This window comes from Apus apus, chromosome 3 (assembly GCF_020740795.1).
Source record: "Apus apus isolate bApuApu2 chromosome 3, bApuApu2.pri.cur, whole genome shotgun sequence".
In the NCBI taxonomy this organism is placed as follows: Eukaryota; Metazoa; Chordata; class Aves; order Apodiformes; family Apodidae; genus Apus; species Apus apus.
In genome coordinates, this window is record NC_067284.1 from 88,253,527 (window position 1) to 88,397,705 (window position 144,179).

The following is a 144,179-nucleotide window of genomic DNA, read 5'->3' on the forward strand; positions in this document are numbered from 1 at the left end:
CCTACCTACCTACCTACCTACCTACCTACCTACCTACCTACCTACCTACATGCCTACCTAATCTATCCACACATCCCCCTGCCCAGAGCTACCAGTGTTAACTGATGTTAATGAAACACCATGTAATGGCTCAATATTTAGAAAACCCAACAGCATGAGGTGAGATTTAAATAAAAGCACATGTTTCAAAGTCATGAAAATGACCATCAAAATGGACTTCTCATTACTCTTTCAGCTGGCTGCTGTCAGTGTGAAGAAATAACAATTCCATTTTTAATGCCATGTAAATTATACTGCTGTGTTGTGATACATCAATTAAGTTCTTTGAATAAATTAATCAGAAAATTCTGTAAGGATGCTTCTTTGCTTTCTAAAGGGAAAAAAAAGTAATAAAGCCAAACATAAACCCCAGCTTTGTGTTTATCTGGTCGTTTGTTTTCCTCTGGAGTTAATTCATGGGTTGAAATCTCCATGCATATATATTCACACATGTAAATAAGGAATGAAAAGCTTCACATTCTGTGTGAAAGGCCTCAAAACACTTCTCATAATTTAACTTAATAGATGTTAGCAACATGCCAACTAAATAAAATGCCTTACACACATTTAGATGAAGCATCAGTTTTGCAGCTGACTGACTACTGCTCCATTATTTCTACTAATTACATATTTATCTGCCTTAAGGAGCAGTTTTGCTATTTATTCAACTAGAAGCAGCTTGCACAAAGCCAAAAATAAAGCAGCAGCATGAAGTCAGACTTTTACATTCAAACACAGGACCCTGTTAGCAGGGTATAAAGCAGCAGAGTCATGCAACTTCACTAAGAGCTGCACCACCTCACCACACAACTAAAATTGTTTCATCTCAGGTTTTAGCATGAAAGCAGGCAAGTTGGATAAAGTCAGAGGAACTTATCAATAACATGGTATGTGTGAAAGTCCTCTGGTTAGTGTAAACACATCCGTGCTACACAAAGAACAAGAGTCAGATTCACAAATGCTGAGTATCATCAGAGCTCTCACCATGACATGAAGAGCTCAGGTCCTTTGTAAGGGAGTAATGCTGTGTTTTGAACAGAGCCTAATTTCTCAAAAACCAATAGACTCTTCTCTCTGCTTTAGTACACACAGAACGAGATCAAGTCTTGGTTACTTCTAAATTTTACTGCAGCATGACCTATGGTAATACACTGAAAGAGTCAACACCCTTCTGATCTAATCCTTGATTGCTGTATCAAACTTAAATCCCAATTTTTAATTTAAATCCAGAATTTTATTTATTTAAGTTAAATAATTATCTTAATGTTTACAGCTTCTCCAGGAGCTGTGAGGCTCTGGGTATCTGAGGAAATAAGTGCAATGTTTATCTGTAGCATAGAACTCTCAGATGCTGGTTTTGCTGAGCCATCTTCAGGGATACTGTAATTTTAATAACTAATAAAAGTTGCATCCTATCCCTTCTCTCTCCCAAACAACTATATAAAGAAAAAAAAAAAAAAAAATTGAAAAAAGGAAGCATGAATAAATATTGTGGGATTCAAATCTCACCTAGTCCAGGCCAAAATACTGATGTTTAAAGTCTAGGGAGTTGCACTGATTTAAGGAAACCAAGAGCCTAGCTGCTGAACTGCTGCAAAGGCATGCCCGTTCTCAAAATTGGCTCCTGTAATCTCCAAAACTCACAGTCCACAAGGGAACTTCACAGCCACATCAGACAGCAAAAGGCAAGGTTTTGCTGATGATGAGGCAGTAGGAGGATACTTTATATTGTTGTTGATATTTTCTTTGTTTGTTTTGTTTGGGTTTTTTGTTGTCTATTTTTTTTTGTTGTTGTTAATAATTAATGTATGTGTTTAGGGATTTTAACATCTAGCACATGAAAGGTATGTATGTGATTCCTGTATGCAAAAGGATAAAGGCTTTATAGTGTATTTAAGTCTTGAAAGTGTATGCATGCATGCGTGAGTAAATGTCCATACATGTTATATATTTTCAGGGCAACACAGGAGTGTTTGTTTCAGAATAATGAACAGAGCTCTAGTTCATGGGGGGCATGGAAAAGGGCCCCCATCCCCTTGAAAAACCGAGCATCGTCTGTACTGCATTCTGACAAATAATAAGCATTAATGCCCTTAAACAATGTGTGCTTGAAGAAAAAGGATGGATGGATTGAGGGAGGGGAGGTTTGTAAATATTGCCCACAAAACATTCAGCTCTTCTTTCACAGTGCAGTACTAAAGCCAGACTAAATTAGCAGTCCACTTCCCCCGCTCTCCTTCCCACTCAAGTCATGTCTGTTTACCCTCAGTAATGACAAAACGTAGACAACTGTCTGCTAGGACTGTGGTGACATTGGCACACACATACCAGACAAGCAGAATGTTGTGGGAAACAGAGATTGAAGCATCTTGATATATGAGAAACAATTATCATGGGAATTGTTGTTTCTCAATGCAACAGCTATAATAAATAGTTGCCATATGCTAAGCACAGATGCCTCCTTGAAAAGCAGCCCTGTGATGGCACAGCCCATGTTCTCCAGAGTCTGGGGCTTTGATGAAATGGTCGGCTTTCTGTTAGCAGAGCTGCTGTCCCAAGGCAAGGTGTCTCAGGCCACTGAAAGGCTCAGTGGGGGAAAAAGGCTCAGTAACATCTTTGTGTGTGGTGCGTGGGTTTTGCAGGGGAATCTGAAGCCGATCCCTTCAATCAGGTGAGAGAAACTGGGATGCCTCTTGGTGACATGGATCTCACCTATGCTTGCTTCTCAAAAACCAGATAAATGGAAAGGCACAGAAAAGCTTTTTGGGGTAGAAGTACTAGTTGCCTGCTTTACACATGTATCAGAACTGAAGAGGATTTGGTGTACTGCAGAGGTCTCAGGCTTTGTTTGATTTCAGGACTTAGGAGTGGAATGCTTCATATACATGTATGCACACACATGTTCACATATGCACACATGCATGTATCTTTAGCCATATATCACAAGATTGTTCTGTCAATCTAGACAGCAAAAAGCTATTTTATCAGCAGTCTTGTTTTTGCATCTGCCTAGATCCCAAGCTCTCCAAAGCCCCATCTTCTGTGAATTCACAAACCCCTACAGGCACACCTCCTGCCTTTCCCCCTGCACAATGCAAAGGTTAAGATTGTCAAAGTTCAGTGCCTAGAAAGGCCGAAAGAGCCTGAGCCATTAGATGTCTGAAGACACCCAACTGCCACACTTCCATGAGAGCAGGGTAGATTCTTCTGAAAAACAAAACAAAAACAAAAAAACACACACAAAAAAGGGACAACAACAACCCCCCGAAAAAAACCCAAAACAAACAAACAAAAAGTTTTTTTTAAAAAATCTTATATTTATCATTAGGCATAAAAAACTTTTTACAAAAATCTGCCTTAGTATTATTGTTCAAGGTGCTACAGCACTCAGTGGAAACAACCATTGCTCCATGCTACAAGCCCCTATCAATGATTTCTGCTTCTTTACTTGTACTAAAACAGAATTACAATCTCAATCTGGGCATCTTGGTTTTATTGTAACAAAAACATCTGTTTAACACTCAGAACTTTGCTGCCAGCACGCACAAGAACTGACTCTCCAGCAGGCTCTCCTAAATGAGAAAACTGGATGAAAATCTAAAGCTGTCAAAGATCTCTGTGTGTGTGTCACTTTAAGAGCATGGCAGGGCATATATTTGGAAAGCCAGCTGTAAACCCCTTAGATAAGCTTTGGAAAAAGCCAGCCCATCATGCACAGCAGATGCTGGCTTCATAAATGTCACAGAAGGCAATGATGTAACCTGCTGTACTCCTTGGCTGCCATAATTTATGTGTGCTATCACACAGAATGCTAATAGTTTTTAAAATGCATTTTTAAAAAGTGTTAACTAAATTAATAAAACATGCTGCAAAAATCTTGGATAGTTTTTCATTTCTCCTATGATTAGCACATGAGAGTGATTAACAATTAAGAGAGATTTCCAGTAACTTTTCAAATTTTTCATTCTTTTAATCAGAAAGTTTCTTTTATCTGAATTCAGCTGTATGCTTTGCTAAGAACTGTAACATCAACAATACCAGGAACTTCCTTATTATTATCCTATTTATGCCAAGGATTCTGATTGCTAACCCTCACTCCCACCCCAAATTTAAAGGAAAATGGAAAACTGTTAAGGAAAATTAAACCCTGCCGAGTGGTTGCTATGCATTTTGAATAGCCCTTTTGTGCATGTATTATACATACATACATACTTTGTGAACCCTTTATTGGCTAAATTTGTATCTAGTGTATGTTTGTTAAACAGCCCCCCCCCCCCAAAAAAAAGCCAGTGTTAAGAGGCTGCTTTTTTTTGGCTCTTGCTGCATTTGCAGCAACTCTTGCAAGATAGCTGAATAAAGGACAAATGTTCAAGTGTTACATATTCTTTTTTTAGCATATGAAGACTTTATGGCTTCACACTTGGAGGTCTCAGAAGTTCCCCTGTTTCCAGGATATTTTTTGGCTCTTATTGAAACTAATTTTTTCTAAGCTGACCTATTGGTCACTAAAAAAAAAAAAGTACAGGATTTTTCTCACCAGCCTTGCTATTAGCCTCTTAAGGATATTGTACAGCAACGACATTGTCAATACTCAAGCTATTTTAACACACAGCACAGTTTTATCTGGGAGATGTGCAGACCCAAATCCTAGTGCTGCACCTGGCTGCTGACAGAGCAGCCTTCTTAGTCTTTGAGAGCCAAAGGGAAGGAATGAAATTCAATGCTGGCACCAGAGGCTGTTTTAATTTAGACCTAAGACTGAAGGCATTTTGCAGTCCTAACTTAAACCTCTTAACTTCTGTACTGAAGGAAAGTACCGGCCGCAGTGAGGTCCCTTTTGGATTCAGCCTGTAGGTAACATCGTGCAAAACACACTGGTTGCTGAGATGAGGGCATCCTTGGCTAGAGTGGTGCACAGAAGGAGTGGAACCTAAGTGCTACAAGTTTAGGTCAATACATGCAGGAGAGAACTGAAGCCATGTGAGGAAGGCAGAGAAGTGAAGCCCAGCTGCTCCAAACTGGAATTAAGCTGCAATGCGCAAGTTGGCACTTGGCAACTGTGAAAAGTACCAGGAGGCATTCAGTAAGAAGAAAGAGTCAGGACTCTGGCTTTAGTTTGCTTTAAGAAGTTCAGGCACATCAAACAGCATCTATGAAGGACCTGAACTGTGTTCACAGAAGGCAGGAAGCTTTCCTCCTCTTTTAGGCCATGCTCATTAAGGAGGGCAATTTCCTTCTGCTTCCCCTGGATGAGAAGGCTTGTTCTGGAGATATTTGCAAGTGAAAAATCTGACACGCAGATGAAGGGAAGGGTTAGAAAACCAGTAGCTGATGGAGTTAATGACAAGAGGTATATGCTCCTGAATGTTAAATCTTGTGTTTGAGAGAAGTGACACAAAGCACTCTACAGAATAGATCAAGTTGAACAGAATGGAGCTAATCTCCTGAGTGAAATGTTTTGCCCACCCCTTCCACCAGAAACCCTGCCCTAGCTTCCCTGAATAGCTCCTCCCAGCCGAACACACTGCTGAGCTATCAATACATCAGAGTATTCTTCAGGAGCCAAGTTAAAGCTTTTAGAAGAAATGCAGCTCCAAACCATTCTTCATACAACGTAAGGTTGAAGCACTTTTACAAGCACTGTTACAATACACTGCCCACAAGGAGTCCCCCAAGAATCCCTGAGCTTGAACTCTAAACTTAAGCAGTGTCTCCATCATTCCGCAACACCAGCAATGATGGATGTGTTTAGAGAACACCCTGCTGCTCTCAGCTGCAGTGGCAGTGAGGCAAGACAGACATCACACCCATGTCCCACCAGCCTTTGGCTGCCATGAAAGGGACGAGTATGTGTGGCACCAACATATCACACTATAGTAGTAATGGCACCACAATGGAAATACTGAGGGACAAAAGGGACGAAAAAAGACGAGTGCAAAATTGATAGGATATTGCCATGGTGCTTCTCCACAGCCAAATCATTTGAACATTTATTTCCTTACCTGTGAGCACCTCAGACAATTTATTTCAGATGTTACGTCTGCATTTTCGTGTGGCAGGTAAGATCATAAACATTGTTGCCCCCTTATTGGTAGCAGTTACCTTACAGCACTGCTCTCAGTGGGGTTTATTGCAGGCATCCACCAGCAACACCTCCTGCTCATGTTGCTCCCTCAGCTTGCAGAGCCTGAGAAGAGGACAGTGGTTGTTTCTGACTCTCCCTTTCTTTAACCTTTGCTGCCCCAGTGACTAATTCCTGATAGACCATGTAGCCTCCAGGCAGCACGGCTCAGTCTGCTGGGCCCCGTGGCTGTTGTTAGCTCTGCTTTCTGACATCCCTCATTCAGGGCAGACTCTTAAGCCTACGTCTGGAGTGTCAAGAGTTCCTGTAGAGGGATCTTCATCTAATCTCCTCTGGGATAGTCTTAAGTGTCTTGTTTTCCCTTTTTCTGCTGCTTGGGCTTTGTCCCTGTTGGTGTGCACAGCAGCAAAATTCTCCAGTTGACAGCAGCTCCAGAGAATCTGGAGGTGACTTCAAGTATCTCTTCCACAGAAAGAAATTTCTCCTTTTTTTCCTTAGCTCTGCTTTGCATAGAATGAATAGTTGCCTTGACTAAGGACCTTAATTGCTCTGCTCAAAGGCAGGTATGGTGTCTGTGTTTGACTCTCAAGTTTTCCATAGCATGAAAAAAAAAGGCAAAAATAACGAGTGGTTTTGAGCTCGCAGTGCATGTTTTAAACAGGAAGAAACCCTGCATTTGAAGAGCTTAGTCCATGTTCCTCTGCAGTAGGCTGGGAATGGACACAGGAATTTTGTATCTCACTACATTTTCAAAGAAGATAAGCTGTTAGAAAAAGTGACCTTCACATCGGATGCCTAAATGCAAACATAAGCAGGTAAGAAAGTGTCCAAAGCATCAAGGATTCACAACTGCTAAGTAGTCACTAGGAGTTAATGGAATATAAGTGCACAGACATAAGAGCTTGACATTCAACAACCATTTTAACCCAAGTCTACTGAAAAAAAAAAGGTTTGTTCCATAATTTTCTGCATATTTGCTTATCCTTGTGTACACAAGCACAAAGTAGAAGTCCCACAGAGATCATGCTCTTCCAGATTCTCCTCCCTTGCCATGGAACTCCTTGTCTCATATTTTTAACAAGTGTTCTCAGGTGGATGATTCTCACATTTCCCTGTCTTGGTCACTATGGGCCATTCAAAGGAGAAATACAAAGTATCATGCAAACCGTCAATCTATCTTATTAATATATGACATTCTATTAACATTTGTTTGTCTACTCCTTCCACTTACCAGGTAAATCTAAACACAGGTAATTAAAGAAAGGTGAGTGGGAGAACTGTACTAGCAGTCTTCTGCAGTGGGGATGTTTTTTGGAGAATAATATTTATTTAATTTATGTCTCTACCAAATAGAATCATAGAATCAAGGTTGGAAAAGACCTTCAAGATCATCAAGTCCAACTGTCTGCCCTACAACCCTTAATCTCTAAACCATTTCCCGAAACACCATGTCCACCTGCTTTTTTAACACCTCCAGGGATGGTGCCTCCACCACCTTCCTGGGCAGCCTGTTCCAATGCCTCACCACTCTTTCTGTGAAGAAATTTTCCCTACTATCCAATCTGAACCTCCCCAGCACAACTTGACCCTATAAATACTGCTGGCCAGGGCTAATGGGGTCATTTGCAATCACATGAAATTTGGCCAAATATATTGTTTTGCTAAGGATGAAATTCTTCCCAGAAACATAACCATTTTCAACAATTATCTGGTCCAGATCCCTCTAGTCACTTTTTACTACAGAGAGAGCGGAGAATGAACTGAAGGTTTGAGTTTTCAAGGCTGTATGTATAGAAAAATCCAGTGACAAAGGAGTTACCCATCTGTTTTTGAAGGGCAGCCAGAAAAACAATAGTAATATCAGAAATGTATGTGAGTTGAATAACACAAACCATTGAATGAAAGCAATTTGTTCTGAGAGGAACCCATCTTTCCAGTATTTTGCTGTTGTGTCTTACTCAGCTGTTGATTTCTGCTCTTTTGCTAAAATTTCACCTCCTCTGCTTTGTTAAGGAAAGTCAGAGATAGCATAAAGAGTATCTGTCTTCCTCCTCCTATTACTGTTCAAGTGCTTACTGGAGATGGCAGCACTTTTTCTCTGATCAGTGACTCTGGGCAGTTAAGTGGTATCATTTGAATGGACAAATTTTGAGTTAGGTTGGATTTATCTGTATGTCTCAGTGGGCTTCTCATTATCTCTATGATTTGGCTGTTGCTACAGAACTTATCCATGTAGTTTAGCAGTTTGAAGACAAATTACAACTGACAATCTGGTTAGCTTTTCCAAGAGGGTCACCAAATGAAAACCGAATGCCACAATATCAGATTTTTTCAATACATATGTTCATTCTGTTTATGTTTACATGAGGGTGAACTTTGCTGCTGCCTCCAATACCTGCATCTTCTATTGCAGATTTAAAATATTAGTGTCACATCAATGAGAACAAGTAGCAAAGAGAGGAGGAGTGAACATCTTCGAAACAGTACAGAAAACGCACACACTTCATGCAATTTCAAAAGACCAAGCTCTAACCTAGAGCTGCATTTGAGAATGCATTGGCAGATACTCTTCTGAAAGCTGTCTAAACCTGCAACCAGATTCTGCTTCAGGATGTTGCCAAATGCTTGAACAAACATAGAGTATCACAGATTCAGGATTATGAGAACTACGAATAACCACTGCCAAAAACAGATCTTTTCGGATGTCATTGGGTCAAAGGAGTAAGGCAGCAATGGCTGAGAAGGGAGAAACTTCAAGGTAAACAAAGAAACAGAATCCAAGGAGTAAGAATGTATCTTCCACTATGAAAAAAAAGCCTAAAACGTTAAAAACCCAGTAAGAAAACATCAATAACACACACACCACCACCCCCTCCTCCCCCCAAATACTTGAAAAGGCAAAGGACTAGTAGTCATCTACATATGTAATTCAACATGTGCTGATGTGCAAGTAGGAATATTGCACAGAACCAGGAACCTTACAATTTTCATAGAGAAACTGGCTGCAAGACTCATTGATGACTGGGAGTGTTGCTATTTGTACTTTGAAGCTAAGGCAGCCAAAATAGCAGCGCGGAAGCACACCAGATGGATAATCCAAATTTGGAATATTCTCCAGGAAAAAGCCTTTGTGTACCAAGTGATTTTTGCATTTATGATAAAGTGTATTTGTTAATCCTGATATGACAGCAACTTTTATCTCAAAGCAATAGTGGTATTAAAACATCAAAACAAAACAAAGCAAACTGCAAAAAAACACCACTTAAACCAATACCGAATATTTCAACTGAGAAGCAGAACCTTTGGAGCCCAAAAGACCAGGTTTGAAGGAGATGCTAGGTACATATCAGCCAGGGTGACAAAGGGAAACAGATCACGTATCCAGACAACTTGTTGATGGATATGCTTGCCAGAAATAATTTAGTGCTGAACACAGAGCTGAAAGCAACCCAGTAAAAATCAATAGGCATCCAAGTGGTGCTGTGTGGAGCAGTTTTACAGAGGACAGCAGACATCAAAGTATGCAGGGAGAGTGAGCTATGGCCTTTTCAGCCCTCAGAACTGAATTAAGTCAAACACACATGGCTTCTTCATACAATGCTAACAGGATAGAAGGAAGACTTAAGCCCATCAGCAAGAACAGAGCAATGGATAAACCGCTTTGAGTAAGACTTAGTTTATTTAGTCAGATGGGGGAAAAAAAAACAACAATCCACCAATCCCCCCCCTGAAACCATCACTATCCCATCTGTCTGTGTTATTAACAAAGACTTGTCCAAAGGCTGAGTGGTGTTAACAAGGCATCTCTGCTCATTTGATCTATATGAAGGTGCAGAGAGTCATAAAGTTAATACATTGTTAAACATTTACCAGACAGTAACAACAAAAGGTGCAGAGAAATCCAAGAGCAGCCACTACCAGCATTTATTTCAAGGATACAACTACAGGCCATGAAATACAAGTAAGACAAAAAATTTTCTCTTATGGCATCAGCAAGTCAAACCTCATCAAATTCTTGCTTAAAAGATGATGTGTATGTGTAAATCACAAAGGTAAAGCACATCACATCTCTATTCAACTGGGATCCTGTCTTCCTAAACAGAATGCACAGAAGAAAACAGAACTTCTCAAAGTACCATTAAAAAAGGAAGATGAGTGTTATCCTGCATACTCAAATGATGGGTAAGATCCAGCAGTAACATGGCTAATGTATGAGAAAGAAAACAGACACAAAGCATCACTCACTGACAGAAATATAATACCCTGCTCCCCTGGGACTGGTGCATGAGGAGTACTGATTGGCCTGAATGGCTTTTTGGGATGCAACTGTTAGTGGGGTCTTTTTTTCAGACAAAGGAAAACTGGGAGCCCTAGAACTCATGCAAAGAAAATGCCATTATCAATATAACTTTTCAGTGTTTGGACAACCCTGGGAGCTTTCATCAGGCTTCTTTCAGAAATTACAAGAATTCACATGCCATCTGTTTGTCCCTAAAAGTGCAACAACTGATGCTATTATCAACCCTTCTCTGCCAAAAGGGATGAAATCTACTCCAGACAGCTTTCCCCATGCAAAGATTGCTTATTCCAACATGAACTGCATGCAAACTATTAAGCAGGATTTTGGAGATGTTTCCTGCAACGTGAACCCGCTCTGCTGGATCCAACAAGTTATGGCTGGACAACTGATGCCAAGGGGAATTTGAACATTCAGTGGAGGCCTGAATCATCATCTCCCAAAACTGCCTTGAAGCTATGAATTACAGATGTGTAACGTCCATTCCTGCCAAGCTGATGAATGCTTATGCACTAGTAATGGATTCAAATGCACAAAGATATGCAAGTTCCATGCCATGCCAACAAAGTGACTGATGGTGGAAAGGACCAGAGTTTTAAAGATCACTCCAGTGAAGATTTGGCAGAGAAAGATGAAAAAGAGACTAATCATGTTATCTGAAATATCATGTTCAAGAAGTGTATTGTTACACAAGAACTGTGAAATAAATATTGGATGTGCTACCACAGGGGGAAAATATGTTTACTGATGGTATATTTAAACTTAGCAGTTCCCTAGCTATGTTCAGAATCTCTTTTTTACCCTCGAAGTAAGTAACCAGATAAAGTGAGGTTCATCATCAAAAACCTCCTTAGCAGCAATGAACTACATCACTGAGAAAGTTATCACATCCAAACTAAGTTTAGAGGTAGAAACACCTGCAAGGAGCTTCATAAGAATTTTGACCAGAGGAACCATCTGCAAGAGGAATGCCTGACCTTGGCTCCCCAGCTGTTGGCTGGACAAGACACTCACTTGATATCCAAAAGTGGCGTATTTTGGCAGATGATCCAGCAGCTAAAAATTGGGAAACTGACCTTACTAGACGGGAAAACAGACTTCAGTGGAGACAATAAGGTAGAGCTAAGAGAAAAAAGAAAAAGTGGCCCTGCACTCTCTCTGCCCTGGCTGCTCAGTTCTGCGCCTGGTGGTACCATGATTCCTGACACAAGGAGTTCTGTAGTTATGCTGTGAAGGGGACTGGGGACAATGGGTCCAGCTACATCCCCTCCACACCCCCATGCCAAACTCTACAATAATCTGAAATTGTTATTTCTAGTTGAACCTGCTCCAGCTCACCACTAGGCTGCAAAAAGAAAAGCATGGCAAAAGAGAGTAGTACAAGGGCGAGAACAAGCAGATAGAATCAGGGGAAGTGTGGAATTGCTGCTTTTATCAACACTGACAACTTATGCCGGCTTTAAGTATCTGTCTGACTACAACCCTCGAATCTTCCAAGTAGCATCTCATTTCAGCTTATATATTACCTCTTCAGAATCCTGTCATCACTAGATGGCCAGAACACTGCAAAGGAAGAGTTTTTTGGAAAAAAGAGTTCATTTTTCAAAAGCTGAACTCAAACCTTTCTTCAGGTGTGAAAAGGACTGAATACCTGAAGACTACTCCTGCACATTTAGATCCAACATCATCCCTCACCCCCAAGTATGTCTTGTTCATTGCCCTTGCCAAGCACCACTTCCCAATCATTTACCAAGCACCAAAAGTCTAAAACAGAGAACATCCTATTGGGAAGATGTCTGAAGGAAAGCCAAAGTGGAATAAATCGGTTGTGCTTATTCAGAGCCCATTTCACCCTTGCAGCTGATGAACGGAGCTCCAGCCTCCTCTCCCAAGCTACGGAAGCGATAGCCACCCCCCCTTCCCCTCTCTCCTTGCCTGCCACACACAGTTTGTTCTCCAGGTCTGATAGTGTGCAAAACCTGTGCAGGTCTCTCACCTCCAGCAGGAAAAGCCAGCAGCCTTCACACAGCTCTAGATCACTCCTTGCTGCTCACCAGCAGCATCAGCTACAAGTGCCAACTTAAAAAAAAAAGTGTTTTTTTTTTAATAAATCAGTCCCCATCACCAGAGTGCTTCACTTTTTTACACTGCTGTGAACAAAAACTTCAAACATTTATCTTCCCCTTTTCATTGCGTTGATTTTGACTTAATTCTTAGTTTCAATTCACTCATTATTGAAGTGATTTGACTTTTGATACTACAACATTTTAATCTCATTATAGTAAAGATTTAATTTTAAAACTTACCATAATCTTTGTTTTTTGTCACAATTTATTGTGCATTTTGATAGCACATTTTTGTGCATTTTAATACAAAGAGCATACAGAAACTGACATGACTGAAATAAGAATTTCAGCCTTACCAAAATCAAAATATTCAATCAATTTGAAGCAATAAAAGCGACGTATCTCTTCTCTGACCAATAAAAACACTTTTGCCTTCCACTGGGATTCTGAAAATAAGCATCCATGGCATTTCTTTCCCTGCTACTTCCCACCCCTATTGACCTTGGCTGTGGAGCAGCTGTGGTGGGTACCTCAGGCTCCCGTTTGCTGACGTGGGCATGTGGCTTCTACTGCTGCTCCCCATGAGGCAGCTCGCTGCTACCAACTTTACTTGTACTTTTTTTGTGAAATGAATTGTTGGGCTGAAACTTTTAAGTGCAGCACCACTCCTCTTGCATCTGCATGTTCATTTACTTCATCTGAATCCAAAGTGTCGTTGAGATAGGGTTTTTTTACCTGTGAAACAAACTCAGGCCTATTCAGATGTCACTGTTAACCTTCTCAGTGTTCAGGTGATGAGGGGAGCCATTTAAATCCAGTGACTCAAACCCTCTGTTGCTGTAAAATCCTCCCATCCCAGGCAGCTTGTAAGACTGAAAAACTCCTGGACCTCTGCAAGTCATTCTCTGTCCCTCATATTCCTCTCCAGGCTGAAAATAATACTGGAAATAACATCTAATTTTGACTTGGGGGAGGAACCGCGTGTCTGTCTGTTTGTCCATCCATCCGTCTGGGAGGGAGGCAGGTAACACGGTTCCCTCCTTCTCCCTGGCAGATCCTCCCCTAGACAGGAACACACATGAAAGCTTTTATGAAAGTGACATATGTCTAATTGGTTGAAAGGTAATATTCAAAGGCCCGCCGCTCCTCTCGGAGCTCAGGGACTGCAGCTGGCAGAGTGTTAAATCAGTTAACAGTTGGGCCCATTACTGCGCTGCACCGCTGCTGCTGCTGCTGCTGTCACCGGGGCTGCTGCCCAGTTTGGCTCATTGAGCCCCACAGTCAATGGAGAAGGCATCTCTTTTGTGCACCTCAAAGCATGCTCACAGCCCCTGAAAGAGAAACAGGCCCCAAACTACTGGGGCAGATCGTATGACAGGATTACTTGCTTGTTGTTCCTCTTTCTTTCTTTTTTTTTTTTCTTTTTTTTTCTTTCTTTTTTTTTTTTTTTTTCCCCTTCTTTAAAGGACTTCTATTGGACTACAGGAAGGAATTATGTGAGGGAGAGACTGTATTACATAGTGACAGCTGGAAAACTGGGGATTGCAGGCTAGTAACAGAGCTGGGTTCTTTCTGTGCCGGCTGGACACCTACCTAAGGCATCTTTTAATTAATTTGTGCAGAGAGCAATCTCCAGAACCCAGCCAGCAGAGAGCAAATCCTCGTGCAACTGATGTTAATGGCAGCCTGCCCCTCCTTGGTCTGCAGGGAGGATGGGACTTTTTCACAAAAACATGCAATGGCCCTGCTTTGTAAACCTTAGAGCACAGCAGTGAAAGTATTTATTGTTATTTACAGGTTCCAACCATCTAGATTCAGGAAATGTGTGAAAGCTGTGTTTGTAGAGCTCTGAATGCCTCACACCCAGCCACAGATGAGATCAAGTTCTTGGCTGGTAAAAATCAGTATTTCTCTAATGGTGTTAATAGACATTGAACAGCTGAGGAACTTCCCTAGCAGCCAAACAGTGCTTCTGCAGCTAATTTTGATACCCATGGCTAAGCAACACTGGTAAAAAAAGCTTATATCCACCCCTTCGTTTCTTGCAAGGGTCGGCCAAGGCTACACGTACACATCTTGGACACCTGTATATGTGCTTGCAATTAAACATCTACAGTTTGTCTTCCAGTGCTGTAGACAGGCACAGTACCAGGCACCTCCACCACCACTTAAGATAAAGACAGTAACTATTACATAGCTACCCATGAAGGGCATTGCTACTTGCAATTTCAACACGGCTCTTAGAAATTTCACTCTTCTAAAAATGCTGCATTCTCTTAGAAAGGCTCAGACATTACAAGCTTCTGGCAAAGTGCATGTATTTACCTCATCTCATCTTGTTAGTAGCATCTCAAAGCTCTGAAAGCCTTTAATTTGCCACTCTCACTGTTCAAATGCCACTCAGTAATGCCCCATTTCAATCTGTCTCCTCAGCCACATGAAGGAATCAGTGCAACCATTTAACCTAAGTCAAAAACCTGCACAAAACCTGCTGTCCTGTCCTGTGCAAAAGTATTGCTTTCAGCTGGGAACTGCAAATCCTGCTGGAAGCTGGGCAGATAGTGGCTCATGCTACTGCTTTTCCTTCACGTTTTTTGACTGAGAGAAAATCAAGTCGCCAAGTCTTAAAGCAAAGGGTTAAATTCTGCATTGTTTACTTAACGCATAGAAGCCCAGGCTTGTAAAAGCAGCAAGACCCTCAAGCTCTGTGACATTTTTTGAGGGGAGAAAAGATTGGTCCAATTTTCACCTACGTACTGGCACATTTGCACCATTCTGGCAACACATAAGGACGCCAAAGTGGGTTCGAAAGCAGACTGGCACCAAACAAGTTGCTGCAAGAGAGGGTATAAATTTACAGAGCTCAGGCTCCATTGTGGTAATTGTGACAAACTGCAGATGAATGTTTTCATCATAATCAGAATAAAGGCAAGGTAAGAGACCTAGCTTGCCACTCAACAAAAGCATAGCACAGTACCTCATACGTGCCAGGGAATGAGGCCCAACACACACGCACTCACCGCAAAGCAGATGAGGCAATGTAAATCCCCACCCTCGCTGCCCTTGTGGTAATTTGTTCATGTACACAACCCCAGGGTGAATAAAACCAGCTTGTTGTGCCAGAACATCCTCAAATACCAACATATGCTGAATTTGTACATTATTATTAACACCTAGTATTATGCCAGTATGTATCATATCTTAACCAGCTCTACCACACACATCATGTAGTCTCTGAGCACACAGCATTATTGTACCATTCAGTCATTTTAATTAAAACAATAATTCATGTGTAGGGTGAATAAGAAATAGCCCTTTTTCTGAAGAGTTTATAACGTAGTCTTATGACAAGATGGCAGAGATATCTGTCAGGGTGATTTAAAAAAAAATAGGAAGAGGACTTCTATGCAGGGAACAGAAGAGGATTTTAGAAGCATGAGAACTGAGGGGAGCTGGCAGAAAACTCAGCCAGGGTAGGACTGAATGGCCAGGTTATGGGTACAATTGACAGAAGACCATGGTAGAAAATAGAAAGGACAGGCTAGAGCAGAGAGAGGCTCAAAGTTAACTTTTTGCTATGTAAGGACTGCAAAGGGAAAACATATATGAGAAAAGATTTTGGGAAAACAGGAGAGAGGCAAGGCTGGATGGCAGGGAAGGGAGAGGAATGGAAGGATGATGAGAGATTCTTTGGCCCCAAGGCTAGGGCTGAGATCTTGGAAATGATTGTTCTCATCCTGGGACCAAAACCCAAGGGTCAGTGGGGAGTACCAAGGAATACCAACACAGAAAATGAGAGGCTAAGACATTTCACAGTGTCAGGGTGTTTAACACTACGGAGCAACCACACTTTCTGCATCCTTAAGGCCATCCCTTTCTACCCTACCTATTGTGTTCAGCTTCACCAACAAAGTTAATTTACCAGACACAACTCTTTTCATTTCACAGATAAGATGGAAAGAACTACAGGACACATTCTACTCAGCCCTCGTGTCTGGTATGCAGCTCCTGTTGGCACCGGGGCTGAGCTGGGGCTCTTGGTGTGTAACGAAGGGCAATATGGTCTGGTGATCTCAGCAGGCAAGGACTGGGAGGTGGGCATGCTGTGCTTCCCGTGCCAGCTCTCACACTTTCCCTCTCCCTCTTTAAAGTGGGAATACCACCTGTCAGCCCCACAGACTTGTCACAAGGATTGATTAACGTTTGTAGACATCTTAAAGAGAGGGGGAAAGCTCACCAGACAGAGCTGCGAAATAGGCTGAGTGTGGGCAAATGGTTTTATTATTACTGCTACAGCTTAACATAGCTTTCACTCTACCAACTGAGGCCTAGGCCATAAGGAAATGCTGAAATTTGAATCAGTTATGTCTGAAAGACTTGTGGTGGTCAGGCACAACTACAACGCACAGCCCTTACAGAACAAGGGACTGTCAGCCAAGGGAAAGTTGCCCATGTCTTGCCTTTTGCTTGGCTCCAAAAGTCCCTCGGTAGCCTTGCACATCCTCAGGGCCACAGGCGTTTCTGCACGATGCCAGTCACAGTCTCAACACACAAAAAACTTTCTAACCACCATCACACATGCTCCCCTGAGCCTGGACTCCCATCAGAAAGCGTGCCTGCCCTTACATCCGAGCCTGAAACACCGACAGGTTACCACAGGCACAGTAGCTCTGCTGCAGCCTTTTACACTTGCCCTAAAACTCGCAACTTGAATTTTGACTGTGCTCCCGCTGCAAGTTGAGGGAAAAGGCAGGGATGGGGTAACCCATCCCACACTGGGGCTGCCATTCCAGAGCACAGATAAAAGTGAAACCTGAGCGGAAAATGTTTGCGGAGCCACTGGCAATCAAGGGCCGGGTTGTCCCAGCAACGGGAACACTTCATCAGCTCAGCTAACAGATGGTCAGTGAGCAACAGGCAGCATATGTTCCAATAAGCACTGACATCAGCACAGATGGAGGGTGGGCAGGAGGCTGGCCCTGAAACATAACCTGACATTTCCTTCTCATTTGGTGCTGCATTGTTATAACTCACACAGGAAGATTAGCAGGGAAAAGTGAATAGCATTAGGGAATCTGCTCAGGAACCGATTACTAACACTTCACTGCAGTTTTAGATTTTTACTTAACCAGAGTGCAACATTGTTAACAACATTCAGGGGCAGAAAAGGAAAATGCAGTGGGTTTTAACGATGGGGCTTTATTTTCATCACAGGCAGGTTTTCCCAAGAACACTAATTAACAGATTGCCACCTTCCAGGACTCTAGATCTCCACTTACACTGATTTTTACAGCTTTTTCTTTTACTCCTTCCATTGCTCCCCCAGCAGAATGCACCCAAATACCCCCCAGCATTAAATAAAGTCCCGCAACACATTGTCACAAAGGGTATAACTTTCCTCAGCCCACAAATGTTTTTATAATTGCTACAAATGAATGATTACTACAAAAGAGAGAAAAACAGCCACAGAAGGAAAAAAAATAATAAATCAAGTATTGACGCTGACAAGCATCAATAAAAACTATCAATCAAAGGCATCTATAGTCCTTGGAAATCAACAGCAGATTGATCTGGGATGCAGGGAATCAGTATGCAAACAGGTTGTATACAAGTTGTATATTTATAGTCTTGCATTGAGGGTAATGCTGGATGGCTCCAAAATGCCTCTTTGTGACACATAGAAAGATGTCAAATAGATACATCCAAATTATGTAAGCGTACAGCTGCATCACTGGCAAATATTAAAGAAATGCAATATGTGCAGCAACAACCTTCTGTTACTTTGTGAGACACCTTTAGAAGCCTTCTCCTCTGCTAACGCGTGGGAAAGTTTAGCAGACACCTCCCTTCAATGCTAATGGGACTCATATGTACATCCATCTCTTGTGTCAGCAGAACAGACCCTGCAGTGAAACCAGCCTGCAGCCCTGGGGGATTGCCAAACTATTTTGGGGATGGCAAAACCTTGCATCTCTGTTCCTTGTGCCTTTCTTTGGAGAGCATGAATTTGATCAGAGATTTGAAGTCTGGATATACCCCTGTGTGCCCCCCTATATATTTACACAGTTTCTTCTCTAAAGATTTACCCAGATACTAGCCAGTCCTATAGCTCATTCACATACGGATCTCCTGCCCTTCCTCAAGCTATAATGTCTCCAAAGGGTGAATATCATCAGCCCTCTTTTAACAAAGAGCAGCAAGGGGAGTAAATTGTCTGTGTCTTCAAGTGGCCTCTAGTTTTGCACACCTCAGTATCTGGCCTCAGCATTTCAGAGTTATTAGGGGAAATATTCCACACATTTTGTGGGCACCCACTACAGCAATTGGTGCCCAACAGATCTAAGCTTCATAGAGACTTTTGAGATGGCAGGCTGTGCTCCAGCAGGTGACACTGGTCACACAAGATGTTGTTATGTCTTGACCAAGGTCATAGAGTAAGTAAAGGACAGGTCTAGGAAGGTGCAGGGGAATTAATCAGGTTTCCTAACTCTGTCCCATATCCTACTGATTAGAGAGAATCCTCTTATAGCAGACCAAACTAGATACTCATCAACTCTGAAAACATCTTCAATGAGAACTCCCTAGAGAAAGATGTATGCCCATGACTGGACCAACAATCACACACAAACCACAGATCTAAGTAGCAAGGCATCCCAAGCATGTGTTCTTGTTGTTAACTTATAGACACAAGCACTGCAACTCTATTAAAGCCACTCAAGAACACTTTTAACCTGAAAAGACTCAGTAGCTGTGCCATTTTTTATTGATTTCAAACACAAGGATGCCAGGCCACCAAGAGGAGTGTATTTTATGCTCTCTACTGCTTTATGCTATCAGTTACTTTTAGCCTATCTGCAAGGCAATCTCCAAGTCTGGGATTGTGCTGTGAGAAGCTCACCTCCTTCAGTGTCATTTGGGGGATGCTTTTCCAGTCATAGGGGATGTTTCTGTCCTTTCCTCCACCACACATAAGTAAACCTTGTGCATACTTATTAGTTTGGTGCAGCCTAACTTGTCCCCTTTACACTAAAGACACTTGGTTCTTTGGCAAATCTTCACCAAGGTTAAAGCAGCACAGATCCTTTATGATCAGTGTTCTTACATGGAAGCTGAGGATAGTCAAAGAGCCACAAAGTCAAAATGAAAAATTCAAAGCATGTGTTTTAATGGTGGCAATAACACTGAGTGATTACAAAACAATTGCAGGGCAAACACATACAGCCAGTATCTGCCAGTTAAGGACATTTGGAATGACATTCAACAAATTAAGCCTGCCAGGATCCAGACGGACCAGTCTGTTTTTTTATAATGTGATCTTTATCCAAAAAACAAACAAACAAACAAAAAAAAAACCATCTTCCATATCTCTATTTGCACTACATAAGCTACAAAATGTGAGGCAAGTAGGACTTTTGGATTATTCAACAAGACAAGCACTGTGTGTGCCATTTCTCCTTGTGTATATAACTGCATGAGACAGGATCTGGATGGAGATATTTTCTCTAGTAAAACCGGCAGCCTAAGGCTGTTAAGATTGCCTAGATCTTCAGAAGATTCCTGCCTCCATGTACATCCTTTAAAGAATCAACCTGGCGAGGGTACCTGAGCACTCCCTTCAGTGATTTCATACAATCATGAAATGGTTTGGGTTCGAAGGGACCTTAAAGATCATCTAGTTCCAACCTCCCTGCATGGGCAGAGACACCTCCCACTAGACCAGGTTGATCCAAGCCCCATCCAACCTGGCCTTCAACATTTCAAGGGATGGGGCAGACACAATCTCCCTGGGCAAGCTGTTTCAGTGTCTCACCACTCTCACAGTAAAGAATTTCTTCCTAATGTCTAATCTCAATCTACCTTCTTCCAGCTCAAAGCCATTATCCTTGCCCTATCACTACATACCCTTGTAAAAAGCCTCTTCCCATCTTTCCTGTAGGCCCCTCAGGTACTGGAAGGCTGCTACAAAGTCTCCCCAAAGACTTCTCTCTCCTCTCTTCTGTGGAGCAGTAGGGATGAGGGCTTGGACAGGTGTCTAACCTGAGCAAGAAACTGAGAGGAGATGGCTTCCACCCTCATTTTCCAACTTCCTGATCCTCAGAACAAGCAGCACATTTGTGTTTATTGAAATAAAGCAAAGTCCTGTATCTGGGATGACATAACTGAAGAGCCCAGCACAGGCCAGGATTTCTGTGGCTGGGAGGCAGCCTTGCTGAAAGGGACCTGGAGGTCCTGGTGGAAAACAAGCTGAACATAGGTCAGCAGTGCACTGCTGCAGCCACAAAACCAAACTGGAACCCAGGCTGCATTGGCAGAGGCATTACTAGCAGAGATAGAGACATGATCATCCCACTCTACTCAGTGCCTGTCAGGCTGCTCCTGGAGTCCTGTGTCCAGTCCTGATCCCCATAATTCTAGAAAGACATAGATTGAAGAGGATCCAGATGAGGGCCACAAGGATGATTAAAGGGTTGGAGAACCTGCCCTGCGAGGAAAGATGAAGGATTTAGGTCTTCTCTCCCTGGAGAGAAGAAAGCTCAGAGGGGACGTTATCCCAGTATTCCAGTACTTATCAGGCAGCTCTAAAAGAGGGAGAAGCTCTCTCTTAACAAGGAGCCCCATAGAGAAGGCAAGGGGCAATGGGTACAAGTTGCACTGCTAGAGGTTTCATCTCGATATAAGAAATAAAATCTTTACAGTAAGAGAAATCATCCACTGGAACAACCTCGCCAGGGATGCTCCTCATCACTGGAGATTTTCATGATGTGATTGGATGGGGTGCTAGATAATCTCATCTAGGCTCCCTTTCCCATGAAAGGTTGGACCAGATGATCTTTGAAGATCTTTTCCAACCTGGGCTGTTCTGTCATTCTGTATTTCCCCCTGCCTAAAAAAAAAATAATTAAAAACAAATCTTAAAAAAAGGTTTTACAAAAAGCTTATGAGAATAGAGTCTGGATTCACTTTAATGCGGAGCAAGTCCTTGCACTACGGGAAAGGTCTTGTGTTGTCTCACCTGCTCTCAGTTTCTGCCCCTCCTCTGAGCAGGCACTAGCTTCTGTGCAGCCACAGCAGATGGATCAAGTAGCTGATCAAAAAATAGTATTTATTTTTAGTTCCTTAGGCAGGTTAGCTTTCAGTCAGCTCAACTCCCTGACTTTGTAAACAAGGCATGAGCAAAGCAAGTCTGCAGACAGTAGTTTTCAGCTAGCTATAAAGCAGCCCACTGGGAATTTTCAGGACAGACAGCAGTAACATGAGTTGACCTCAACTTCTGTGGACATGTAACTACAGAGACATCTAAGTGGCAGTCACTGGGCAATGTGGTTCTAGTCTTTTGAAGCTGCAAAGTACTAGCACAGGCAGGACCTACAAGTGTAGGTAATACAAGTGGAATCTCTGCCGGGGCAGAGAAATCAAGCAAGAGCATTAAAAATTACTTCACTGAGAGCTTCCTGCACGCTTGCCTTTGGGACACAGAAAGCAGGGGCCATAGAATACTGAAGAATCCTTACTGAGTGCAGGTCCTGGATCCAATGAAAAAGCACAGCAAATGGTGTAGTAGCTTTGCCTAAGATCCCCATCAGTATGAGGGCTCCAGTGACACATTAAAATGTCACAAATGGAGAGACCCCAGCAAAATTTGCTCCAAGGAAGCATAAACAGAGCAGTTCTAACGAGGCTTATGCAATGTTAGGAGCATATTTGTGCAGGGACTGGCAGTGTTTTACAAGCAATTGCAGGTGCCTGATCTTAATGCTAGCAACCGCTTCTTTTTGTCTGTACTGTAGCCAGGACTTGTGAGCCTGAGAGAGATTGAATGCTTTGTAATGAAGGTATATTGTAACATTTCTCTCCAGGTGGCACTTTGTTAACAACAATTAGATCCTGATTGATCTTTGAAGGGCTAATTCTTATGTGGTTTGCAAGGGTCCTACAAGGAGCAAGTGTTGAGTGGGGGCACTTTAAAAGTATTAGTGAGAAAAAAAAGAAGAATAGTACCATAAGAAATTTGCAATACAATGCCCAAGCCTCTTTTGCAACCCATAGTAATTTGTTCTTATTCCTGTTATTATCCCCTCGGGCACTAATGGTCACTTTATTAATTAGTTGAAAATTGCATTCTAGGTCAAATGGCAGCTTTTTTCCCTCCCATTGTTGCAAATTGCTAGTGGTATGGCCCAGTAAATGGCAGTGTTACTGCAAAACGGGAAAGATCCTTTGCTTTTCAAGATAAAGCCCATGGACCAGCTGCACTTTTCCATGACATTTCTAAGCAGAGCATTTCCCCAGGCCTGCTTTTAAGCAGTTAGAAATTAAACAGAACTCACTGTCATTGTTAAGATTTCTAATCATAGGCTGTTACTGTATTTGCTCTCACTCTCCTCCCCTCCCCCTCCCCCAACCCCTCCCCATTTTAGTTCAAACCAAGGCTGTTTTCTAAGGTGCATCTCTGCAGTGCTTAGCCTCATTTTTCAGGAAAGTAGGCAATGTGTTTAGGTGTATGGTTTCTGGCACTCTAATGGAAATCCTTTAGAGACATCTGCTTAAGCATAAGAGGACAGATAATTAGCAATTTCTGAGAAATAAGATCCTGTCTGTGGCATCTGAAGTTAGAGACTTGAAAATGACAAAAAGCTCTTAAAAATATTTGCTGGCTACTGAATGCAGAAATAGAGCAAACCACAGTCTCAGAAAACAAAATGGGAAATTACAGATATTGTGAAAGTTTTTCGTAAAGAAAACTCCTACTGAGGACAACAGAAGTTTAGCCTTTAAACCAGAGGATCAACCCGCCAGAAGTGAACATCAAAGCAGGCTATTTTCCATTAACTACTTTCTGCAGCCTACTGTGCTGGATGCAATCTGTCATGCCAGTTTGTAGTCTAGCAGTCAGGAAAGCTACCAGAAGTCAGAAGGCCTGGGCTAATTTCCCAGCAGTGTCAGCCTAACACATTTAACAGGGTGCAGCTAATCTGAAATCAGTCGCACAAGCCATCTAAAACAAAACACAGCCCTTAATTTCTACTTTTCAAGCAATTCTGGTCTCATATACTCTCCATCTTCTTCTGTAAAGTTACCTTTAAACTGATTTATCTCCTTTTCTGGCTCAATTTAAACTCAACAGAACTCGGGGAAAAAAAAACAACCAACAAACCAACACCTCCCTCTGGCTCTTCAGAGATTTAATTTAAGTCATAAAAAGAGTGAAGAAAGTTTGTATGAGAGAAAAATGCTACAGAATCTCTTCCAGGAAATTCACACATGCTACCCTCACATGCCTAGAAGTGTAACAGATAAGGGGTTGAAACTTCCCTCTTGAAGGATAGATCATATCCAGCACACAGAAAGGCAAATGCATTTCATCCTCCAGCAGGCTGGACACTCGTCTTCTTCAAATCTAAACACCGTGGGCTGGCACCAGCTGTAGCCCCTAGAAAGCATTCCATGGGGCAGCTAACATTCCCCTGAGCCCCTGCAGTCTTGGAGCACAAGTAATAGGAAAGAAGCTTGGTTGTTTTGTTTTTGTTTGTTTGTTTGTTTTATTTCCCCAGATCTTAATTTCTAAAACAACAAACTTACCAGCCTCGGTTGGTTCTCTCTATAGATGGGGGTGCTTATTGGGGAGAGGATGGTGGACTGACTAAGCAATAATCATTTTAGTGTAAACAAATGCAAATTTGGGATTTCTTTCCTACTCCCAACAAGTGTTAGGACACACAAACTGGCTCCTATTAGTACTTAATATTTTTTCTTTGAGACTATTTTTTAACTTGCTTGGAGCAAAAGTTTCTTACAGCACTATTTTTTGCCAAGAACTAAGGTAATAATCAGTAATGCAAAGAAGTAAAAGAATTCCCTCCTCAAAGAAAAAAAAACAGAGGATGAACTTGCAAGTTAGTAATTACTTTTGTTGGACCACTTCAGGAAATCATTCAAAATGTAACCTTTATGTAAAGCATAAACCACAATCATTGTCCAGACTTGCCAGACAGTTGCAAAATGAGCCTAAATATGCAGAGAGTCATTAAAAAAATTGTAACTGGAGTAATTGTATTGCAATGATGATGGAAGGATATAGGTTTCTGAATTATTTTTAAAACTTAGAACACTTAGTGTAGGTTCACTAGTCACGTTCTTAATGGTCCGTGCTGCCCTGCATCACCTGTGTTGCTGCTCTTCCTCTTTTGTTTGGAAATGCAACATCACTAGTAGATTTCCTTGAGCATCTCCCATTTGCTCCTTTGTGGAGCCTGCCCTCTGCATAGGGAAGGTAGAGTAGAAATTAAAGAACACCTACAAAATGAAGGCTTTGTTAAAGTGAGCACTGCAATTTGCCCAAAGCTGGGTAAGATTCTGAGTCAGCCTTATCACTGTATTTAAATGCAGTGATCTTTCATATGCGTATTACTTAACAAAGAGGCCCAGCTTTATCACCAGCATGCCTCAAACCTGGATAAACTTTACTCAAATTGAAAACCCTCCAGCAGAATGTAGATCAGAAGGACTGAAGGATCAGATGGATAATTAAACCAGAGGGCAAAGATAATTATCAAATGGCAGCACATTATACATTTACATCCTTTTAGAGGATGTGTCATCATCACAAACAAAAACTGAAGTATTCTCAGAAAGTAAACACAGAGCCTGCTGGGCCTCTGCCGTTAACAAATAAACCAACCTTTGATTAAAATACAGCTGGATCTGATACAGCTAACTCCTGAATGGTTACCATGACTTAAATTTTCCAAATGCCATACATGACATGCAAGCTTCTCAACACTTTTCTAAAAATCATGATTGCCTTCACCAAACAATGACCTCATTAATTACCTGAAGCATATTTAGAAACCATATCTGAGATCAGAGCAGCTCTTACAGTACAGTTTTGATCTTTCACAAGAGTCCAAAGGCTAGCTGCATGACTGGCTCCCTCAATTTTGAGACGGGGGGCACCATTCTGTTAAAAAGGCTTCAATAATCAAGGATTTTCAGAGGGCTCATATCCAGAATTGGTTTCTGTGCCTAGTGCTTCTTGTATCTTCTGGCACAAAGAGGACATGAATACATTTGAAATATCAACATATTTAATCTCAAAATTCATGTATGTAAGAGGGCAGCCTCACCAGGCTCACAAAATGTACAGTAACCCTACACTCTTAGGCATGGCATGCCTATGTGACACAAACAAGCCAAGGTTTCTGCTTATTTACTGGGCTGACCATGCTTCTGTATCACTCAAAGGCACTCTCTAAGGAGGCTCCGCATCCAGACAGCATGGCACCAAAAGATCTGTAGACCTTTAGCACTGCTGTTCCCCTCCACCTAAGCACAGCATTTCCAAAGATAGCAGAGCAATTTAAACTGTTGTTTCCTGTTTTATACAACAGGCATAATCTATATGTGTTGATATTTACACTGCCGCAGTCCTAACAAAACTAGCTCAGTGTTTTCAGTGCAGCCCATATTCCGATTCCCAGTGTGATGGTGTCAGAGATGAGCTCTGGTGTCACTCGTTCCATTGAGTCACAGTTGACTAAGTTATTGATATTTATGAATGTTCTCTGAATCCCCTTACAGAAGGGAATAAATAAAGCTAATAACACAAAATTGCAGTGAACACTTGATGAAAGGCAGCTACCCAGAGCACAGGCTAGAGAAGGCTGGGTTGGAACTAGATGATCTTTAAGGTCCCTTTCAACCCAAGACTAAGACAGTAAGCAGTATAGTTAGACAAAGAAGTAAGAATGCTTTTCTTGCCTTTTTTTTTCTCACATAGGTTCCTTCACTTCAAATCCACATCTGTCTTTCCTCTCTTCTGTACCCATTCTAAGAAACCCTCTAGTCCACATATTAAGGAAACCCTATTAGACCAGAATCTTGAAGGTCACTTTCTTGTATATGATTTCCTTCTACAGTCTATCAACTTTATGCTACTCTGATCAATTTCAGTGAGACAGGAAAGTTGCACTTCTATGTTTCAACTTCATGCTTCTGCCTTCACTCTATGACTGCTGGTGGGAAAAAAAAGTAACTTTTGGCTTGGAAATAATAATAAGCAGCTTCTGCTTATGGTCTAACATTAGGAGGGAAAAAAAGCCTCACAGAGAAGCTAACAATTCCTCAGTAAGCATGGTAATTATTACCAACAATACATAACACACCACAACTAGCACAGCAAAACTCCCACTCTAACTGTATTTAACTTTCTTTTTCAGGCCAACAGAAATTTTTTCTCATATCAAAGCCTGAAGGGGGAATTACCAACAAATTCTGGCACACAGTTACATTTTTTTCAAATACAATATTATATATCATCAGATTCCTGAAACTAGAGAACTTTCCATAAAACTCAGAACACATTATTTCAAAAGGTTTGGGGTCAGAAGGACGGAAGAAAAACTGGTGGCATAATCAGACTCAGTGAGATATCAATAGGAAAAGGAAGCAGGAGTGCACCTATCGTGACAGGATCCCTGGATCACCAATCTGGCACCGTGTTGTGTAAAAATTGTGTCTGTTCAAACTTCTATGAGAACTAGAAATCCCGTGTCGCTGCCAATTTATTTGTTTAGCTCAACTGTTGTTATATGCAGAGTATGAAAGAATATTTTTGTTGATATACAAACAGAGAAATACATGGGAGGAAATGACACTATTGAGTTATATATGTCTGACAGTATTGCTCATTCTGACATAACATGTATACTAAACAGGAACTAAGTTCCACTGACAGTTGACTCAAAGGAGTTACCTGCGCAAGTCATAAGAAACAACACCAACTGAATAATAACTAACTAAACCCAAGAGGTTAAAACAGTAATAACTGTACCATAAAGATAAGTGTAAGTTGTACAATAGCTATAGTACTTCTTCTGAAAATAGATTTCAAAATTAGACCTAAATTTTCTCTTTGGAACATAGAACAACCACTTTTTCCTCATTATAAACTCTTCTAAAGACATTTAATTTCAAGCATACTTACCTACTATTCTAAAAATACACATACCTCCAAAGCAGTAACTAAGTCTGTGTGATAAGTAATCATAGAAGAAAATAGAATGGTTTGGGTTGGAAGGTACCTTCAAGATCACCTAGTTCCAACCCTCCTGCATCGGCAGGGACACCTCCGACTAGATCAGGTTGCTCCAAGCCCCATCCAAGCTGGCCCTGAACACTTCCAGGGAGGGGGCAGCCACAGCTTCCCTGGGCAACCCACTCCAGTGTCTCACCACCCTCACACCGAAGAATTTCTTCTTAATATCTAATCTAAATCTCCCCTCTTTCACTTTGAAAACATTCCCACTGGTCCTATCACTACCTTGTAAAAAGTCCCTCCCCAGCTTTCCTGTAGGTCCCTTCAGGTACTGGAAGCATAAGGTCTCCCTGGGGCCTTCCCTTCTCCAGGCTGAACAATCCCAGGTCTCTCAGCCTGTCTTCACAGGAGAGGTGCTCCAATCATCTGATCATCTTTGTGGCACTCCTCTGGAATCACTCCAACAAGTCCATACGTCGTGAGCCAACGGCACTGAGGGCTCCAGAACTGGACACAGTACTCGAGGTGGAGTCTTACGAGAGTGGAGTAGACAGGGAAGAGTCACATCTCTTGACCTGCTGGCCACACTTCTTTTGATGCAACTCAGGATACGGTTGGCTTTCAGGACTGCAAGGGCACATGGTTAGCTCAAACTGAGCTTTTCATCCACCAACACCCCAAAGTCCTTTTCCCTAGGGCTTGCCCCAATCCATTCTTCACTCAGCCTGTATTTGTACTTGGGATTGCTCTGAGTCACATGCAGGATCTCACACTTGGCCTTGCTGAACTTCATGTGGTTTGCACATGCCCACCTCTCAAGCCTGTCAAGGTCCCTCTGGACGGCCTCCCTTTCCTCCAGCATGCTGGCCACACCACACAGCTTAATGTCATCAGTAAACTTGCTGAGGGTGCAAATAGACCAGTAAAAATGAACACAGGATATATCCAATTACCCTACCTGTACTCTGTCCAGATCTATTTGGACTACCTTATCAGAAGAGAGCGAAATCAGTGTCACTAGTATCTACAAAAGATGCACCAACGATGTCAACAGGGGAAAAAATTTACCCTGTGTGCTTCAAACAGCTGCCATTCAGGGGAATAAAAAAATGTTTAAAAATGCATGGAACGCATTCAAAATGTCTGTTAGTTTCCTCTTCATTTAAAGTTTCTTCCAAAATTATACTGGTCAGTATATATATATAATATATACTCCCTCTGACACCTTTACTTTGAGGCTAAAGACAGATGTAAGGTCTGACATAAACCTTAAATGTTTCATAAATGATTCATGACATATGGAGGAGAATTGTAGGTATTGCAGAAGAGGGATAAGCATTTGACTCAGCTCTGAAAGGCCCCAATATAATAGGACATTAAAGCTGTAGAAGTTTTGAAAATAGAAACTAACTTTAAGAATTTCTGGAATGATTTAGCTACCCTATTCTCATTCTCTGAGACTGAGGTACTATGAAAGTAAGCTACATGACAGGAAAGTTTTTTAACCCTGACATGGTTGTAGACACTTCAGAGATACCCTTTTTGTCAGAGACTGGGCACTTCCAGCCTCATAGAGCAGAAAGGTTTAACAGAAAAGACATAACAGTTTTGACAACAAAACCATATTAATTAATTCAATTTTTGCAGCCTTCTTCACCACCAAGGACTGGCCTCTGCTTTTTAGACACGGTGCTTTAACAATCATTTTTTGTAACTGAGTCAACAAGATTTTTGTAAAGTTCTCCAAACAATACTACTGGAACCTAAATTATATAATAATTGTTTCACAACGTTCCATAATTTGCTTCTTTAAGCTATAGGCTAGGAAAAAAGTATACAAAATAGAATGGAACTGAAAATGAGGCTTGACAAATTTCTGATTGGAGCCTTCCCACCACCAGTCTTGAATTACTGATGAAGTTTTTACGATCTTCAGCATACAGCATTTCATAAAAATGTATCTTGTTCTTTTATAAATCTTCATCCACTTCCACTAACAAGTAGGTTCACCTGGGTGATCTAAAAGAGAAACAGTTGTGAGGGGCCAAATAAGACACATTGAACATCAACACTGAAACAATTTTAGAAGTTACAGCCTGACAGAGGATAAGATTTTGTGTTCTGTATTACACAGGTGATTAAACTACCATAATTATGCATCCTGGGTTTAGTTATCTATGTGTTAATTATAGAATCACAGAATGGTTCGGGTTGGAATGTTTATAGAAATAAAAAATCCCAGCAGTAATACCATAAGAAGCATGAGATACAGTTCCTGTATGAGTAGATTCTAGAATGATGATTATGAGAACTGTGCTAACAAGATATTAATCAATATTATTCAAAACAAAAAGGAAAAATTATCCAAAAGAAAGGACTTTCCAACAAGATGAACATTAAGGCCACAGTTCTCTACATAAATACAAAGTTTTATCCATGTGCAACACTACTGACATCACTGTTGGGAACAGTCATCTTCCTCAGTAACTAAATACGCTCTTATGAAAATCTGCAAACTGTATCTGATTTCAAAACCTGCTGTCTTTGGATATCCTCTTTTTCTGCTGCTCAGTCTTTTTTGAGAGCACAAACAGGACATCAGGCTTTAATTTTTCTTCCATCATATACTCCCCATATGAGAATAAGAGAGGTTATTCTATAACTTAATGTACTGAAAATGCTGAAGTACAAAAGTAAAGATACTGTGATTCCAAACCACTTGAGCCAACCCAATTCAAAGATTGCTAGAAGCCTAAGAGAAGCATGAAATTGTTGAAGATGACATAGATGGAGACAATTCTGGATTAGGTTGAGATGCAGATCAGTAAAGAGACAGCTATGGTTCTAAGTCACTCACTTTCCATGTGACATAAGTGTTGACATTTTTTTCCTCTAATACAATTTTTACACTTCATGTGTATGGGATTTCTACATAACTGCCTAACTTGTTTTTGCCTGAAGACAGTAATTAAGTAAAGTACCTCTGATTATTTTTAATGGAATGGGCATGCAAAGGGGAGAAATAAGAAAGCTGTTGTAATCCCTAAAACTATTTCTTAAAGAACACAAGTAATAACTTGAAGAGAGGCTTTTGTGGTACCATTTTACCAATATATGATCCTACGGTGCTGTTAAAAATTGCATGTGCTCTATTATCTGAAATTTCGTTATTAATGTTTATATTCATTGTATTTAAAATTAATGTTATAGTTAAAGAAACACATACATCACTGAAATTGAATCACAAAGTGAAATATATACATTTTGAAGAGATCATTCAGAAGATATGTGTTTAAACTGAAACTATGGACAGAAAAAAATACTTAGCTCCAATAGGTAAGTATTATTTATTACAGAAGTAAAGCACAACAAGACTTAGATTCTTTCTCTCCTCAGCAGCAAATCGGGTTCACTTCGCAGTCAGCCAGAATAGATAGAAATGTTGCTTAACTGGAAGCACCAAAAGTAATAGCAATTTCTGGCTGTTGAAGAAAGCACTGTTTTTTTCACTGGCAGATGATATTTACATCAGTGATACCATGTTTTTCAACAGGTTTCATTAACAATGGTATAACCCTTAAGGTAAATATATAACCCACAGCTAGGACACAAACCACAATTCAGCCTGGATATTCCACATTCACCATGGTGAGCAAACTCTTGTTCCATACACAACTATAATGAAAATATGCAAAATTTAAACTATAAGTTTTAAAACTTATAGTCAGTAATATCTAATGAAGTTGTGAAAAAACCTTCATTTCTTCCAGTGTCAAAGGGACAAAACAATGCAGCTATACTAACATGCTTAAATGCTTCATCTGGCATATTTAACTTAGGTTTTGGTGATTCTGGTCTCACAGCAAGCTTAGACCTAACATGACAAGTGATAAACAGGCTGAATAGCCCCAGCTTCAAGTCATTTCCTCTGAAGTCACATGGTTCAGTTACTCTATAAAGTCAGTAAAAAGAGACTCTCATAGACAAAAATAAACTCAATGGTAACTATCCCATCATCTCAGTTTGCTACCTGTGCACGTGGGTTCTTTACCAAGGAGGAAGGTAGAATCGTCCTGTCTGGTCCGGATGTCCCAATCTATATTCTCTACCTGGAGGGAGTAGGAGAGGAATTAAGTATGTTTAATTAGTATAAAAGCAGGACAACAGAAGCTTATTCAGATGGTCTGCAAAAAATAAAATAATTACATTTATGTATATTTTGAAAAAAGAAAATGCTTCTCTCCAGTTGGTATATAATTATGGCTAGTGTTTTGAGATATTGGAGGATGAAGTCCATGGTGGAATTGCTCTTCTTAAAGCTCCTGGGCCACTGTATCTTTCAAATCTAGTCCAATTAATGGGTTGGGATAGTGAATCATACAAGTCATAAACTGTGGTTGACTGATCAGACTGTGTGAATTTGGCAAAGTACTCTATTGAGAACTGGACATAAGTGATACTAACAAACATTTTCATACTGGTTTAAGTATGGCTGTGCACCATATTGCTTTAGTTATAGATTCAAAGTTATAGCTTTAGATACAGAATAAAAAGTTGCCCTCTTTCTTTTTTTCTCTTTTTTCTAACAAAGAGATGGAAGAAAAACAAGTCAAAGGTGGATGAAAACAAAAAAAAGTGAAACCATTTTTGTGGAGAGAACATAATTTCCTTAGGCAGAATACATGGATACAAATTGGAGCATAGGAGGTTTAAGGTGAATATCAGAAAAAAATTTTTTACTGTGAGAGTGACAGAGCACTGGAACAGGCTGCCCAGAGAGGTTGTGGAGTCTCCTTTGCTGAAGACATTCAAAACCCACCTGGACGCCTTCCTGTGTGATGTGCTCTAGGTGACCCTGCTCTGGCAGGGGGGTTGGACTAGATGATCTTTCGAGGTCCCTTCCAACCCCTAGGATTCTATGATTCTATAATATAGTTGACCCCAAATCCAACAACTTCTAAGTGCAAGTATGAAATTGCCAAAATGCTTCACTAGTTTTTCATCTCACTGTTTATGAGTCTGGTGGTAGATGACTGATAGCTGAAATGATCATCCATTACTTCTATCTCTCTGACAGCTTTTACTCATTATGTCCTCATCCCTCCCCTGGGTCCATCATACAGAGAGTTCTGGTGTCTAACTTATCACAGGCAGAAATTCTATATCCTTACCAATATCTTTCACTATTCCTAATGTGTTAGGGTATCCTTGATTTCAGCCATTCATGTAGCTGTTACAACATTCTCTTCCCTATCTCATTCCTTTATCTTCAGCTCACTTTTCAGACTGGTTTTCAAACAGTAGTATGAGAATCATTGTCCATATCACTGAAACTTTAAAACATAGCTATAAAGGTCTATAAGAAAATGTATAGACAAGGTTAATTTTCTTTTCTTTTCTTTTCTTTTCTTTTCTTTTCTTTTCTTTTCTTTTCTTTTCTTTTCCTTTCCTTTCCTTTCCTTTCCTTTCCTTTCCTTTCCTTTCCTTTCCTTTCCTTTCCTTTCCTTTCCTTTCCTTTCCTTTCCTTTCCTTTCCTTTCCTTTCCTTTCCTTTCCTTTCCTTTCCTTTCCTTTCCTTTCCTTTCCTTTCCTTTTCTTTTCTTGTCATCTTTTGTATGTTGATCTAGATCTAAGTGGTAATTTGTATGCTATGACAAAAAATACCTGTGTTTATCAGTTGGACTGCTGAAGAGAGTGAGATACATGATACTCCACAATGATTTCCATAGTTCTTAGTGCTCAGTTTATTTTTAGCTGTTTGGAGAATGAGGTAACAATGTAATTGAAAACCATGTATTAGTGGTCTTAACTGCTAATTAATGAAGATCAATCTACTGATAGGCTATATGGCATGTGGTGTGGTGTTTCAGCCAAAACCCTAGAATTTGGGAAGTCATGCTTTATTACAGACTTCTATGGTACTTCAGGAAAGACTTTTGTACTCAAAGCACACAGATTACAAAGTACTAAAATGAAAAGTTTTATACCTCAATAACAGAAGCACAAATTTAGCTTTAAATTAGATATCAACAATCTGTTTAACAAGCATCAGAATGGACAGACATTCAGAATGGGACATACAAAAGTCAGCATGCTAAACAGGAAGTCTCCTATATTAACAAACAAGGAACGCTAAGGAAAAATCTACCTCCCTGTGAGGCTGACACATCCTGCTCCGAGTTTCATGGATGCAGTCAATTTGTGATAGACAAGAAAATAAAAAAAAAAAATAAAAGCAAACAGAAAACCCCAAACCAGCCCTCTCAAACCTCCCAAACCTACAGCTGAATTCCCTTCTCTGAAAACATAGCTAGAGAATGAGATGTTAATTACAACAGATCAGTGGTTAGTAATCATCATAAAATGAGGGATGCCTAATTCTTGTTGTGCCTGCGGGAATTCAAACCATCATTTCAGAGACATACCAGTGCTTCTTAAGTTTATGCTTTCTGGGTGGAGGCACTCTTTCCTCCACTGCTGAAGCTAAGCCATTGCCATGGAATTCTTAAACACTAACTGATAAGAGAGAGCAAAGGCTGCCTAATCATTAGGTACACTCCTGACACAGAAGATCCAGGTCCCGGGGTTACCGTTCCATTACTTTTTAATGTGTTTGATCCAGTGATTTATACACAATATGTCTCAGCAGGAACCATAACAGTATCCCATGAGAAGATACATAAAGGATGGGATAAATACCAGTAACCTTCCTAGGAAGTTTTATCGTGTACGCTATCATGGATCACAAAACTGCTCCTTTTTTGTTGTTTTTTTTCCCTCTCTTTGGTGAGACACACACACATAGCAGAGACAACTACATAATGAAGCAACACAAATGCCTGTCTTAATGTTAGTAAGCTTAGGAAAAATAAACTTTGTCAAAATGAGTCATCTTCATCAAAATGAGGACACTTTTAAGACTCAACTTGACAAGTTGCTGGGCCATCTCATATAAATGAGATGAGATAAATTCCTACCTAGAAAGGCTGGACCAAACAACACTTGAAGGTCCCTTCCAATCTGGCATCCTGTGGTTCTTTGATTCTATGATCTTGGCAGAACAGGAGCTCTGAAACTCTCCACAACTCTAGTAAGGATGGATACTTTTTCCCAATAAATCTATTTTACTTAGAGGAAATTTAACTGCACTTACAGGATGATGTTTTAAGATCATGCTGAGGGTAGTAAATAGGGCTAGTACAGAATAAGCAAAGATGCTTTAATAATTATATTGTAACACACTTAGAATACGGCACAGTTGCAGTGGAGCATACTTGGCAGAATACATCTACTTCTAAGACCTCTGGAGCTGGTCAGAGAAGACCTGACCCCTGAACAGCAGGCTTCTTGAGATGGTCACAGTAACAATGACCAGCATACACAGCCTATAATTCAGCTTTACTTTTTACATACACGATCAAACAATCTTATCTGTGAATCAAATGACAGTATCTCACTTTCAAGGATACAACAGTGGCAGCTGCCACTAAAGACTTTATTGTATTTATTTATTATTTATCCTCCCTAATCATATCAACAATCCTGTTTGAAAACCTCACATGGAAATACAGAAGAAATGTAGGCTTTGCAGACTTAATAAAATAATTTATCTTTCTTAGACACTTCTCTAGCTTATTTTTTTTATTTCTGTGTATGTGCTTTAAGTCATAATAATGAGGAAGTAAAAGGGAATTATGTCAACTCAACAGTGTTATCTACAGTGATGCTTCACTGAGATGTCTGTTCTGTTCAAGAAGTGAGATTGGTGCATGACTTAAAATTAATGACAAGACAGGACTTGCATTTGCATTACTTAGGCTATGATTTGGAAGCTGAGACTATGATCTAGAAAACCACTTAAGAATGTTTAACTTTATTCACATACTTAAGTGTTTTGCTGAAGTATGAACTAAGATCTGCAGCTAAAGACTTGAGACAGACATTTCTGGGCAGCTGTGCCAATTAGTTGTAGAGCTATTCGAATTTTCAACTCAGTTCAGCAACAGATCAAGCATGAAAAGTTTAAATACCACATGAAGGCTTTTCTACCCAGAACACTCGGTGAAAAAGATGACTCCACATTATAATGCTACACTCACTTTGCAGATTTAGTTTTTGGTAATGGCAGGACCCAACTGTAACTGCTACAACTTTTGTTACTGGCTGCTGTAGCCACAGGGCAACTGCTCACATACAAACACAAACTGCATATAGACATAGTGCTGTTATACTGTTGACAGAGACAATTTGGAACACACATGAGCACACTTTTTACCTTGTGGTTGAGGATTTCTTCTTAAGAACCCCTCCATCTGGTTATAGTATGGAGGAACAAAAGAACTTCCATGTGCTCCTTGGAACCTGGGATCAAATTCTCTGTGCTGTGTTCCTGAAAAACAGTATTTAGTAAGCAACTCTGACTTTATATAAGATTAAATGAAGAAAAAGAGAGACAGCATATTCTTTCTCAGAAAACATTTATTAGTTTTATGCCAAAAGATTTATTCACAATTATTATTTTTCCACACTAAAGTCAGTCTAATAAGAATAGTTCTTGTCCTCCTTTCCATCTATGTCCATCATGATTACAAAGCTGTTAACAAGTGTATTTAGAAACCAGATCAACATTTTATGACACAGATTTGGAGATTGTAGTCATTAAAACAAAATTAAATCTCTGTCCAAATTGGAATCACAAATCATAATTAAAATGGCTAAGCACAGCTCTCAAGCAATAGCAGATGCTAACAAGGTCTGGTATCATAAACATATCAACAACACATACCATTAGTTTTTAATGTCCAGCATCAGTACTCCTGTCACATACTGCAAAGTACTGAACTAGCAGAATATCAGTCTGTCCATTGTAATTTGCTCAAAAAATTTGGAAGGGGTAATTTTTATCCTCACAGATATTGTAATTGATCAGGTATTAAGCAGGTAATAAACATAGTACCAGCAAAAACACTGAGATTCAGTGTGAATTATTTCAAAACCTCAAGAGTCTCAACATTCAGGCTGACCCATGAAGGATGCTGAAAAACTTTTAGATTTTTTTTCCCTGAAACTCAGACACATCAGGCGGGGAAAACAAATGCCTTTAGTAAAGTGAGACATAAAGTTGGGGGGAAAAAGTGCAAGGTTTTGGCAAAAAAAAAAAAAGCTCTCCTCCAGGTTGCCTCAAAGCCTTCTTGTATTTTGAACTACATCAGTCAGTCCAATAAGGAGTATTCTCTCCCTGATGCCTCACTCAGACCTTCAACTATCAACATTAATACAGCTCCCCTGAGGGAAAGGAAGAAAAAACTCTTGAGTCATCTAATTCCTCCTATAAAAATAACTTCAGTCACTGAGTGACTGAAGTCACTATTTAGCAATGATGTTTCTGTAAGTGAATATTTCATTTACTGCATATATTCCACTAACTATGTAGCTAGATTCCATTACTATTTTATCCATACTTGGGTTACCAAATTCACATGAATGCCTAAAACCAGTAAATATTTTCTTAGATCTCTCCTTTGTTTTCTTGGAGAAATATCTTATTCTTACTTAGCTTAATGGGCTTTCCTATGTAAATGCTGCTGCTGAAAGATTATTGAGGTCATCAATACATTGACTTTATTGAGAAAATTAACACAATACCAACCTGTAAAAAATCCATTCCCTCTTGGTCTGCTCTGTATTTTTCTGTTCTTAGCCATGCAAGCCTTGCAAATTAAAGACTTCAGATTTTGGAAGGGTGCATACAAGGAGTCCTGCAGACAAAAGGGTTAAAAATCAATTACTGTTCTGCTTTTCTCTCTTCCGGTGCAGCTGAAATCAATCTCATATACAACAGCTAAAAGACTTGTCTTAGCCACTCTCATACACATATGAAGGTGTTAGATCTGGATTGCCTTTTTTCAGGAAACAAAGTTTAAACACTTTGTATGATTCCATGTTTAAAAGTGGATCCTTGGAAGGACAAGTAAGGGTGCAGAAGGAATGTTTTCCCCGTTCTCAGTGAAGTTTGTTTTTCTTCTCTGCTCACATCTGTAAATCACTTGGTTTCCTGTTCTATTACCTTGCACCTGTAGATGTACTTAACTAGACTTCTATAAGCCATACTTCAGGCAGAGATGGTTAAAGACCCAGACAGGTACCGATGAACTAATGGAAAACACACCAGTGACAGTCAAAGTGTCTTAAATTCATGTATTAGAAGCAAAACCTAACACAATAGTAAAACATATCTCCAACTCCTGACTGAGAAAATACAATACTCTAAAGAGAAATGGGGGAATTAAATAAAAATATTTACCTTGTGGTGTGACAGAAAAGTCTACTGTCAGAAGGACAAGCTGAAGCTATTTAAAGATGCAATACTAAGAGATGTGATGTATCTTTAACTTTCACTGATTTCAGTGAGCTTCAAAGAAGCGTCAGATCTTACAATCTTACACTTTTTTATTGATTTGTAGTGGACATATGGGCAGTAATAAACATTGAAAAGAATAATGAAAAGACAGACTTAGAGCAACAGCATAATTTGTGATTTTCATAAAACTGAACTAATTGTTACAGGATGACAATTCGGTTTTGTAACCACCAAACCAGATGGAGAGCAGGAAAGAGGAAACAGGATTGCAGGATAAAGTAAAAGATCCAATGGGCGGCAAGACTGTAGCAACTAGAGAGGTTTCTCAAGTTAGAGGTTGAGTATGAACCCCTGGACCCTTCCATGCACTTTCCTAGCACATTTTTTGAGTTACCAAACCTCTTTATAGAGCCTAAAGCAAAATCCACAGTTTTGTTTGTTTTTTTGTTTTTTTTTTTTCTTCACACAAACTGACTACAGTCTGTGAAGAATATCCACTAATGGGAAAAACCTTTCATTTTATTCTTGGGATAACAAATTCAGAATGTGTCTATGAAGGCTGGATCAAAGGAATGAACAAAAAAGGACAAAACATATCACTTGTGCTGACCGCATTAGGTAATTTGGTTTTAATCTAAAAAAATTGATTGTGAACACACTCATTAGAGAGAAGCACAATAAAAAGGCTAACAGAGTGATAATATCATTGCCTCACTGCTTTATGAGACTATTATATCCAATTTTCTGTGTGGATAAACAAACTAATATGATTACTGTTATGAAAACCAGAGAACTAGCATAATACAAGCTTGGCATATTTTTGAAAAAAAAGCAATATGGTTCTATTTTTGATTCTTATCAGAAGCTTTCCATTTTTTATCTTTAACAGCTGCTAGGGCTGCAAAGAACTGAGCTACACAAAAAGTTGCCCACAAATATATCAACTGCATTTAATTTATAATTTTTATTCTTTTGGTACAAGAATCTGTGGGAAGCAAACCCTATATTATTGACAATTTTTTGTATATATGTAAATATTTAACCAAGACTGTAATTATACTGTGATTTTCATAAAGCTATTAACTGTATTTAAGCCTATCATAATAAAAAAAAAATATTGATTCCAACATCTCCTGGATCTCCTGAACGTCTTGATGTAATTTAACTGTCCAGATCATAAAGAAGGGATGTTAGGAGACAAGGAGCGTACACCAAAAGGAGTAGGTTTTTCCTGTTACTTACCTTTTCTATAACAAAACATCCCATGTAGAGTAACTTTTTTCTGAATACAGTGCTGTTGCCATCATCAGATTGGATTTATGCTGCTCAAGGGTAGATTGTTAACAACCAAGTGCTGAAAGATCTTGGCTTCCAGCAATACATTAAACTCTGCCAGGAACTAAGTACCAGTTTTATTTATTAAAGTTGAACTTAATAATAACAGGAAAAATTAATCACATATGCTTGTTACCTTGCCAGTGTCCCCAGCTAAACTGGCATCTCTTGGCAGTTCTCCCAAATACAGATTCTTGTCTCAAACTGATAAACTGGAAAGCTATTTTATTAGTCTGGGAGCTATCTCTGCCATATATGTACTAGAAAACTGTACCTAAAAAAGAAAAAGATATTTAAACTACTCTAAAAATTCACAGGGCTAAACTATTTTTCCCCATGACAGAAGATTTATCTGGTGTTTGCTTAAACTAGAGTATCAGGCTTTTAAAAACCTTACCCTAGATATTGAAGTTGATCAAGCAAATTTCCAACTCTGTTCTAAAGATATAAGCATCTTCCTTCATCCTCCTACTAAGACAGGTTAAAATATAACTTTAACCTGACCACATCAAGATTTTAAAATGTTAACTAAAACATACTACTTAGCGCATTTAAAAATACCTCTCAGTCACTATAAATTTTGTACAGATTTAGATACATATTGTAGAAGTTATTCACTAACTTGAATTCTACCCAAATGGAAAAGAAGTATCAATTTCACATAGACCCATTTTCCTATTTATTCTTTAGACCCTCTATTGTTTTGCAAAAGTCCAACATGGAAAACTGGATGAACCACTGACCCAAACCAAATTCTAGTGAAATCAATGGACCAATTCATGAGAATCACAGAATTTGGGCAAAGGCTGAAGTCCTAATCAAATGACTGATTTCATATGGAAAGGATTATTCTCCTCCTCCATGCTGAAAACACATACATTCCACCCACCCACACACGTTCCACTCATCATTCCAGATCAGGATGCTGTGTCATCGGACACAAAATTAGAAAAGGAAACTAATTATACAACATCTGAATGCATGAGATTAAAATAATTCAAAACCAAAACCTTTTTTCTCTGTAATCACTTTTTTAACCTCAAGTAATATATGTAACAGCAGGTAAAAACATTTAAAAGGTAAAAATTTTGAAAGTAATTTAATGATACAGGATTTTCAGTTCCGCACAGAAAAAAGACACATTACTCAAAGTTTGCAAGAGCCATCTACAGAGATGACTACAGATCTACCTAAGCATCTTTCCACATATTCTGTGCTGGTGGTGCACGAGCCAGGTGTGGCCCAAGGCTTCGCTAGTGCGTTCCCACAGCCTGGCAGGCAGATCCCACTTCTGCGCCTGGAGGCGATGCCACCCTAAGGCACCCGGTAAGGCCCGTGTCCAGCAAGACTGTTGGTATCTCCCTGACCTTGTGTGAGCAGACATGTTTTAAGTCACACTGGGTTGTTTTTTCTATAACATGCCACGCAAATTGTACCAATCTCCAGCTTCTGAAAAGTGCGATTGAGAACTAAATAAGTACTTAGAGGTACAGGAAGGCACTTGGTGAGATTCTAAAAAAATACCTAGATATTATACCTTCCTCTGATTTCCAGTTCCTCTTTGAATTCACCAAAAGTTTGTCTCAAACTTTAGGTTCCTTAATTCCTTTAAAAACGTCCCTCTTAAACACTTTAAATATTCTACCCAGTATGCTTAAAGACATTCTTAATATGTTGCCTAAAATCTTTAGGGAAAAAAAAATATCTCATTAATATCTTAGTACTAGAAAATCATTACAGGCATTTTCATTTTTTCAAACTGAAAACTATTTCAACACTTCTTTATATTCTTTTCTGAATATTGGAAACAAAACTAGAAGTAAAATTATAGCTTTCTTTATAGTCTCAGAATTAGTTTTCTTTGTCAGAGTGGATGAAAAAGAAATAAGGAAGAGAGGAAAACTACAAAGGAAGGGGACCAGTGTAAATATTAATATTAAAACAACAATCATACATGGACAGGTATATTAGTCAAAGAATACACAACTGTCTAAGAGGATGTGATTACTTACATTGCCTTCCAAAAGCTCTTCCAAAGAGCAACCTTGGTGTGACCGCTGGTATTTTTGTTGAAAAAGTTTTCCATCAAACACTTCCCATGGCATCAAATCATCCATTCTGAATGGAAAACCACAGGCACTATTGGCCATGAGCAAAGTTGTAAGGCCACGAAGAAAGACAGCACCAAGATGTACAGCTCTGGAGTCCACTTCTGCAAGCTGTTAACACACAGACACACAAAGACAGGCCTCACAGATCAGGATTTACAAGCAATCTAGCAATCTTAGCATCACATGTAACCATGCGAACAGTAGAGCAAATGATTCAGTCCCAATGATGGCCTTCTGTTGCACAGTAGAATTCACCAATGGATTCTGTATCAAGTTTTATTCAATAAAGTAGAAGAAGTGAACATTTTTTTAACAAATACAGCATCTCACTCAAGTTTTTAAGACAGATACATTCGAAATTAAAACAGAAAGACAAAACTAATGGCTATTCTCTGTAGTATTTCTTAAGCATTTACAGTTCTCCACTAAGAAAGCAAAACACGAACTGGGAGTATAAAATGATGTGTAGAGTGATCCATTGACCTCCCACAGTTTGATCAACCGGGAAATGCTACAGCACTTAGAGATCGGTTAAATTATAAGATATGACTGAACACAGTTTATTGTGCCCAGGCTTTTATTTTAAACACTTAAAAATTTCTTCTGACTGTAGTCTGAAAGTTAAATAATTTCACTTCAACATGGATGTCTCCAGAAGAAATACTGGAATGGTATGACAACATCCAGAAAATGCAAAATGAGAAACTCAACAAGACAATTAAAACTCTGAGCCAAAATAAACTTGATGGGTGAATTTAACATCTTGCTGTGGCAGAGCATGGCAAACCACAAAAGCCTTGAATTCAATATAGGGAAAATTGTGATTTTAAGTATTGTGTAAACAGTTCAATGCTCCTCAGTGGGGAATGCCTTTTCCACAGTCTGTACCAAAGCAGTCTGTCAGGACTTAAGAGGGATTCATAACAGTGTGGCCATGAACACTGTGGCAGCTGCTGTACCCTTACAGTCCAGTTTTCCTTACAGTGTATGTTGTATTGGGAATGGAATAGCATCCAGAACAGTCCAGAAGAGAAGGAACAAGAATGTGGCTCAAATCTGTGTTAGCCCTGGCTCCTGAAAAGCTGTGAATTGTTTGACTGAAACACAAGGGGAAGGGTTGGCCCATTAGTACTAACAGTAACAACTTCTTACACCTTGAAAGATCCCCAAAAGGTTTAAGGTATGCACATACACCAGCAGTGCCCTACTTAAAAAAAAATTAAAAGTAATAGCAGGAAATGTGAAATGCTCTACTAATGGATCAGAGCTTTTTCCTCCTTAAGGTCCACAAAACAAATTCAGGAAACCTTTGACACCAGCATTAAGCTTTGTAAGTTTCTTCCAAAAGACACAAACACAATAAATCATGTGGAGAATTTAGCTAGAACCTGATCATGGACTTACATTTTGTGTATGTACACTATGCAATGAATTGAAGTCTGTTGCATAATGACTTTGTAAAACTGGCTTCTGTGATAGGGTTTGCATTAATAACAGGCAAGGGGCAGTAGGGATCTGTTAAGCCTACATGAAGACATGAAGTGTACTTCCACTGACTGCTTTTTCTACAGTGCAAAAGCAAGAGGACCTAGAGATGATAACTCAGGCAAAAGATACCAGGCAGGATGGTCCTGAGCCCTCCGGGAAGAATTTCTTATGCCTCTAGTGATTCCTGGAAAGACATAAAGCCGACCACCAGGGCACTGACCCAACATGACAATACTTGAAATTCACCCAATACAGACAACTGAAGTAAACCACTGACATACAGAGAAATGCAGACAACACAAGCTAATTTGAGCAGTCATTTAGAAAATGAAAGGCCCATCCTTTTCTGACAGTGACACTTCATACTCCATTAAGCAAGACCTTCTTCTCTCCTCCCTTTAAAACAAAAGTATTTTCAGCATGGGGTAATGCTATTGATTTTATGGAAGCTATTGCCTCCAGATGTAAGCTATCAAAGAAAACAGAGCTCTTGGGGAAAGTCCAGAGGAGGGCCACAAAGATGATCAGAGGGATAGAACACCTCTTCTATGAAGACAGGCTGAGAGAACTGAGGTTGTTCAGCCTGGAGAAGAGAAGGCTCTGGGAAGACCTTATAGTGGCCTTCCAGTAACTGAAGGGGCCTACAGAAAAGCTGGGGAGGGGCTTTTTATAAAGGCATTGAACATGAGGACAATGGGTGATGGTTTTAAACTGGAAGAGGGTAGACTCAGATTAGATATTAGGAAGAAATTTTTTACTGTGACGGTGTTGAGACACTGGCACAGGCTGCCCAGGGAAGCTGTGGCTGCATCCTCCCTGGAAGGGTTCAAGCCAGGTTGGATGGGGCTCGGAGCAACCTGGTCTTGAGGGAGGCATTCAGTACCTCAACCTTTTCCTCATCCTTGATAGCAATTTTTCCCCCCTGCATCCAATAAAGGGTGGACATTCTCCTTGACTATCTTTGTGTTGTTAATGTATTTGTAAAAAACTTTTTTGTTATTTTTCACAGCAGTGGCCAGGTTGAGTTCTAGCTGTGCTTTTGCCTTTCTGATGTTCTCTCTGCATGACCTAGCTAGATCCCTGTACGCTTTTTGAGTTGCCTGCCCATTTTTCCAAAGGTGGTAGACTCCCCTTTTTATCCTGAGCCCCTGCAAGAGCTCCCTGTTCAGCCAGGTGAAAATTCTGAATATACTAAAAGTACTGAAAATACTGTTTCAGTGACTCACTTCAAATCACTGTCTATGATTTTGCCAGCTAAGGCTAGTAACTACATGCACACACACAACACTCTTGCTCTGGCAAGTAAGGCAGGTTTTTTGCAAACCATTTAACAATGCTGAAAGGTACTTGAAAGAAGAATGCGGCTAAAGTGAACCAGCATTATTTGTACTACAGTAGTGAGTCAGAGTGCATACAGCCAGTTATCACATTGCAGCTGAGAGATTCTTATATTGCACTAACCAGATTATTTCTGATCACCTCATCAGATCTTAAGACCTGCAAAGGAAATGAGCCCACATCATCACAAGCTTTAAAATAGAATCTGCTTCGTTTGTGATCATGAAGTAAGAGCTTTTACTTCAGATGCTTTTACTGTCCATTTTAATCCTATTCATATCAAGGATGTAAAAAGCTTTTAGAACAGATTACTAACACTATATGTGGACGCTGGATGCCATTTGGGCCATAAATCTTAAAATAAAGCTTTTATGTCTTAATTTTATTCTAAAAACTCTAACCCCAATAAAAATATATGATTAACCCAACTTACTTTGTATTTGCAAAACAAGAATCTAAATGAGAATTTGAAAAAATTTGCTTTATGGTGATCCACAAAATGGCAAAATATAGAGGAGGACTGTGTGCTGTATCATGTAGAGATCAGCATACTCCTCTCATCAGTGCTAATTGTTACTTTTGCTTAAGTAACTATGAAGACTGAGCCACCAATACCACCCTAGTTGTGCTCAACTACAGTTGAGACATATGGATTAAAAAGATAAAATAATGTTGCTGGTGACAGGTTTTACAGACCTCAAGGAAATCAATCCAGAACTTTCCTGAGCACTGAAGTATTGGGCAGGGGGGTGGACATCAGGTAAGGCTCATTTTTCTGACAGAAATCGAAATTGGTAAGTCCAAGGCAAGAACTATCAACAGTGATTTCTTTATTTTAATAAAACAGGAAATACAATCATTAAAGGGTAGTTTCAATTTTCCATGTCTGGCAATGAAAAACAAAGAAAATGAAAGCTCAGTGAGTCTCTAACAATGAGCCTGCGCACATGGCAAACCACAGACTTGCTTTGCCATGGGAATGCTCACAACTGCTTGGTGTCTGCAAAGCAAAGACGTCACAATGAGGAGAAGTGGAAAATTCCAAAAGAAAAGAAGGCTTGCCTTCCAGGGCATTACACTCTAGAGATTAGTTCTTATTGGAAATTGTGCCTGTTCTTTTTACTATTTTTATAAACTCAGGACCCCAGTGAATCATGTGAGATACACCCCTATGATCCTGCTGCTGCTGCTCCTACCACCAGCTGATGACATTTGTGTGAGAGAGACAGGGAGGGCATGAGAACGGCTGCTCCTGCACCAGCTGCCTGCACTGTGCCCCTGCTGCTGCTCCTACCAACAAGAGCTCCCCACCCTCCCAGTGTTTGGGGAAAAAGATTACTTTTCCTATTTGCCAATATTAACTGAAGACTGAGAATAGAACTTTAAGTTCACAGTCCTCTAGTATCATTGCAGCAGAGGTTACTGATACTGTGCTTAGAAGGCCTGAGCTGAGCTGGGTAAGCCCACTTGAAAAGAGTGAGAGAAGCGCTACAGCACCCATGACTTTTATTATCTAGCAAGTTCAGAAATGTCTTTGCTAGAAGAGCCATCATCATAGGCTTATATCATATAATGCTTTTTTCTGCTCTAGAAGTAAAGCTTTAGCCTGTGGACCAGAAGTTCTGGCTGATCTCTGTGCTTGTGTGCATCCTCATTGATCACAGTCTTTGCAAGAACAAGTGTTTGCTTGTAGGAGCAGCTTGAAAATCTTGACTTAAGAGACTGTATATCCTGCTGAAGAGTTTTTACTTACAGGAAGAAAAATACATGGATCTTGTACATGAAATGCAAAACTCCATTCCAAATTACATCTAATTAAATAATAATAATAAAATATTAGGATGTAAAAATACCTTAACGGTATTTTAAGGAAATACTATTAGTCCTCTCAGTTGTCTTTGTGGATTTGCAAGTGATTTTTTTGACAGAGGTGTAAACTTTGAAAGCTGCACGAGATGTTTTCAGGGGTTTACTAAAAAATCCCACAAATCCTTCAAATCCTTCAGCACTCTACTCCAGGGAATTTAGAGGGTTCAAATTTTGTTAAAATTGTATGTTCTGCTGCACTTGAAATACAAGGGCAAGTATCTGAACATGCCAGATGTCAGCAGACACAAACGAAGGCCAGAACAGCACCCACCAGCAAAGCCACCTCGCTATCCTCTAGAAACCAAGGAGAAAAGATACGATTTTACAATTCTTTACTTGCACTACTTTACAAGTCATCTGCATCTCGATACACTAAATATCACATTTAATTTAAGAACTGGTTCCTTTAGTAGTATTTTCAACAACATTCTGGGGGACACACTTTTTCAATGAAAAAAAGTCTGTTTTGATAATTATTACTTAGGTTAAATTCATTATTATGCATTTAATTTTTTTCCTAATCTGTTGACTTCTTCCTGTGGTTGAACTGAATACAGAAGATATGGCTATGGGTAACATTTTGAAATATAAATCTAAAAAGAAGTAATTTGAAAATTACATATGGTGTTTTTTCCCACTCTACCCTTTTTCTGTTATAAAAAGGAAAGCACAACATTCAAGGACAGTTTAGTATTTGCTACTTTCTAGTTAAAATTAATCAATTGAAGAACTATAATTAAAAATCAATGAAATTTGACCCAAGCAATAAACTGCTGGTGATCAGTATCTGAGTATGTTCATACTTAAACTTGTTCTTTTTAGATGCATTTGAACTCAGTACATTACCAGTATACTACTACTCACATTACCTCCCCCAAAACCACCTGTATCTTAAATGATCAAATATTTAACCATAGGCAATTTATGCCTGAGCAATAAAGGCAGCAGGTAGATCGTATCTCAGGAACTTGTCATTAGTACAGCTTTGCCTGGGAGAGGTAAGGAACATTTTGTTCCAAATAAACTATCAGCTGATGACAACTTCACTGAAGTTAAATTCTCTGCAATGGAAAGTATTACTAAAAAATTATTTAAATCAAAAGACAGAATCCCTTCTTGAATTCCAGATCTTCCTGCCCTCAGCCATTAGTATAAATTCCTAGATTGAGTTGTGAAAAGATGCTAAAGCCTCCTGTACACTGGAGCTATATGCTCTGCTCTGGAGCTAAAATAACTTAACCTAGTGCAATGGTGGTAAATTTAAGGATTGCAATCCTACAGAGAAGGGCTGGTGAAACAGTATGTTTACTTAACATCAGTCAGCTTTAAGCAATAGGCTGCTGGGACTGTAGTACATCACTTGCTTGCTTGATCTGTCAAATTGAAGGGAGAGAGGAGCACCAGTATTTTGAAAACATGACTAAGGTTTATTCTGATAAAAGATTACAGCTTAAATTAAGCTCTTCCTGCTTTTAACAAGGTGTGTGCAAAGAAAAATGGGGATTGAGAAAAGATTCTATGAGGATGTCTGCTACAACAGAAACTAGAAAAACCGGTTTTAAAACACTTCTAAGGCTTTGAAGTAAATATTTAGCAGTAAACAACCCAATTGTTTAGTGTTTATATGTCTACAAAAGCTTATTTACTGGGTTTTATCAGGAGTTTGATGTAAAATGATATGTCTCTGTGTAACAACACTGTTATTTACATTAAGCCAAAAACTCCAATGAAGTAAACCTAAAAAAAAGCTTCAAAATTGCTTTTACCTTCAAGCACGTACAAAATAGTAACACAAAAGCTAACAAATCTGCAGCCAGATAAAAATCTCCTTTGGTTCCAAAAAGATGACTTCTCATTTCTTGTTTAATTTTAAAAAATATCAGCCTTTATCACAGCTCTTAATCTATCTGCAAGAAAACTCAGCATAAATGAATTTCTGTGATGATGAGTATCACCAGTCAAAAAGTTTAGTCCCTTCTGCTTATTTATACACAGTTATGTAATGGATAGCACAGTAGCACCTGCGAAAAGGATTAAAATAACATTACTTTTCTTATTTTATCTACAACTGCTTGATTCCAGTCTAAACGATTACTGGGCTAATGACAGGTGATAATACATGTGACAGTTACAGAAGGTTCATATAAGTTTTGAGCCAGTTATTGGGCTAAACATCTGACTGTGGCCCAGCCAGTAGTCACATCATTTCTATAAAAGTGAATGGCCTCATTAGGATTTTAATTTTTACTGTCCTAAATACTTGCTCGTGTTTTTAGTGATACACTTATTTTTGAACCTCCTCACCTTTCTGTCATATAGATAACAATGTATTTATTTGTTAGCAAAATATATTTTATTTGTTTGGGACTCTGAAAACTCTTATCACATTTTCTTTCCTTGTTTTTTTTTTTTTTTTTTTTTTTTATACAGTAGTTAAATGTGGAATTGTGAGAAGGGGAAGTTTTGGTAGCTCCAGCTGCCTTGTAATTATTAAAATTTGCCCCTGATAGGGGAAAAACTGCTGTCAGACTCCTGGTATGTCTGCACCAGGAACTGATGGGCTTCTGCATATGCTTTGTCACTGGCATCTGAAACGGTTCAGTAATTATTTGATTTTTTTTCCCATGCCTGTAGCAGTGTCTCCCTCTCATGTGGATGCCCTAATAATGTGATATCACATTAAAGCCTCCTTCTGCTGGGCAATTTAGAGTGCCTTCCCCTTCTTGCGCTGTCTGTGTAAAACAATCAGTAACTTATTTCTCTCAGAGACTCCTACGTCTGTGTCAAAAGTGGCTGAAAATTGTCAACATATTCAAAAGTTATTAGGGGACACGGAAAAAAATTAAAACACATACGAAAGGTCATTTCCCTCACTAATTCCAGTAAGTTTCCATTGTAAGCCTTCAGAGATGAAACTTCTTCCATTCCCTTACTTTCTTACACTCACTATATATTTCTGTATTCTACTTTACACTGATTAGCTTCTTTACCGCCATCTTTAAAATTAGGGGCTTCATTTGCTATTACCAGCATCTTGACCATATTCCTGATGTAAAGTTCTTATCCACACCTTACCCCAGCCTTTTCCCTTTGTTTACCCATAGGACTGGTCTACAGAACAAAGTTTTAAGAGCAAAAATTCTGCCACCAACACAACCACTTGGCAGAGCATGCTTGGCTACCTTTGCTAATGCAGCGTGTCCTTTCACAGCCACAGACTACCCTGGCAAATCATAGCTGGATAGGTGTGCGCAAGTGCTCCATGTGCTGCTGACTGCTGGCCTATCTTGTGGTCATTTTCCACAGAGTAATGTGAAACAGTTGCCATGGATTAAGACATCATCATGACTACAAAGAATTTTTGATAGGTGGGAGTTCACTGCTAAACTGTCCAAAGCTTAACTAGCCAAGCTTAAAAATTAAGTTTGGTTTTGTTTTGTTTTTTTAAATCCCCAAGTCAGAGTAGATGTTCCAGATCTATTTAGTTGTCCTAATGGATGACCTTTCCCTATCTTAAGCTCTTCTGAGTATATGCTTTTTAAGGGCCTGATCTATTTCCCACTGAAAACAATAGGAAGATCAGTGAACTTTAGCAGAACTAAAAATTAGGCAAAATTTAGTACGTCTGAAGCTCTGCAGCTTCCAGAAACATAATGACGACTCTTACTAATGTCATGTGTGATATATAAGCTCTCAAATAAAACTGTAATTGCACAAATATGGTTAGTATAGAAAATTCCAGAACAAATACTGTTTGCCAGTGCAATATGGGTTTTGTTGTGTTTTTTTTTTCTCTTAGGGTTTCTTTGTATTGCAAAGCAGCTGCACAATAAGATTGTTGATACTAAGGTTCACCTTTTGAAGTGATATGGTCCAAAGTAAACAGTTTCGGCTAAGGAATTTTCCAGGTGTTAAGTCCACAGGTTGAGGAAGAAAAGAACAGGTCTGCTTATATTTTACAACATTTCTGAGGTCCAAGACAAATCAAACCATGGATTAATGCAGCAGTATCTGAGATGATCTATGAAAGGAACTGCCAACCTGCAACCTGTGATCAGGTATGTTCACAACACTAGGAACTGATCTGTAATTAAGCTGCAATAGAGTTTCTACTTCCACCACACCTATTTCTTTTTAATGGAAAACTGTCATAAATAGCTTGAAATTTGCTACCTTTTGCCACAAGAACGTCAACTCTATGCTGTAGTTTAAATGAACACATACAGTGAAACTGAAGTATCCTTGTTTGGTGCACACAGCTGTTGTACAAAGACAGTCTTCCGAGCTACTGAAGAACTGAACACAAATAAAGGTTTTAAAGTATATAACATTAGTTATACGTCATATTTTACATTTTCTTGTATCAGCACTATGTCAGAGCAGACTGAATATAAACCGGGGAACAGTTTTTATAAGAGTAACTTGGCCAATTTTAAAGGTGTACTTAATATGAAGAATGCTGTTTAAAAGAAAATGCATGCTTTGTAATAAGTCAAAAATTGGGATCTCAGCACTTCAGCCAGCATTGGACTCTGCAGGCACTTTGCTGATGAAATAAGCACTTACTGACATTCCAGTCTCAGGTACTGATTCACAGCCATTTTAAAACAAAAGTTTTGCTTTGTTTTTTGGCACAAGGTAGAGTGCCAAATTCAACTTCCTGCAGAACCACTATGCTTTCAGCCATAAAATGAAATAATTGAAAATAGAGGTGAAGGTGAGGAAAATATACGTGCAACATCAATATTGATGTTAAGAAAATACTAAAAATTCACATTCATACAGCACCTTTGGCTAAAGAACTTCTACTATTGAGACTACTGGTGCATGAGTGTTACAAGTAAGAACTAAAATATGAGAAAGATCTGAACAATTTGACCAAAGTCATAGAGGAAGCAGCAGACAGAAACTGGACACTGTCTTGACTTTTAATCCCTGGACAATGATAACGGCAGTCAAGAATACACTTGAAAAGAAAGGGAACAAGTCAGTTCCTAGTTAGCTTTGCTGTTTCTGGTATCTTCAAGATTACTATTTCTACTGTAGTAATTTGAAAAATTCCAGTACATCCTACAAAGCACTGTAACCATATGCCTAAAGGCTCGTTTTATCTTCTTTCTCCATCCACTTATAAATAGCTCATTAGGTCATTTCAGAAAACTTTTTTGCTTCTCGAAGTTACACACAGCCATCTGCTTCTCCAGGGAAAGCCTAGACAGATGTGCAGCTTGCATTCCTGCTCAGGCGTGACAGGGGCATGCAGGCAGGTGCAGGCAGCCCTGAGCAGATGACAGGCAGGTGCACGTGTGCCACCGCTTCCTGACGGCATGCTCCTTTCCCTCCAGGGCTCCTGAACATCACCTGCCCTTTGGGGACACAGGTCAGCCCTTAAAGGCAATGCAGAGTAATCCCATCTATGCCACGCACACATCACCTCTGACCTTCATGTACAGCTTGTTCTTTCTAACATACAATATGGAAGGAAGTGAAAACTATTTATCTCATGAGTAAATGCGCACTTTGACCGACACAAGCTTGGCAAGAAAATGTCACCTCTTACCAGAAATTATTATTTTCTGCTGTGTAATAAGTTACCTCTGAATTCTTCAGAGCCATCAGCTTGCTTGGTATTTCGGGAGAGGTTTATTACTCTTACTGCCAATAACTACATTTCACCTTCTGCAGTATTATTAAGTATGCATTAAAAATTAAAAGTAGTTTTGTTATCTGAAATTCCAGAGTGTCTTTTACCTTAAACATAATGAAGAATTCTTTATGCTATATTAAGCCTAGAAGCATTTTATAACTGAAACACTATTCCTGTTTCCTTACTGTTGAAACCTTGCTAATGAGCTATGCAGCAGTAAAGGGGAAAACTCACAGAAAAGCAGAGCAAACTCATACAGTTATGGAGAAAAAATGCAGTATCATCTTGCACATAAAGGAACACGAATGCTCTAGTTTAAGGCCCTTTCTCAAAATCTTGCCAAAGATCTCCATAAGCAATCTGCATCCTACTTAATGAATGCATTTTTCTCAGAAGGTAGAAGAACTGATCTAGTCATGCTGGGGCTTGTGTTTGTACCAGTGAAACATAACAGAATTCACACATTTGTATGAATTCTGATCCTTCAGCTTATACAAGATGTAAAAAATGTTAAGGGAAGCAGACTCTAAACATACAACTAAATATACCAGATTTGAGAAAATGGGGGAGAGTGTGGCTAAACAACAATCTTGTCTGGAAGTTGGGTATGTTAGCCTAAGAATAAAGTTTTTTTTCATCTAGTTTATGAACGAACAGCAGCAAAGAAAGATTAAGGCAGTTGGCCATGCAACACGACCAAGAAAACTTGAAATTCGACCAAGAAAACTTGAAATTCGACAGAACTTCCAAGTATTGTTACGAAAACAGATTTAAGAGATGGGCTTTCAAAAAATACTGTCAACAGTGACAAACTTCAGGTCCTGAGATATAACTGTATTTGCACAGACCAATGCTTGGTCTGTGCAAATGCAATACTTCACTTTCAGGAATAGAATGGGGGAGCCATACCCACCACTTCAAAGTCATTAGAGAAAATGATTATGTTCTGCCATACTGAACTAGGCATGGACACCTTGGAGGCCAAAACACAGTTATTAAGAGAAAAGCAGAGTATGGAGGACTGAATATATTCAGCCTTAATATACAGATCTAATATAAGCAGGTTCATTTGATGCAACTTTCTCTTGATTAATCATGTAACTTTTTTTTTTTTTTATGTTTTAAACCAAAACTAATTTAGCTGCTTGAAGATTTGAATTGTTTCTATTTGGATTAGTTCATTTAAGACTATTTTTAGGAAATGAGAAGAAAGTTATATTTCTGAGGTTGAACAGGGACTGAACTAATTTCATCTTGCAATCGCATCTCATACTGATGAGATTTTCAAGATAACCCAGAACACTGAGGAACCTGAAGCCTGCAGATGAAAGAATGGGCTGGGATGCAAAGCCAAGATCAGTAAACAACCACCTCCACCCAGTCCCCCTTCCCTGCCAGTTACAATCTCGCCTATTATCTTAAAAACACTTTTGACAGATGCAAATTTTGTGGGAATATAAAGCCCTTCAGTAAAGCGGTTGGGAATGCACTTGAATTCCACTTCAGTTAATAGCAATGTACATGACAGAAGCAGGTCCTAAGTAACATAAGAAAGGTTTATCGTTGAGATCTTGAAAATATTCATACTTGTATTTTATGGTTTTTTGAATCCAACTGACTTCAAGCAAATATTTATTAGGAAACAGTCACACAGGCACAACAAACATACACTCCCCGGGGGAGAAAGGATTTCGTAAAAACAATTGTATTTTGAAAAATATAGATAGCTTATAAAACCTATTTGGAGTCTGCCTAAAAAGCATCACATCTAATGGTGTCAACAACTGTCACTTGGCTTGCCAAATAGGTTGGAAGATTGAAATTGTGGAATGTTCAGAATCTGGGTATTATTTATGTGTTCCTGTCTGCATCAAGGGAGAAAGAATACTGATTTAAAAATACAGAAAAGATACAGCAACATCCTTCTGAAATTTGTGGGACCCTAACCAAAATACCTACACACTACACTAAAACACACTGCTTTTTTTTGCATGCATGTGGCTAAATACCTCTCAGGAACATATTCAGAGAAAAATAGCTCGTGTATAACAATATTACCAAGCTAATTCTGCTTTTGTGACACTGTACAAGGGAAAATATTTGAAGGTTCCTTGCAATAACAATTCTTGCTGAAGTTACTTCTGCCTGCAAAACTAGGTAACTGGTTTGCTGAATATTTTATTATTGTTATTCAAAAAGTAATTAAATAATACTCAATATGTATATTGAAAGTTTATTTGCAATCACATTGCAAAGACTCTCTGAAGCTTATAATTTAACATCTAAAATGACTATGCTAACTTCATATCATTAATACCTCTTAAATATCTGAAAGCACTTGAAAAAATCTAAGGAATACACCTAAGTTGACTTTCTTATGCCTCATACACAGCCAATCCGTTCCTTTTACAGGTGGCATAAAAGATGTAATTACTCCAAAACAGGTTTTCTGACATAATTGTGTATTTTATGGCTGAGCTTCAGAAGGTTGCACATGCCATAAATTCCAGCAGTGATGTGTATGTCCACCCATGCACCTCCTATTAACTTTGAGTTCGTATGTTCTGACATACATTTCACTTTTCAAAAGCATTTATGGGCCCCAAATTTCATCTGTGAATTTCCAGGTGTGTTTCCCTTTTTAACCAAATTTTCCCATCTCATCTTTGGCCACAAATTTCAGAAAAGATGGGCTTCACAACTTTGTATCTTCAATACAAACTTTTCATATATTTAGGGAAATCTTTGAGAAAAAAATGTATTTGTGTTTATAGGTCACTGTGGCCTCTCCTGCTTAGGCAGTATTTTACATGCATTACAGGTGAAAGATAACTGCACTTGCAAACAATCAGGGCGAGCACAAAATAAGAAACAAGACCGCAAGCACGACTGCTGGTGCCTCTTTTTCTCCACAATGGCCTCAAACTTAGACTGATGGTCCTCTGGGCTTTTTGCCAAAAGTGCACACCAGATTAAAATAGAAAGAAGGGAAATAGGCAACCTGGGGTCCAAAATTTAATTCTGACCTTATGTATAAGCTCTACAGGAGGCTTGGGCAAAGCAGAATGTTAATCTACTATATAAGTGGGGCACAAGGAAACCATAAAAAAACTTTAGAAAAAAAAGAATGTATAAAATCTTCTCTCTCTCTCGTGTGTACATTTTGGTATTTTGAAACCATCAATCTTGAAAAATAACCAAATCTTCATGTATAAACATTATGTTATTCTCAGAAAGTAACTGCTTAATGTGCATTTAGTTATATGTCCACAGCCTGCTTTCCTTCAGCATGAGATAAACTGTATTTTTTTATGGCTTTATCCCACTTTATTCAAACCATGGACATTTCTGTTTCATAAATTTGGGGATTTATGGATATCATTAACTAAGAAATACAGATAGCATATCAGAAAGCAGATTTGAAAGTGAAGGTTGAAAAGTTCTCTTCATCCTATCAGATGAACAGGCTCTATTTATATTTTTCTCTCATACTTCACAGTGGAAATTAGGTTTTCCTCTGCTAAAACATATTTTCTAATGGACTGCTTTGCAGAAACAGAGCAATTTTTAAAAAATCAAATCAGTGTTCTTCACAGAGCTGTTTGCAAGGAGTAAACACTTTTCCTACATTTAAAATAATATTACAGTGTTCAGTCTGCAATCACAAATGAGCAATTTAATTGCTGACTAAGTTTATCCTAACTTCCTTGAAAGCTCTGTTCTTAAGTTGTTTCTAGGGATCGTGCTTAGCTTAAACTCTATTCCTTTGTTTTCCTATTATAAAATCCAGATATTAATTAGCTATGTACTAGTGTAATTCACTGCACTTGAACCTTTCAATTTTTAACACAAATATCTAGAAAATTAAGCTGTTAAATACCTAATGATCCCCTCTTTACTAACTATTAAAATAACAGCTTAACTCAATTTTGTAAAGCTACTAAATAAACACAGAAATGAGTAAAAGCAGTTTAGGCTATTCTGAGATGGAATTTTGAAAATGAGATTCTTGAACTACAATGCTCAGAAAGCTTGTTTACTGACTATTATTTTTAGAATATTTATATAAGATACTCTACTGGTCTAGTCTCCTGCCCTGTCAAGAGAAAATTCAGAGGACATTACTAAGTTCATCTAAACACCACATTTCAGAAGCGTAGAAACAAGAAACAGAGCATTTTTTACTCTTCCTGTGAGCAAAAGAGGTTAGCCTCATACGAATAACCTGTGAGACTAACCTTATACAAATCTTCAAGTTAATCCTGGTGCTATCATAAAATTGCAGGTGGCTCACATATGAAGCAAAAAGTATTTCATGGCAATTAATACAATGTAACGTCCTCTCCTGATATAGCTTGACAAGTCAGAGATACATAACAAGCTAAGAAACTGCAACTATTTTCCACTGGGAGCTCCAGGTCATCGAAACACAGGAAGGGAGGTTAATTTGAAGGCCATGGGGAAAAGTTTTGAAACTGTTACTCACCTATCCACAACCTCAGAAAGGAATGAGGCCAAAACCTTTCCTCATAATTTTCTTCAGAGGATTTATTCTGGCTCAAACTACTACCAAAACCACTACCGTGAATTTCAACCGAGTAAGACAAGGAAGTGTTCTACAAATAGCCTGATATAAAAACTTCAACTGTATTATATGAATCTTTTCTTGTTTTTTAGCACAGCAGCAGGCATGATGTGTCAGTCTGTGAAGTGCTTACATAAGCAGCAGTGTGAGGTAACTTTGAGAAATACCTTAATATTACGTTTGGATGCAACACTCAGATTTATAATTTCATAGAACCACAACAGAAATGAATCACACAAAGAACTCTAATTCAAACAGAATAAACTTCCAAACACTTTACAAGCTTACAAAATAGTACCTGTTCATACACCCATAAACAAAATGTTTCAACACTTCCTTCTTATGCTTGGCTTCCTTTATGCTTTTTACTCAATGACTGCCACAACAGACTTGATAAAATAATGATACTCTCAATGTTAAGTGCAACACTATGTGTAATAATGACTTTGACAGAAATAAATCTTTGCATTTTTCCATATTGCTGTTATCTCATTGCTTTCTTTTTGTTACACAGATCTAAATCTTGAACAGCTGCAGAATGAATCTGTGAATAATTTAGAAAAAACTGATAGGAGGCTGGACTTTAGCTGTTATGAATCAAATAAAGCAACTGGAATCACCCTGGTTTTGTTATTTTGGTTCCCGTGCACTAGAAACAATCAATAGTAACAGGAGTAATTGATTTACTTTGCTATCAACAAAACGTACTTTTAAAACTCTAACATGGACTTTTCAAACTACTAGAGAATTTATTGGAAATACAATTTTTCAGAGTGAAGAACTGCGAAGGTTCCAACCATTTCTAACTCTTACCCTCTTACTTTTAAATAAACCCACAACTCAAATAGCTATTGACATGTGCCATCTGTGTTGTACATTAATACTAGAATACAATCTCAAACTATGGGATTGAAAATATTCTTGTATAATTACATATACAAGAAGAACTGTTTAAATGGCTCTATTGCAATAACCATTTAGGAACCTACTTTTCCACATATGAATGCAATAAGATTGGAAAGGAAATAAACACAGATTTGTGCAGAGTATATAAATTTTTAAAAATAACTCCTGAATAATTACAGCATAGAGTGGTCCAAAAGCTCTTTACTACAGGAAACAAGATATCTTTTCTGTTTAGTTGCATGTTATGTTTAAGTTCAAGTTTAAATAGTAACACTAAACCTCCTTTAATGTACTGGTTATCAGTTCCTGTATCCAAGAAAAACTAATGCAGAATAATTTTTCCCAAACATACTTATCCCAGAGTTACCATGAGCATTTTACGTTAGTTATTCCAGTGCATACCTGCAAACCTGCCAGTTGAGCAGCTGACTTCCCTTTGAGGCAGAGAATGAGTGCCACAAATGCATCTAAGTCCTCCAGAGAGAGGCTAGTGACCTAAAACAGATTAAAAATTAACATTATCTAAAGGCTCTGAAGAGGAACTTCCTGAATATTGGCTCTTCTTGCTCAAGAATATCAAACTTAAATCAATGACCTCATGAAGTTATAACCACCATTAATATATTGTCTAGATAAAGACACTTAAAGGGAACAAAATACTTAATTTCACAACTTGAATGAAGTGTATACCCCAGGACCTGTGTATAGTGTATATATGTGGATTTTCACATGCCAAACAAAATAACCACCCTTTCTATATTGCCTTCTCCTCTTCCCTTGGAGTGTCTTAATAACAATAAAGTTCTTCATAATGCTAAGCAAAGTATAAAAGTGAGATTTTTTTAAAAAAGCTTTATAATCAAGACCCAGAATAATAACCACCTCAAAGAGCCCCAGATGTGATCATCACTAGGATTTCTTTCAAGTGCTTACAGTTATCTGTTGGAAACTTTAAAAATTATCTAAAATATTTAAATTACCTCTTTTAAGCTAAATTTTGGGATTTAATAAAACATATTTGGATTCTTTTAGTTTTTGAGGTTACATATTGAAGTGGAAAGAACTCAAAAGTATATGAAAACTAAAACTAAAATATTCAAGTGGGCAAACATAAAGGAAAATTATAAATCTGTGTAAAAGCTCACTAATACTTCTATTAGAAAAGGTAAAATAAGGGCATTAACTGTTGTGAAAAAGTAACGTGAGATTCTGTAGAGGTGCATGGTCACTTCAGGAGAAAGACCAGCATCTAGACCAGCTGGGCTGATACCCTGACAGTACCAGACCAGTTCTGATCACTTGTTTCCTCCTATAAGAACACTATAGATTTTACACATGTATCAAGATCAAAAATCTGTTACAAATGTTGAGGCTCCAAAGAGGGCTCTAAATGAGATCCATAAAGCATTAAGATTCTTTATCAATAAGAACTCGAGGGAAGGCTTATCTTGTGAAGTATGGAAATGTGCCCCGTGGGCTTACAATTAAAAGGCTGTCTGAAACTCTGCACTGCCTTTCTTTTCACCCTCCTTTTAATTCTGGGGGAATGTTTTCTACATCCCATTTCAATCCATTAAGGGATTCTATTAGGGCTATTAAAAATCATAAAGTGACAGAAAAAGGAAGGAGAGAAAAATTACCAAAAAGTATTGATGCAAATTGATAAAGAAAAAAAAAACACGCTAAGAAGCTGTCTAGAAGTACTTCATTCATTCATTTTGCTCCTCAAGATAAAAATTATTCAACCACTATTGAGAATTTATTTTCTTTTTCTTTTTTTTTTTTTTTTTTAGATCAGGCCTTGCTGCTTATTCCATTGCAAAATACTTTGCCCTCTATGACTCTCTTAAAACTTGCACAGAAAACAAGAATGTGAATGGTATAAAAAAAGTTTTAAGCTTTCAAAATGCTCCTTGGTATTCATTAACTCCATCTCGCTGCTAAAATCTGATAATGGCCCTACTTTATCCTATATTTCAAGTCAGGTGTCACCTTTGTGTGAATGGCAACAAGAGAGGTTTACTAAACCTGGACATTTTATATATCGCAGTAACAGAAAAAAATACTTTCACCTACAAAACAGTTCTTAACACTTGCACAATTTTGTCCTAAGACAAGTCAAAGATGGCTTGCCAGTACAACAGCAAGGAAATGCCCACAACAGAGCAGATCAGTCAAAATGTCAAAACACTTATTTAAAGAAATATTTTATGCAGTAACCAAACTTGGTGAGTGAGTCATCACACTTCTATTGCCAGATTTCTTCCTAAGCTGAGAGTTTGAAAGATAAATTTCCCTTCTTTGGAGGCTCCAGTTTGATATTTGAACTCATTCACTGCTTTCCCTGACTTTAAAGACAGTTCTATTATTTTGTATTTTCTTCACTATTTTTGTTCTTAATTTGGAGGTGATTCAAAAAGTTCCCTCACTGAAAAGATTACTCTTCAAATCAACACTTGGAAATTTTTCCTCACTACAAACAAACAAACAAAAAACATCTGAAGTTTTCATTAAATTCTTGCACATAAATTTTGAGAAAGTCATACAGGTTGGTCAGTATGCTGGTTCCTGCAAAAACCTACATTTTTAGGTTAGATTAAACTATAAGCAATGAAAATGTTAAGAAGTTTATTTCTTTTTCATATGAGCTGAAGGAAGTTATGTGCCACAACTGCTCAACTTGCTTCACCTTTGGGGTTGCAATAGAGCTTCCCTCTCTAATACAAAAGACTGAAGTGTAAAGACAAGAATAAGCCACAGTTAGAGAAGCATTGTTTTCTCAGCTATAAACCAAACAGAAGCAGTTTGGCCAGCTCAAAGTGTGGTTGCTGACACTCTTTCTCTCACGTTTTTCTCTCTAACACCCCAAGAAAACAAATCGACAATATCAGAGAACCAACCAAAGTTTAAAAAAACCTCAGCAATGAAAAACATTTTATTCCAAATCAATTTCCTAGTCTGGGTTCAGTGCAACTCTGATAGCAGAAGAAAACCAGGTTAACAGGATGGGTGTTGAGAAACTGGCACTGCCATGAAAAACCTTTCATCAAACTAAGCCCTTCGAGTGATCTCTGCTGCTACTCTTGTTGAAAACATAAGCTGCAAAACTGTTTACATCTCTGTTTTTAGCATCAGCCATTGGATAATATGTTCTGAAAACCATATGCCTTAACAAACATTTTTTCCCCCATTTTATTAATATGCTGTGATCAAGGCTCAGTAAACCCACGTTTCTGTAGGTGTTCTGACTTTTCACAGAATCACAGATTCATTAAGGTTGGAAGGTACCTTAAAGATCATCAAGTTCCAACCCTCCTGCCACGAGCAGGGAACACTACCACTAGATCACATTGCACAAAACCTCGTCCAACCTGGCCTCAAAAACTTCCAGGGATGGGGCATCAACAACCTCCCTGGGCAACCCATTCCAGTTTCTCACCACCCTTAGAGTGAAGAATTTCTTCCTAATATCTAACCTAAATCTCCCCTCTCTCAGCTTAAAACCATTACCCCTTGTCCTATCACCATCTTCTCTGATGAAAAGTCCCTCCTCAGCTTTCCTGCAGCCCCTTTCAAGTACTGGAAGGCTCCTATAAGGTCTCCCTGGAGCCTTCTCTTCTCTAGGCTGAAGAGCCCCAACTCTCTCAGCCTGTGTTCATAGCAGAGGTGCTCCAGCCCTTTTATCATCTTGGTGGCCCTTCTCTGGACTCTCTCCAACAGGTCTATATCTTTCTTGTGCTGAGGGCACTCCTCTTCTTAATCCAACTAAAGAAACCCTAATATCTAAGAGAAATCTAAATAATACTATATTATATTATATTACTTATTACACAGAATTTAATGATGAGAGCCATATCCTCAGTTCTGACTTGAAACTGAGTAAATTGACAAGATGGTGTGAAAAAGTAGTGAGAACTGACTAAATATTTATATTGTCTATTTGCACAGTCTGCATAGTCACCTGAGGGAATGCCTTCTCTTGAGGACACAAAAGAAACGCAAAAGAGAAGCTTTAATTTGCAAACAGGTCCTAAAAAGCAGAGGAAATCCCACAGTTCATACTCTGTTAAAATGTCCAAGGAGCTTTGTCATGAGCATGTGAGAGTTATGACTAACTCATAAAAAAATCCAAGTGTTTCTTGAACAGGATGATGAATGTTAAATGGAGTAATTAAAAATACTGTAACACAGTAATATTATATTCAATCAACTCTGCCTACAGTAAACATTAAGAGAAAAATCCAACACAGGCTAGCAAGAAAAAGTTTATTGGTCAATCACATCTATCATGGCTGATAGCTGAAGGAAGAGCAACTGTCCCAGTTACCTGTGCCATAAGATAGGTCAGCAAGCAGCAGAATGCTGCTACAGGTGCTTCTAGAGCTTGGAGCTCTTCCATCCTGTCCTGAAGATGAAAGCATGCCAGAAATGTACTATACCGTTGCTTTTCTACATCAGTTCCTTTGGCAAACCACAGTGTTTTCAAATTAGGTGTTCCACCTACAAAAGAAATCCATCATTTTAAATTAGCAGTAACAAGATACAACAGGCCTAATTCATTACAATCTGAAAGGAAAAAACTGATCTGCTCTTGGCACTTGGAATGACCACAGAGTTGAAAACAAAATGTATTTGACAAAAGTTGGCATTTGAAAAAATAACACCCAAAACCCAAACAAACAAAAAAATAAGGCCTGTAATTTAAACAAATTGTATTGAATATAGGTCTGTTTAAGCAGAGTGGACTGAATTAAAATGTTACAGTAATATAGATAACTTTAAACCACCAGGCTTTTAGAACAAAATTTGACTACAAGCAAATCCCTTGGGGATCCACAGCATTAAATAAAGTTAACTTCATCATAAAATAGTGATTCAGCAGAAAACAATCATATCTGTTTCTTCTCTCCCCTGAAACTAACATAGCAGGGCTCACTGAAGTATCCTTGCATTCCCCTCCCTTATAGTCACCTCTTTTAATGAACAAACTGGTCCCCTATGCTATTTGCTGGCAAACACGCATTCTTCAGAAAACATCGTGCTGGTATGACTCCTCTGCAGCAGGTTCCAGTTTGGAAACAAAAACCAAGGCTATCTGGTATTCTGCACTCCCATGGCTACTGTATGAAACAACACACGAAAGAACTGTAATCAATTATGTATAATGTATCTTTCCAGACTTTCTATAGTATTATTCATCCTGGTCTCTAAATCCTTAATATTTATCCCATATTGCCATCTCCCAACTTGTGACACGTGTGAACTTACATAAAATTTACTCCCCATTTAAACTGCATTTAATCCATTATCAAAATAAACAGTAACACGTGAAATAACAAAGCTGCTAACTGGTTATGCCTAAGAATCCAAATTAAAGACAGAATCCTCCCATAAAGTACTTCTGCAGTTAAAGAAAATGAGGTGTGAATTTTAAATGTGGACTAATTAAGTTACATTTGGTAACACTTTTTTTTTTTTGTGACAAGCAGCAGCTGTAGTCCAGTCAGGAGCACTTGATAATAAATGGTTAAAGTGACAAGGTGCTGAAATCTACATAGACAATGTTTATTTAACTAAGAAAGCCCATTAACCAAATGGTACTAATTCTGTGGAGTGAGGGAAACTAGAACTATTTTCTTTCATCTCCCTGATGGATGGTTCTTTTCACAGAATCACAGAATCTTAGGGTTTGAAAGAGACCTCGAAAGATCATCTAGTCCAACCCCCCTGCCAGAGCAGGATCACCTAGAGCACATCACACAGGAACGCATCCAGGCAGGTTTTGAATGTCTCCAGCGAAGGAGACTCCACAGCCTCTCTGGGCAGCCTGTTCCAGTGCTCTGTCACTCTCACAGGAAAGAAGTTTTTTCTGATGTTTACATGGAACCTCCTATGTTCCAGTTTGCACCCACTGCTCCTTGTCCTATCACTGGATGTTACTGAAAAAAATCTCTCTCCGTCCTCCAGACACTCGCCCTTAAGGTTATTTGTAAACATTGATGAGGTCGCCCCTCAGTCTCCTCCAAGCTAAAGAGACCCAGCTCCCTCAGCCTTTCCTCATAAGGGAGATGTTCCACTTCCTTAATCATTTTTGTGGCTCTGCGCTGGACTCTTTCAAGCAGTTCCCTGTCTTTCTTGAACTGTGGGGCCCAGAACTGGACACAATACTCCAGATGTGGCCTCACCAAGGCAGAAGAGAGGGGAAGCAGAACTTCCCTTGACCTACTAACCACACCCTTTCTAATGCACCCCAGGATGTCACTGGCCTTCTTAGCCACAAGGGCACATTGCTGGCTCATGGTCATCCTCCTGTCCACCAGGACCCTCAGGTCCCTTTTCCCTACACTTTTCTCCAGCAGGTCAGCCCCCAACCTATACTTGTACATGGGGTTGTTCTTTCCCAGGTGCAAGACTCTACACTTGTCCTCATTGTATTTCATTAAATTTCTCCCTGCCCATCTCTCCAGCCTGTCTATGTCTCGCTGAATGGCAGCACAGCCTTCTGGTGTGTCAGCCACACCTCCCAGTTTAGTGTCATTAGCAAACTTGCTGAGGGCACACTCTGTTCCCTCATCCAGGTGGTTGATGAAAATATTGAACAGTACTGGTCCCAGTACCGACCCCTGAGGGACTCCACTAGTCACAGACCTCCAACTAGATTTTGTCCCATTGACCACAACTCTCTGACTTCTTCCTTTCAACCAGTCCATGATCCACCTCACTACCTGACCATCAAGACCACACTTGCTTTTACTATTACTTTTACACACTTTTACTATTTTTAAGACTAGCTCTCCCATCAGAAGTTTTAACCATGTGAACAACGACCATCATACAGTCTGTAAGCTTCCAACCTTATTTTGTAGGTAAACATACATATTTAGAAAAAATTACCATTTTTATCATCAGAGTTAGAAACACGGGTTAGTTGATAACACAACTACTGGCAGCGAGCAGGCCAGTAAAGACTTGGATTACTGGTTTTGATACCGGTAATTGCTGGCTCATGGAAGGAAAAAAAAAAAAAAAGAACAGCAGAGACTGACTTCCACGAAGAAAAGCAAATATAACATGCATAAAACCAAAACCAACCCAACTTTTCCTACCAAAAAAAAGAGCAACTTTAATGTGTGAGACAATTTTTATACGGGTAAAGTAAAATATTTTTGAATCCACATTCTTCTGCTTTCCAGAAGGTTACTGATCAGCTGCATGTGAAGAGATAGGCAAGAATCTGTTAAAGGGAAGTACTCTTTCCATCTGCACATTTGTCTTTTTTTTAATTAGTTGCATCCAGGGTATACCTAATAATAGAAATCCTTCTTTCTTCAGAGTAAAACCATGAACTACATCAATAATCAAGATTACATATCTATATTGAGAGAAGTCAACAAAAAATTCAAGACATCTCTTCCATAAACACTTTCTTATACTTTCAGAAACAACATCTACTTGTGCCTGGGAAAAAGAGGTACTGATGAATTATGAGTTATTTGCTCTGGGAAAGAAAGCCTGACACTAGCTCCTTGTGGAATACACCAACCAAAAGCATTACTCTTCTGAAACGATCTCTTCTACAATTAAATTCCATGTAAAACCCAAGAGCAAGCCATTATATTAACCCTTAAATGAAAGATAAGTAAAACAAACAAACAAATACACTGAACTTTAATGACTTCCTCATGTGTACAGTCAACAACAGCCTTAGGACTCATACAGTAGGCTTCCAAAACTGTTTTCTGCTCTAGTTATATCCTCACTACATACTTTATGGCAATTAGAAAACATTTCTGAGAGAAATGTACTTTGATAAGGAGAAATGTAGCTATTTACTAAATTAACTGAAAAAAAACCCCAAAACTGAGTAACAAAAGGGAAAAAGAATAAAACATACTTAGATATATACAACTGATACATCCTTATTGTAAGGATTAGCCATCAGAAAATTATCTATCCTTCTGGGGTTTTAGGAAACATCAGTTTCTATGAATTACAGAGCGATACGTAAACACTGCATATGCTGATGGTTATTCTCAACATGCACAAAACTGTGTGAAAACCATATTCACTACTACATAAACTCCAGTCCTTGGGAACTCCAAAAAGAACATCACAAAGACCTCCAGGGAAGTAAAAAGATACTACTCATCTAAACACAAAAATGAACCAAGAAATTAAGAGAAAAAGCACTGACTGAATTATTTGTTTTCTTTTTCCTTTCACTCACACATTTAAAGACACTGTCATGTAGAAACCATCACAATAAACAAGAACACCTCAAGGGAAATAAAGAAATATTTATTTAATTTACCTGAACTTCAATAACTGATTTATGAGTATGCAATGAATGCAAAAGTTGTAGAATGCATGATACTATGATTCTGTTCAACTCAATGCTTATACAAAGGTGATCCTCACATCCATACCAACTTTAAACAAATCATCATTGTATATATAGATATAGGGAAATAAAATTAACTGTTCATGTATATGTGAAATAATTACTATTGAAAGTCAATTTTATAACACCATTTTATATCATGTCAGTTTATAAGAAAACTTTAACACTTCATCATTTTACATCAATCATGCAATAAGAATAAGTTTATAAAAATGTACTTGCTAGGAACATTCAACATTTACTTGTCAACAACTGTGGCCAATTTTAAAGACAACATAAACCCAAATGCCAATTAAATCTGACCATTAAAGAAGCATTTCAGAGACAGCATTTTGAACACAAGCGTATACATGACACATTCCTGCAAAATGCAATAATCAGAATAATGAAGTAAATCCAAACTTCTGTTATGAAGCTATAATATCCTGTACATTTTCAGAAATAAAATGAAAAGCAGAATCGATACATTTCCAGTAGAGTTTAAAACCTCCTCTTTTCCATATAAACCACACACATATCATATAGGTCTGCTATGTTCACAAGGTATGGATGTTAAAAAGTATTTCTTGGATCACAGATCTTCTAACAAAATTCACTTCTCAGAAACATTTTTATCAATTTAAGTGCTGCTCTGTCAATGTGTGGGAAACATCATAATCACATTCGTTCAGCTGAAATGAAACATTTAAGAAGGGAGAGAGACAGAGAAGCAAGCACAGATGCTAATTCAGAAGACTGTCTCTCCAGAAAAACACATACACATAATTGAAATTATATTTTGAACATATTTTAAAGCTATCATCTTACAGCCTTTAGGATACGTTGTTTTGTTAAAAAATAAAAAAGCTAACATTCAATCTATCACCTGCAAGCTTTTCAGATGCAAGACAAGAACTGACAATTATTTTATTCACCCAAAAAATCCATGGAATTCTACATTTCTTTTTAAAGATCAAGATGAAATTTAAAATATTTATGGTTATGTGCAATACAGGTAAAAATTCTTAACAAATGTTCTTTCTTTAGACTTTTAAATCTTAAATTTAATAGTCAGGATTTCCCATATAATCTCAGTACATTTCTAAAGTAATTGTGATGATGAGGCTATATCCTTTTCCAAAGAAGATGAAATAAAGGACCTTCCCAGATTAATTGCATCTGTGATTTTTCTAATAGTTTCTAGTAAGATTTTTTTCTTTTTGAGGAACCTGATCTTGACTGACAGCTTTGAACTCATAACTTCTCATAACAACTTACTATAAATTTAGCTCTAAATATGACTGACCCCTGTCTGAAACATGTGATGTGCAGTTGAGAACCTTATTTGGTGAATTAGAAAGTCACGCTGTGGAAAATAAAAGATGCATGAGCGAATGTAAGGCATACAAATATGGACTGCAAAAATTTTAGAAAAATATTTGTTCGCTGAAGGAATGACAACAGAGCACTAAAAATAAACACTAGAAGTCCTCCTCCCCTTTTTTACTAGTCTGCTTGAACAGCCTTTCATTATTGAGTTAGTAAAGATTATGGCTGAAGAGATGCTGGTTTTACAAACTCTTCTTTATGTGGTTGCTATAAACAAACAGACACCATGATTTTAAAACCAGTTTACTGTCAATATGAATGAGGGTTCCTATGCGTATCACTGGTATTCGACAGTGAAATTACTAGACACCAAATGAAACCTTTTTTGTACTTTGTCTATATAAGTCCTTTCTTACCAAACAGTTCCTTTCAAAAGGATTTTGAAAAAAGCTGATATCAAAAGAGCAGCTGGTTTTCCTTAATCCTTGAAGTTTCAAATATGAAAAAACATAGAAAATTTACTATAACCTTAGAAAATTGAAAACAAGTAGGTTCTAAAGCAATTCCTAACAAAACAAAAACCAACCAACCAAAAGCATATGCATTTCAACTTCTTTTGAATTTGGATTTAAACCAGATCAGAACAGGGACTGCTACAGAAAGCTCTGGGTACTTAGGGAAGAAGTGCTGGTAATTACTCTCAAAAAGTCAAGGAAAAAATAATATATTTTTTAACAAGACACCAATGGTATTGTATAGCAATGGAACTAATTCATTTTATATGAAACACTAAAAAAAAAATATCTGAGCTTCTGATCCATGTGACAGCAGATGCTAGACAGAGAGCTGTGATAGTAGAGAGGACTTATGACTACAATAGCATGGACAAATGAACAATTAGAACAATTTTCAATTTAAAATAACAAAATTGATACAGCACTGTTTACTTCCAATCCTAAACTTGTATTGCATGATAAAATTTAGTGATGTGAGTGAGATACACTGTGCCCAGTCTTTTCACTAAGTGTATGACACTTCTGGGTAAATGTAACATATTCCTCATAACACTAATTTCACTAAGAGTGATCATGAATGTGTCCTTTACCAAAGGAAAGAAGACAAAAACACTCAAGCCATTTGATGCTTAAGAGAGTAGAAGCAGATTCACAGAAACAGATAGCTCAATTATTTTTTAATTGAAAGCTGGATTCTCTTTTTGGCATGTCACAGGTGATTTAAAACCAGCCCTTTTTTATATTCTTTGCCATTCTTGTTAACCCATTCTCTCAACCAGCTTAATAAAAGAACTTTAATATGGCCCTACACACTACTTAGCCTGGCCTCAGAGCAGTATTTAGAATCTCCAAGAAACTGTTTGGATTTTAGAATGGATGTTTGAATTAGCACTGAGTTTAACAAGACACAGTAATAACATGTAGCTCAAAGCTGAATCCTATTATAATCACACAGGGTAATTAAAAGCAATTGCAGGCACACATAATTTCCACTTTAGCTCCTTGTTCTCCATAGTCATTTCGGATTCCATATCAAACATGTGATGATAAATTGTCTAACCTGATTTTAGTGATGCTGTTATTTCAGTTCAGATTTAAACACATTTTTATTCTACCTGGAATAGAAGGTCGTACAGGCTGTATTAGATCTGGCTTCTGGAGAGGATTTCCAAAGTAGACAAACCACTCTTTTACCAAAGGACAGGCTCCACCTAAAAAAGTCAGAATTGGATTAGTAAGTCAAATGCAAGTACTGAAACTAGTGGAAAAGCTGGAAGCAGTGGCAATCAGGTTTCTAAAGTAATTGAAGGCATTTCATAATGACTTGTTTGCTCAGCTTCTTTAAAAACAAACCAAGAAACATTAGTTCTAGGATCTTCATGACAAAACGTCAGAACAAATGAAGTGTTTGAATTATGTACTATAAACATGAGTTTATAGTTGGGAACAGCAGCCAAATATGTAAGTACAAGAGTCTGTGGAAGGCATTCTAAAATGGCTTTCAGCCAATTTTAAGCCTTCCCATTCCAAGGCAGTTCAGGAAGCTATGAAGGCATCTGGCATAGCTTGGGGACCTACATGAGCTACCTCAGTCTCTCAGGGCTGTTACACTGCCACATATGCAGGCAGCCCTTAATATGATTCTCCTCCCAACTTGCCCTGACATTTCCTATGTCAGGGTTTAAGACACAATCTTTATAAGGAGGCCTTGATAGCTATTCGAAAGCTGACAACAATGGAGTCATCCCACTGTCAGATGCAGAGCTTTTACAGCCCATTGTTCCAGACCTTTTATCTAGCATAAAGGGATTGTTTATGCATAATAGCTCAAGTGGCTTCCTACCCCTTAACCCCAGCTCTGCCCCTCCCCCAAGCAGAGTAGGGTGCCTCTTAAATTAAAAACTTCACTAATCAAGCTGTGCAGAAAACTACTGGATGCTTTTGGGGAAAAAAAAAAAAAAGCAGCAAACAACCAAAAAAACCCAAAATACCTCAGAAACAAACTCAAGCATTTAAGAATTTTTGATTGAGTCTATCCAATTTCCAATAGTCATAATCATGTCAGTGCAAGTCTTCATAAAAAAACCAAACCAAAAAACCACAACCAACAAACAAGAATCATTATTGTTGTTATAAGTGGTGCTTCTGCATTCTGTCCAGATTTTGCTTATGGCAACCAAGTCATAGTGCCCTAAATTTCCACTCTCTATGGTCTGGTTAACAGTACGAAGTGAACAGATCTAGCTAGTCCTGGGCACTTGGAATAGTATTTTAAAATCTTTTCCAGGCAAATCTCAAGACTTTTCCTTCCCCTGTCCCTTTCCAGATTCACAGAATTGCACCTCTTACACCTTCCAGTTCTCACTCAGTGCTGAAGCCACTGTTCTTAAAAATTCCTGCCTTTTATCACCAATTCCAATCACCCTCTGCACAAGTATTTCTGATGCCACATTATGAACCCTAATAAAAAACTTCACCTAGCTTAAAACAAATGAACAAATCTCTTCAACACCCCACCATCACCCCAAAAAAGCTTGGTTACCGTAATTTCCTGATCTTGTTCATATCTCAATGCTGCAAGTAACTGTAGGCATGAATGTAAGAGTAGTGTGCTGTGGTGCAAAGGCATAAATTCCTCAGATGAAGTTCTGGTGTCAGGGATAAGAGAGGGGGAAAGAGCATGACAAAATCCGTTTTAAAGCCTTCCCTCTTCTTCCTTCCTCACTCATGGACTTGCAAGCACAAACTCCTAGTAAAGGGGACGGACTGAAGAGCCAACAGCTGGACTATGAGGGACAGCATTACAGCTGGCTTGCCATGCTTCACTGTTCAAAGACTGATGACATTAAGAATAAAATGAGAAATGCCTACACTGGGGGGAAAAAAGGTCTTAAACTGCATATTCCAGTAGCTGAATAGTCTCACATCTTGATTATAAATAATTGCCTACGATAATGCTACATCTTGAACAAACCCCTCAAGTGTCCCAAAGACACTTTCAGAAACATTACAATGTTATAACATTCTGTTTGAAGATTTATCATGTAAATTACTCTGATTTATTTAAACTACTCAGCTCACTCAGCCTCACAGATCTTAGCCTAACTTCTTAAGGAAACAAGCCTAATACAATTCAGACATCTATCTTATAATTAATTCATAGATGCAGTGCTCTGATTTAACTAAATCTGACAGAAGAGGTGAAATTTCATATGTATTAAATTCCTAACTATTTTGTGAAACTGGTGGCTCAGCTGACAGAGGGATCCTGTTAGAGCACAAACTGAAAGAAAGGCAGGAAAGTCAAGACACCTGTTGTATCTGAATGCACTGAATGGGAAATCAATACAGAGGTAGCTTATGGAAGAGCTAGACCTGAATAAAATGTAGATAGGATTTCACAGAACCACAGAATTTTTTGAGTTGGAAGGGACCTTAAAGATCATCAAGTTCCAACTCCCCCTGCATGGGCAGGGACACTTTCCACTAGAACAGGCTGCTCAGAGCTCCATCCAATCTACCCCTGAACACTTCCAGGGATGGAATCCCCACAACATGTCTGGGCAGCCTGTTCCAGTGCCTGAAGAATTTATGCCTCTAACCTAAATCTCTCTTCTTTCAGCTTAAAACCATTACCCCTCACCCTGTCACTTGAAGCCCCCATAAAAAGTCCCACCCCAGCTTTCCTGTAGGCTCCTTCAGGTACTGGAAGGCTGCTATGAGGTCCCCCCAGGGCCTTCTCTTCAGACTGAACAACCCTAACTCCCTCAGCCTGTCCTCATAAGAGAGGTGCTCCAGCCCTCAATCATTTTCATGGCCCTTCTCTGGACATGTTCCAACAGGTCAACATCTTTCTTGTGCTGGGGGCACCAGAGCTGGATGCAGTATTCTAGGTGAGGTCTCACCAGGGCACAGTAGAGGGGCAGAATCACCTCTCTCAATCTGCTGGCCACTTCTTTTGATACAGCCCAGGATGGAGTTGGCCTTCTGGGCTGCAACTGCACATTGGCGGCTCATGTCCAGCTTTTGATCCACTAGTACCCCCAGATTTGGGGAGAGCATAAGATAATCAGAAACATAGTTGAGAACACCATATATTGCAAGAGGGACTTGTCAAGGACATGGGGAGAAGTTAAGAGAATGCTAGGAAGGAGAATGGAAGTATAAAAGCTTTGCTGAGGGGAATTTGGCAGGTAGAGTCCATCTTTATGAGTTCCACAACTCACAAAGCAACTTATCAAAATGCCTCTTGATTCCAAGTACCAGTGAAAGGATATTTTTATATCACTCATCAAGCTCGAGCACAGTAAAAAAAAAAAGTCAATAGGAAACATCTGTTTTTGTTCTTTTAATCTATGTGAATGTTGGTATAGGATGTAACAGCACATCAGCTGAGTGACACTCACTGTTATAATCCATTAGTAATGAAAGGATATGACTATTCACATAAGTAGCCAAACAAATACAGCTGAAAGCAAGGTCCTACAAAGTGACAACATATTAACATACCAAGAACAAAACAGAGACACGATTACTAAGAGCCAACCCTCCCTGAATGGAAATACCTCTGGAAAAAAACAGTACTTTTCCAAACTTTTTTCCCCAGAATGCATATACAGAATATCAGCAGTGAAATTTAAAGAACAGCAGTTCCTTTGTTTAAACAGATTCTGAACGACCTGTAGAAGCACAGGTTAGGCAGTTTTAAGGAAAATTTCAGCAATTTGCAAAACACTAAAACACAAGAGTTGGAAACACCATTATTTTTGCTTCTCTACACCTGCAACAATGCCAGCCCTCTTGAGTGACAACTGCCAAAATTTCTGCTAATAGATGGTTTTTGACAATGTCAAAGTGGGAGTTAGTCTTGCCTGCTAATGTTAGAACTGGGAGTGATGCCAGGACTTCCAGGAGCTGGCCACGGGCTCAGGCTACATTACATAACCTTCTAATTGGCAACAGTCACCCAGGTGCAGGTATTGCTGGGGACTGAGCTCTTGCCAAAACCTACCGGCTTTGTTCTAAACTCCTTGCACACAAAAGAAAGGCTGGCTTGTCAAGGTGCATTATTTACTTCTATTTTCTTCTCCTTCTTGAATGTTTCTAATAGTACTGTTTTTCTAAGGATATCATTATATGCAATATCCGAAGTAATGATCTGAAACAGGATCACCATCAATTCAGTAGTTTTTTTTGTAGGGTCAAAAATAAGGCAGTGATTCTAACAACATTTTCATGAGTAAAGGTACACATATGGGTACCATACACTAAACTATAGCAAAGGCAGAGCTTCACAAGCTAATCTTTCAGCAGCATTGCTAATTTTTAACAGCTAACCACTGATTTGCAAATTCCCACTCCTCACCATTCCCTCGGGCTGTTTCACAACAGCTGTTTGTGGCTACACAAAGTCAGATGGGGAAACAGAACCAGGTTGGTTACCTGACTGCAAGAAAGGGAGGGAAGAGAGAGGGCAGCTGTTTTCTGTTTCTTAAACTAGGCCACCTTGCAGCTGCACAAACAGCTGCATCAGCACAACTGAGAGACTGCACAGGGACTGAAATGAGTGGCTGTGCAAGATAACTACTTAAACTGGCACTGACAGCAAAAGAAATGTTTATCATGCTATGACTTCAGGCAAAGTGGCATGGTATGGGCAGGTGATTTCAAAGAATATGACAACAAGGAGCTCCTATGAATTCTTGGGTCTCTTAGGCAGTCTTGGAAATCTCAACCTAGACATTCAAAACTAACAGTTTCTTGTTTCAGGGTAGAGGAAAGAGTTTACATTCTTTTTAACCTCTTCTTACTAAACCTGTAACCATTGCTGTTACTAAATTTCAGCTGTTTGCTATTCCTATTTAACAGTAAATAAGAAGATCTGCAAAGTGCAAAGAGGTCAGTTTCCAATCCTGTAATTGAAGGGTCTTAGGGAATAAAAAAGACGATCACTAACGCATACATCTCCACTGCGAACTGGAACATTGTGTAGAGTTAGCCAAGTTCATTTCAAATTACCTACACCAGCAACTCTTTCACAACTCCACATGGACTAAGTTTACTGGTTGGCTCCTTCCAGTGAGCTTCTTTTTTTAATGTTATTCCAAAGTAATTCTACATTATACTACAACCTACATACAGCGTAGGTTACTTCTTCCCATCCTACCCCTCATCAAATTACAAAAAACAGTCAACTTGACCTCATCTGAAGGAAACTGGCAAAGGATTCTACTTACTCTACTTATTTTGTAAAGAACAGAACTTTCTTGCTGGTCTAGCAGCAAACTAACAAAAAAATAATGCTGACATTTACGTATTAATTCCCATACAGACTCTGATTAATGATCTACAGTCTTGACTTGCAAGCAACTATCCACTGGAACAAAATACCAACCCATTAACTGCTAGGAAGTGACTTAGTTAAAGCAGTTAAAGGTAGATACATGCACTAAAAATGCAGACTTAATAGGGTTGCCCATGTAGACACACTCTACCTACCTTTCTGGAAGGGTTAAGGATTGAGGGTGCACTATGATTTACTTTAGAAAATTACCTCTTGAATTTGAAGCATGAACTGAGAACAAATAATACGTTATCTGTGGTTTTAATCTAAAATAATATTCTTAAAATAAGATCTTTTTCACATCCAAATTTCACTTTCAATAAGATTCTAAATTAATGTTTCTGTGTTTCAATTCTAATCTTCATCTGAGTACTACAAACACTGTAACACTGCCTACTACCCCACCATCTCTCAGCAACAATTGTTAATTAGATGTCTTGGACTGGGTGTTTCTGAAAACTTCAATTAATATCCCGCTGCTTAGAGGAATAAATAAAACCCAACCAAGTTATAATTGCAAAATTTAAAGGCAGTAGGCTGAAAAATGAAAAACCACAGATATACATGATAAGTGTTGAGCTTTTCAGTACTCTCTCCAATTGACTCTGTAAACTCTTATATTCTTAAAATGGCAGACTTAAAATCAACAGAAGGTAAAACTCTAATAGTGCACTACAAGTATAATACAACTCACTAATCTGTCAGCAGCTACACTTATCAAAGCAACATAACGTTTTATACTCTCTCACACTTTTAAAATCTTCTAAATGTCAGTGTTTTGCTCAATCTTTTGGTCATTAACAACTTCCACCACTTCCCATTTAATGAGGAAAAAAACCCTTAATTTTAAAAAATTTCTTTAAAAGCACGAACATTGTAGAGCATGTAGAAAAAGAGCAACTTAATTGTCACGTTTTCCTAGCTGTTTCCTAGCTTCTATCCTAAATCCCACGCTGAGGTAGCCACTGAACAAAATTAATTCAAGATTTCACATTTTAGAATTGAAAATATTCTTGAATAACAGTGTAAGTGATTTAATCCTTACCTTTTCCAGATTCCAACAAGACAGAATAAATATGCTGACGAGCAGGGCGGTAGATAAGTGCCTGTCCAGGAATCTCTGTATCACATTCATCTTCCAAAGAGTTGCTGCACTTAATCTCTCCATTACTCAGGATATTGAAGATTGCGTAATTTTCAGATCGGATATGCTGTTCTTTAGCTAACTGTTTGTTCAAAGAAAGAAGAAGGCATTATATCCAAATCAAGAAGGATCAAGAAGTAATAAAATGTATTCACTTTTCGAGGGAATCTACTTTCTCTAGCAGTGGAAACGGAGAGAATGACCAGCGGGGGAACAAGTGCTGTTTCAAATAACACCAGTATAGCATACTTTCAGACACCCATGCTTTTGTGAACAGGAACCCCCTGGAAACTCATCATTGCCTTTCTTAGCCCCTCCTTGAATTCTTAAAACTTGGGGTCTTTAATGACAGCTTTTTAGGGAGTAATTCTTCTTAAAAGTAATTTTGAATTCAGACATAGAAAAATGAGCTGCCCTTCTTGACTTACCTGAAAACACATCTTTCCTCTTTAAATAGTGAGTGAAGGCATGCCAAAACCCAACCTTTTTATTTTACTGCAAGATGCACTACATAAGGCAGCTCCATTTCCTCCCTGATCTGACTTTGCATAGTTCACATTATGGTAGAATTAGAATACTTTAGCTTCACCACACTTTTACTTGGCAATAGCTCTTCTCCAAGAGGAGAAATACAATCTACTCTAGTGAGGAAAACCAGGTCTGCAGGCTGTTCCTGAAAAGAAATTACAGTATCACCCAGGCAGCATATTAACCACGCAGTGGATGCAGATACATCTGGCTACAGCAGCCAGCTGCAAGAAGCCTCAGGGACTGCTAGTCTGGAACGGCTTAGATGCAGAAGCAAGAAAGCTGCTCTGAGGCATTTGGAACCTGGACTGGCCAAGTTCAGAGACAGACAGACTTTCTACTTCACAATATCAGACTGAAACTATAGGTGCATTCAAACAGTTGAGCGGAGCCAATTATTTCCAAGAGTTGCCACTAATAAACTCTCCTGGACCCATGCCATATGTTGAGCAGGTGCTCAAGTTTCTCTGCTCTGCATTCCTTGCATATGTCAACACTACCTGTATTATTTGGGTTGTGCTGTCCTAAGAGCTATCTCAGCCTCTCTCACTGGGAATTACCAGACCACCGGCTAGTGCCAAATTCACCGTTTCTGCAGAATACCAGGATCAGCAGACCTGGGAACTTAGCAGGCCAAAGCTGCAGTCAATCACTGGGTCATTACTGATCAAAACTAATTCCACCGAAGTGTCATACTTTCAAAAGAAATTCCCACAAAATCAACGATAGGCTTCTGTGGACAACACCAATCAACAGAGAATTTTCTTTTAGCAATAAAGGAATGGTTGCCCTGGAAGAAATAGTTCAGTATTCCTAATATATGGAAACAATGTAATCACCCAAATCTACTTCTGTATAAAACAAAACTAAAGAGTTAAGTATTTCCAAGCATGACTTGAATGAAACATTGAACTGTGTCATCATGCAAAATCACTGTCATCACTGCCATGCAAAACCACTGTCACAGATAATTTGAAAAGACTAGTTTCTACTGACTTGTCAATAATATACAGATCTTTATGTATTGAAAAAAAAAAACAAACAAGCTGATTTCAAAAGTATTGCTTTACTCAATGCTGTATATTGAAAAATATTTCTGATTTACACCTACAGTCAGCTAGAAAACTATGCTCTTCTTTCTGAGTGAAGCAGCAACATGAGGCTGTCCTCAAGGTTGGAAGTGGGCTCTGTGTGCAGTTCATATTATGTGCAAGGTAAGAAGAACAACATATAGGCTTCAAAATATGAAGGAAAACACACACATTTCATATGCAAATATTTAAACACCTGTAACAAAACCAAAACATGAACTAACATGTCTACAACTTCAACTGTAATTTCCTTGGCCCACGGTCTGGCTTCACATAGGATTTATGCAACAACAGTGAGGCATTCTTCAATAAAGTTTCTAAACATTATTATTTCATTACATAAGTAGCTCAGCATGATGCTAGACTGCAACCCTTCAAATGAAAGCTCAAGCCAAGAAATAATGGCCACTTGTCATAAAGACAGCATGGTACATTCTCTTAAGAAGTTAGGATATTACCACTACTGTCCTGGCCATAATCCAACCTAGATAATTACATTCTGGCTTATTTTCTTTGCACTTCAAACATAAACAGTATTTTTCAACACTTTATTAGGATGTAGAGTGGCTGGATTTTAAAATAATGCTTCTATTTAACTACTGCAATCAAAAGTGACGTGTTGTATCAATGTGTGGTTAATAAAAACCCCCAAATACACCCACAACTTAACTGCAACGAGCATTGCATAGGTTACAATGTAGTTTTTAAATGTTTCAGAGTAATTTTAGAAAAGAAAAATGTCAATTACAGTATTACTTCAGATTAATGTGAGGAAAAATAAAAATAATTTTTATAATAATGCTCAAGTAAGAGACAGACAAAAAACCAGACTATTTAAAGTCTACAGATACCTAACAAGATAGGGAGTAATAGATAGCTAATACAGGGTCTAAAATACACTACCTCATATAGGGGTTTTTTTATTAAATCTCAATACGATGTCTTAATTTCAATGAATTTACAGATTTGTACTCTAGACTTACTACTACTACATAAACTCTGATGCAAGGTAGCCCAATTTTCAATCAGCCAGGTAGGCTACCCTAGCTAATCCTTACCCAATCCCTCAGAGTGACCCAATCTGACTGTGTCGGTTCTTAGTCCAACACAAGCACACCTCTGCCCATCTGGGAAGCCATGCATGAAACTTGCTAGTGCAACCCTTCACTTTAAGGATTAACAAGGCACTGGAAGTGCTTTTGGTTCATTTAGGGACAATTAATCTGAAGAATAATGAACCTGATTCAAAACCGACAAAATACAGATTTATAGGAAATTTCCTCATCTCCTCCACAAGAGCAGTTTCAACTCCTGCTTTCTTAGCACAGCTCCCTTTGGTACCTTGGCTGTATGTGCCAGGCACAGCCAAGCAGACCGCTAACCTGCTCTAACTGATCTGTGGGTTCTCATAGTAAAAAGCAAGTCATTGTATCATGCAATGCATGGGAAGTACCTCAGGAGCTGCTCTCTGTTATTTGACCTGCCTGAACTTCAAAAAGAGGAGTCACTTCTAATTAAACGTGCTTCATCTACCTTCATCTTGATGCATGCGACAGTCCTAACCATGACTGTATTTAACCAACAAAAGATTTTGCTCAAGGAAATGTAAATCAGTAGGTTTGGTGTGCTCATTACCAACTTTCAACACATCATCATAGCAATAAAGCGACCATTCAGCTTTAAAAAACAAGGTACCTGAAAGATTTCCATATCTTGACACATCGCTGTTTGTTGTTGAGAGGAGAACTTTTGGCGATTTGTTAAGTTGGGAGGAATCCATGGAGACTGCTGCCCTGGCAAAAGATAGGATTCCACTCCTCTGCAAAGTAATGTCTTGTCTGATCCCAAAGGTAGCATCTCTTCCAAGTTTCTCAGGCTGCTGTATGAACATGGAACTTTTGAGATGTAATTTGCTACAGCTAGAAGTATGTTTGCTCTTCTGTTGTAGCTGTTATTCTTGTGAGGACTGCTGACTAAACATTTATGCCAAAAGCCTTCCAATAATCTTTCTGGAACAACATCATTGCCAACCAAGCAAGCAAAGAGAGGGAGATGTGTCAAGCTAAGACCCAATGTATGGCAAAGATCTTCTCGAGAGTACATAACAGTGACCAGTCTGTCCAAACGGAGCTTCTCAATGGAAAAGTAGGGACATGTATTATAGATGAGGTAGTCACTATCTTGCCCAAGAATTCCTATACAGTTATGTTGCAAACCATACGCAGCCACCTCGAAGTCTGCCTCTTGCAATGTGCACACTGTTTTTTGACCAAGTGACTTCAGGGCAAAACGTGTAAAAGTAGGCAAAGCTGAAGGAATCATGAACATTTCTCGCCCTGGTTGTTTCCTGTGAGTCTTGAGAAACTGAAATATTCTGGCTATTTCCCTGTTATTCTGCAATCTCCGTTTGATCCACTCATCTCTCTTTTTCTCTTCTACCACTCCGTCGAAGTAAAACACCAACTGGATACCAGCTGCCATAAAAGCTTTAATAAAATCCTCTAAACTGGCGAGGTACTCTCGCCACTGGCCACCAGAGACCCAAGATTCTGGTGAGTACCAGTATTTAACACAACACATGGCATCTACTACGATAACAGGCGGGAAACCAGGATGATCGATGCGATGTTTTTCTGCCACCTCTCTCAGATCGACCATTCTGCACCCATCGGGGCAAACTCTTGCCACAAACCCCTGCAAACCTTTAATGCCCATGGCGATCACTGAAATTCACAGCAGTCTGAAAGAAGAAAAACAACATTCTAAATTGCCAATACTGAGAAACATAACTAAAATCTACAACAAAAAAAAAGACTCAAACAGCTTGAAAATCACAGTTATTTTTCTGCTTTTGCTAATAGCTTGTTGTGTTGCCCTGGCCTTTAAACAGTTTGAACTAGTTTTCTTCCCATCAACGAACTGGACTTAAATGCCCATTCACCCTGCCCTCCACATCTGATTTTATATCAGTGAAAATTGCAGGTACCAAAAGGTTTTCATTACTATGACTTTAAAAATTTCAGACTACTAGCGTAAAATACAGAAAAGTACACATTGGTAGAAAACCAATTATAGATATAACAAAATGCTTATCTCGGTTCAGTGCGAACCAAAAACCAGAGAACACATTTGTTCTCTGTTACTCCCCTCCATGCTCCCAAGGGAAAGATAAAGGGGGAATAATGAAGAGAGACTTCAAGGTTGGAAGTTAAAATTGGAACAGATTTACTAGAAGAAAGGTGGGATAGTAACACATGGGATGAGGAACAAATATACAAATATAAAATTATATACAAAACCCCATCTCAGTGATCACAGATATAAATGTCCAAAGATCCCTTGCGGCAGGGCCGACTTGGGAAAAGGGTCCACAGATCTTCCCAGCACCTGATGTATTTGGATCATGCAGAGCACATGGCGAGTTGATGGGAAAGCAGGAGCCTCTCTCCCAGACCTCTGAACAGTGAAACAGCAAGGAAGAAGGGAAGAGGAAAGGGGTGGTGGAGGGCTTCTGGTCATCCTGGCTTTTTATAGAGTATGGCACAAAATAGGAGGGAATATTGACCTCTCTCTGTTCTGCCCCCCGAGTCACTCAGGGTCATAAAGACCCTCTCCTGAGGTCCTCATATTGATACCATGAAGTCAGCCTGGGCCCCCTCAAACCATACCAACACTTTATAACATCTCGGCTGACAGGGTGCAACAGAGGAGTCGATGGCTTGATTTTCACACTAACAGGATCTGAACACTTTCAGTTGAAGTCAGCAACTTTGGAAATCAGTCTTGTAACTGAGCTTACAGATAGTAGCCCATTGACACAGCACCAGTTGCAATACCTCTACTGCAATGGTTTTGGCAATATTGGTTCAGCTTTGAAGCAGAAATTCTATCCAGTTTACTGCCCTGTCATTTGAAGACATAATTTTCGAGACCTGTTTGAAGAATGAGGTTTATCTGCATTTTGTGAATCTACAAATCCATCATTAATAGCAAAGTTTATATATTGAATGGGATTTCCAACATGCACAGCAAATTTGAAACAATGTATTTTAAAGGACTCACACGCAAACATTAGATAGAAGATTAAAAAAGGAGTAAGCCTATTTTCAGTTTACAGAATACCAAAAGATTGAAAAAGAGTCTCCAAATTCTGAGACAGAACTTACAAGCATGCTAAATGAACCAATGTACACATTCCATAGAGAGAGTTAGTTGTGGGATGAAACTGCTGATGACCTCCATTTTTATTTCTAGAAATCTCCATGTACAGAAGTTTGGCAGCGCTTCTACGTTAGATGTGCTTTTTCCTCTACTACTGCATCAATTTCCTCTACCACAGCACCATTTTATTTTAAAGGACCTTCCAATGAAAAATTGAGGTTAAAACCTTTATTCTCAGAAAACCTGTTTCAGTTATGATTCAGTTTAGACTCTGATATTAGTGGCCACCCACCTCAAACAAAAAGTGCAGTGAACAACTTACCAGCTATGCCATACTATAACGGAAATATTTTCCCACCTCCTCACACCTGTATTTAAAGCACTCCTCTTGCCTAACAATTTAAGCCTGTCTATGATACAGATTATCAGAAAAATTTCTATTACCAGTACTTGTTTAGCTTAATCAATAGCAAGGTCACACCCAAATACCTAAGCAAGGACTTTGGCCATTACTAGCCTTCCAATATTGCTATCAAACACATTCACTGAAAGCATAATAAAGAGTTTATATTCTGTCAACTGTCCCGTTACTTAACACTAACAGAAGAGGAAAACTCTAATCTGTGACAGCAGAGAATGAGTAAAATCTCCTGACTTGAGTATTTTCATCAGAGGCACCTCAATAGAGCTGCTAGAATCGGAACTAAAATGTTTTGAGCTGTAATGCTAAGCTTGCCAAGGGCAGAAAACGTGCACATTCTGTGCAACAGATGACCAATTTACAGCCGGATGCTCATTTCTGATGTTACTTGTGTGAAACGGAGATTTCAAAGTTCCCACAGGATCTCAACCGCGCTAGCAAGTGTATGACTCCATGGGGGGTGCGGAGGAGAAGAGAAATCTATCCACAAACTGAAAATAATTAAAAACGTTTCCTCCCCCAGTTTCATACAGACACAAACACTCGGAGAGGGGCACTGCGGCGGCGGAGGACCCCACGCAGCTCCACGCTGCCGGCAGCTCACCGCGCCCGCAGCAACGCACCGCTGCTCACGGCGCGTGCCGCCGCCCCGCCAGCCCCGCAGCCCCCGCTGCCGGCAGGGCCGGAGGCTGCCGCACAGCCGGCAGGGCGGGAGGCCCCGGCACCTGCCGCGCTGAGGGCAGGGCCAGGGCCTGCCGCGGGAGAGCCCTGCACGGAGGGGCCGATCACGCAAGGGCCGACTCCCTTGCTCGGGAGACCGTGCGGCGCCCGGGCCACGCTGGGAGCAAGAGCCGGGGCTCCAGGCGCCACCGGCCGGCCGACCGACCGACCCTCCCGCCCCCCGCGGCGGCCGCCCCGCCGCCGGTCGCGGCCCCGCCGCACTGACCCGAGCCGGCGCTTCCGCTTCCCCCGGGGGTGGGGCTGCGCGTGCGCGCGGGGGCCGGGAAGCTGGGCGGGAGGGAGCGGGGTGGGCGCTGCCCCTGCCCCTGCCCCTGTCCCTGCCCCAGTCCCTGTCCCTGCTCCTGCCCCTGCCCCTGCCCCTGCTCCTGCCCCTGTCCCTGTCCCTGCCCCTGTCCCTGTCCCTGCCCCTGCCCCTGCCCCTGTCCCTGCCCCAGTCCCTGTCCCTGCTCCTGCCCCTGCCCCTGCCCCTGCTCCTGCCCCTGCCCCTGCCCCTGTCCCTGTCCCTGCCCCTGTCCCTGCCCCTGTCCCTGCCCCTGCCCCTGCCCCTGCCCCTCTCCCTGCCCCGTCCCTGCCCCTGCCCCAGCCCCTGCCCCTCTCCCTGCCTCTGTCCCTGCCCCTGTCCCTGCCCCTGTCCCTGCCCCTGCCCCTGTCCCTGCTCCTGTCCCTGCCCCTGTCCCTGCTCCTGCCCCTGTCCCTGCCCCTGCTCCTGCCTCTGTCCCTGCCCCTGTCCCTGCCCCAGTCCCTGCCCCAGTCCCTGCCTCTGCCCCAGCTCCTCTCCCTGCCCCAGCCCCTGCCCATCCCCTGTCCCTGCCCCTGTCCCTGCCCCAGCCCCTGCCTCTGTCCCTGCCTCTTCCCCAGCCCCTGTCCCTGCTCCTGTCCCTGCCCCTGTCCCTGCTCCTGCCCCTGTCCCTGCCCCTGCTCCTGTCCCTGTCCCTGCCCCGTCCCTGCCCCTGCCCCAGCCCCTGCTCCTGCCCCTGTCCCTGCCCCTGTCCCTGCCCCTGTCCCTGCCCCTGCCCCTGTCCCTGCTCCTGTCCCTGCCCCTGTCCCTGCTCCTGCCCCTGTCCCTGCCCCAGTCCCTGCCCCAGTCCCTGCCTCTGCCCCAGCTCCTCTCCCTGCCCCAGCCCCTGCCCATCCCCTGTCCCTGCCCCTGTCCCTGCCCCAGCCCCTGCCTCTGTCCCTGCCTCTTCCCCAGCCCCTGTCCCTGCTCCTGTCCCTGCCCCTGTCCCTGCTCCTGCCCCTGTCCCTGCCCCTGCTCCTGTCCCTGCCCCTGTCCCTGCCCCAGCCCCTGCCTCTGTCCCTGCCTCTGCCCCAGCCCCTGTTCCTGCTCCTGCCCCTCTCCCTGCCCCTGCCCCTCTCCCTGCCCCTGCCCCTGCCCCAACCCCTGTCCCTGCCCCTGCCCGCCCCCCAATGTGTGTCTGGGGGGGCCGTGCCGGTTTGAGCCGCGGCTGTCCTCGCCCCGGGGCATGGTTTCCCTCGGCTTTGTACGGCTACAATGGGTCCGGAGGGGCCATTGTGCCCCCGAACAAACCCAGCCGGGACGGGGGAGAGATGAAAGCGTCGCGTACCGAAAGTGCTTGAGAACCCCCGAGTGGTACAAGGGAGATTGATGTGGAGCCGTGGCTGGACGGCCTGCTGAGCAGTGCTGGCCTTGGGCACACAAAGCGGCCCGCGGCAGCAGGACCCGGCCCGCAGCAGGGAGGGGGCAAGGGCTCTGCTCTGCTGGGCGCTCGGCAGGGCAGGGGAGCTCCGTTTCCCTGGGGTGCATCCCTAAGCACAGGCCGGAATAACAGGCCTGGTGGCAAGTGGGCCGGGAGCGTGACCTGCTTCCACCCTGTGGGCAACAGGTGGAGGGAGACCTGAATAACTTCACATCTTTTCAGGGGGTAGAGAAGGACATGGGAGAGCTGATGGGAGGATTAGATCAGATGTTATTGCCGGTGAAAAATTAAACAGAGTAGTGCTCCAGGGAGCACAGATTAATATATTTGGTGACTCCGTGTGCACAAAGCCTCACCATTGTAGCTGTGTCTGAATGCCTGTGAATAGGATGGAGCATATGTGGCCTGTCACCGCAGGTGCCCACATCTGTTCGTCTCGGGGCAGATGCTCTCAGAAAAGGGGAGAGCAATTCCAAAAGCTCGGGCCCGCCCCATCCATACCCATCCTCTTTCTCATAATCACCTTCTGCAGAGGAGTTTCTGCTCCCTTCTCTCTCCTCCCCCACTGCCTTCCCTGCACATAGAGAGATGTGGAAAGAAATAGAAACAAGGCAAATTGGAAGTGGCTCGGGAAGCCCTGGAAACATACAACCAAAATGCCTCCCCTGCCCTCAGTTTTGCTAGCAGCAGGTTTTGCACCACAGCCAGTGCACAGTGCTCAAGATCTGCACACTGTGTGAAGGGGGCTGCAGGGCACAGAGGAACAGAAAAAACCTTCATGCATTAAATGCAGCATAGTGCAGTGGCACGCTGGGCTGGCTGTCACAGGGGAAGAGTGGTCTGTGCAGCCACTGTCTGGAGGGGTAGTTTGCAGCTACTACTTGGAGTTCTGGCCTAAGAGTATGATTGATAAAACCGGGGAAAAGAGAAAAGGGGATTTCGCTATAAGAAAGTGTGAACACAGTGAATATTGCTACTGAAGATGGTAGCAGAAGGGAGTTATTCCAGCCATCCAGAGCAATCTCATAGCTGAAATGTAATACATTTTTCTGAGAAGTGCCATCACGTTTTTTATTCCATGTACATGATCTGAGCCCCACTGTTCTCCTTCCCTGCCCTCTAACAGTCAGGCCAAGACGTGCCAGGCCTCAGAGCTGCAGGGGGGGTGCCAGGCTCGCCTGAAAGGGTGCTGGGCACAGGGCGAGTCTCAGGATTGTGGAATATTTGGGGTTGGAAGGTAGTCTAGTGCGAACGCGATCCGTGGTTTCTAGTGTGCCAAAGATTGTGTCACTGCAGTTGAGGAGGGACAAAGAGGCCCGTTCTCCAAACGCAAGGCCGAGCTGCTCGCCGGAGGGGACGCGGGCGTCGAGAGCGCTCGAATCGCCGTGTCCTGGAGCAGAGACCGGGGAAGGCAGCCCCACCCGGCCCGGGGCAGCATCGGGAAGTTTTGGGGGAGTGTGCTGACCTGGCCTGGGAGGACCCCAAGGGCCCAGGGGAAAGCAAGGTGGGGGGAAGCCTCCTTCCTCTGGGCCCCAGCCCTCGTCCTCGGGAGCCTCCCCCCCGGCTCTGCCCCCAGGGATCGCCCTCGGCAGGGGTATGCAGCTCTTCTCCCTTCCCACTTTGGAAGCAACGACAGCTCACGCACACAAGTGACCAGTTTTATCCCTCATAGTTTCCCAAAAGCAAAATCACGTCGGAAGCAAGCCAGGGACCGAACTCAAACAAGTTGCGCAAAGGAGCGGGACGGGACGGGGCAGAGGGGCTTTCTCCTCGTGTGCAGTCGGTAAAACACATACAGGGGCCACTTCGGGATTTGCCCAGGGAAGGGTTGGAGAGCAGCTGGCTGCAGTAATCTCCTCGGGAGACAAAGGAATGCCCTGTCGGTCCCAGGATCACAGGTAAACACACAACCATTGTCATGAAAATGAGGGGCTAGGATAGGGCCGGAGCAGATGATTTGCGATTTGAAAAAGGGGGCTGGGGGGAGGGAAGGCCCGGAGCTGCTTATCTATCATCTGGCCTCGCTGTGTGCCAGCTGAGCCACGCGACTGCCCTTTCTTATTCTAATCAGCACATGCCTTTGCAACTTTGGGCTAACCTACACGCTAAACTTCTTAATCCCCCTCCCCGCATACGGCAAGGGCGGAGGAGCGCCCCTCCACCACCGAGGCACCTCCGTACCCCTCCCCCGCTCCCCCCTCGGCGCGGGGCACCCGGCGGCGGGGCCCGGGGCAGCGCCAGCACCCGCTCCCACCGCCTGCCCTCCTCTCCCGTTCCATCCCGCTCGGCCCGGCCCGGGGGGACAGGTGAGGGGGGCGTGCGGGGAGGGCTGCGGCGGAGGGGCAGCCGCACACACATACCTCCATAGGGACTATAGACCTAATTAAAATATTATGCACACTCGGCTACACATAGCTCCACACGTACGCGTCCCTCCGTCGAGGCACCGTTCGCCATATGCCCGGAGCCCTCCGTCCCGGGAAAAATCAGGGTTGCGCGCCAGCGATGGCAGCGCTTCTCCCTAATTAACAGACCCCCCCCCCCCACCTCTTTTGAAGTGACTTTTCCCATAATCTGGCTTGCTGAGAAATAAAAGCTGCGGCTGATGGGGAGCTCACGGTCGCGCTGCTGCGCGGCGGGACACTAAATCCCCGCCGGGGCAGGAGCAGGGGGCCGGCGTTGCGGGAAGGGTATCAATTAGGGGCAAGGAAGGAGAGCACAATGCCCCACCAGCCCCAGCGAGCCTCTGGCAGGAGGGGCCGGGCCCGCCGCGTCCCGGCCGTGAGGGGTCACCGCGACCCGGTGGGGCCCTGGGCACCGCGCCCGCCCCCGGGGGGTCCCGTCGCCGACTCACCCTGGCGGGGCGGGCGCGGCCAGGCAGGGCGTCGGGCGGGACCTGCCGCCCGTCCCCTGCAGCGGGGATCGGCGGTGCGCGGGCGCGGTTAACACCGCGGGGACGGCGGGGGGCGGCGGGCGAGCGCGGTGCGGAGACACGCGGTTGGGAGCGAAAAAGCGCCATTTGGTTGGGAGCAGATGGCTGGCTGGGGGGCTGATCGCGTCTAAAGGCGTGTCATCCCCCTTCAGCGAGAATCCCTAAGGGCTCCCCTTGTCTTCGAAATCAATGAAAATTAAAGTGCAGAGAATGGATGAATAGTTAGACCTCGAGTCCCTCCTTTGTTCGCCTCAGCTACTGGTGGGCAGGAGTTAAACTACAACAGCCTCCTATAGAAACACTTAAGTTAAACAGTCTCCCCGTTAGCCCAGCATCTGAAAGAGAGAGGGAGAGGGAGGAAAAAAGCAGAAAAAGGAGCTTTCTGCTTGATTTCCCCAATACAGAATCGCGTGGCATAAATTAAGCCGGAGAAGAATGAGCGCCGTGGGCAGGATCCTGCCGGCTCTCACGGCGCCTTTCAGTCACGCTCAGCAGCGGTAATCGAGAAATCTGTGCCACGTCAATTTAACAAATACCCGGTACCGAAGGGGGGTTGTTAAGGATTTGGGGGCAAGTTTTCTCGGGTTTTTTTTTTTTTTTTTTTTTTTTTTCTTCCCCTATCGCTAGGTTAAAGCCCTCGCGCGTGTAACTTTTTATTTCCAGTTTTATAAGCAAGAGGATGCTAATGGACCAACTATCTATCTCTCATAGATTAAAAGATCCGCTGTGATATATCACTTCTCCCCTCTACCGACGGGCTATCCCAAATTTCAAGACAGATGCTGCCCCCCCCGCCCCCCCGATTAGTAAACCCGATACGAAGTGATTCTTTCCCTTCACTCTCTCCCTTTCCCGGGGATAAAGCCGCAGCAAAGTTTGCGAAGCAGCGGCAAATCACTTGAAAAGATGTTGACGCTAGGTGGCAAAAGTAATGTACTGTTAAACCCGGCGCTGCTGCGGGGCGCGCTCCCGCCTTCTCCTCCCCCCCCGCCCCCGCAGACGCCGGGCATGGCGGGGGCGGGCGGCCTGTCCCCGGGGATGCACCGCCCGCTCCGCTCCCTCCCGGGTCGCCCTCCTTATGCCCTCGCGATCGCTGCTCCCCTCTCTGCCCAGATACAACTTCGGAGTAAAAAAAAAAAAAATCACCCCAAACATTCCTGTACATTTAAGCGCCAAGGGGCGGGGAGAGGGGAAGAGTACCTGGATCCTAGATGGGTCGTTCGACCAAAATTAGATGTAAAGGACACACACGTCGAGTGGCCGAACGTTGCAAAAGCGTAGATACTTGTTTAGTAGCGAGGGTACCTGCTTCGATTTGGGGTAGGTATTATAGACCCCCCGTAAATTAACGTGGGCAGCTACTGTCCTGAAACAGTAAAGAGCTGGGCTGAACGAACTCATTAGTGATTTTCTTTTAATTGCTATTACCCAAAGCTTTTACTTTAAGAAGTCTTTAAGATTTTTTTTTTTCCTAGCGCATTGTAAGATAATTTGTGATCAAGACATCTGCTTCAATGAAAGTCACATTTTGCCATGCAAATGCACGTTTCAGCCCAATAAAGTCGCCATAATAAGGCTTTTAGCATGGCATACCTACAGTGAGGTTATTGTAGCCAAATCCTCTCCTTTCGCACACAAGCTTAATCTGTGCTGAAATGTTCTGTTACAATTAAAATGACATTTACAGAGACAGTTACACCTTGCATCCTAATGAATCCGCTTGCGCCTACCAAAGGTGTTCGAACAGAGGGCCCGAACAAAGTGGAAAACGTTGCTTCGAGTGACATGCCAAAGTCGCCCTCCAACTTTTATCCCCCGCTTCCATCATTAAGAAACTGCTCAAATGGTAATCATCTCTATCCCCCTTTCACGGCACCAGTAAATTCTTTTCTATGTTTTTAAGATCAAAACAAAAGTTCTAGTGTCTGATGGATATGTAAAAAAATAATAAGGTGACGGTTGGTGTAAAGTTGGGTTGATTTTTAAATTTATTTATTATATTTTTTTTTTTTACGGAGGGGGGAAGTGCTGGAAGGGATTTCTTTAAAAAACGTGCGGACATTGTTGTAGAGGCAGTAGCGTGCGCCGAGGGGAGCTCTTTCTCTCCCTCGCATTGTGCAGGGAGCAGGTGCTGTCTACATTACCATACAGCTGAGAGCACAAAGAGCTAACTGATTCAGCCCTCACACAATAACAAACGGCCTTAATGACAGCCACGCGAACGACACACACCAAACTCACTTTTTACTAAGCTGAAGGAGGAAAAAAAAAAGAGAGAGGGGGAGAGAGAGGGAGAGGTTGCTGGTGATGATGATAATAATCATAGAGGGGTGCGGGACCCAGGCGGAGCGAGTGGCTCTCTCCGGCAGCGGTGCTGGCGGGGAGGGGACCCGCGGAGCCCCGCAGACGGCTCCCCTCTACAGGTCCCCTCTGCGAACCCTCCTGCGCTCTGGCCCGCCGCCGGGACACCCCCTCCCCCCTCCTCGGGGACCCCATTTTCCTCCGCCGGCGGGATGAGCGCTGTGAGCAGAGCCAAAGGAAGAGGGAGCCCTCGCTGGGTGCGCACGAATTCTCCCCCCCCGCCCCCCATTATCCCGGTTATACCAGGGGAAATGCGGTGTGAATTTCAAGGGATCAGATTCCCCTTGTGGCTCTCTGGTTCCCACCTCCCTCGTCCCTTTAAAGCCGAAGATGCCCCTTGGAAGTGGTCATGATCACGGAGTTACTTTTTGGGGCACAGCGGCTGCTTTGCACTTTTCAAGAGGTAATTACAGCTCGTCGTCCCCGGGGTTGTTTTCTCGCCGGAGCGTGTTGCGCTGCCTCTCGCCGGTGCAAGAGGGGGTGTTACCCTCTCCCCAGAGCAGAAGGGGGATTCTTGGGGTTACCAAATTTGCAGGAATGTAAATGAGCACGTTTTGTGAGCGCGGAGGGGAGGGGGAGGAGGGTTGCACATTTTACAGCTCACTGACCATTTGGCGATCCATTGAGAGGAGGGTTTGGAAAAGTGGCTCCTTTGTGACAGCTCTAGCCAGATTGGGGGGCTGCTCATTTGCATCTCATTAGGCATGCAGGCGGCCGGCGGGATATAAGGGAGGCAGGCGGCCAAGGAGAGGCAGATCCTTAGCGCTTCACCCTCGGAGAGAGCCGCCGAGCCGCGGCGCAGAGCAGAGCAGAACAGAGCAGAGCAGGGCAGAGCAGAGCAAAGCAGAGCAGAGCAGGCATCCCCCTCCCCCTTAAGAGCATACCCGGACACGTTCAGTGAGCCGCTATTGAGACACGAGCTTATTTTTGTTGGCTGGGATTCCTCTAAAAACAAACGTAAACCCACAACAAGGCAAGAAAGCTTCTCTTCTTTTGAAAAAAAAAAAAAAAAAAAAAAAAAAAAGGGGATCAAGGCTCCGACGTGACCTGCTGCCTGCCGCCGCTGCCGTTTGACACCCGCCAGCCCCGACGTGCGCAGGGCGAGCGCAGCCGCGCAGAGCCGCTCCCGCATCTCACCGCACCGGGAATTACCGCCGCTGCCGCCCCGTCCGCCGCTGCCGCTGCCAGGGATTGCCAGATCGCCGATTTTTAACCTTCCTTGGGAAGCCTTTTCTCTGTCTCCGTTGGGAATTAAGTTGCTTTTAAAAATTATTTTTTTTAATTATTTTTTAATTATTTTTTATTTTTTTTTTCTTCCTGGAGAAAAGGAGGAGCACCGTGGATTGGGAAAGAAAAAGAGTTTAGCAGATTAATCTTAACTTCCCCTCCCTTCTTTTTTTTCTTTTTCTCTTTTTCTTTTGCTATCCTAAAGAGCTGTCAGTAGCCGACAGTCTACACCAAGAGGTATCAACAGAGGGGAAAAAGAGTCTGAGACACCCCTGAAAGAAGGAGACCGTGACACTAACGAGCGGCTTTGGCCGCTGAGTTTTTTTCCCTTCCCCCGAGAGACGCTTTCCCGTTTCCCGCTGACAAGAAGACAAGAGGGACGAAAGCGAGGGCATCAGAGCTGCCCCTCCAAAATGGGAGGTCGGTTCCTGCTGACGCTCGCTCTCCTCTCGGTGCTGCTGAGCCGCTGCCAGGTAAGTGCCTGCCGGGTGGGGGGCAGAAATACCTGCGGTGGTCCCTGCACCGGGGAGTCCCGTGGACTGCTGCTGCCTGTTGCAGCTGGGAGAAGCAGGGAGGGAGGTCGGGGAAGGGGGTGTCAGTCCAGCTGGTGCCCGGCGGGGCGGGGGTCGGGCTGGGGGGCGCGTTGCTCGGCGGGTCTGACGGCGGCTGTCCCCGCCCCGCAGGTCGGCTGCTCCGGGGTCTTCGAGCTGAAGCTGCAGGAGTTTGTCAATAAGAAGGGGCTGCTCAGCAACCGCAACTGCTGCCGCGGGGGCGGCCCCGGCGGCGGAGGGCTGCAGCAGTGCGACTGCAAGACCTTCTTCCGCGTCTGCCTCAAGCACTACCAGGCCAGCGTCTCCCCCGAGCCGCCCTGCACCTACGGCAGCGCCATCACACCCGTCCTCGGTGCCAACTCCTTCAGCGTCCCCGACGGCGCGGGCGGCGCCGACCCCGCCTTCAGCAACCCCATCCGCTTCCCCTTCGGCTTCACCTGGCCTGTAAGTGCGGGGGAGGGGGTCGGTGAGGGAGGGGGCGGCCCCCATCCCATCCCACCCCATCCCACGCACCCGAGCCACCCCAGCTGGGCAGACGCCTTTCTAAGGGGTCACTGATACCCTGGGGGTATCTGAGGAGACTGATAACTCCTGGGGGCTGCGGGCATGCTCCCCTGGCTCTGCCTGCTCTCATACTCTCTCGGTGGGTTGTCTCTGTTCCCTGTTTCCCCAGGGCACCTTCTCGCTCATCATTGAGGCTCTCCATACAGACTCTCCTGACGACCTCACCACAGGTAACTGTCCTGAAACAAACTTTCCCTGAATAATCCCAACTCTCTGGCCCTACTGAGTTCCCCTCTCTGCGGCAGAGTGCATTCCCCCCATCCCATCCCTGCTTCTCGTTGGGAGACCATGGGAAGAGAGGCCAACCTGTTGGCACACATCGCTATCATCCTGCCTCTGCAGTTCCCTCCCACCAGAGAACCCCAGAACATCCTCCTACACTCCTGCTGGCTTCAAGCTTCTTAATCACATCTCTCCTCTCTGCTTTCACACAGAAAACCCTGAGCGCCTCATCAGCCGCCTGGCCACCCAGAGGCACTTGGCGGTGGGGGAAGAGTGGTCCCAGGACCTGCACAGCAGCGGCCGCACTGACCTCAAGTATTCCTATCGCTTTGTGTGCGACGAGCATTACTATGGAGAAGGCTGTTCTGTCTTCTGCCGCCCCAGGGATGATGCCTTTGGTCACTTCACTTGCGGAGAGCGTGGCGAGAAAGTCTGCAACCCAGGCTGGAAAGGCCAGTACTGCACTGAGCGTGAGTGTCCACCTTCTTGTCTCCCTGGGTGCCAGTTGCAGCAGTGTCCCCTGAGTGCTTGGGGAGGGGGGTTCATTTCTCTGACATCAAGCCCCATGGGAGAGGGGGAACTAAACTGCAGTGGGTGGGGATCTGGTGCTGTGTACAGGCTTTACTTGTGCAAGGGCATGGGAGGCCCTCAGCATTGCCACAGAAAGTTAATGCAGACAGCCCCTTAAGCTAATAAAGTGTCAGTGCCAACATTATACGCTTCCTCCTTTGCTATAGGTATAAAATCTGATAACACAATGTTCAGCAGTTGCTTGAGGATTTATTAAAATATATCAGGCCTACTTGTTATACCTAGCCACCCCTTCAGTCATGGTACATTGATATCATAACCTCTGGGGTAAATGGCTTCAGGAGAGGGAGCTAGGCTTTGGCAACATCCATGTGGCAGGCGTATTGGTTGGCTTGTTATAGTCTGATGTCTTGCCACCTTGCTTTTAGAAAAGTATTGGGAGGTCCAAGACACTCTCTGGTCTCTAGACCATACATGTCTTATTTGGGGTACTCCTAAACTGCCACTAACAGAGATTGTTTCACCTGGAGCCACAAGAATATTAAAATTCTTTCCTATCTCTCTTCTTTGCCATTGCCCTGATCATTACTACTAATAAAGCAGTGACGGACATAAGTTTTAAAGTATGTCTGAGCTTGAAGTTGTTGAGGAATGTGGAGTGTTGATACAGCAAGAAAAGCTGTGACAGTAAGCAGATCACAGAGAGGATGTCAGATATCTGCAGCTTTGTACGAGATCACTGCCCTTTATAGATATATAGCAGTGTACACGTAAACACACAGACAGGGCTCCGGCATGTGATGGCATTCCCTGTTTGTGTGCATACATGGGTCTGAAGTACGCTGGCAAATGACATATTGGGCGAGTGCTCCTCTCCAGTCATCAAAGTGCCAGGCAGGCAGGGAGAAAACAGTTACAGGCTGTATAGCAGCCTCTTGGTTTTCTTCTTGTTGTATTTTTGTTTTCTTAAAGCCCTCCTGTACTGTGGTCTCAGCTGAGCTGCTATTAAGTGAGTCTAGATTGATTAGCTAGGATGCTTTTAGCAGTTCATGGTACAATGTTGCACAATTAACAGCAGGCACAGGGATTTCCTTTGATAATGTTTAAAATAGGAACTACAACCTTTCCCATGATGAAAAGTGCCTAGCCAGTTGTGTCAAGGGGTGGGGAAAAAGGAAGCATTTTGATAATGAGCTCTTTCGGGGCTGTCAGCACTTTCGGATGCCTGTACATTGCTGCCCTTCCCATGGCAAAATAGAAGGCTGTCTGTCTTGACTCGTTACGTATGCTCTTCGGTCTGCTTTCCCTCTCAGAAAAAAGCAGCCTATAGCAGTGATGAAAACCTACTAGGCAGGGGAAATGTGTTTACGTGTGCATGCAAAAAGAATGTTTTGCCGTTAGCGAGCAGAGCTGCCAGTCACAGATTGCTTCCCGTTGCCTTGCCCCCAGCTCCATTCTTTCCAGCTCGGAGGCGATCTGATTATCAGCGCTGATTCTTTCTTTCTTTCTTTTTCTTCCCCCCTCCTTCCCCTCGCATGCCATTGTCTCTGGCTGGCTTTGTTGAATTAAAACTTTGCAGTGCCTGCTTAATGAGTTCCATAACCAGGCAAAGTAATGAGCAGAAGTCCCTTTTCCCCCTTCCCTCATCCTCCCTCCTGCTGGCCCGCTTACCTCTTTTACCAGGGCTGCACCCACCCACCCGCCCCTTTTTGGAGCGGGGCGGAGGTGGGGGGAGGAGGGAGGAAGAACTTTAGACTTTATTTATTTGAATAAGAAAAAAAAAGTTTTTTTTTCAGCGAAATCACGCGCGTGCCATAGATTAGCTGTAGGCAGGGATAGGCTGCCTGGCCGCCGGCCGCCTGCCCCATTGGCTCCGGGGCTGGGGTATTGTTGCAGTGGGGCAGCTGCTGGGAGAGAATAGACAATAGAGCAGCTGTCTTGCACTGGCACCCTGCACACCAGCTGTCCACTCTTATCTGCACACACACTTTCGGGGGATATTAAGAGGTGGAGCTGTGTGCATAGAATTGAAAAAAAGGACTTCTGACCCTCACTGGGAAGGGAAGGGGGGTGAGGGGCTGTGGGGAAGGGAGCAATTGTGAGCCCTCTTTTGTCTGTGTGCAACTGTATTAAGAAGAATGCTCATCCCCGGCCATAAGTAAAGTGCCCAGTTACCAGGGTGAGATCAATACTCCTGCAGACTCCAGAGATTAACTCAGCTGCGCTTAACTGCCCCGACCTAGTAAAAGGGGCTCACTCCCCACCTGCAAGGTGCTCTGAGAATTGGACTTCTGAAAGGGAAGTGTTCAGCCCCAGTGCTGATGTCTCTCCCTGCTTGGTTTGTTTACAGCAATTTGTTTGCCCGGATGCGATGAGCAACACGGCTTTTGCGACAAACCTGGGGAATGCAAGTAAGTTTTCCACTGCCTTCCCACTCCCTTCTTTGTCTTTAACATTGATGCCATTGGCCATTTAAAGGGCCCATTTAAATGCCTTTCTTCATATTAGATAGTAATATGAGAAAGCCAGGCGATGCCAGATCAAAGAATTAATCTACCAGTCAAACATCAGTGTCATTAATATTAACTTGATGAGTTTACAATGCTGTGTGTAAGATTTAGCTGTTTGTTATTAGAGTAAACAAATTAACTACCTGGAACCATGGCTCTGTCTAAGGAAGTGGAAGACATAGCTGGGACTGATGAAAGCCGATTCTGCGGTTGGACTTCATGACTTTCTCACACGAAGGATCACTGAGGGCTTTTAGGAAACTCGATCCTTGGCATCAGTGTGTTTGCAGAGTTTGTGATAGAGTTTCCAACTGTGAGAAGTCTAAATCTGATGAGACTTTGTTTTTTTTTTTTTTTTTTTTTTTTTGGTTTTTTTTTTTTTTTTTTGTTTTGTTTTGTTTTTTTTCAGATGCAGAGTGGGTTGGCAGGGGCGATACTGTGATGAGTGCATCCGATACCCGGGATGCCTTCATGGTACCTGTCAGCAGCCTTGGCAGTGCAACTGCCAGGAAGGCTGGGGTGGCCTTTTCTGCAACCAGGGTAAGTTCTCAGTCATTGCCTGAGCCTCTTTTTTAAAATGCAGAAAGCAAGCAGCTATATCCAGCTCACCCACCCTGTGCCAGCCTTGCAAAGTAGCAAGTAGCTACTCTCTTTTTTTAAAAAAAATAAATCTTTTACAGACCTGAACTACTGCACCCACCACAAGCCCTGCAAGAATGGTGCCACATGCACCAACACTGGTCAGGGGAGCTACACTTGTTCTTGCCGACCTGGGTACACAGGCTCCAACTGTGAGATTGAAATCAATGAATGTGATGCCAACCCTTGCAAGAATGGTGGAAGCTGCACTGTAAGTTTAAGTTGCTTGTGCCATCTGAAACCCTAAGGGAGGAGTTAATATCAGTTTTCCCAATTTTCAAAATCCCTTTTTTGATTTCAAAGCAACTTCAGATAAATATTTTTACAGTTTCTCATTTCTTTCCCCAAGGATCTTGAGAACAGCTATTCCTGCACCTGCCCCCCAGGCTTCTATGGTAAAAACTGTGAGCTGAGTGCAATGACTTGTGCTGATGGACCATGCTTCAATGGTGGGCGGTGCACCGACAACCCTGATGGGGGATACAGCTGCCGCTGCCCACTGGGTTATTCTGGGTTCAACTGCGAAAAGAAAATAGATTACTGCAGTTCCAGCCCTTGTGCTAATGGTAAGACCAAGCATGCAACAGTGACCTTCTAAAAGGAGACCGTCCAGTTACTTTGGCTTCTGGACTGGAGTTCATAATAAGGCCCTATGGACCAGTCATGGTCCATGTCATGTCAATAGTTGAGTTGTTGGAGGAAGTGTACTTAAAAGGTACTGATGTGGTTTGGGCCACTGATGCAGATCATATTTTCTCAAAGGGTGACTGTGGCCAGGTCACTTAGCCTGAAGCTTCATGCATAAAAATATGGAGGATTATACTTGCAAGTGTTTTGCAAAGACACTGAGGTCTGTGGATGCAAAACACCATACAAGTGCTAAATATTATTACTTGCAATCTGGTAACAATAATCTTCCCCTTTTGATTAATCTAGTGAAGACTTTCTTTACTGCAGTACTTTCATTGCCACTCAAACTCTGTAACTTGAGATTGTGGTGTTAACTTGATCTGGACTAGCTTTGTTGTGCAAGCTGAGTGAAATGTTAAAAAGGGAATAGGACAGAGAGTTAAAAATAGGTCTGATTATGTCCCTTTAAAAAACCCTGTACAGTAGATTAGACTTGGCAAACGTTGAGTTAACATCTCAAAAAGAAAGCTTCTCTTGGCTGCCCATTGTGGTGATCACCCCAAGAGCAGCAGGTGGGAGGTTGTTAGGTCTGGCTGCCCACTACTCAGTGCTCATCTCCCTTGATGTCTTGCAGGAGCTCAGTGTGTTGACCTGGGGAACTCCTACATATGCCAGTGCCAGGCTGGCTTTACTGGGAGACACTGTGATGATAACGTGGACGACTGTGCCTCCTTTCCCTGTGTCAATGGAGGGACCTGCCAGGATGGCATCAATGACTATTCCTGCACCTGTCCCCCGGGATACAACGGGAAGAACTGCAGCACCCCGGTGAGCAGATGTGAACACAACCCCTGCCACAACGGGGCCACCTGCCACGAGAGAAACAACCGCTACGTCTGCGAGTGCGCCCGGGGCTATGGTGGCCTCAACTGCCAGTTTTTACTCCCCGAGCCCCCTCAGGGGCCGGTCATCGTCGACTTCACTGAGAAGTACACTGATGGCCAGAACGCCCAGTTCCCCTGGATTGCTGTCTGTGCTGGGATTATTCTGGTCCTCATGCTGCTGCTGGGGTGTGCTGCTGTGGTCGTCTGTGTCAGGCTTCGAGTGCAGAAGAGGCACCACCAGCCTGATGCCTGCAGGAGTGAGACTGAGACCATGAACAACCTGGCGAACTGCCAGCGTGAGAAGGACATTTCCATAAGTGTCATTGGTGCCACTCAGATTAAAAACACAAATAAGAAAGTAGACTTTCACAGTGATAACTCCGATAAAAATGGCTACAAAGTCAGATACCCATCAGTGGATTACAATTTGGTGCATGAACTCAAGAACGAGGACTCTGTTAAAGAGGAGCACAGCAAATGTGAAGCCAAGTGTGAAACATATGATTCAGAGGCAGAAGAGAAAAGTGCAGTACAACTAAAGAGGTATCTCTCACAACTGAGCATATGAGACAGCTTGACTCTGGGGGCGGGGTGTGTGTGTCTCATAGGTAGTGTTAAGCAGCAGCCATCTGACCTGTGTTGTCTCTCTTTGTCTTCAATAGTGATACTTCTGAAAGAAAACGACCAGATTCAGTATATTCCACTTCAAAGGACACAAAGTACCAGTCGGTGTATGTCATATCAGAAGAGAAAGATGAGTGCATCATAGCAACTGAGGTTAGTATACTGCCTGGCAGTTGGGTCCGCAGAGAAAAGTATTGCTGCAAGATCCCCACCTAGAACCTCAGGGCAGCTAATCTCTTTTCCATGGTGCCACATCAATTTTTACCTGTTGAAATCCATCCAGCTTGTGTTTGTTGTGCTGTGGATGTTGTAAAGACAAGTTCAGTGACTTGCTGCTGTGGATGTTAGGGGTACGATGACTTTTGCAGACAAGGGCACAATGATAGTGTGGTTGTGGTCTGCTGACCCATGCCTTTATGTGCTTCATGCACAGCCCGTTCTTGCCCAGTGTAAAGACAGAGTCCTGACCCTCTGCAGCCTTACAGCTGTCTTCTTACTTTCCATTAACCTTTCCTGATCTCTGCTCGTATTTTCTTTCGCCAGGTGTAAACCAGAGGTGATATGGCAAAATGGTTGTTCACAACAATTTCAGAGGAGACGTGCCCCGATGAATGCTGCTGAAAGAGGAATGGGAGATAGATTCCTTCACTGACTGCTGCTGAGAAACTAAATTCAGGCTTGAGCTGGTTCTCTACTGAAGTTAGCAAAGTGACTGCAAAATAAAGAAACAAGATGGACACCAGGCAAGGGTCTGTGTTCAAGGATTACTGTTGCACTGCCTTTTATGAATTTTATCATTGCACTATGGTCAGTTGCTTTTCTATATATATTTAAATGAATGGACTTAATTACTACATAAGAAGCATGCACTGCCTGAAGTGTATATTTTGGATTCTTATGAGCCAGTCTTTCTTGAATTAGAGACACAAACACTGCCTTTATTGTCTTTTTTGATACTAAAATGTGTTTTTACTAGGTGAGAAAAATTGTGTTATTTTTTTGAATCTGTAAAAATATTTTCATGATAATTGTAAAGCTTGAGTATTTTGTGATGTTCATTTTTTATAATTTAAATTTTTTGGTAAATATGTACAAAGGCACTTCGGGTCTATGTGACTATATTTTTTTGTATATAAATGTATTTATGGAATATTGTGCAAATGTTATTTGAGTTTTTTTTACTGTTTTGTTAATGAAGAAATTCATTTTTAAAATATTTTTCCAAAATAAATATTATTAATGATAACCAGAGTGCTATGTTCATTCCGTAACTGATGATGAACTGACTGAACCTTGCAACTAGGCATCTGACAGGCTTCTGTGAACTCATGGGTGGATGGAGTATGACTGAGACCTGTCACAAAGACTGGGGAACAACTCATTCAGTGTAGAGCATCCCTCTTTTTCCCCTCCTAACCTCCTGAACTGTTGACCCCACAGTTGTGCTCACTCTTACCTCAAAGGTAAATGTCTGCCAAAACCTCGAGTCATGTTTGCTCAGTCATGTTGGGTTGTGTCCATATAAACACATTTGACATCACTTCCTGAGGAAGAGCAACACAAGCGCACTCCATCGTGAACCAGATGTGGGGTTTGCTGTGACTCAGCTTTTCATTTCTTGCAACCTCAAGCACATGCCTGGAACTCAGGGGAGTTTGAGATACCCAGGGCATTCTGGTGAGGGTCCCCAGGCTCAAGAACAGGGTGCACACCCATGAGACATGAGCTCCCTCAGTCACACCTGTGGGGGTTGGTGCTTCCCTTGCTGGGAAAGGGTGACACTGAACTGGCTGATGGCCACAGCTCTCCTGGGTATGATACCTGTCTGAAGTATCAGTTGCATATTTGGTTTCCCCTCTGCCCCTGGTGCCTGTTGCCTTTGTACTGGGGCAGGGTATGATCCTGTCCTTTGGCTTGGCCCCAAAAGTTCAGGCAATTTTCCCTATTAACTTTGCCCTAACTAGTTCTCGTTCAACTTGTGCTATGTGTTAATTACCAGAAGCCATTCAGAAGCAGGCAAAGTGTTCTTCCACTTCAGGAAAAAAAGGAAAATCTAGGAAATAATGTCCTTTTTGCTCCATTAAAGTTGAACCCAAATCATTGTGGTCTGCCTCCTGCAGCTTTGGGGATCTGATGGAAATCTTCTGTTCCCACTCACTTCAGGGGAGGAGGATGCTATCCTAAACATGAAGAGTGGGACAGCAGATATAAAATCAAACAACTTTATCATCTGGTGATCTGTATCTGTAAAGTGTATATGTGCTCCCTTTGTTTTAATGTACATAAGTACATGAACCACTAGAACTCTACTTTGGTGTGAGGTTAGTTGAAAACTCAGGGTGACTCCAGGGGCTTGTCTGTCTATAAGACCTTGCTATGCCAAACTTTAGACAAGATCTACTGACTCACTTTTCCTGAAACAACTCAACAGGGTTATTCTCTTAATTTATGCCCAAGTGTCTTTTTAGGGAAACTTTTCATGAGGAGAGTGATGAGATACTAAAAACCAGCCTGTCAGTAACAGTCTGAACAGAGCATGATGACCTACCAATAACCAGTCAAGGCAGCATATATTAAACAAGGCATGGCAGTATGTATGGCAGCAGGTGTTCAGAGAACATAATCTCGCAGATAGGACAAACAGGTGAGTCTTGGTAGGTTTTATTGCCATCTCTGCTATTAATTTGCTCTTCAATCTCAGGCAAATCACTTTATTTTTCTCTGCTTTTTCTTCTTCCCAGGCTTTTCGAAACAGGCTTGTCTCTTATGAGGTACTGCACTTTGTCCAGTCAGTGCCATGATCTCAGTTGGGCCCTCTTGATGCTGCACCTGTAGAAACAGTGGTAAGGAACAGGAGGTTATTGAGTGCTTTGATAACGTCAGGTCTTTAGTGCTACAGCAAGTATTACTTTACATGGTGTCAGATGAAGGTCTGGATCCATGTGGCTCACCTGTAGTACCTGGGCCTTTCTGGGAAAAGAAAAGGACAATCTGGGCAGGAGGTGGAAGTCATGTGTGTGTTTGCTTGAGAGCAGGTGGGTGGGACATGTGGGTGCCAAGCGGTGCTTGCAGGAGATACAGGCAGTGGGCGTGGGGTGGTGGAGGTGCCTGCCTGCCTCTGCCCCGCCCGTGCAGTGCTCACCCAGGACAGGAGCTCTGCTGCCAAAAAGCAGCAGGAGCCTCCCTGTCAGCAGGGTGTCTGAAAGGCCTCCTTGTTCTAAAGGCCTCCTTGTTCTAAAGGCCTCCTCAGGGAGGAGACCCTGCCTGGGGAGTCCTTTTAGCTGGGACAGCTCAGAATTCAGGGCCTGATCCAAAGCCCATTGACATTAGTGGAAAGGCTCCAGCGAGCTGCAGGAACATGGACACTGTGCCCCCCTGACGCAGCACATCCCCAACTCTCCCCTGGGAAGCAGGACATATGGATGCAGTGTGTATCCCCACTGGTCTAGCAGGGTCTGCCCCTGGGGTGGCTCATCCCTCCGGTGCCAGCCTGAGTGCTGTGCCAGGACCTTGGGAGCCTGGGGTCCCTCCTCTGGCCACCACTGCAGCACCATTCCTTCATGCCCCCATCTTAACCTGCAACATCTCCTCCCCTCTGCCCTGCAGTGGCCAGGGAGGGCTTGGCCCCCTTCAGTGCCAGATCTCAATAGGCTGGCCAAAGAAGGCACCCCTCAGCCTGCAAACCTGTTTCACTGTGTCAAGCAGCATTTGCAGGGTTGGCATGGGCAGGACATGCCAGGAACTAAGAGTTCTTGCACTGAAACAGCAGGAGAAATTACCTGTGGGGAGGAGTTACCTGCCCTGTTGGTGGAAGAAAACTTTGTAAGCAGAGTGTGTCACAGCCTTTGAAACAGGAACCTTTGGGTTCAGGCAGCATGTCTTGGGTTTAATTGCAAGACAGGGGCTTATCAATTGCTTTAAATGGGTATTTGTGCTTACTTGGTACCCAGTGCGGGACAGTGGCTTTGGTGTCAGGAAGCTTGAGTACTATTCCTGGCTCCACCACAGACCTGATGTGTAACCTTGGGAGAGGAAGGATGGTCTTGTGGTCAAGGCACTGTGGATGGACTCAGGAGGGCCCCCTTCTATTTCCAGTGCTCCCTCCAGACTTCCTGTGTAACCTGTGTCACTTAATCTTTCCAGGACCTTAAGAAAATAGGGGCCTCCTGATTGTACTAACAGGGAGAAGGTTATTTGTTCTTGTGAGAGGTTACTGAGGTGGTGGGGAGTGTTAAAATACCCTCCAAAGCAAGTAAGGCTATTTCCTATCTCTGCACATCAGATTGCTTGTCTGCGAGGTGGTGAGCTATTTTTGCAAAGCCCTTTCAGTTGCCTGCATGGGATAAAGACCCCAATCACAACTGAAAAATCCATCATCTCAGAGAGGACAGGCAAACCCTGCACTGGCAGCAAGGAAACAAACTGGCAGGGGAGGGAGGCAGCTGCAGTGGTGTAAGTGCAGGAGCAGTGTCTGCAGGGGGAATGTGATGCAGCTGTGTGGACAAGGCCCAGAAAGGATGCCACACACAGTAGTATTACTGTGGGGAATCACAGTGCCACCAATATCCTCTCACAGATCAGCATCTGCAATCAAGTTTTGTAGCCAGCTCTCTGCTGTACAAGCCTCTCTTCCAGAAAAAACATTTTGCAGGTAGACTTACAGATTAAACTTGGTTTGGGACTATGAGGAACAAGGAGTAAAGCTGCAGAAATGATAGAGGTGAGATTTCTCCACTGACAGGACCTTGGGAAGCCTCCCTGTTGTTATGGCCTAACATTCAAAGTAATATATTTCAAAGAAAATTACCTGAGAACTACCTTTAGGCCAAATCCCAAACTGAGAAGCAATCTCCCATGATGCCTGACATCTACCTTGTATCAGATAAATAGGGAGCTTCTCTGTTCCTTTCCTTCCTTGGAAGTAACATTTTTCACTTGTTTGTTAAGACCTGACTTTCTTTCTGTGTCTCTGCTACCTGCTATGCAAGTTAAAGAATCACAGAATCACAGAATCCTAGGGGTTGGAAGGGACCTTGAAAGATCATCTAGTCCAACCCTCCTGCCAGAGCAGGATCACCTAGAGCACCTCACACAGGAACGCATCCAGGTGGGTTTTGAATGTCTCCAGAGAAGGAGACTCCACAGCCTCTCTGGGCAGCCTGTTCCAGTGCTCTGTCACTCTCACAGGAAAGAAGTTCTTCCTGATATTCACATGGAACCTCCTATGCTCCAGTTTGCATCCATTGCCCTTTGTCCTATCACTGGTCATCACTGAAAAAAGCTTGGCTCCATCGTCCTGACACTCACCCTTTACGTATTTGTAAACATTAATGAGGTCACCCCTCAGTCTCTCCTTCTCCAAGCTAAAGAGACCCAGCTCCCTCAGCCTTTCCTCATAAGGGAGATGTTCCTTTATCATCTTTGTGGCTCTGCACTGGACTCTTTCAAGCAGTTCCCTGTCCTTCTTGAACTGTGGGGCCCAGAACTGGACACAATATTCCAGATGTGGCCTCACCAATGCAGAAGAGACGGGGAGGAGAACCTCTCTTGACCTACTAACCACACCCTTTCTAATGCACCCCAGGATGCCATTGGCCTTCTTGGCCACAAGGGCACATTGTTGGCTCATGGTCATCCTCCTGTCCACCAGGACCCCCAGGTCCCTCTCTCTATAGGGGCAGCTATATAAACTGGCATTACTTACTTTAAAGCCTGCTCTATGCGTGGGTTATATATGACCAGGGTGATTTTTTTTTTCATGGTATAAAACTCTTCTCTTTTGTAATATGAAACTGGAACTTTCTGAGGACAGCACTTTTCTGTGGGTAAGGACAGAGCAGATAGATCACTCACCAGCCCTTAGTACAGGGAGGACACATGCTGCGTAGTCATCTTTGCACCCAGATTCTACCACTGCCAGGATATTAATGCTGAAGGCAGTTGGTGATAATTTCTAATCAGAATTTTTACCAAATAGAAAATTATCTTTTTCTACAACACTTCAAAAATCAGTATTTTTATGAAGGAGATTTTCAGTAAGGAAGCTGTTTTGCAGCTATGGTAAACTGAAATACCCTCTTGAAAAGCTCTTAGGAGTTTCACTTTCTTCATGATGCAAGACAACAAAATGATAAGTGGCTTCCAGCAAACAGCAAATCAGCAGAAAACTTCCTGTCTTTTTCTTCCTTCCTCCCTGCCTCCCCCAATAGATCTGGGAATTTTACCTCATTAAAAGGCTATATATTTTACTTTTGATTTTGCTTTAGAATGTGAAAATATTTAAAGATAGGTTCATTCTTTTATCCCGTTTTCTGACCCCAAGTAGCACTTCAGTGGCCTGAGGAAGAAGGTGTTTAACACAAACAAACTGCAGGATTTGACCATATGTCTTTTAATGGTAACCTGCTCAAGGTAAAACTAGTATCCTCAAGAACAACTAATTACATGAGGCCCAAAGCATTATGAGTTTTGAACTCCTAGCATTAAAGGCTAATACTTAACCATTAGTATAAGTAAATTAAATATCTTCAGAACATTTTAAACAGGCATAGAATCAATTAATCTCATCTAAATTTAAAATAAAAATTGTACAAAGGAGATTCAGGCCTTCAACACTTGGATTCAAGTTCTGCATCCAAGAGAATTCAGCTGTTACTTGTGTTCTTTCCTTTTCAAGGCACTAAGAGATTTTCCTTTACAAGGTCTTCCATGTATGCAAATGCAGGTGTTTACAAAGGCCACCTGTCTGAAATATGTAAGCCCCTTGCTTCGTTCTGGTTTTACCTTGGTTTGAATCAAAGGGCCCATGGAATTCTCTGTTGCCCTGCAGTGGTGATGATTTGGCACAGCTGCTGCTGCAGTTGCAAGCTTCTTTGGAAAAATCAGATGCCCGGTGCTCTTGCTCAAAGCAAGCAGGATTATTCAGAGCAAAAGGCTAATGTGGAGTGACTACATGTTGTGCTTGTCATAGACTGTATCTTAATTTTCTTTCTTTCTTTCTTTCTTTCTTTCTTTCTTTCTTTCTTTCTTTCTTTCTTTCTTTCTTTCTTTCTTTCTTTCTTTCTTTCTTTCTTTCTTTCTTTCTTTCTTTCTTTCTTTCTTTCTTTCTTTCTTTCTTTCTTTCTTTCTTTCTTTCTTTCTTTCTTTCTTTCTTTCTTTCTTTCTTTCTTTCTTTCTTTCTTTCTTTCTCTTTCTTTCTTTCTCTCTTTCTCTCTTTCTCTCTTTCTTTCTTTCTCTCTTTCTTTCTCTCTTTCTTTCTCTCTTTCTCTCTTTCTCTCTTTCTCTCTTTCTCTCTTTCCTTCTCTCTTTCTCTCTTTCTCTCTTTCTTTCTCTCTCTCTCTTTCTTTCTTTCTTTCTTTCTTTCTTTCTTTCTTTCTTTCTTTCTTTCTTTCTTTCTTTCTTTCTTTCTTTCTTTCTTTCTTTCTTTCTTTCTTTCTTTCTTTCTTTCTTTCTTTCTTTCTTTCTTTCTTTCTTTCTTTCTCTCTCTCTCTTTCTTTCTCTCTTTCTTTCTCTCTCTCTTTCTTTCTCTCTTTTCTCTCTTTTCTCTCTTTTCTTTCTCACTTTAAAGAAAGAAACCATGCAAAATATATGATGTTGTGTAAGTTCTTCTAATTGACTTCAGGAAGTGTTATCTGGAGTGGTGGTTGTGAGCACACAAACTCAGCAGACTTATCTGTGTTATCTAATTACCAGACTATAAAGTTCTGCTGACATTTCCTTTTGATAAATATAATACACTGCTTTCTTTATCTATCTGTGTTAAAGAAACAATGTTCTCTTAAATCCCATGCATGCTTTTCACTAAAACAATGTTATAAACCCCAAGACTAACAGAAATGTTGCCACAACTTCAGCAGTCCTAAATGAAAACAGTGGCTTTCAGATGAAAAATATTATCTAATGGTGGTAGGAAACCACTACAAATCTCAATGTTTAAACTGTGACTGAGCCTGAAACAGATTTGACAGATATTTATTAAGCAAAAAGAGAGAGCTGGAAAAAGAAAAAGGAAACAAAGAGCAGCAATATGCCAGGTAGGCTTGCATGTCTTCACTGCTGCTGCTGTGTTTAACAGAAATATAGAATCATGGAATAATTTAAATTGGAAAAGAACCTTAGGATCATCAAGTCCAACTGTAAACCTAACACTACCAAGTCCACCACTAAACCATGTCCCTCAGAACTACACTTTCATGTGATATAATTTTTATATTATATATAATGTATTATAAGGTTTTTAAGCCAGGATTGCCAGAGCAGGTTGGACTTTCAGAGCTCATGTCGGCACCTGCACAACAGGGTTTTATATGATCATGGAAAGCAGGACTTTGTACACCAAGCTTTGGTGCTGGAAGCCTATAGGTGATAGATACGAAGGAAAGGTGCCTCTAGACAATGCTTGTCTCTGATCTTCTCTTTTCTGCTGCGTTAGAAGAGGTTTTGGTGCCTTCTGCACTGGGAAGGGAAGGGGCAAGAGGTAATCAGGGGCTGCTGCAGCAAGAGATAAAGCAGGGCATCGGTTTGCTTGGGTAACCCTGCTCCTCTGGGCAGTGGTAGGGAGCTGGGGGGTGTCACAGAGCTGTGCTGGTGGGGGAAGGCATGTGAGGAGCTTCTTTGCAAGCTCTGTGAGGGAGCTTGGCTGGGCTTGATCTGAGCAGGGAGATGGAGGCTCCAAATGAAGGCTAAAGTGACACAGCAACATTGCAACACCTGTAGCACTAAAATTCTGGCGTGTAAGCTCTCTGAGCTTCCATTTGCCCCAGTGAGAACGAGGCATAGAGGGGCTGTGGTGGTTGGGAATTCTTTGGCACCTGTACATACCCTGCAGTTACTGTGTGCCCGTTCCCCTGTGACCAATCAACCAGGGCATACCGAAGATTTTCAGTGCTTTTTCAATCTACATTTAGAATAAAGAAAGAACCCACAAGTGAAAAAGAAAACTGTGATACCACGCTGGGGTAAGCACATTGTAGATCAAACAGAACTACCTAGTTCTGGGCATGTTCCAAAGAGCACTTTTCTATCAGCTAAAAAAGATACCCATTTCTGTCAGAAATGCTAAAGGAAGTGTTAATGACTGGAATAAATAACAGGTGCTGGGAGCAGCTGTTACTGATTAATGACTTGTCTTTTTTTTTTTTTTTTTTTAATAGATTTTCTGTTGGGGGAATTTGAAGTTTTCAGTAATGCTCCTTTGTCAGACATTCGAGGAATGTCTTTTTCCTTTTTCTAATAAAGAGCTCACTTATTATTTTTAAGGCAAAACAGATTCAAGAATCTAGCTAAATTAGTATTTAAGTTTCAGGCCATCAACAGTAGAGGAAAATCCCAATTATAATGCTGCTCAATTGCACAAATTACTTTCTGCCCATTTCCATCTTGTTATTTGACTCTGTTTTGTTGTTGTTCTTGTTTTTCTTTTCCTCTCTTTACCTTTCCATCTCTCTCTTGCTGCTTACCTGAGTCATCTGGAGGTGCTGGTTCCAATGCCATGTGTATTTTGCTTGGGAGTTGTCTTTATATAAGCATATGAGGGGTGATGAGATTGCATGTTACAAGAAAGACTGGCACTGTTACCATTTTTCAATGATGAAGTAATTTAAAAGTCATTGAGGACAGCTCAGTGAAAACATCTGCTCTGTGCCTTGGGGCCATCAGAGAAGCAAACAAAACAGTGTGATGGAAAACAATATGGAAAATACAGTAATAATTACAATTAATTTTTATTTAATTATTTTTTTTTTTACATGCATCTACAACCACTTCAGAAACAATGGCAAGTACCACAGTATCTCATTTTTCAGCTCAAAAATGAAGACAGAGGAACCACTATTCTGGCTCCTTTGAAGTCAGTGGCAATACTGGTATTGAGTCAGATGGAGCTTGGATTTTTTACAGATATCTAGGTCACCCAAGATTACCTTTCCAGTAGTCTTGGGCCCCATCTCCCTGCATTCTAAAATGGAGAGAAAGCCACAGTCAGCTCCTGTCTCTGCATTTCAAAACAGGTAGGCTCAAAACTGAATGAACTACAGAGATTGACAGTGGAGGTGACAAGGTATTTGGAAAGGCTTCCATGTCATTGTAAGTGCTGGGGTTTCCCTTTTAAAGGGTAAGCAAAGATGGAACAGGACAATACATAGAACAGTGAATTTGCTTCTCCTACTTGCTTGCTGGAAAAGGCCAAAATAAGAGCACTTGTAACTACAACATGTAGTTCAGCAGTGGAATTTAGAGCCTGTGAGAAACTTTGATGTCATTGCAAGAGCTTAGCGTGCTTTAGAAAAGCCCTGTTGTTCATATCAGTAGTGAGGATCTCTACAGCTACATTAGAGATTATAAGTAACAGAATACAATCCTTTATACGCTGAAGCATATTACCATACCTGGGACGTCATGTGTTACATACCCTTGCAAGGCCAGCTGCTGTCCTTAATGCTCATTAAAAATATTTGCTTCTTTCTCTTACGGTGACTATTTAAAGCCATCACCAAAGACAAGATGCTGTATTAAATAAACACAGTGATTCATTCTGGTTTAGGGACAGGGCTGAAGTGAAGAGTTGAGATTTTCTTCCTCACTGTCTGGGAGTTTTCAGAACCTTTGTGTTATCTTCATCTGCTCTTGGTTTTTCATTAATCTGAAGATAATATTAAAAATAATTCTATCATGCTTTGACTTCCATATACCAAGCTCCTTAATTATCTTTGTTCATATAAGGAAAACATACTTAATTTGCAGTGGAGCAATAACTGGGGAAGAGCACAGCACTATTCTGTACAACATGAGTTACTTACGGCAGTTTTGAAGAGAAAGGCAGAAATAACTAAATATGAGGGGAAGGTTATGGGTAGGCAGAAGGTCATTGGTCCTCACTGCCATGGGTGACAAAGGCCCTCAGCTTATGGTTTACGAGGATAAATCAGCCCCTGTTCTGCATTGTGCACAGTGGCATCCAGAGTGCGGTTCCAGGTGGAGCAGTGCCAGTTGCTGCATCATCGCTGCTGCCTCCTGAGCCCGGCAACACCAGGGCTGCGTGCAGAGTGGTCCTACTGCAAACATAGTGCTGTTTTGTGCCCTCAGCCCATTTGCAAGATGTAGAGCTTGTAGTTCAAGGTAACAAAGACACATGGCTATGGCCCCAAGCAATTCTAGAGCATCCATGTACCACAGACTCTTTTTATCTTCCACCAACTGTATTTCTCATCTATAACCATGTCTAAAACTTTTTCTTCAGCTGACATGGCTGGAACAAAATGTGTGTCTACATTTAGATTTGCTAAGTATTATGAACAAGACACTTCACAGTGGTTCCAAGAAAACATCCTGGGCTAAAACAATTACTGAGAACATGAAGAGCCAACCCCATTGCATGCTATTTTTGACCATCCCTGACTGGTTTAAAGATCTTGAAGAAGTATTCCCTCTGCCCAAAGAAATCCATTCCACAGTTTTCAGCATCCCTCTCTGACAACCAGGATTCCAAATCCCTTTATCTGGAGACAAACAGAAAGAGTGTGCTTGTGGTGAATGATTTGAGCTGATACTCTTGCCAGCTGTTAAGGGACACATGCAAAAAAAAAAAAAAAAAAAAAAAAAAAGAGTCAGTGACATCTGGTCAGCACTGATATTTCCTAACAGAAGTATTTGTTTCGGGGTGCAGAAGGGGCGGTGGGGCTAAAGAGAAAGACCATCTCCCTGGACCCCTCTGCCCCCTTTTGAAAAGTGAAAGCAATAACATTGACCACAGCAACTGGAACAAAAATTGCAAGTTACATCACAGGGAAACAGTGACATTACATTAGCCCATATTACACAATGGTTGAGCAGTTGCTTTCACACACTAAGCTTTCAACTTTAACTTTTTTTCCCCCCCCTTAAGCTACACAATGGGTTTTTTTGCTGAGTTGGAAAATATCAGGAGACAGGCAGAAAGCCTTCCTTTTGTTTCTTCATCCTGCCGAGCACCTCATCATAAAGGTTTTTTCCCTTCTGTTCTGTTTTGCTTTCCCAACTTCCTTTCCCCTTTCCACCCTCCCCCACTTTTTTGTCAAATAAATGTGACTAATTAACAGCATGACTTCTTTCCACTAAATTGTAAACCCACCTCCTTTAACTTTATGAAGCTGATAATACTGCATCCTTGTTTGTTCTTGAGAAGTTGACTTGCTAACTACCTTCTAACTGGTTTGCTTCAAGCAATGGTTTTCCTGGGCCTCAAACTGGAAGTCAAGTTGACTTTAGTTCAAGAGTAACTTCAGCTCTCTCCTTCTCTTTTGGGCCTTTTCACGGAAGTACACCCAGCTCAAGTCAGTAGATAATAGAAATCCCAGAATGGAAACACATAAAAAAAGTTGTTTCCTGGGGTCAACAAAGGACAGGAAAAGAGCCAACAATTACTTAAATAAACAGTATTCAGAGAAACAAAAAAAACAACACAACAAAAAACATGCCTGTACAAACTGAGTTACATATGAGGGAAGCAATGCTTTAAATCAACCCAGTGCTCATTCTGCTGAAGTTCAATACTGTTAGAAAAATGAAATAAAAATAAAATAAAATTTGGAGGACACTTACTCTCAGAAAAACATATTTTTTTCCTCCCCTTCTCACCTCACAATGACATGCTGCTCTTATAGAACACTTTTTATCCTAAGAGCAGTAATGACTGCAGGGTGGACATTTCCTGGGCTATAAGGACTAGCTGTAGGTTAACGATTTTCTGCTGCACCTCAAAGCAACAGGTCCTCCTGACTCATCAGTAAGTCTTAAAAAATGATCCCTACACCTCAGCCACAATTTCTTATTAAGATCAGGAATACAAAAGTGGTAGAATAATTGTGAGTTTTGTACCATATAGTTATATTAGAAGAAGCATGGCAGGAAAGAGTGTAGAGAGATGGATAATGTCTTTAAGCTGTATGAGAAAGATGTAACATAGGGAGTTCAGTATTTGCTGACTAATGGCTATTACTTACTGGCAACATGGCAAAAATCAACCATACTAGCACTCTCTCTAGGCATTTCTGCCTTCTCAGAGGAACTATTGGTCAACTGCAGGGGAGAACAGGCAAGAAAATTTCTTCTGCTGGGAGAAAATGCTTTGCTTTCATATCCAGAATGCTTAAGGAAAAAATGCAGGCTCAACCGTAGGCAGATGATCTGTGAATTCAAAGTGTGGAAAGATATTTTCTCCCCATCACTGGCTCAGCTGGCAGAATAAGCTGTTCTCTGAGACTTTTCTGGCTGGTAAAATTTAATGTTCTTCAGAAATCAGAAGGCAGAAAGTGGGAGAAATCTGTGAGAGTGGTGGGTCTGGCCCTTCTTGAGTCCCTGTGTATGGAAGGACAAGGGAGGATGGACTATTTTTCTTAATTCCTTTGGGCTGTGCCTCCTACATTTCCCTCTGCACTTTAGTGTTAGAGACTGGCTCTCTGCCCACGAGGTTGGTGAGGTACTCTGAGACAACCCATCTGATATGATAGACCTAGAGTCTCCATTAAAGGGAGGAGGCCTAAGTCTCTTGAATAGCTACTTCCAGAAACACAAAACCTATCAGAATACATGTCAGGACCAGCTGAGCCGCTCAATTCTATCTAATCCGCTTCTTCCTAATTGTAATCTCTTCTCAGAAATGTGAGTTCAAACGGGTAAGATGTTTAAGGTCAAGTAAGAAGAGGTATACTTGTGCTTGCAGTTTGCTAAAGCACTGCTTTTTACCTGTGAAACCTTGTGGATGAAATTTATGTCTCGCAGAAGATCAGTAGAAAACCATAGGTCTTTATTATGTAAGTCTGCAAAACAAGACTGTACTGGCACACCGGCTTAAACCAGGACAGGCTGTATGTGCAGAAGCTGTCTTTGCTCTATTAGAAAAACCCAGTGTACTCTGAATTGACATAAAAAGGTTCAAGAAAAAGTCCCCCTTGACTCTAGTACTTGGAATGCCTTTTATTATTTTTATTTTTATTTTTTATTTTTGTTTTTGTTTTAAATCTATCTATCTATCTATCTATCTATCTATCTATCTATCTATCTATCTATCTATCTATCTATCTATCTATCTACCTACCTACCTACCTACCTACCTACCTACCTACCTACATTGGTATGTAGCTCCAGACATTGCTCACACACACACACCACTATATTCTTTCTCTGTTAACTCCTCAAATATTTTTTTATATTTTTTGATCAAACTGACTTGTTCCTTCAAATATTCTTGAGGCTGTATTAACCAAAACTAATTAATTCCTGAGGCAGCCATCATCTTCCTCAGGGCTCCTTAGCCAAGGATTCATTTTGGGAGAAGGGCACTCTCACAGTCAGGAAAGTGGTCTGTCACTTCTAGATCAGAGGTCTCACACTGCCCAGAAATGACAACAAGATCTTGGGCAAAGTGCTTTGCTCCAACATCTCCATCTCCAAAGAAGGAATTCTTGCTCTTGTACTTCTTGCATTGTTGAGGATGCATCCTGAACTTAAATTATTGCCTCCAAAAGAAAGTAGAAACAGCAATGGGATCACTTCTATCAGGAACCAAGTGGCAACCTTACGGAGACCACAGCACTCCAAGTAGAGTATAATCAGCATTTCAGGTGCAATGGCTGGGGAAGAGAAGTGTTACCTAATTAGCTGAGCTTAAGTGGTGAGGTTCAATGGTGAGTGGCAGTGAAAGCTGCTTGAATTATGAGTTCTCTGAGAGCAGTCAGCAACTATTTATTTGAATCCCAAAATTCCCTGAAATTCCTCTATTGCCACAGGAGCTTTGAGATCCTGGGGCAGACACTTGCTTCCAGCCAATCTCCTTGAACTTTGTAGACTCCTATGCTCTGCTTGAGTCTCCTGATGGATCTTATCCCTTGGTGTGTCAAGATCATGCTTAATGCACCCCAAGGCCACTGAAGCCCTTACAAAGGACGCTAGGTGTGGCGGAGCAGGTGGCCACTTTACCTCGCTGGGTACAAAGATGGACAAAAAAAGTGAGCGTGGAAGAAATGTATGACTTGCAGCCGTAACAATTTGCTGATCAACTGGCAGCAGCAAAAGTGATGCAAAAGATTCTCTCAGCTGGGGAGTTAGGAAATTTATTTGAGTAGGAAGGTAAATGTACTCCTGTACTTCTCTTCTCCTTAGAAGAGAATCCGACTGAAGATGATGTCAGTCATGCAAGCAGTACATCACTCATAATCTGAGACCGTCAAGCTGATAGTCAAAATTAAGTTAAAAAGGCTTCTAGGTTAAGGGGTGAGAAAACAAACTTTATTTTGATGGAAGTAAAGCCTGGCCTATGCAAACCAGAAACAGAAGCAAACTCAGATGATCTCTGTGGAGTTCAGATGGCAAATTTTAAAGAACGAGAATGTGCTGAAAAAAAGACTGCTGGAAACTGTTTGCCAGTACTCTGTGCCTACCCTATTGCCATGAAAGCTCAGGAATGAAACAGTTTTGCATAAGGAGCAAATTAGGCCTGACCCTACAGAACCTCACAAGCAACTGAGGATTAGCACTAACATAGGCTATTTTGGGTCACAGAGGGTCTTCAACTGTGAGGCATTTCCCATTTTTCTATTTCTCTTTTCCTCTTGATGCTTTCTGATCCCCAGCTGCAATGCAGAGCCTGGCATGGTGCTGAGGTCAGCTTCAGCAGGTGAGATCAAAGTCTGAAGGCAGAGGCAGCCCCACATTGTGCTTTCTGGCCAACCCTTTTTCATTAATGGAGGCACAGTCCAATGACTGCTGCAATCCTTGGCACACAGGCAGTTGGGCACCTAAACCCCATCCACACCAATTTCTGCAGAAATACAATGGGGATCTCTGCTCCTTGCTCTGGCCTGTCATCTTTTTGGTGATTGTGAGTAACAAAAAAAGAAAAGTGTGTGTAGGGAGAGAAAACCCTATTTTACAGTAGGTGGATGGGGTCACGGCGTGTGTGCGTGGCCCGAGTAGCAGTGTGCAGTGTGTGCCTGGAGCAATGTGCACTTACAATTAGTTGAATTTCACTGTGTTGGAGATGGAAGCTGACAGGCCACCACACAAAACCTCCCTGCAGCCAGACTCATGCTGAGATCCAGAGCGGAAAAGGATTTTAACTGAAAGGCTTTGAAGGCTTTAAATATGGAGGCAGTGAATTCATGCACTGTTTACCTTTGCAGGCTTGGCTTTGACTCTGTCTTTCACTCTGTTTTAATGAACTAGGTGGTCTCATGTAATTCCCAATTACAGCAAAACTCTGATCCCCTAAACCCCATAGCTTACAAGTGATAAATATTCACTGAGGCTCACCTAATTTCTGAGGAGGTGACAGTTTTGTAATATTTAGACAGAAACAGCTCAAAACAGGTATATCCTCACAGAATTGTCTATTACAGGGGTAATAGCAGCTTCTGAACAAGCATATGCTGGTGGGTCCACTGGGGTTATGAACTAAATGGATCAGAGGTCTGGGCCACTGTGCAAATTTCTGTTGCTAACTGAAACAGCATTCTTCTGTTTACAGCCTATTTATTCTGATACTGATCTAATCTCTGAAAAGACTGAATTATTCAGATGAATATCAAAGATGTCACAGGTGCAATTCAACTCTGGATGATGTTTCTACATGCCCCTGAACATTTTGTTCTGGTTTGTGTCTTAAGAGATGAGGACTACCATATATCATATGTGTACAGTTCAGTTTACCAATTGATGCTCTGTTATTCCTCACCCTTCTGTGAATCGCAGACTTTACATCCTACAACATACTGTGGAGATGGGCTCATCCCACAAACTCTCCATCCCAGCTCTGCCCTTTCTCTTCCTTGCCTGTGGCAGTACATTCACCCCAGCTCTTTATCCATAGCAGCAAAACTCACCTTGCACCTACCCTACTGGCAAACCTCTGAGCAAAGTGAGTTTAATTTGGATTATACAGAGAAAGGATTCTAGGGAATACACAACTCCAGCCAAAACCCAGCTAGCTCAATTGTCACAAGTATTTCTCATTCACAGTCCATTAAGTGTTTGCTCTTTATCTTCCTGCCTGAGGACTGACTCAGGCTGAGGTGGGACCAGTGCCTGTTAGATTATTACCTCCTCATACAGCTTTCCAGGTGATTTCAAATCGCAGGAAGGCAACAGTTCCCTCTTAGATTTTGGAGATACCTTGAGTATTCCCACTCTTTGGACTCTGAGCTACAAGGGAATTCAGTGTGCGTGGACAGCCTCACTAGCAGTCAATGTTCATTGGTGTCCAGACTGAAGTTGCTAAAACTTTTTGGTCACATTCTATTCTTTACAGTGTTATGGGGGATCATCAACGAAACCTGAAAAGGAATTACAACCATTCAGACACATCACTTATTTCCAACTCTAGAGAAATTAAGTAGAGGGCACATGTGCTGGTGAGGACCACTGCCAGCCTTCCACACAGGTTTCCTGTCGCCATGCTCTGTCTCATGACGGAAAGGAAAGGATGGGAGCTCAGAAGGGCACCAAATGAGTGAGCATCATGTCTTTTTATTGCCCCCACTTGTAGAGCTGAGGCATTACTTTCCCTACTGCCCACAGGCACATATTCACCTTGTAGAAAACATCACTGGCCAGCACCATCTGGGCAGACTTTGGAGCAACCCTTGGTATCCCTATTAGTGAGACGATTCTCGCATGTCCCATGGCAAAAACACTGTTCAGAGGAGGTGTCTGAGGCAGAAAAGGCTTAAAGTGTAATTGGAAGTCCCCTTCATAATATCCTCTTCATAATACATTATCTTCTAACAATGGCAGAGGTATCAGCTGCTCACAGAAACTCTGATAAAATTCATTATTAAAACTGTCCTCTCCAGGGCATTAGTTTTTATTAACATCTTGAAGTTCATCTTTTATTTCTTCCTTTATTATTTTAACATCCTAGACTCTAGTCTCCTTGTAAGGTTCACCCTCACATGAGCTTGTTTCATTAAAAACTGAAATTCTATGAAAATTTTATTAAAGTCCTTTGGATGTGCCTCACGTGCATGTGAGTGAGCCTAGATGTCCTTCCACTGACACAAGTGGAAGTTGGTCTTAGGCCTCCTTGCTCCTGTTTTGCAGGTGGAATTGTAACTATAAACCCACAGGCCATGGGAACTGGGCTTGGTAGCCTGACGAGTCCTTTCAGAATACTCTTCTTGGAGAGATATCCTCCCTGGGGCCACCAACAAACAATGGTAACCACTTGCAATGCACTGCAGGCCTGGGGCCTTGCTACCCCACATCCTCCCCAAGAAATCTGTGTTCACAAGAGGTCTTTACCACTTCAGAGGATGCCCCTTTGCCCCGAAGTCTTTTGTTGGTTCAAAGAGCAGATGTGGTGCAGGCAACAGCAGTGCCAGCTTCCCCCAGCGTCCCCCAGCACTCACCTGGAGGGAGCAGCTGAACAAGGGGAGGTGGTTCAGCCCTACTGCTTTTTCCATTCTTCAGCCTTTTAGCTGAGCTGGCCTCAAAAAAGTACCAATTACTGCCACTTGTAGCAATGGCCTTGATGATGGGGAGAGCTGTCAGCTGGGAAGTGGACTGACACAACCAGTTCATTTCACATAGGTCAGCAAACAGCCATCAGATTAAAATGATTTTTGTTCACTATCGACCTGGGCTCGATTGGAGCCAGTGACCCAGAGATGAAAGGCTCAGAAAGAAGGGTTTCTATTTTGTATATGGTCACACATCACTTCTGTCTCCACCTCACTCATTTTCTTGTTCAAAACTCTTTCTTTTTTCTTTTTTTTTTTTTTCTTTTCTCCACCCCAAAAATTATAAATCCATCCTCTACTCTTTTAATTGCAATGCACCATATGGGGATCTGTTGAGGTTTTGTTAAGGCTTCAGTAATCTATTAGTCATTCTCTCCTTTGTGTTACAAAAGATCTATCCTTCAAGAGGCATGTATTGATTTCAGCATTTCTGCAGCTTGTTTGAATTTGGAGAGCACTTTGTGAAGTAAAGCACAGCCTGGTTTGAAATAAACAATGACAGCAAAATAGCATTAACAGTATCAGGAATGCTCTTATAGAGGATTCAACATGCAAACTATACAAGGAAAAGTTAAATGAATGGGAAAAGAGATGGACTGGTAGCCCCGACCTGCTTCTTTTGGGGAATAAAGTAATATTCTCTTTGGTTTAAAATGTCTCTATAAATTTTTAAAACATTAGCAATTCTTTAATTCTATCATAGCACACTCTTCTCTCTCATTTTTTGTTCCCTTGCCTCTCCCTATGACACATAAATGAAGTTTCTAACCTTTTTTTTTTTTTGTTAGAAAAAAGGACATGTACTGGGAAATTAATATCCTTAACAATTTTTTTAATGCTCTGTATTGTTCCAGACCTTCTCCATTTATTTTTTGTTTGACAGAATTTCCCTCTCATCTGTGCTTCTGTTTAAGTCCCACTGTAATGACGGGAGTCTCAACATTCTCCTGAATTAAGATCCTTGTTGCTTGTGAATTTCACAAGAAGCTCACAAATCCTAGTTTCTTTTTAATGCATGGGTAGTTTTTTTTCTTTCTATGCCAGGGACAAAACAAAGATGATATAAATGGGACTTGAGTAAAATTTTAGATCTTATGAAAACAATACCAATAAAGATGTGGGACTCTGTAATGGCTCTCCTTACCATGATCATGATATTAACACCCATTTTTTAAGGATGGCAAAGTAAATCTACATAAAAGCGGTACATTCTTTCTCCTCCTAAATGAATAGTGGAAATATGGTAGCCCACACTTAAATCAATGTAATTTTCAGGCATTCAGAACAAGGCATTTTCCCAGGACCATATTCCCTGTAAAATTCATCATCAGTGATAAACTATTCATTTTGATTAAACCTGTAATCCGTCCCCTAAAACACTGGTTATTATCATCCTTGCTACAGTTGAGCAGTATCATCATCATCCTCACCACCATCATTACCATATGAATTGGTGGTAATAACTGATTTTGTTGGGATAATTGCTTCTTTGTCATGTCTGCTACTGCATTTCCAGCACATGGGTGATGGTTGAAGACCAGGGATGGACAGTATTTAATTCCTCCAGACACTTGCATTTAACCCACACAAATCTGCAAGCATCAACCCTTATTCTGAAGCTTTTACCACTGACAAGCTGGAGCTGACTAGCACTGATCTTTGGGAGACAGAATTCTTGTTCTTCAAGAGTGAGCTCTTTTTATTTAGGTGGTAATGCTGAAAACATGGACCACAGAAAAATAGTCCTGGAAGGCACCTTTGGAAGTCCTCAAGTCCACAGCACTATGCCAAGGCAGGATCAGCTCTACCAGTGTGACATATCATAGGATCATAGAATGGTTTGGATTGGAAGGGGCCTTAAAGATCATCTAGTTCCAACCCCCCTCACGTACAGGGACATCTCCCCCTTGACCAGGTTGCTCAAAGCCCCATGCAGCCTGGCCTTGAACACTTCCAGGGAGGGGGCATCCACAGCTTCCCTGGGCTGTGGGTGGAGGAGCTTCTGCTCCTTCACATTAAAGAATTTCTTCCTAATGTCTAATCTAAATCTACCCTCTTTCAGTTTGAAGCCATTACCCCTTGCACTATCACAACAAGCCCTTGTAAAAAGTTCCTCCCCAGGTTTCCTGTAGCCCCTTCAGGTACTGAAGAGCTGCTGTTAAGTCGCCCTGGAGCCTTCTCTTCTCCAGGCTGAATATCTCCCTTCCTGAGAGATATTTTCTAATTTATTCTTTAAGACCTTCAGTGACACATATTCTGCAATCACTCCCAATGTCCTTTGTGTTCACAACTGTCAGAAAGTTTTCCTAAAGCCTGAATGAGCTTCTGACTTGTGGATAAGGAGAGCAGGTTATCTCTTCTTTATTGGCAGCCTTTCACATAATTGAAGACTTTCACCTTGTGTGCCCCAGACTTTTCTGAATGTGTCCACCCCAAGCTGTTCAGTCTTCTCTCATCTTCTTTGGGCTTCCTCCAATTTCCACGCATCTTGCTTCAACAGTGATACTCAAAATTTGCACAGAACACCAACGGTGAGTGAAGTACAGGACTGTCATACATTGACAATACCTGCTCTCAATTCAATATATATGCTTATAACTTTTAAGATATATTATAATATTACATATATTTATGAAAATAGAAGATATTTTTGTTTATACAAGCCAAATTAATATAGCAGTAGCATTATTCATGAAAAGCATACAATAATAGCAGTCTGGTGCAGTCTTGGCATGGGGCTGGCACCTGTGGCTTTACCAGTTGTTTTTCTTAGGAAGAACATTATTCTGTCCTTGAAAAACTTCTAAGCTGAATAATTTTGCCTCTTTCCCTGGAGAATTTGCTTCCAGCATTAGAAGATTTTGACCCCTGTATTCGTCTAACTAGAATGCATGCTAGAAACAGGATAGTTTCTGATTAATTGAACTGCACTATTTTTTGCCCTCATGCATGCGTAGTGTACAGATAGAATATTGTATGATGTGATTGCTGTGCGATACTCCACTAGTTCAGTGAGGCAGATGGATCCAGGAGAGCTCCAAAGTAGAAGCTGTGGCTAGAGGGATGCTGAGCCTTTGCTAAGAAGTTCTGCAAAGAGATGCAGGAGAAATTACCTTGCAGCACTAATACAGCTTCATAGCTGTTAGAACAAAGTTTTCTTGGTTTTGACTAAGGTGGAAAGAGTTTGTGCTTGCCTGGAGTGTGGGCAGTGAGCTTGTGTCAGTCTCCAAAGCTTTTTGCAGCCAAACCCTGTGAGAGTGATGCAGAGTCTAGGTATTTTTTTAATATGTTCTGATTCATTTCAAAACCTCTGGCCCCTGGTGCTTTTCTGAAATACTGTCTAACCAGTTGTTTCCCAGTCTGAGTGCAATGCACCATCAGCTATCCAAGGAGCTGGTTTATGGAACAATCTTCTCTTTAGAGTGCACTCAGCTAAAAGGTGAATGCTTAAGGTACCTTTTGACTGACAGAAATATGAGTGGCTGTCACAAGTCTCTGATCCAGCAAGCCTGACAACTCCCACACTGAGAAAATCTCCAGACTCTGTATCACTTCTTCTCCAACCAGTAGCTGGTTTGCAAGACCACAAAATCTGGTAGTGTTCAACAAAGTACTGTTGCCTAAATAGAATGGATCCACAAATAGAACTCTGCAATGCTACAGAAATATGAAAAACAACAGAAGAGGCTATGCACAACACAACTAATGACAGAGTAGTTAAAGCCTGGAAAAGTGTTTATTGCTAGATGTTGTGCAATTCTATGGTTATGTTACACGTATCAACAAAGTCTCTTTATTATCAAGTTTAGTTCTTTTTCTGGCTTATTTTTAGGCACAGCTTCTGCCTACAAGATATTTCTGGGCAAACCAGAGATTGCAAATTGTGTGAATGCTGGTAAATGGAAATCACACAGTTTTGTTCAGCTTTCTTGACTTCTGTGAAAAGAAGTTCACTGTCTTTGGCTGCAGTATTAGAATAGAAAATTATGCAATAATACTAATATTACTAATAGTATAGTAGCAATTATATCACTTTTGTTCTTTCCTCAGTGATTTGCAAGAATGGTTGGCTTCAACCCTTTGTATAATACTATTTTGGTTTACAGTCATATAGGCATTAGTGCTGGACAATGTAGTGTCTCTTTGTAAAATCTAATAGTTTCCTCTCTGAGGGCAGTATTTTTACTTGAAATTTGGCAATGAGTTCCTGTGCAGCATCTTGGCTCCTGTATCTCCTAATCCGTAATTTGGCATTGTTTCCATGAAGCTCAGACTTGGGGATTTGGCATCACAGCCCAACATGTTTCTCCTCTCACTTTTCTCCCACTGCTCCCCACCAGCTAAACTGGAACAAGAAATAATTAAATTCTACATGTTCCAAGTGAGGGGGGGAAAAGTGGCCTATGGTAAGACTGACAGGCCTTGTGCTGTGTAGAGTTGAATTATCAGAGGGAAATTCTTGACTTGCAAGTAGATACTGAAACAATGTTTTAAAAACTCATGACTTTAAGGCACATGGGTGAACATCAGAAATATTTATTCTGTTTTCTTTTTGTTGTTGAGATCTTACTTGAGTGTAGGGGAGAATATTGTTCCCAGGAACAAAGAATCACAGAATTTAGGGGGTTGGAAGGGACCTCTGGAGATCATTGAGTCCAACCCCCTGCTAGAGCACAGAATCTAGGGCAGGTCATTCAGAAACACATCCAGGTGGGTCTTGAAAGTCTCCAGAGAAGGAGACTCCACAACCTGTCTGGGGAGCCTGTTCCAGTGCTCTGTAACCCTCACAGTAAAGAAGTTCTTCCTCATGTTGAGGTGGAACTTCCTGTGCTCGAGTTTGGGTCCATTGACCCTCGTCCTATGTCAGGGCATGACTGAAAAGAGATTGGCTCTTCCTTCTTGACAACCACCCTTCAGATATTTATATATATCAATAAGATCTTCTCTCAGTCTTCTCTAGGCTAAACAGCCCCAGGTCTCTCAGCCTTTCCTCATAAGACAGGTGTTCCAGTCCCTTCATCATCCTTGTAGCCCTCCATTGGACACTCTCAAGTAAATCCCTGTCCCTCTTGAACTGGGGAGCTCAGAACTAGACACAATACTCCAGGTGGAGTCTTACTAGGGCAGAGTAGAGGGGGTGCAGAGTAAGAACTTCTAGCTTCTAGTAGGTGGCTCAAAATGCTTGGATTTCTCTCTGTTTAGGAAACAGCTAACACCACATGGTCTCAGATGCTCATTTCACACAGAATTACCCAGGGAAGCCAGGCCTACCTGCATATTTCCTTAGAGGTGAAAAGTAGGAGTGACAGTACCCTCAAGCAGCTGTAGACCCTGCCTCCCTTGCACCTTTTTGCATTCAGGGAATGTATAAGGTCCATCAGCTCAAGTAGAGCAGTGCCTCTGGCCAGCTTTTGGGCTATTGTTGTTGTACGGTGTGGCTACAGCATATTAAGCCACAAACATCTATCTTTCTGCCTGGGATTTCCTGAACTGGTTTTGATGTCTCCTCTGCATGCTCGTGCCAACATGACACAGTCCTGAGAACACAGTGGTGCAGCCTAGAGCTTTGGACTGCATCAGAAGTTATCAACCTGTTGGTATATATCTCCTTTCCTCTTGGGAAGAGGACAACTTTGCACAGAATAACAGAGTTTGTTGGTGATTTCTTAGGTTTTCTTTAGGGAATCTATTACAGTGATATCCTAAAAATGCAGTACGTTTCTATACTATCTCTGGATAGAAGTGATATTTTACTATAAATGTGCACTGATTGTAAGAAGAAAAAACAAAGCATTGGCAAAATATTGAAAGGAGCAGTCAGAAATAAGAAAGTGTAATGAAGAAGATAAAATTGATAAAAAAGGATGTAATAAGGAATGAAATGCAGAAAATTGATAAGGGAAAGCCAAAGTTGGGTAAATCACTGTCTGGAGTTGCCAAACACAATGAACAGGAATTTTTAAACTACAGTCGGAACAAAAGAATTCCTAAAGATGGTGTATAAATATTAGCAGATGGAAATTACAAAAAAGGATTCCCTGGATGTGGAAAAACAAGTATTTCACAGCTATTTGGTTTTCTTTTCTTGATGTAATTTTATTTTATGAAGATCATAAGAGCTCTTTTCAGACACTGAGTTACTGAGAGGAAATCAAGGCAACTTCTTTTAGTGACAGTCATTTATAAACCATCAGGGTTCAGTAGCTTATATCCTGAAGCTCAGAAACCATAGGCTGAGGAAATCTTCAGCTTGTTGACATTCATCTTCAATTAATCTCAGAGTACCAACTATATTCCAGCTGTATGGAATGCAAATGCCCTGCTGCTATTCAATGAGGACATGTAGGATGACCCAAGTAACAGTGACACAATTAGCCTACCACTTATCTCAGGGGTAATAATGCTTACATTGATAAAGTTTTTAATCAATAAAGAATTAGAAGATGGAAATACCTTTGGATTAATGACACTAAAAAAAGCTGATCTTGTCAAATGACTGCCAGCTTCTTCCTCAATGAGGTGCAAAATTCAACTTTTAGAGATAATTACAGAGATTTATTTTTACAGCATTAATGCAATGGGACACTAATTGAGACTAAAATTCTTTAAATATCACTAGATCATGTGATAAATATTTTAAGAGCTAGTTACTTGCCTGTATTGAAGAGAAATTGTCCCTAGGTTAGTGTCTTTCAATGAGATTGTTCCGAGTGTGCTTGGCAGCAGCCAGAAGCAAGGCTCATCCTGCTCCTTAAGTGGGTCGCTCCTTAAGAAAGTGGTGTTGCCTCCTGGAATAGGGCAATTTTCAGAGAGTTGGCACTCACATTGGACAAGCTGCCTGAGGATGGCTATGGCAAAGGGGTCAAAGCAGTACTAGGGTGCTTGCACTGGATTAGCTAGTGACAGGAGGCAGTCACTTTTAACAGCAAAGAGAGATCAACAAAGTGCCTTCCAGTGAACACCATAATGAGTTAAACCAGTTAATATGGTCAAGAAAAATGACATAAATATACAAATATTGCATAGAAATCTACATACTTTCACAAGATGAAAATGCCACGTTCAGGATGACTCTTTTACTCCATTAGAACCAAACTGGGCAAAACTGAACATTGAAGGCAGGCCCATTCAAATAAGAAACTAAGTACACATTTTTGAAGAGTAAAGTTCATTAAAATACTGGCACAAACTGCTACAGGTGGTAGTATTTTCCCACACACATATATATATATATATATATATATATAAAAAATTTCATTAGGACAGGAAGGGTGATCTGTTTTAGTCAAGTACAGGTAATTAGCCTCAACAGGGGAATAACGGCAAAATATGATGGCATACGGTATGCAGAAAGAGAGAGCAGATGATCTAACAATCCCAGTGGTATCTGACTGTGAAATTATGAAATCTGTCTGATCAAATTTAGTGCTAGCAAAGTTCTGATCTCCAAACCCGGGCTTGGCTCAGGAGCATCTATAATGTGTTTGGATCCAGGCAGGTCAGCCTGTTGTTACTACAGGCTTCACAGATTCTGAAAATTCATTGAACTCATCGAAATAATGAAACATTGAAGCTGGACTAGTTTACTGTATCTGCCAACTGTGAATGGGCAGCAGCAGATGTTTGCTGCTCAGCAATGACAGAGACAGTGGTAGGGCCAAGTCTAGAAACCTGCAAAATCAATGGGAGGAGTCTCGCTGACTGATGTTGACTTAGGATGAGGCAGAACCAGGGTCATGATATATCCACTTATTTATATAGGAATGACTGAAATCCAGAGAAAGTGATGCAGGGTTTAATATAAACATTATAGGCATGCCACTCATGCAAGCTGGTGGAGAATTCATTCTCACTCAGTGGCTATTACCTGCTGAAAGCTCCTCTCTGACATGTCAGAGACACTAGGCTTTAAAATATTTAACATGTTATAAACTCATAGGTTGCAATGTCATCTTTGCTGTTTTTTGTGAAACAGGTCCCAGCCTTTGACTGCTAAAAACCTGGGGGGGGAAATACAGAAAAACTAAAGAGCATTTAAAGTCTGACCCAAGCTAATAGGATGTACAAACCACCAAGCCCAGACTGACACACCGGCATTTATCCTGCTCCCCTTCCTGCCACAGAGCAAACAGCCCTACAGCCCGTACTGGCAGCAGAGTTGTTTCCTTCCAGCTGAGTGGATGCTCCAGCACTGGGTGTGGTGTTGAGTCAAGTTGCCCTCTCCAGGGCTTCATTGTTCACCCAGGAATGTGTTAAAACTAATCAATGCCGTATCCTTTACCAGGAACTCTGTGTCTTCGAAGAAAAAAAAAAAAGAATGAGTTAAAGTTAGGGCACTGGCCACTGTGTTGAATTTCCTGCCTTTTGTGGTCAGCCTATCTTCAAGCACTCAGCCATTATTTCCAGGCTGAAGTAGAGACTGATATAGATTTGTATTTATTAATGATTTTAGTGTATGTGGGGGCGAGTTACTTTTGTGTGCAGTTGTGGTGGTGGTTTTGTTGTTGTTGTTGTTTTGTTTGAGTTTTTTCGTGGTTTTCTTTTTTTTTTTTTTTTTTTTTTTAATGTTTTGTTGTTCTTGCTGCTGCAAACACTTGTGCCTGGAGAAAAAAAGAATTAAAACAGGGAAGAAAAATAGATCAGCCTCTATCAATTGGCCTGTTCAGCAAAGAAGGAATAGATTTTACTCTAATCTGTACCATTAGCATAACAAGAGAAATGCTGGAGCAGTTGTTAATAACAGCAAAGAGGTTGTTTAAGTCAAGCATGTGTTTCAGCTCCACGGGCTGATTAATCTTGTCACCATTTTTTTTTTGTTGTTGTTCAGAAAACTTTTCACTGGAGGCAGAGGCGAAGGTAGGGGGAGGGATAAAAAAAAGCCCCCCCCCCCCCCAAAGGAGGCAGCAGAATAGCCACGTCCCCGCCTTCAAACCTGTCTCTGTGTCTACCCTTACTTCTGCCTGGATTAGTCGACATAAAGCTGTTTTCTGCAGCCAGGGCCCTCAATGGCAAGTTAAATTCAGACAGATTGTGAGGAGTGGAGAACATGGGCCTGAGAAAAGGGACCCAGCTCCCGCTCTGACCCCGCTTTGTTCCCCCGCCGTGGTCACCTGCCACCCCGCACAAAGGCCCGCGCCGCCGCCGCCCTGACCCAGGCTGGCCCCATTGGCTGCCGCCCCGCTGTTGCTGGGGAAGGAAGGCCAGGGAAGGCCGGGAAAGGCCAGAGGAGGCTGGAGAAGGCCAGGAAGGATGGGATGCCAGCAAGCCTGGCCACCCAGCTGGTGGGCGCTTGCGCAGGGTGACTGGGTAGAGGCCACGAGCTGGTGCCTGGTGGGCAATGGGGAGGCAGTCACTGGTGGCCATGAGGCGTGGGGCAAGCACCTGGGCACCCCGCTGCTGCCAAGGTCGAGGTTGGGTGGCTGATCTCCTGTCCAGTAACCTCTTCCTGATCTAAGGACAGGCCTCTCCTGACTCTGCTTTGCTTTATCTTAGTCTCTGTTTGGCCTGGTGGGAGCTGTCACTGCTTGGCTAAATTAAAAACAAACAAACAGCGAGTGATCAAGAGCAGCCTTCAGCTCATGCCTGCTATCAAAACCTACCTGCACATGGCAATTTTTTTTTTTTTTCTAGTTTGCAAATGGATCTTCTGACAATAATGCTTGAGGGAGGAGAAGAAACAACAAATCGTAGCCTAAATACGCTGCTCACCCGTAATAAAGGAATTTTGTCCATACTTGTTCCTGCTGCTGCAACAAACACAGAAAAAATATTGCTGCCTCTATGCAAACAATGTGCCAGTGCAGCTTTTCATTCAGAGAAGCTGCTGGCAGGGCTGAAGTTAGTTCTGGTTTATAACACTGGTGAGGCTTTGGCCCCTTGTTAGTGTCTAAGGGGCAGGGTGTGCCAACCATCTTCTCAGGAGCCATCCACTGACTCCAGCAAGACCACAAGCAGAGAGGAGTCAAAACAAAGAGCAAGACAGTTCCTGTGATTGGCCTGAAATAGGAAAAAAATATCCAGTGAAGCTCACTGAAGCAATGTTATGCCATTTGTGGAAAGCACTGCTTTTTTGCCTCCATACATCACACCTGGGGTTTGCTATATTTTACTGAAGATCTCAGGAAGGTCATAGCACCCTTCATAGTAGGTCTTACTTTGGTTTGCCTTGTTACAGGACATAATAAACACACAGCTTCTCCTGCAAAAAAAGCTGTCACTAAAGGATTCTGTATCCTAATGGAAACAGTAAAGGATACAGTGATGCCTCAGGGAACTACAGACTCAGAAATGGTGAAAGGTTTGCAGCAGTTGAGCTTCTGCAGGTAACCTGGGGCAAAACTTTAAGCTTGAACTCTGTCAGAGTATTTGTATATTGTGATCTGGCTCAATGATTGTGTCACAAATCACATCATCTAGCTACAGGGATAATTTTATGAGTTCCATCTATGGGTATTCATTGTTTTTTAAAGGTGCGTCGCACACAGTTTGTATCTGTGGATTCCTTCACATGCACACACTCTCTTTCTCCTTTTTTTAAAATGAAATAGTGACTTTATCTACAGAAATCTGCCTATGCATATTTTGTGGTCATCATGGTCATCTGCTTCCCCAGCCTCATCCTGTCTTAGTGATAGAAAAGCTGCAAGTGTGTATCCCAGATGTGGTTTTCCTTCTGTTACCTGTTGCATCTGGAAAAAAGATTTCGGAGTGCAGAGAGGAACTCAATTTTGAATTCAACAAAGATGTCCTTAGATTTTTACATGCACAGAGAGAATGTAAAACGGTTCTAAATCAGACTTTTTTTTTAATCATTCAAATTTATGATAACACTGAAAATGGACTTTAAATAACTAGCAGAAGTTTGAGGGCAAGATGAGCTGGTGCCAAACAGAGTTGTATGTATATCTGTATGGTACTTTTTCTTTACATTCCCTCCATACTGGCACTACAGACAGCATTATTGGACCACATAAGGTAAAAAACAAAGCTGAAGTAATATGAGTTCCCTTTTAAAATGGGAATTGCAGAGATAGAACATAATTCCCCTCCTCCTCATAAGACCCCCCCCCCCCGGAAATATAATATAGGTGATGCAAAATGTAATAAAATGAGGCTAACAAAGAAACAGAAGCTAACTGTAGTCTTGCTAATGCTGCCCTGATATTTGCTTTGTCACCATGTGCTGTACTGTGCCACCTGACAGTTCCTCAAGACTGGGCAGAAGGAGTGATGAGAATTTTTGGGGGGTGTCTTGGTTTTACAAGTTCTTTCTTCACAAGTTCCATGGTTCCATCCCTGCACCCCCCCAATATTTTGATCTGCTCTAAGATGGATTTGAAACATCAGCTAACTACCATTGTTGCTTCCAAAGCCAGCCACCTTGTTTACTTTAAATATACAAAACTGAGAAATTACCTCTGCGGGGATTTAGACATGATTCCATAATAAGTAGCCCCAAATTAATGAAAACTTAAAAATAAGAAGGAAAAAAAAAGGATAAAAGATGCATAAATACATTTGGGGAGATAAAACATCATCATGCCCTATGTATTGTAGGGAGAGGTATTTACTGTTCTGATACAGGTGTAGAAACTACCGTAAATACAGCTGTAACTGGTAACTACATTATTTGAAAGTCCACTCTGTTACAGATTATCTGGGGGGAATGGGAGGGGCGCACACATGTGAGAGATGATGTCTCTCTTAATTGCACTGATTCCCTAGATGAAGATTTACGTGAACAGAACTGACTTAAAAATCCAACTGCTAGGGACATGGCTGTTTTTTGAGTGGGTTTTGGTCAGAAGGTACATAAGGGCAATAACTTCACAGAATCGTAAACATGGTTTTACTAGTAACATCTGTTGCGCTTTCCTTCTCCCTGCCCCATAGTGGGCTATTCTGAGCTGACATCAAGGATATTGTCCTGAGTTAAAACTGGCTCTCTGGAGACTGGACTGTTCTGAGCTTACAGTCCCTTACACTAAAAGTTCCCAGGAGAAGAGCTTGACACACTAACTGTTTGACAGAAGGACAAGGCAAGATGACAGCTTGGGACGCCTATGTCCATCAGAAATCTCAGCCTGTATTCCACTAGCTGAGGATATTTAAAGATCAGACACATAAATAATAGTATTTACATACATTTGGTTACAATGCTTAATAGCCGTATCAGGAATAAGGAGAAAAAACAATGCATCCTTTATAGGGTTTTTAAGGGAATTAAAACTGCTAGTTAGGACTTTTTTTTTTTTCCTTTTTAACTTTTATTTGTTTTTAAACCTCAGGTTTACTTAACACTAAACTATCATTATTATTTAAAAGCAAAAAAAAAGCTGTTTCACTTTCCCATCCATTGCAAGCCCTGAAGGTTTTCCTTCCAAAAATGGTCCAGCCTGTTTCTTTTTATTTTAATGGTTTGATGCATAGGAAAAGGGTTAGCTGCATAACTCAATATCTTAGATTACAGATAGCCTGCAAGAAAAGGTTTTGCAGTGTGGTAATAACTACCACTGCATCGTGGGAACAGGCTGTGGCAGACAATGATGGAATTGACAATGGTGCATACAAAGGCCACCTTTGGGAGAAACCATATCTCACAGCATGCTGGGAAAAGTGAGAAATAGTAGCAGATGCTGTCAGGACTATAAGCAACAGATGCCTCCTGGCCAGCGTTCAGCCAGTACAACCAGATCACACCATTCATAAGCAGTGAACATTTTTTTTTTTTCTCCCTCTCTTTGTAGCAGGGAGGTAGCAAATACAAATATTGCAGAGGAATTAAAAACAGCAGATGGTGGCAGCAGGATTTGATGAGATCAGGGTCAGGTATGGGTATACATTTGGTAGTGGCATTAATCATCCTTTCCCTTTGGGAACTGAAAGTTCAGGCCACTAACACAGCATTAAATTGACCACCTTCAGGTTATGTTTTACTTACCCAGTCACCCTCAATACCCCCTTGTCATCAACCCCCACTTCAACAGCATGGCCACATAGCTCTCCCGCGTATGGCTGTGGTAGATTTAAGAGAGTTTAAAAGAACATATGTTCAATATTTGGTTAATTCAATTTGTGCTTAAATCATTAATAAGCCAGCCAATCCCGAACAGGAAACGTTAAAAGCCTCCTATTAAACCCACTGCATTATCTCTCTCTCCCTTGTGCCAAGCTGGTTGTTTTCACCTACAAATGCTCTCTGTTTATTATTGGATTGAATATATTTGGTCACCTTTCATCTTCCATCTATTGCTCCAGACATTTAGCTTATAGCTCCTGTCCTAAGAGCTCCAAAGGAAATGAGGAGGTAAATAATACAGCTCCCTTGAAAAAACAAAGTTGGAAGTGTAAATGAGCTTTCTTGCATGCATTGCTCAGTGCATTGGCTTCAATACAGTCAGATCATTAAAGGAATGTAAATGAACAGTTCATTTCAGAAAGCGACACAGATTCCTTTTCAGAAGCTTTTTTTCAGATTTTAGTTTTATTTTAAGAGCGGTTTGAACTGATTACAGGTCTCTGTGTGAGGACTTGTCAAACCTCTGAGACAAGTTTTCAAAACCAAAATGTATTTTCTCTCAGTCATTGCTCTATTACAGGATTGTTGAGTAAACAGGGTGGTGATGAAGGCATAATCATTCTTCTGCTAGGCTTGTGGGTTTATTTGGCAATTAGGAGAACACAATCCAGTAATTAGACGATCTGCATTCTAGCACTGTCTGTGATGCTGGTTTCCTCACCTTTGCTAGGTGATACTTTTTCCATCCCTCAGTTTTCTCTGTTTTGAAATAGAGATTTTCATTACACCTACATCAAAGGAGTAGTGTGGGTACTTAAACAAATTATTCTTCATTTTCCCAGTGAGTTTGTGGAGTCTGAAAAATATGCCCAGTGGGTATGTTGTGTCAGATGCCAAAGCGTAGCAGTTTGGTGGTTGTAATCTAAAACTTAAAATGTAGGTTCTGAAATTCATGGTGCAGGAAAGGTGAAAGCTGACTTCCCTTTATTGAATTTCTATTTTGAAACTCTGGTGCTAGGCTTGCATGGAGTGTTCTAGGAAGACACCCAGCATTGCCTCAGCTTTCCAGGTCAGTGAACCTTTCTGGACACCCAAAGCACTGATTGTCTAGTGACATAACCCGGAATCTGGAAACCAGTTGTGGATCAAATCAGGTCTTCCAATCAAACTACTAGATTTTACTTTACATGATTTTGTAGAAATTTGCTGTGGGGATGATGAACTTCAACATCCTCATTAGAGGTTTTTCTTTGAATTCTTACTCTAAAATTCCTCCTAATTATCAGCGAGTTAGGATTTGGAGCATATTGTATCCATATGCTGGGGATAAACTAGAGATTAAGGAGGCATTATTTAATTTATTAATCTGTCTGTTGCATAAATATGCTGGGGTGAGCAGCAACGAAGACAATCTTCTGAGGGCAACAGGGGAAGAAAATATTTCCAGTTTCCTCTGCATAACTTTTCTGTCTCCCAGATTGCTATCTTCAGCATCATCAGATTCATTTGCCTCAGGATCTATGGCCTGATCTTTCTCCTACTAAAGCTAGGTGAATCATCACTATGGAAATTATAAGGGAAGACTGGGCTTTCATTATTCAGTATATCCTTTTGTTGTAATTTTTTAACAGAAAATGGGAGAAATTTTTGTGTTCAACAGCAGAGAGCACTGAACATAACTAGTATTTCCTACTCACTTTTGCACACAGAATACATGAAAAAGGGATTCTCTCAGGTAGAAGGCAGCAGGTGTAAAATGAACAGAAGGGCATGATTCTTTGTGCTAGGTTGTTTCACAGAGCACTGAGCCAGATGGAAAAACTAGATGATTTAGTTTGACCTCCTGTTTATGAGAATTTATTACATTTTTCCCAGTTACCTCTCTTTTAAGCCTGGCTGAACGCATACTTGCCTAAAGCATAGCTTGCACTTGGCTGATGCACACATGATTATCTGATGAAACTCACAGCTTTGGAATATTAACAAATAAAAAGCAGTAGACATCTGTATGGATAAAAGTATTGCCCACGTGAATGCTATCCGACCTTTGATTGTGAATGACAAGGCTCTACTGAGACATTAACATTAAAGGAATCTACAGTATACAAAACTGAGGGCTTTATGAGGCATTTTATTAATCTTTTGAATGCTCTGACATTGGCCACTGTATTTACAATAGCAGCAAAGTTATGACAGAGAAATATTCATTCTGTTACTGCTGTGATATCCTGCTTGACTGAGAAGGTCTTCAAAATCTGGACAAGCACTCGATTTACAGCTACTAGCAGCTAAGTGCCTACAGAGTAGCATAACCAAAGAGTGCTTTTATGAGATAGTTATGGTTCCTCTGACTGAAAGAAATGAAGCAACCATATTGGCTCTGACTTCTTTGAAGTTTTGAAGTGTTCTATAAAGTTCCAGATGGAATGTGAATTTTTGAAGAGTCCAAACTAGACCCTCTGCTTCCAGAGGTCTGTATAATGAACTAAACTGACCTCTGAACCAGACAGTACAGGGCCCTGTAAATACTAATTTGAATGATGATGTTTTGGAATCCATGTTCGGTTATGGAGAAAGCTATTCAGAAATGGGAAAAGACTGTTCCTGAAACTCAGCAATCCTGAACTTTGAGGTACTGATATCTTACAAACAGGGTTATAGATTTGTTCTACCTTTGATAAGAATAATATGACACACTTAAACATGTTGACTACTCCTATTCCATGTTACCAGATACTTGAAAACACATGTTCTGAGGATTGTCAGTAAAGAAATTTCACAGCAAAGATGGCAGAGCCGTGCCCACGTGACAAGGTCTTCTGCCAAGTAACAAGCAGTAGAACAAGAGCAAATGGCCTCAAGTTGCACCAGAGGAGGTTCAGACTGGATATTAGGAAAAAATTCTTTACTGGAAGAGTTGTCCAGCACTAGAACAAGCTGACCAGAGAAGTAGTTGAGTCACTATCCCTGGAGGTATTTTGAAAGATGTTTAGGTGTGGTGCCTAGGGACATGGCTTAATGGTGGACTTGGCAGTACAAAGTTAACAGTTGGACTCGCTAATATTTAAGGTCTTTTCCAACCAAAATGATTCTATGATTTTATTATTTTATGCTCCAACAGAGGTATGGGAATAGAGCTTTGGAAACTCTGAAGCAACTTGGACTGCAGTGCTCTGTGACTCTGACAGGATATGAACCTACAGTCCTGTGCCTGTCGAGATAAGGGTATCTAAAGCTAGGTCCTCAAAGATCTGATCTGACTTTAAGAATACTGATCTGCCTTTTAACTTACATGAGGACTACCAAAAGCTTTTAAGCACCTCTGCAGATCAGACCTTTGATTGAAATTCCAATATCTGGATGGAACTCTGGCCTCCCACACCTGCCTTGGAGGATCAGCAAAATCCATTCTTTTAATTTTCAAATTGGAAAGAAAATTACTTATTTGGGAATGTATTTTTTGTTAAAAGTCAGCTGCGTGTGGTAAACACAGTTCTCTATCATTGTTTTATCAACAACATTCAAAACCTCTGTGATTGCTAGTGAAACCAGACATTTAAAATTGGATCTTTGGAAGTGTAATCAAGCTTGTGTATTTGTTTTTCTGCTAGGTTTGGGATAAATCTTTCCACCCAATAGGAAGTTCTTTTGTTTTAACTTTCTGTCACAAGGAGCCAATCGTCAAACTTCCCCCAATGCCTGCAAGTTCAGCTGTCATTAGTCCTTTCTTCTGAAACAACTAATTTCCATCACTCCATGTCATCCATGAATGGGAAAGTAATCAGCACCATTTAGAGAGAAAAAACACTTGAGCTGCAGGATCCTTTTCTCTCTGTTGGCTGATTGTGATTTCATATCTTTTATGTAAAGCAGACTTTCAGAGCTGTTACCTATTTAAGGAATTTTTCAATTAACATTTTTTTTCTTCAAGAGTGACCAGGGCCTTTCGATTCCACCACAAAAGATTGGCTTACTTTTCATATAACACTCTGCTCAGCTCAGTTCCTTCATCCTGAAGGTCTTTTATTTGGCAGTGATAATTTGGTTTAAACCCTCACCAATCAATAGCTGATCAATGCACAGCAGGAGAGGATTTCTATTGAAAACCCATTATACTTCAAGGGACTAAAAATTTCTCATTTGAACAAAAAGTGCTCTTACCTCATTCAAAATCTGTCTAATTGGCTCTTGGTTAGAAACAAAAATAAGCCTAAAAAGGAAGAAAATTCTGTATGAACCTTAAGGAGCGAACGAAGTTAAGGGCTGGTCCTAAAAGCTAATGAGAACCTTTAGTTTTTGAAGAACCCAGTCTTTCAGGACTTGCCAAGGTTGGGCTGTAATGTTAAAATGCATTTTAAGAAGATGGTCATATTTATTTCTAAATGTTTTTATTAGGATTGATTTTCCTTGAGTGTGAAGTATATTATTTCCAAACAATAAAATCTTCAAAACGTGTAGTTTTTCTGGCTTCACAGGATGGGGTAAAATCAAATCCCAAACAACATGTGTAATCCATTATTTACCCATATGTTAGCTGCTTGTTCTCCTAACCAGGGAATATCTTAATCATGGGGTGTAAATACTGTAAAGGTGGCCTTAATGCTGCTTGTGGTATAGAGCTTTGTGCTGTCCTGGAGAATGGTCCTCACCTTTCACCTGTGCTGTGAGCCTGATCTGACGCAACTGGTGTTTTGCGGAGCTTTGTCATTGATTTCTGTGTCAGCACTTCTCTGCCCAGCCAAGACTACAGAACCACACTGATATGATCTCATAACCACAGGACTAGTCTGTGAAATGTCCACTGTAAACTCCCGTTTTGGCAGGTGCTGGCTGTATCTTGGTCTGATTTTCTGCCGTTTTGTCTCCATCTCACTTCTGCTCCTTCCTCTGCTGCTTCTCTTCTCCATCTCAAGCAGATGAGGAGAGAGAGAGATGTCTCTTCCACAACTGCAAGATCACAGGCTCCTGGCAAACTAAATTGCTGTATCCATGTCCCAACTGAGTGACTGCTGCCACAGAGCAGCAATGGCTGACTTGTGGCCTCGGAAGGAGCAGAAGCACCATGAGTGCACCTGTGCAGGTGGGGCTCCAAGGAAGCCTTCTGCTGAGTGCCACCTCTCTGAGTCATACAGGGATCCCCTATTCTCCTGCTCCAGGCCAGGCTGTTCCCCAAGCCACCTCACTGGGGAAGATGTGACAGTCATGGGCTTCTGAAAAGAAGGGGAAAATAGTACTTCTCCATAGGATCTGTGGGGATAAGGGAACACCTTGATTGGTCATCCTTAGCCCCACTGAGCAGGCTCTGGGTTTGCTTTGTCCAACCAGATTAACCCATAGCCCCCACAGGGTGCTAGTATCTCCTTTAACCACTCCTGGTGTGAGTCTCCTAATGTGGGAGACCCTGCATCAGTGAAGAGAGCTCTCCTTCCAGCTCCCCTCCTGCCCATCACTCATCCTGCCTGCTACCACTTTACCTGACCTTTCTGCTGCTGCCTCTGTAGCCAGAGGTGAAAACTGGCCCTGTATAGAGGGGACAGCATGGGATCCCCTCAATTCCTCCTTAATCCCCATATGCACTCTGTTAGCCACAAAGGGCTTTGTCGTGGCCTTCTGCACTGAGTCATCTTGTTTTTCCTGTCCCATCCCACTTAGACATCAACAGATGAAACAGCTTCCTGGGTGTCTGTGATTTAACGCAGTGAGAGAATGCAAACAGTGACACAGACACCTGGTTAATAACTAATATCCCTCCCTCACAACACACTGTTTCCTAATCCGTGGTTGTTTCAAATAGCAGAGAAAGAAAGCATGGGCACATTGGAGTTGTTATGCTTTTGCACTAAGGTAGAGTTTAAAAATTCACCCTCAGAAAACCATCATTCCAATTCTTATGCTAGATGGCTTTATTTTCAAAGCTTTTTAAAGATGGTGAAACCCCCAAATCATTGTCAGAACAGTCAGACTTTGTGAGATTCTTCTCTAATATTTTCTATCAGATCAATAATTGAATTTTTTAAAATCCAGCATGACGGATTTTATTAGTGGAAAATAACTTTTCACCAAATGAAAATTCTTATGTGGAATTAAAAAAAACCAACAACAAACAACAAAACACCTTCCACTTCAAACTTTTTTGAAGAAATTTGGTAGAGGAAAAAAAATAACAGAAAATTGATCTGGGAAATAGGGCAGGAATATATCCACAGAAAATTATGTAAAACAAAACAAGTTTTGATTTGCATTCCTATTTAGTAGAATATTTTTCCTGAGTTTTGTTCAGTTCTGCTTTAGAAATTGAAGAAGATAGATTAATCTTAGAAACTAGAAGGAGAAAAAAGCTTTTACATCATTTTGTTCTTCTCTTTGTAGAAGACAAAGGATTTTTCCTGTTCCTACCGTGTGTCATTCTACAGTATGTTTTGTCCCAACCAGGATATTTTTTCACAGAAGTAACTACAGATACATAAAAAAAAAAAAAAAAAAAGAGTGTTATGAGCCAATTTCACTTTGGCTAATAAAATATATGATAAAGGGAGATAAGGTACTCTTAAGCATTAAAATACTTCAGGAAGGTGAAGACATTTAGGTTGATTTTATTTTGATTCATTTCAATTAGTTCCTATCCCTCTGAAATTTTTCATTTTCTATGGACACAAGGAGGTTTCTGGCCATCCTATTTCCCCTCCTTAGCATTGTTTCGAATTTTTTGCAGGCTGCCTTCCTCTAAAGCCACATCCCCTGGGACAGGGACTCTTGGCTGCCTTTGAGAGGCAACTCGTCCTGCCATCGACCCCAGCTCTGCAGCCCTGCAGCATCCTCCTGGACAGCCCCATGCCTGTTACCCACAGCCAGCACTGCTGCTAGAGGGAATTTTTGGCAGGAATAGCTAGTTGAATGCAAAAAGAAATGCCCCAGAATCCAAAAAGCTAGTAAAACATCTTCTTATTCATTAAGAACATGCTCCTCTGCTGCTTCACTTAGAGGAAATCATACAAGTAATCACCTTGCTCCAGTGAGCAGGAGTGACTTGTTCAGGAGGGTCTGCAGGAACCAAACCTCGGGTTTGGTCCAGTTATACCAGTTTAACTCCAGCGAAATATTCTGCCAGTACTGAATTTGATTTGGTTTTAATTAATAATGGAAATAATTTTTTTCTGCTGCTCTAAATTCGTGTGAATGTCATGTACATAAACACAGATACTCCCATTTAAAATACTGTCAGTAATTATTCCTTTGTGAGTTACTTGTCTCTCTGTACTAATTTTAGTGGAATCAATCCTGTTCCATGGGGTGGAAGTTTACCTGTTGCTGATGTGAAAAGTGAGACCCTGTAGATTCCATAATGGAGAGACTCTTGTAATCCATGTCCTCTGAAGCTACTGATGAGCTGTGAGACCTACACCGCACTCACCACCCAGATCGGAAATTCCTTTGTGCCACAGCACAGTGCAGATTGCTCCCACCAGTTTGGCCTGATCCAGGGAGGGGCTTAGGCTCCTCAGTGTGGAGTTAGCAGCCCAGTTTTCATGCCAGAAGCATCTTCTTGAAAAGCATCCTCTAAATGTCATCAGACAGACATTAGGTAAAAAGAGGAATCAAGGGAAACCTCAGAAGAGATCCTGTTTTCAGACTTCCAGATCCGCCTGCAGATCCTCTTGAAGGATATGGATCCAAATAACAGTGGTATAATAATAACAGCAACAGAAATAACAGTTGTGTGTGATGCCTACTTTTCAGTAATGTACTCAGGAAATCACACTAAAATGCTGGTCCTTGAGTGGCTTTTGCAGGAAGTAAGGCTTCACAGGCTGTCATTTTAGTACTCTTGCTCTTCCATGCCACTTCCTTGGCCATTAGCCAAGATTTATTTTGTAGGTAGAAGTTTTGCTTTCTTTTACTGAAGAACTGGGTGCCTAATTTCTTCCTTTCGGTTTTCTGATTTAGCAGCAATCTGGTAAAGCCACTATTTCCAGGAATGTAGTCTTCCATACTGATATAAATTGGTGACTTTTAGCTTTGTATTTAGTGTTCTATGCACTGAAAAAATTCCCAGGGGGTTAGTCTAAACATCTCCAATGGCCATTAAAAAAGTAGATAAACAAGCATAAGGAAGAGCACTTATTTTGACAAAGACAAAACTTGGGCACCTTTGCCCACACTCCCTAGTCCTTTATATTGAGCACTGACTTCAGCAGGCTCCTGGGACAAGGTACTATTCAAGAGGGCAAACTGAAAGCCGACTTACTTGAGCCCTGAGTAGTTAAAATCCAAAAAAGGTGCATTGTGCTAGTAGTCCTTTCATAACCCCTGCCTCTTTAATGATAGCCATTTCTCCTTATTGAACCCTTTCTACTCCTTTTCTTCTCTGCTCCTCTCTCCTCCTTTTAAGGCTCCTTTGAAGGAGTGCTGTGCCTCTTGTTTTTCTTGTCCTTTGCCTGCTTCCTCCCTCTTATTTGTTTAAACCATTCCCTTGTTCATCTGCTCTCATTTTCTTTCTGCCTCTAACTCCCCATTCAGTGTTTTTCTCCGTTGTTTTTTTCTGTGTGGGTGTGAGCACATTCTCCTGCCTTATCAGCGCTCTGGCCCTTTCTCTACAACATCTGAGTGGATGCTGGAATGATCTTTAGCCAGAAACTCCCTGGGGGTCTTGGTCCCAGGCTCCAGAGCTTCTGAAATGAGATGGAAAAAGAGAGACACCCTGGCAGCAGCTTGTCCCTAATGGCCAGATGGCCAGCACTCACATTAATACAATATCAGGCATTGCTGTAGTTCTGCCTTGGAAACTGCTTGCCTGTGCTGGCATCTTCTCACACTCCTCTGACAGCCATGCCAGTCCCAGCACTCTCTGGGGAAAAGAAATGGAAATGACCACATAAATACTTTGAATTCAAGTCACTGTGCAACAATCTAATATTTTCATGCGTGAATGTTTACGTTATCCCCTCCCCCTGCACACTCCCCCCCTCTGTCCCCCTCCACTTCCATTATACATTGTCCTTTCCTGTATGTTTTGCTGATGTTGAATTCAGCTCCCTTGCAGCCTGGGACTGATGTTTTTGAATTTACCCTAGCTTTCATGTGTACATCCTTTCACACTGTGCTTTGTCGGGTGGGAGACCAGAAAGCAGTTGCACATGTCAGGACTGGAAGCAGCCAACTATCTACAAAGGAACAATCGGTTGTTAATGTTTGGCTACGGTTACATGGAGGAACAAGCAGGCAGTGCCTTTTTTTTTTTTTTTTTTTTTTTTCTCCTTTTTTTCATGACCTTGTAATACCGTGGGGCTTTGCTTTGTGTCATGCCATTCCCAGAAAAATACGGATGTGAAACAGAACGTTTTGTGGCTGATGGCAGGATTAGAGGAGACAGAGGTGGAAAAAAAAGCTGTCAAGAGCATCTTGCACTCACAACCACTCTTCCTCCTTTCACCAGGAGTGCATTATTCAACCTACCTCCATTGCCAGAGCTGCACCTCTGGGTGTAACTTCCCCAAAACTGAGCTGAGGACCATGCAGTGTGAGCACAGGCTGCCTGTAGGGCTCTTTCTCCTCCAACAGGGTAGGATGCAGTTTAGTTTTGGCTGTTGTGAGCTCAGACTTGGCCTGCTGTAAAGAAAGATGTGTTTAGTGTCACTTGAGTGTCCCAGCTGCAGTTGCTCAAGCAGAAGTGTCTGCTTGTCTGCATGCAGCAGGCTCCAGCCCCTGTGCCAAATGAGAAGAGTTACCTTCCTGTGCAGGAATATTGTCTTGACTCGTGGATCTCAGAGTTTCCTGAGCTTATGTGTCAGGACGGGTGGGCAGCCTAAGCATGTAGGAGCACCTAACAACCTCGATGCAGCATCAAAGCATAAGCAGAGAGGTGAGATGTGAGGCACATTTTTATTCTTTCAGAGGAACTCTGCATTCTGCTAGAGTCCCTCACTCTTGTTGTTAAGGAACAGCTTGTCAGCCCAGTCCTGCTGAGACAGCTCAGGTGGACATTCTCTTGCTGGTGTGAATATGCGCAACCACCCAGTGCTGTGGCTGCAGCTTGGTTTACTTTTTAACCTCTGCTTGTCTCTTGCTTGTCTTTCTCCCTTACAGCTTTATAATCTTTCCTCATTTTCTTTTACTTGGAGTGGAGAGGGAGACTTAATCCTACACTGCTTCCTTTTTTTTTTGGTTGCTAACCCTTGCTTATTTAGGATCTGACCCTTTTCCCATTGAAGTAAATCTCCAAAACTCCTGTCAAGTTCAATGAAAAAAAGAGAAGGCTCCTAAACCATTCATGTTATTAATTATGCTACCATGATGCTCATTACTACTGCTATGGCTACAATGTCTACTACAGCTATTACTATTAATAGTACTGCTGGTATCACTATTACAACTAATAATATGATTTATTATGTATTTCTTTTTTCATTGGAGCACTTTGTAGAGGCTGGGAGCCACATATGCAGCTTACCTTTAAGCTGAAAAGACAGAAATTGTTTTGGTGGGAACTTCTAGCCAGGAAATTACCTCTTACGCTAAAAGAGGCAACAGCATTTATTTGAGTTTACATCTAGGAAGTGAACAATGGCTGGAGTTAAAAAAGAAGGAGACTGAAACAAATAGATCTTTTTGGCAAATCTGGCTTGGCTTTGTCAGAGACTTCTGCACACATCTTAAGTGTCTTAGATGTTGCAAGGTCTAACCAGACAGTGCTACCTTTAGACTTACGGAAACATAATGAGAGGGTAGAACAGGTGGCCTGGCCCTTTATGCAGGGAGGGTTAGTAAATATTTGTCGGCAAACAGGGTTGGCACTACTGCACAAGTCTGAGTGGAGCTTCATTAAACACAGTTTCTGCTTCAGACCATTAATTTGTTTTAATTATGTGTCCACTGGTCATCATGGGTTGGGGGGACGTGGCGAGATGAGTGGGATGCCAGGAGGTGAGGGGCACAAGCGGGGATTCCCCAGGCGCAGCAGCCGGAAGGGTGCCCCCACGCACCCAGGCCACGTGCCCCTGCTCCTCCCTCTTCCTCTCACCCGAGTGGTAACGAATTTTGCACAGGACATTTCCTCTGGGATTAAATAATGCCTGGCTGGGGTTAATAGCACTTGGCTGTGCTTCATGTCAGCAGCTCCACCTAGCTGGTCATTAATCCATGGCCTCAGGGGAAGCCCTGTACTTCAATTATTGTTGGATTAATGAGATTAGATCTAGTCTGTACCACTCAACAGTTAATTTCCTCATTTGAATGTTTAACATTGTGCGATTGATGGGGAAAAATTTATGTTCTTAATATAAAAAATTCTCATCTCTATGTAAACTGCTTCATGGGTCTTTATTTGATTGAGACAGCACTCCTGAAGAGACAGTAGGTACTGAGGGAATCGGTAAGTGCAGAAAGGTTAAGGTCTGTGTTAGAAACAGAAATTGCAGTAACCATGGCTGTCATGTTAGAGTTAGTGCAATGGACTGACAGTGAGTTCCACTTCAACACCAATCAATATTAATGGCAATGGAGAGAGCAGCTTCTGGCCTAAGCAGTATGTGGAGTAGTTCTCGTGCATATTAATTAGGACATAAGTACATAGTATGGGATCCTCTTCTGCTGATCTATCCTGGTTATATTAACCAAGACAGCTAAATATATAGATAATAAAAGCATATGCCGATATATCATTAATTTTAACAGCTAATATACAACTTAATTTTCCTCTGTGGCAGGAGGTAATCTTGATTTACCCATTATAATTTCTATTTCTGGATTGCTGAGCTTGTATGTCTTTTGTTAATGTCTTTTCTCCAGGTATAAAATAAATCTTGTCTTAATCTCTAATGCTAACATATATGCACCTTACCATATGCATATCCTGAAGCCACTTAGATTACTCTTCTCTCCATGCTGGCTTCTGCCTTCACTTTTCATGCCTGACAATTATAAGTGGCATAGCTGCCCACTTTTCCTTTCTCTGTGCTACTGCATGCTGCCAAGGGTACCGCTGTTCCTCTTCCTGGACCTTGGGCTTGCCCTCCTCTCCTCTGGTCTTGGCTGACAGTGGGCACATGCAGGAGATGCTCTCCAGATGCTGGTGCTGCACAGCACTGCATACTGACTTCTGACATTCGCAAGAAAGAGGAGGGAAGCTCACTGATTTTCTTAAACTTCTGATGTGTTCTCAGGGAAAACTGAAGTAGCTGTGAGTGTTTTGTGAGAAGAAATGCAATACAGGCCTAATGTTTTTTTTCAAAATCCTAACTAAAGACGGAGATATCCCCATTTCAAATCAAAACTAGCAACATCTGTCCAAAGACCAGATCATGGCTAAGTATAAATCCACAACAGGGTAGAGTTGAGAAACTGAGACTCATATAAGCCTGTGAAGGCAGAAGCTGCAGTGCAGGGCTCCCTTTGGCCTTGCTTCTCCTTCTAGCCCTTGAACCTTTCATCCCTTGTAGAGTGGTGGCCACCTCTGGGAGGAATGATAGAGGGATTGCCTCTGCTCCTCTGTTCCCAGCCTCTTTCCCAATGCATTTCCTTCCCCAGCAGGGGCAACACAGAATCAAGTCCTATTGGATCAGGGAAGGGACCAAGCTGGGTTTTCCGCTCTCTAGGATGGTGTACTGGTCCAAGTACACCACACTGAAAGGCCAGCAGGGCTGCTGACTCTTGTCCTTTGGTTGTGTTTAGAGGGTAAGAGGGCCCTGTTCAGTCCTTGGACATAAAGCACCAATGCATTAGCCTTCAGAAAGGGAGTCAGGGCAGTAGGTGAGCCTGTGGTTTGTACAATCCTCAGTAAGGTAGCCACAGATTTAAGATTCACTTGCATTTCCCCAGTTTTCCACTAGCTGCTTTATAAGGCTCCTATGGTGTAAACCACTTTTGACACCAGTGGGCAAATGTGTGCAAAGTCCCTGGAGCACAGAGAGGCTCTGTGCTCCCTCCTTCCCTGTGTGGGAGATAGCAGGAGTCCCAGGGCAGTGGGAGCCTCTCCGGCCTGAAATCAAAGAAGAATAAATGGATGGGCAGGAGGACTGGCCAGCGACTTTTTATCAATATTAAAAACATCAGCTAAAAAATAGCAGCAGGTAACCTGCAGGTATCACAAGGTCTCAGTGGTGATCTTATCCAGCCTTATACCCTACTATCACTGTTGCTGCTGCTATTAGAGATATGGGTTCATTGAAAGAAGGTGTACCCTCAAAATAGTTATAAAATAACTCATTTAGGCAATGTCAATAATTGTCTGAATTATACCAAAAGCAGAGAAGTCTGTATCTCACATATATACATATGTAAAATGATTCTGTCTGCTGTAACCAGATGTCCCCATTATCCATGTAAAGGATAGAGGGCATCGTGAATTTTTCATGCAGAGTGATTTCCATTTAAGTGCTGATCTGGATAACATTGATCTGTAGTCCCCCGGTCATGCTATTATTCTTTCATAGACATGAACAGTTTTGATTCTTCCAAGGGGAAATATACTTTTTTTTTTTTTTTTTTTCCCCCCTGCATGTTGGCATAATGAATGGGACACAGAAATAAAATGAAAGGTTGAATGGAGCAGGAAGCCTGTGTGTGACCTAACAAAGAGAAGAGAAAACTGTCTGAAAAATGCAAAACATTGACTAGAAGTATCCTTTAGGAAAATGATACATTTGATTATTATAGCCGTAACAATGAACTTTAGTTACAGGAGTGGTAAATTGAGTATCTCACTGGGGACAAGGCTGCAGATTAGACTTCGACTTGGAAATGATATACATTCAAGTAAGCTGAATTTGATCCCAGCCTGACTATGTAATGTGGTGTGGGGGGGCAGGGAGGACAAGAAGGAAAATAGAGAGAGAGATATTAGGGTGTGTGGACCGTATAATGCCTGTGTCTGAACCTGATCCACTTGAGGAACCAGCAGAATGATATGATGGGGGCCCACCTTGTCCCTTTCATCTTAATGTTCAGAGAAAGGAACTGTTTGCATCAATTATTTTCCTCTGTTAGAGGTTTACTTTTTTATAATTTTCCTCAAAGCCAGGATGGGCAAACATCCACCCACATGTAATTCACCTGCACACACATACACGTGACAAACATCAGGAGAGCTGCTAACACGTGCAGAAAGGTGGTCGGATGTGGTGAGGGAGAAGCTCTTTACTGCTTGGAAGATGGGCTGGTGGGAGAAAAAAACATCAGTCAGCTTCCTCAGGCCATTTTTTCTGGGTAGAGATGACAAATACTCATCTCCCCTTATGACTGTGGCCCATATCCTGTGTAAGGAGGTGCTGCTGAGCAGGGGAGAATGGCATCTGCAAGAAGTGTCCCACATCCTCAGCCTCACTCAAATGTCAGTCACTGTTCCTGGCACTGCTTCCCCGCTGCTTGAGCTGAGCACTTTCCCGAGCATATGGTGCACGGCTTTGCCTGCTCTCTGGCCACAGCAGAGCCAAAGCCAGGAGGTGAAGTGCTCTGCAGTGGGATTTAAGCCTGTAGCATCCGCCCACAGAGAAAAGGGTGCAGTGTGTTTAGTCTCTCACTCTTTTGTACAAACATTCCCTGAAATCAGCGGATTTGCTCACTTCCATGAATTTTCACTTCTGCTTCCTGTGCTGAGGATGTTGTTCCAACAGACCCCTGGGTACCAGGTAGCAAGAGGGCCGAGGCAGTGTAAGACGTCCCTGGCTCTTCCCCCACCCCCCTTTCTTTTTTTGGAAGCCTCCAAATTTTACACAATCTGTTCAACTCATCTCCAGAGGTAAAAGACAGAAACAGTTGCCAGTTATGTGGGGCTCAGTGATCAGCGGTATCAATGCAGTCCCTTCATTTGCCTCCTGGCTCTGGCTTCCCGATCGGTATGGCCGTTAGCGGAGACAATGCCAGCAGAGCAGATGCAGAACTACAAACCACTGAAGGATGAAAGGGAAAGAGAAAAGTCTGTTTATTGCAGCCAGCTCTAAAGGGAGGGGGGGGGGGGGGGAAATGACCCAAACTCCATCCAATTAAATTTTCTAATTAAACTGAGGACACACACATTCTCTCCCTCTCACACTGCTTTCCTGCATACACGCACACCCTTGTGCACACGCGCACCCGGGTGCTTTCAGAGCAGGGGTCCTGCTGTGGAGCTCATCCTCCCAGTTTCTAGTGAGGCACATTGTAACAAAGAGGAGCCTGGTCAGGCTGCAGAAATGATGATGACATTTTATTTATTGGAGAAACTTCTCTGCTCTAGCAACAGCATTGAAGGGAAGAATAACTGATAGAAAAATACAGAAGAAGCAGTGAGAAAAAGAAGAAGTAATATGAAATAGGTCAACCCCCCACGATTTTGCAGAATCATAAAATTAAACAAATACTTTGGAGGACTTACTTAAACAGTCCCTATGCTGACACAGTGCTTTGTTACTTCTCCAGTGCTGTCGAGAAACATGTGTGGCTGGAGAAATCCTGATGTGACCAGCTGGAAGTCCTCGGCCATGCAGGAGGCCCTTGCTGGTCACTCCTGTGGTTCTGCCATTGGGATGGGGTGACGCACTACTGCAGCCAGCCTCTGCT

At 41.7% G+C, this 144,179-nt stretch overlaps 2 protein-coding genes across 5 annotated transcripts; one reads left to right on the plus strand and one right to left on the minus strand.

Moving 5' to 3' along the window:
• Window positions 1-23,652: 23,652 nt before the first annotated feature.
• On the minus strand, window positions 23,653-82,054 carry FAM120B (family with sequence similarity 120B). Of its 4 annotated transcripts, XM_051614344.1 has the most exons (13): window positions 81,457-81,714; window positions 80,653-80,846; window positions 78,182-79,226; window positions 74,769-74,949; window positions 68,496-68,591; window positions 61,484-61,656; window positions 57,559-57,651; window positions 41,225-41,431; window positions 37,167-37,275; window positions 35,793-35,906; window positions 33,182-33,271; window positions 31,549-31,627; window positions 23,653-29,537 (listed from the first exon to the last, which is right to left on the minus strand). In XM_051614344.1, exons 3-12 carry the CDS (start codon window positions 79,199-79,201, stop codon window positions 31,566-31,568), a joined length of 2,145 nt encoding a protein of 714 aa, XP_051470304.1. In that variant the 5' UTR covers window positions 79,202-79,226; window positions 80,653-80,846; window positions 81,457-81,714; the 3' UTR covers window positions 23,653-29,537; window positions 31,549-31,565. The 4 variants fall into 4 exon arrangements, with proteins under 4 accessions (XP_051470304.1, XP_051470305.1, XP_051470303.1 ...); XM_051614345.1 differs by lacking the exons at window positions 80,653-80,846; window positions 81,457-81,714 and adding an exon at window positions 82,015-82,054; XM_051614343.1 differs by having other exon boundaries at window positions 80,653-81,714.
• Window positions 82,055-89,790: 7,736 nt separating this feature from the next.
• Window positions 89,791-98,362, plus strand: DLL1 (delta like canonical Notch ligand 1). Its single transcript, XM_051615590.1, has 11 exons — window positions 89,791-90,460; window positions 90,671-90,982; window positions 91,212-91,272; window positions 91,537-91,794; window positions 94,206-94,266; window positions 94,775-94,905; window positions 95,046-95,215; window positions 95,354-95,570; window positions 96,269-97,061; window positions 97,181-97,295; window positions 97,686-98,362. Exons 1-11 carry the CDS (start codon window positions 90,401-90,403, stop codon window positions 97,689-97,691), a joined length of 2,184 nt encoding a protein of 727 aa, XP_051471550.1. The 5' UTR covers window positions 89,791-90,400; the 3' UTR covers window positions 97,692-98,362.
• The last annotated feature ends 45,817 nt before the right edge of the window (window positions 98,363-144,179 follow it).

What these genes read in the sequence shown, in the direction of transcription:
- FAM120B (XM_051614345.1), bottom strand. Translation starts at nt 79,201, where the DNA reads ATGGGCATTAAAGGTTTGCAGGGGTTTGTGGCAAGAGTTTGCCCCGAT. An exon ending in TGACCTATCTTATGGCACAG is followed by an intron (nt 57,652 to 61,483) that starts GTAACTGGGACA and finishes AATCTGTTTTAG; the next exon opens with GTCACTAGCCTCTCTCTGGA. An exon ending in CTCAACTGGCAGGTTTGCAG is followed by an intron (nt 41,432 to 57,558) that starts GTATGCACTGGA and finishes GTGTGTTAACAG; the next exon opens with CTTGCAGAAGTGGACTCCAG.
- DLL1 (XM_051615590.1), top strand. Translation starts at nt 90,401, where the DNA reads ATGGGAGGTCGGTTCCTGCTGACGCTCGCTCTCCTCTCGGTGCTGCTG. An exon ending in GACAAACCTGGGGAATGCAA is followed by an intron (nt 94,267 to 94,774) that starts GTAAGTTTTCCA and finishes GTTTTTTTTCAG; the next exon opens with ATGCAGAGTGGGTTGGCAGG. An exon ending in TGGCCTTTTCTGCAACCAGG is followed by an intron (nt 94,906 to 95,045) that starts GTAAGTTCTCAG and finishes AATCTTTTACAG; the next exon opens with ACCTGAACTACTGCACCCAC.